The 125,991-nt window shown below is 39.0% G+C and overlaps 2 protein-coding genes and 1 long non-coding RNA gene across 6 annotated transcripts; all 3 read right to left on the bottom strand.

Moving 5' to 3' along the window:
* Positions 1-15,591: 15,591 nt before the first annotated feature.
* LOC125266277 (cytosolic phospholipase A2 gamma-like) lies at positions 15,592-52,496 on the bottom strand. Of its 4 annotated transcripts, XM_048186789.1 has the most exons (16): positions 31,592-32,242; positions 29,419-29,515; positions 29,106-29,131; positions 28,808-28,919; positions 27,005-27,147; positions 26,698-26,899; positions 20,797-20,908; positions 20,582-20,722; positions 20,285-20,350; positions 20,157-20,201; positions 19,285-19,542; positions 17,992-18,126; positions 16,816-16,893; positions 16,597-16,751; positions 16,336-16,501; positions 15,592-16,263 (listed from the first exon to the last, which is right to left on the bottom strand). In XM_048186789.1, the coding sequence occupies exons 3-16, from the start codon at positions 29,129-29,131 to the stop codon at positions 16,097-16,099; spliced, it is 1,806 nt and encodes a 601-aa protein (XP_048042746.1). In that variant the 5' UTR covers positions 29,419-29,515; positions 31,592-32,242; the 3' UTR covers positions 15,592-16,096. The 4 variants fall into 4 exon arrangements, with proteins under 4 accessions (XP_048042746.1, XP_048042749.1, XP_048042745.1 ...); XM_048186792.1 differs by lacking the exons at positions 29,106-29,131; positions 29,419-29,515; positions 31,592-32,242 and adding exons at positions 51,856-51,881; positions 52,221-52,496 and having other exon boundaries at positions 28,808-28,916; XM_048186788.1 differs by lacking the exons at positions 29,106-29,131; positions 29,419-29,515; positions 31,592-32,242 and adding exons at positions 51,856-51,881; positions 52,221-52,486.
* LOC125266280 lies at positions 45,506-47,830 on the bottom strand. The gene is made up of 3 exons (XR_007184466.1): positions 45,987-47,830; positions 45,768-45,922; positions 45,506-45,671 (listed from the first exon to the last, which is right to left on the bottom strand). It is a non-coding gene; the product is annotated as an uncharacterized LOC125266280 (long non-coding RNA).
* A 13,566-nt stretch (positions 52,497-66,062) lies between the features above and the next one.
* Positions 66,063-121,444, bottom strand: LOC125266278 (cytosolic phospholipase A2 gamma-like). The gene is made up of 15 exons (XM_048186793.1): positions 121,164-121,444; positions 120,777-120,802; positions 120,461-120,572; positions 116,026-116,168; positions 115,743-115,944; positions 97,896-98,007; positions 97,681-97,821; positions 97,402-97,467; positions 97,225-97,314; positions 90,184-90,360; positions 88,944-89,081; positions 67,367-67,444; positions 67,148-67,302; positions 66,891-67,056; positions 66,063-66,809 (listed from the first exon to the last, which is right to left on the bottom strand). The coding sequence occupies exons 2-15, from the start codon at positions 120,800-120,802 to the stop codon at positions 66,622-66,624; spliced, it is 1,794 nt and encodes a 597-aa protein (XP_048042750.1). The 5' UTR covers positions 121,164-121,444; the 3' UTR covers positions 66,063-66,621.
* Positions 121,445-125,991: the final 4,547 nt, after the last annotated feature.

Raw genomic sequence — 125,991 nt, 5'->3', positions numbered from 1 at the left:
ATATTGATATAATAATACATTTTCAGATATCAAAAATGAACAATTTTTACTAACAACAATGTAGTTATTGATATAAAAAATATGAATTTTTTTACTAGTAAGAATTGTATTTCTGATATGTGAAACTGGAACTTCAACTAGTAAGAAATCAATTCTGGATATCAACTATTGAATTTTGAATGCAGCCTATGGTCACATTTAACTAGTGAAAAAACAAGTAGGCCTACATATATCAAGAATTATAGTTTTTATAGTGGAAATGTAATTCCTGATATCAAGAACTGAATTGTTCAAGAATTCATGTCCTGAAAAAATCAAGAATTCATGTCCTGAGAATGAATAAAAGTCAAAACGGCTTGCCATAGACCTACTTCTAAACGCACATATCCGATTTCCCTTGGACTTCCAAGCAGCACAAGGCGAGGGCGACACGTTTGCTCACTGAAAGGTTGCTTTTATGTTGTATTATGAAGCAAACGTGCCTGTATGCACTCGCGGCTTTATTATTGTGGTGGGAACTTTATGTCTATTTTTTTCTTGAAAGAAATTGCGTGCACACGCACACATTAAGCAGCTGAATTTCAACCTCTGCCCGGTTAATTTGGGGATGCAATCTTGGAGTCACGGTGGATGACATCAACAGGGTCCGTATAACGCTTTGCAGTTCTTTGTTCAATTTGCACCATCAAAATGAACCAAATGAAAAGTTGGCTTCAAACTTTCATTTTTTCATTTTTTAGAATACTTTACAAACGGATAATTGTCACTCAGTTTAATTTTCGATTCTACATGTTTGGGTTGTTGCGTCCGAATCTGATTTTTGAACAAACATAAAATATGACTCATTATTCTGATTTTCCATTAATAATGAGCGCTCGCGGGTGGATCGTAGTCGTACCACCAGTGTCGGAGGGGGTGGAGCGTGTGTTGATATTCATCCAGAGCGCTGTACAGTTATGGATAGATCTACGGCACGTCTGGCCAAGCAATAATTTAGCGCCTGCCCTACACTATTATGTACAGTACGTTGAGCTGTTTATAGAGTTTACTTAAGTAGCATATATATAAAGAATACGGTCAGTGCTTAACTCAGTAAAGTTGGCAATATTTTTTCTCGTAATAATGACATAGTTTCTCATAATAATGAGAAAGCTTCTCGTATAATGACTTAACATCTCATAATAACAAGAAACTTCCAATAATGACTTATTTTCTCATAATAATGTGAAACTTTCTCGTAATAATGACTTAACATCTCATAATAATGACAAAGTTTCTCATAATAATGACTTTGTTTCTCGTAATAATGAGAAACTTTCTCGTAATAATGAGAAACTTCTAGCATGCGCAAAGCAGCGGAGCAGAAGGGCGTGAGCTATAGCGACACCCGCTGGTCAAATCTCAGCAAACATAGCACATTCTGCAAAAGTGTAATCTAATATCATTAAATAACATTATTGATAAATTATCAGAATATGAGATATAGTCTTTTATTCATTTGTATTTTTGTGTAACAAGCAGCAACAAAAAAATGATTTCAATTCAAACAGATAATGATAAGACCGCACACGTCTGTTAAAGAACGCTTCATCAGCAAAACTGTCTACAAACATCTGCTAAACATATTTTCATGTTTTACGTTGTTTTGTACGGGAGGGGACATGTTCGGTTCAATTAGTTTTGTCGTGGCCACGACATATAAACTCGTGGGAACGTGATAATAAGTCGTCCCCTCACATATGATCTCGAGGCCACGACTTTACATCGCGTGGCCACGACATAAGGATGTTGTTACCTCGACAAAACGATCTCGCGGCCATGCGATGTAAAGTCGTGGCCTCGAGATCATATGGTGAGGGAATGAGATATTTTTCTCGTGGCCACGACTTCTTTATGTTGAGAGAACGACATCTATTTCTCCTGGCCACATGTGTAAACAATCAGCGCTACCATAGCAACCTGGAACTATCAGAAATTAATAAGATTATAATAATATTTATTTTTAATTAAGAAAAAGCACGGAATTAAGAAGTGATTATATTAACATGTTGCCTATTGTGTTGTGTGCGATGCCTACAGCAGCATTCGAATAAAGTTTATCAATAAATATTAGAATATGCCGTGTATATTTTTATCACATTCAACAGTCTTTTAAATCCATTCACTGATTGTTAATTTTTTTATTTCATAATTTTTACATTATTTATTATTATTATTAGGCTATCATTATTGGTTAAATGTTTTTATTCATTGTTATTTAGCCCTATTTGCTTTATTTCCCCCTTCATTTCGTGTATCAGTGGTTTAGGTCATATTTAACAGATAGGACATTCTCTGTTATGATTGATGACCTCTCCTCCTCTTCAGCCCCTATAACCTCTGGTGTGCCACAGGGATCCATTTTGGGCCCTGTTCTATTCTCTCTGTACATACTGCCTTTAGGCATTTGAATGAAGTTCGAATAATTTATTATTATTAATTGGCTGTTAAAAGAATATTTAAGCTAAAAAAAAAAAAAAAAAAAAAATCCATTCACTGATATAGCCTAGACAAAAACTTAATTTTGTTCATCATTTTATTCATTTTATTTAGGTTTAATAGGCATATTTATAATAATAATAATAATAATAATAATAATAATAATTATTATTATTATTATAAAGACACGATCAGATTAAAAGGCTGTGAGATGGGACGGATAAATGTTCATTATCATTAAATGAAGTTTGTTATCAAATTGATAATAACAAACTTCATCTGAATGCTATAGTGGCAACATCACCCGCAATAGGCTATTTATAGCTTATTAGGGCCGTTACATAGTCAACGCGAGAAACGGGAGCAAGCAACGCGAGCGACGCGCTCCCTTTCATAGTCTAAACAGTGGACGCAAGCGTCACGGGCGATGCGTGTATGCAATACACCGCTCACGCAACAGGGGGTAGTAGAGTCGGGTGATATTAGTAGAGTCAGGTCACGTGATATTCAGATCAAAGTGTATTCTGTTGCTGATTTTACATCGGCGGCAACAAAGGCAACGCAGAGATAGACGGTGGTATGTTCGCCCTTTAAATCAAAAAAGCGTAACGATTAAATCAAAAGAAACGTAACGATGCGTAGCCTTTGTTGCCGCCGATGTAAAATCATGTGTAAAATCAGCAACAGAATACACTCCTCTTCAGTTGCCATTTTGATCTGAATATCACGTGACCCGACTCTACTAATATCACCCGACTCTACTACCCCCTGTTGCGTGAGCGCGCATACACGCATCGCCCGTGACGCTTGCGTCCACTGTTTACTCTATGAAAGGGAGCGCGTCGCTCGCGTTGCTTGCTCGCGTTTCACGCGTTGACTATGTAACGGCCCTTAATTCCGCCCTTATTTTATCATTCTTAATTCCAGGTTGCTATGGTAGCGCGCGTTGTTTACACATGTAACTCGTCGCCATGAGAAATAGATGTCGTTCTCTCAACATAATGAAGTCGTGGCCACGAGAAAAATATCTGGTTCCCTCACCATATGATCTCGAGGTCACGCCATAAGGATGTCGTAACCTCGACAAAACGATCTCATGGCCACGACTTATTATCACGTTCCCACGAATTAATATCTTGTGGCCACGACATATTATCACGTTCCCACGAGTTTATATGTGGTGGCCACGACAAAACTAAAGGCGAGCATACACTGTGCGTTATCTGTGCGATTTCAGCAAGGTTACAAACTCACACTGTACGAGTAGATCGCGTGCGATGTAAAGCCAAAACGCACGACTTATGTGCTCACTCTATGCGGTTCGATGGTCGAGACGTGACTCGACTGCTCACACTATGCGTTTGAAATATGCACGATAAACCCACGTACTGGGATGCGCCGATTGACAATATTTTCCAGAGATATCGTCAAAAGCATCAGCTATGGATATCAAGAGGATTTAGCATTTCCAATTTATATATTAAATAATAGGCCTAATAATACTAATAATAGTAATAATAATAATAATAATAATAATAATAATTAATTAATTAATTAATTAATTAGTCTATTATTATTATTATTATTATTATTATTATTATTATTAGTAGTAGTAGTAGTATAGGGTAGGCCTATTTATTATTAAATTGATACTACAATTCATTTGGCCGCAATATTTCATAGCGCATCACCGCATAACCGACGCGCTGCAAGGATAATAAAAGATTTGATTAGCTTGTAATTACTCCTCACTGAAAATTAAAGACATTTATACAATGAATTAAAGCAGGGGCGTAGGAGCCATTATACGTGGGGGGACGTATAACCTGCCTATCTCTGCCGATTTTTTTTTCCACTCTGCAACTTTTAAATGCATAATTAAATTTTTAAAAACGAAATTATAGGCTTAAGTGCAGGTTCCGAAAGTTGGTCGTTTTGTCGCTATGGTTACACACACACACACACTTACTTACACACACACACACGCACTGTAAATTGCGCTCTTTTATATGGCAAAAGTGGGAGACATAGAGCAAAATAAGTAGACTAGCACCAATTAAGTTTTCGTGCACTATATTCAAAGTCATCTGAAGCCATTCCATAGCTTCATGTGAGGGACAGAAGAAATATACATCGATAAGTTCACGGTCAGAAACTCGTCTTCCATCCGCTGTACAGCTGTCAATCATTCAGCATTTAAACAGCGCGTCGCGTACGGTAACGACAGTCAGCACGGTAAAACTCTCCAATATGATATATTCCCATTATAATACTTGATATGTAGATAAAGAGCTGTGGATTTGCATAAAATGACTTTATCTTGCTGGAGTTTATTGCGGTTTCTGAACGATGTCATCATATTGGCTACAGGGTGTCTGTTAGATCGCACAACACAAGGACTATGAATTCGCGTCACACGCACAATAACTGGAATTTAAAAATGAAACAAACATATGATTAATAAACTGTTAGATGCAGTCAGATGTACACAGGGATTCTCTTTGTACCGTGAACTTTTCAATGCGCAGCACAACTGCCCGCTCTGACTCGATATTGCTTCAAGCACATCATTCTGCACCCGGGATGTGCATTAGCGGTTTTTTGCTGTTGTTTTGAAGCGTTTCATATTATCATGGTTTTGCACACTGAAAGATTATTAATAGCCTATTTTGTTCTGTCGTATCTATAGCTTGTTTCCCAAGCTGCACAATACATTTAAATAAGCGTCTTTTAATGTTACATTAATATAAATACATATAATTATTTACATATAAATCTAATTTCATAATACAAATAGTAATTTTAAACTTTTTATTAACATTTGGATTTATAAAATTACTGTGCAAAGTTTTTAGGCTAGAATATTTTTTGCTGCCGAATTATATACTCGCCTAGTTTACTTATTTATTTATTGGTCAGCTTATGAATATATTTTTATTCATTTGTTATTTTTCTCTATAATGAGATGTTGTGTTTAGTGCATTCTGGATTGGTTTACAAATCAAAGATACAGGCTCCCACTAATAAATTAATTCAACAAAGGTAACCTCTTTTGTTACATATTTTTAATGGTTTAAATGTGTACTCTACATATTTGACCACTTATGAACTATCATTTAGCCTACTACATGCTGTGTACGTGACTAATGTGCCCTACCATCACCAATAAATAAATTACTTTTAGAGCACAAAATTGTTTACAAGAGAACAAATTTCTTTATTGATCTAGTCACATAATTTTGCTCTCAGAATACACCAGATTTATGCATTTAAATTTAAAATGTACAAAATTTCCCTCCGGGGGGGCATGCCCCCGGACCCCCCTAGAGGAACCAATGTCCACCCACCACAGTCTCACAAAATCCTGTGGGAAACACTGCAGTCCGTTCCCAAAAGTCATTAGAAATTAGCATTTAAGTGCTTATATATATATAAATCCGGGGAATTCCCCCGTGGCATTTACTGTCCCCCCCAGGTTCAAAATCGCTCCTACGCCCCTGAATTAAAGGCATATAATTAAAATTATTAACAGTAGCCTATGTGTCCGAAGACTGCAATAATCAGTCAATGAAAAGCAGCTTCACTTCAAAAACTTGTTTAATACGATATACTTCTCTTCTCATTTTTTCACCCACTACATACAGTTTATGGGCCACAAGAGAAATATTAAGAAAATAAATTACCGTTATCAGGTTGAAGTAGGATTTATCTCTCGTTGTCTCTGAGAGAATAAGCACCGAAAGCTCGTCTGTTTTACTTTTATTTTTTTGTAAAGGCTGTTGAATAATTGACAGGGGATTGAGACGTCTTCATCGGCATAACTCTCGCGCAAAGTTTGCACATTGCTTGTGTGATATAAAGTAGCCTAGACACTGACTCGCCTTCCTGGTTTAAATTGGAAAAAAATCCTATATTGCAACGTGACATTTTTCTTTATCACCAATTGCCAAATGATGGACAACAGTTCACATTTCCGCATTTAATAAAATTAAGTAAATATTAAATAGCCTACACGAGTAAATAGAAAGTGAAAAGCGAAACATGTAATTTAATGATCAAGTAAATTAATACAAGAGGCACCGGTTATGTACACCCAGGTGGCTTGAAAGACGTGGGTTTATCCATCATGCAACACGAACTGGAGGTAAGCAACATTTTGCTAAATTGCAGCTAGTTAAATAGCTCCAGAACTTAAAGATCTCCCTCTTTTCGTTTTCTTTCTTGCTGCATTGAAGATTGGTTTTCTTTTTTCGCGCAGGCGCAGTTGGGGGGGGGGGGGGGGGGGGACACACAGAGTTTAGGCAAGTCGGTTCGTAGCTCTGCTTCAACTGTGCGATATCCTCACGAGGGGCGACCAAAATTTCTGACATGCCAGAAATTCATCCGACCATGCGATTGCCAGTCGGGAGAGGATTATCGCCACTCGTTTCCCCGTGTACACTGCACGAACACTGCACGACAAACGACACACGACAAAGCTGAAAATCGGCCCGACTTAAAAAAGAGTTGCACGAGTCAGAATTCGGCTCAAAATCGGACGAAAATCGCACAGTGTATGCCTGCCTTTAGTGAACCGAACATGTCCCCTCCAGGTACCGTACAAGAAAATATATTGCCAACTTTACTGAGTTAAGCACTGACCGTATTCTTTATATGCTACTTAAGTAAACTCTATAAACAGCTCAACGTACTGTACATAATAGTGTAGGGCAGGCGCTAAATTATTGCTTGGCCAGACGTGCCGTAGATCTATCCACTGTACAGCGCTCTGGATGAATATCAACACACGCTCCACCCCAGCAACACTGGTGGTACGATCCACCCGCGAGCGCTCATTATTAATGGAAAATCAGAATAATGAGTCATATTTCATGTTTGTTCAAAAATCAGATTCGGACGCAACAACCCAAACATGTAGAATCTAAAATTAAACTGAGTGACAATTATCCGTTTGTGAAATATTCTAAAAATGAAAAAATGAAAGTTTGAAGCCAACTTTTCATTTGGTTCATTTTGATGGTGCAAACTGAACAAAGAACTGCAAAGCGTTACACGGACCTCAACAGAGTCGCACCTAGATTCTTCCAAGAGATTCGTTCATTTTCAGTTCGTTCACCGAAATGATTCGTTCACTGATTTGTTCGTTCTTCAAATTGCATAAATACACCAGCAGGTGGCGAAAAAGAGTGTCTTATGTGTAATGTCTTAACTTAACGAACTTGACTTGTTACAAAACAAAACAAAACAAAATAAAAATGATTAAAACGTGTGCCTAATCTGGACCCAACTCATTAAATAAATAAAATAAGTTTAAATAAGTGGTTGAGATGACCAAATCAGAAGGTTTTCTTGCATAATTAACATTTTAATTGTACGGCCAGACATTTACAAATTCATAAATCTGTGATTATGTTAAACGTGGAGTTATTTATGTTAAATATTAACAATGTGCTCAGTAGTCAGTACCTATAGCATCCGCTTTCTGCTGATTGCTGAACGAGATCGATCATTCATTTCATCCAGTTCGTTCAATTCGTTCACGAACGAGATCTCGAGTCATTTTATTTAAAAGAATTAAAAAAAAATGCACACAAAAAAACCAGTGCGTACGTGTTTAAATGTTTTACAGGTAGTCATGCTGATGGGCACGAATGTTTGGAGCATAACGTAATTTACGTCACGCAGTTAGATGATCTTAAAGTCCATGATGATTATATCAGAGATGGCAGAGAGAATTATTAATTCCAGTGTCTGTTTCGCTTTAAAGCACGAACTCTCTGTCATATTCTGTCATTGTAACTGAAGAGCGCGAGCCCTCCTGTTCGGCACACGCTTGCACCGCGGTTCATCCTAAACGGTCTGTTTGCAGTTCTTTGTTCAATTCGCAGCTGGCTTCAAACTTTAATTTTCAATTTCTTTGGAGCAATTTACAAACGGATAATTGTCTCTCATTTTAATTTTCAGTTTTACGAGTTTGGGTTGTTGCATCCGAATCTGATTTTTGAACTAACATAAAAATGATTCATTATTTTGATTTTCCATTTCTCTGTTTTGCGCTCCCGGTTGGACCGTACCAGTGGGGGGAGCGGGGGGTTGGGATGTGGCTGTATTTACCCAGAGCGCTGTATGCATTGACACGTCTGACCATGCAATAATTTATCATCAGGCATCTATTAACTGTGTGACTACGTGTAACAAAGATTGTCTGGACGATGTGTGAGTGGAGTGTGCTTGATGATTACGAAAATGTAATCCGCAGGTTAGTAGAGGAGCTGGGATAAACATGCAAACAAGTTCAAGAGGTCCTACAGCAGCAATATGGACTCGGGAGAGGCTCCAGCATTTCCTCAATTTCTAAATTTTGTGCATCGAGGAACATTCATCGTTTTGATTACGCACGGCTAGGGAGAGATGGTGTGGGTGCAGTCGTTCCACCAGCAGTTACTGTTTGCGGCCCTGCGTACGGTAGAAAGATGATGACTGGGATGTTGAGAGCTTCGGGATACAGGTTGGGTGAAAGAGCGGTAAGGCGCGCACTGGCACAAATTACCCCGCAGTACACTCAGAGAGGGAACTGCTCGCCAAACGAATCCCCTTGTCTATTACGCTGAGTATGCTGGTCACAGACTACATATGGACCAAAATGAAAAGCTTGTGTATTTTGGGGTTACTTAAGTTGTTGCTTCTGATGGTTTAATTGGGAAAATTTTAGGATTTTCTGTAATGCCGATCAAGAGTAATCTTATCATTTATGACGAAGTGTACAGAAAAATCTGCTTGAGTCATGGCCTTTTTGATCAGATAAGAGTTGATCACGGACGTGAATTTTATTTATGTCTGTATCAACAAGATAATCTTAGTGCCTTTCGCACTAATGTCAACAAGCACCTTTTCATTCAAGGTCAGTCAAGACAGAACCACGCTGCTGAAAGAAAGTGGGTAGAAGTCAACTCGCGAATAAACTCAACATGTAATTTGAAAAGTAACCAGTAAATAAATATGTCAGACAAATAGATTGGAGTAAAAATTATGTTTGCCTCTTATATTGTGCAGTAGAAATCTAAATGCTCTCAACAAGTTATTTGAAGGCTGCTACTGTTTAATCTGAACAACAAAAACAGTACCATCACACTAGCTATTGCTCCAGTCTATGTATAATGTTCACATATGTCTCCAAACCCTCCCAGAATAGGCCACTGTGACCTAAAAGTCAATCGTAAAACATTTCATCATAACTACAGGTTGACAGCAGCAATGTTTCCCTCTGCACCTGAAGGTCGGGGTGGCCATCAAGGGGGTCAGAGTTCCTCCGTTCCTAATGTAGTCGGCTGCAAGTTCCTCAGCAGGTGGAAAGAACTGAGGTGGGATCCGAGCGGATCTGAGATGGGCTGCAAAAAGAGCATCGGGTATGCCCTCGGATGGGATTGTATGTGTATTCCAGGCAGGGATGAAATTCTGCAGACCAACCATGCAGCATTTTGAAGCAATGGCTGAGACACAATGCTTCCCAAAGGGGCCATCAATGTCCAGAAAACCATTGTTGACCAAGGCACACAGTGTGTACTTAACTGGGTTGACATTTTCTTATTAAAGTCTCATTTAAAAAGTGTCATTAAAAGTTGTCATTTTTTATATAAGTGGTTGCAGGACAGCAATGCTACAAACATGAGATTATAAGATGCATTGTTGTATATCTGTGTCTAAAGGTAACAGTATTTAAATAAAAACGGTATTTAAAGTATTAAATTACAGCATATACATTAATATAGAATAATTATTCACCTAAAAACAAAAGTAAAATGCTGACAACAGTTTTTTCAGAATGAATAGTTTTAATGTTGATCATTTAAGTGACCTCCCAAATTGGGACCAGCACTATTTGACTGAACTCACCTTTGTCATTATCAAAATCTTTGGGTTTTGTGTATTATTTATTGTCTGTTCTGTCATTCTTTTCTGACTCCTGAACTGCAGCATGGACTGGTTTCATGCTACAGTAGAAGGACATACCACATCATTTGCATTAATTAACATGATTTATGTTTGGTTCAGTAACTCATAACATATCACTGTATTTATCAGCTCTGACTATCGTGAACTTGGTGTGGGGTCAGCGTCACACGTAACTGGTATTAATGACATAAGTCCATTTGCAAGCTTAACTGGTTTATTTTAACATTTGCTAATTACCATAATAAAAACATTTATAACATTTGTTAAATTCAAAATTTAGATTCTTAGAATACCCCACAAGATATACAACAAACCTCGGCCAGCTCCAAAGACCGGAACCGCTGGCGATGTTGTTCGGGGCTCCGGCCGACCCGCTGGATGATGGCCCTCTTCAGGTCTTCAAAGACCAGGAGGTTCTGCACCGGAAGCTGCTGTGCTGCTACCTGGAACTCCCCGGAGAGCAGCGGGACCAGGCGCATCGGCCACTGGTCCCTCGGCCATTCACAGACCTCTGCCGACCTCTCAAAGAGGTCGAGGAACGCCTCCAGGTCGTCCTCAGGCCCCATTTTGTGGAGTGGGATGTGGGTGGGCACAGCTCGTTGGTCCATGGCTCCCAGCCGAACCTCCTGGTCCATCCAGCTCCAGAACCTCTCGTGGTCCTCCTGCTGGGCTTGGAGGACGGCCTAGAACCGCCTCTCCTGATCTTGACGTAAGTCCAGCAGGGCCTGATGTTGGTCTTGTTGCATGACCGCAAGGGATATAATAATCTCCGCAAATGGTGCAGCGGAGGGCGTTTGCATGGCGGCGGCTTCCGTCTTCCTTCCTGGGTTTTGGCACCAGTGTAACAGAGTTCGTAAGGAAGGAAGGAAGACGACAGGGTCGGCTGTGACTACTGGCTGCGTTTATTGTGCAACACAAACAAAAAGGCGTGCAGACAGGCACCAAAACAGTCCTAAATCAACATATAAATTAACTCCGCGACAATCAGCAGGTATCCAGGAGTGTGGCAGCCAGTAGTCCTTCTCTCTCTCTCTCTCTCGCTCGCTCCTGTTTCTCCTGGCGCTAAATACTCTCTCCACGCCAATTACTGAAACAAGAGACAGGTGTTTGTTATTTGCGCTTAACCCACTCACTTCACCGTGCGTCTCCTGATTTTCTCCCCCGCTGCAGACCTCGCTGAACCACGCCCCCCTTGCCACAAGTATATTGTTGCATAACTATATAAGCATGTAACCTAATTTTATTAAGCCTGCTTTAAAGGCTTTGAGAAGTTTTCCTTTTATCATTGATTTTGAAGAGACTTGGGCTGGATTTCTCAAAACCTTCTAAACTCTACATCGTTCTAAAAATTATACCTTAAGCTGTCTTAATAAATCATTTTGATTCTTGAAAACAAACTTGCCTTTTCTTTATGGAGGCACTTTCAAGTCTTCCTGTCTTGAGCTCGGACAGGTCTACGGTTCTGATGGCATATACCTTCCGGCTTGATGTTTTACAAAATTCCAAATCTAAAATGAAACAACATTACTAAATTACGCCCACATAACATTTCACAGTTTCTGCTTACATTTTCAAAACTATACACAGTTCACAAAACTGCACAAACAATATCCGAGGAAAACCTTATTTCTTGCACTTGTTTGTTGGCCTTTTTCAGTCTCGGTGTTGCTTCAAAGAGTCCTGACAAACCCACTTACAATAGCCTAACACTGAATACAAAATTCCAATACTTTACCAGTTTTCATTTTTTTATTTTTTCAATTTTCTAGTTTGCTTGTGTACCACAATGAAATAGTTTGCTTATAAAGGTACTGGAAATAAACTGAAATATATTTAACCAACACATACCTTTTGTGTGTAAGCAGTTAAAACTCAGATTCAACTAGGATGATGCACTGCCGTTATCCTCAAAGACAGGACTCTTTGGGTAGTTGATAAACATGTATGGTAGTTTAAAGGGGATAAACATGTGCATTTGCAGTGAAATACCTTTGGTCTCTGATGTTTCTGCAATTGCCAGCCCTTTTGCATCGCAGATACTGTAGCTGTCAGCGGAATTTAAATATTCCTGCACTGTTTGTCCCACTGCCTGCACACCCTGGCCTTCAGATATTGTGACATGCACTGTAGCTGTGGTAGAGAAAAAGTTCGTAATCCAGTTATGCGGTTCCCAACTCTAGTCCGGGAGTACCTCCAATACTGCACATTTTTTTGTCTCTCTGACAAACCAATCTGAGGTCTTGGAGTTTCACTAATGAGCTGAATAAGGTGCTTTTGATTAAGGAGACATTGATAATGTGCAGTGATGATGGTACTCCAGGACCATGGTTGGGAACAACTGATCCAGTTTAACATAATTAAACCAAAACTATTATATTATATACTTATTAAAACTACTTATTAAAACTACTATATTATATACTATTACTGTATTTAACCCTTATGCGGTCTTCGTTTGGGAAGTACACTCAGGGTCTTCGGGGTCTCCACAGACCCCAGGCAACAAAATGCAATTTTGTAACAAAATACTTGTTTTTTTAAAAACAAATGTAATTTTACTCTGTTTATTAATGTTTTTACTCCATGTTTGTACAGTTTTTGGAGGATTTATCGTATTTTTTAAATTTATATAAATAAATTAAAAATATTTTTTTTAAATAGGTTTTTATACAAAACAGCTTTTTATGTAAAATTCACTTTATAAAAGACCCACATTTCTAAATTTCATTCATGGGGATAACATGGATAATTTGACATGGTTTAGTGTAAGATTTTTGCCCATCTTTTGGAAAATGCAGTTTTAAAAGTAAAAAAACTATAATTTTTACCAGTAGATGGCTGCAGAGCTCCACTATATGCTATGTGCTATTTGAATGACTGAAAGACATCTTTTCATAAGTTTTTTTTAGTTGGATTCATATCTAAATATTATGAAATCACAATTATAACAATAAAGGGTACTTTTTGTCAAAGTTTAGTATTTTTTGTAATGAAAAAAAAAAGTTTTTCAATATTGTTACATTATGATGAGACTCCACTGTGAAAATGGACAAAATTCATCCTCAAAATCAACATTTTGGAAAAATTAATTTTTTTTCAGTACAAAAAATGCTAAACTTTGACAAAAAGTAATTTTTATTGTTATAATTGTGATTTCATAACATTTAGAAATGAATCCAACAACAAAAAAAAAAACTTATGAAAAGATGTCTTTCAGTTAGTCAAATAACACAGCAAATAGTGGAGCTCTGCAGCCATCTACTGGTAAAAGTGATTTTTTTTTTACTTTTAAAACTGCATTTTCCAAAATATGGGCAAAAATCTTACACTAAACCATGTCAAATTATCCATGTTATCCCCATGAATGAAAGTTAGAAATGTGGGTCTTTTATAAAGTGAATTTTACATAAAAAGCTGTTTTTGTAAAAATATTTATTTATTTATTTATTTATATAAATTTAAAAGATATGAGAAATCCTCCAAAAACTGCACAAATATGAAGTAAAAACATTAATAAACAGAGTAAAATTACATTTGTTTTTTAAAAAGCAGTTATTTTATAACAAAATTACATTTTATTGCCTGGGGTCTGTGGAGACCCCGAAGACCCTGAGTGTACCTTTTTTTTTACACTAACATAAAAACAAGCTATCACTCCGATTTTTTTTTTCTTTGTAGATCTAGAAAGTGTTAACAACGGTACAAAGTTTCATGTCATTTGGACAAAGAGAATATTTTTTTTTTATTTGAGCAAACGTTGTTTGGGGTCTAAAAAGACCCCAAAGACCCTATAAGGGTTAATTTCTCCCGTTTTGTCTCCTTTTATCTTGCTTTCAATACAAGCACAAAGGGGATTCAGATCCTGAAGACTCCATGCAATGATGCTGCAAGCTTTTCCTTGCACCTTATTTTTAATACAACTTTAATAAACATAAAAGTTCCCAGTGTTGTTTTTTGTGAAAAAGGGCAGATACACCTTTATGTGATTAACACACAATTTAGCACACAATATTTAGTTCTATTTAGATTGCTCCTGCTGACTTGAACATATTTTCTCCTTTCCGTGTCAGTAAAACATGCATTCATACTGCTTTCTTTCTCTGAACAACTGGATCATCCTCATGCAACACTGCAAACCTAGCGGAGACTACAAGAGCATGTAGGAAAGGACAGGCAAAATGCTTGACATGCAGTTTATTAGAAATGTATAAATCCATTGTACTAAAACAGTGCAAAAGTCAATAATCATGTTTTGTTTTAGAATTGAATATTTTGTGTATGATTTTAGTAATAAGGGAATGGGGTGCATAAGTTAACATTAAGGTTAATTAATTTAACTTAATTAAATTTTACATTTCACTTGTTTGCAATGGGTTTTTTAAGGCAATCACCTGTCACCTGCAGGTCTCCTGTCCCTGTGAAACCATAGTGAATATGATGTAATTGCCCTTAACTAACATGCAAGTTTAAAAACATAAAAATACTTAAAAACAACTGCAACATGGTTCCCCAAATCGTAAACTCGGCGGTTAGAGAAAATCCAGAGCTTCCCACTCATATTTACAACTTTATTGCTGTTTATTTCAAGTACAGTTTCTAAATGTTATTTACATATAAAATATGTATTACGTTATTTCATGATTATATAGTTTAGTGGATCTGTATTTTTAATCCTTATGTTACGAGGCTACAATAATTCAGTTTTATCAGGACAAACTGAAATGGAATTATAACAAAACTTCTGCCCACAAATTTGAAGGCTGCTATTGGCCAGCTGACAATAAAGATGAACGACTACGCATTACTACGAAGAACTTACAATCTACTTCTGCCTTGTGAGCAATTTGTGCACAGTTAAGTGCAGAGTTCTCGTTTACATGACACCATTTTCAACTGAAACGGAAACTTTTATGCGTTTTGGCCGTTCATTTACACAACAACGGCGTTTTGGGGGGCTGAAAAAAATCATTCATTCATTTTTTGGTGTGTGTGTGTATTTAACTCTGTTAAGAGCATGGAAGAAATTTCTGGGTAATTAAATTAGTACACTGCTTATAAGGAAAACAAATCCTAACCCTAGTGGAATTAATAAGAACCCTTTTTAAATACTGTATGTCCAAAGGGGGAAAAATGATGAAACTCTGAATTGCCCAGTCAGAATTCAGGACCAAAACTCTATTTTATTATAATCAGCATGCATGAAGAAACATTGAAACATGCAGAAACATATTAAACAGAAATAAAATGGAAACCTCTGATAATCTAATGTCATTTTGCAGAAAAAAAAGCTGACAGAAAAAGAAATTAAACTGTTGTAAAATGACTGATATGCAGTGCTTTAGAAAGTTACTTCAGAAAGTATTGCGTTACCCCCATTACCCCCATTGCATTACTTAGTTACTTTTTAAGGAAAGTAATGTTACGTTACACACACTTACGATGGCGACAGGAGAAGCATCAGTCAATAAATGTGAAAACAAAGTAACTTGCGTTACTGATTTGAAAAAGCAACTCAGAGATTAAATTGTAAATTTAAAAGTAATGCATTACTTTACTAGTTACTTGAAAAAAGTAATCTGATTACGTAACTCAAGTTTCTTGTAATGCGTTACCCCCAACACTGCTGATATGCAAATCAGTTTAGTCTATATTCAGATTTTAAACATTAACGTCTGGATCCTTTTTGCCCAACGGCCGCACGGATCTGCTCCACCAGTTTTCCTCTGTTGTTTGTGATGTTTTTTCCAGCGACCTCCATGAGATCACTGATCTCCTCAGCGCTGTAAGGACCTTGAAAGGTCTTATAATTTTTCCTCCAGGTCTCAATTTTGTCTGAAGAAACATTAACACACTTAAATCAGAACACAGTTGATATTTCAGTTTTATTCAGGACATTTAACTTGCCTCCACAGTTGACCACATTAAAGAGAGGGATGTGGATCACGGTTGGAGTGTTTTGGCCTTTGAACACATAGAAGTCCTTCGGGTTCTGTAAGTCCTCACTGGGAATGTTGACCTCAGGGAAAGGGATGTTTAGTTCCTTGCACGTCTTGTCAGCTTCCTTCACCGTCTGCAGTGGAAAAGCAGCACAATTGCTCTTATTTTTTAAATCACTAACATTTTCTTATGAGTGAAACTGTAGAGAATGAAAAATGTGTATAATACCATGAAAGGATCACCCTCACTGAAGTCCAGTGAAATGATGAGGTCGATGTGTCTCTCTTTTCTCAGCACTGAGAAGTAGGGTGAGTTCAGCAACAGCCCGGCATCTTCATAGTCTCTCGTCTCAGTTTCCTGAAGAGTGTTGGGCACTGCTTCACCTGAGGGATCACAGCATTATTATATTATTCACACAGAATTTCCAGTCAGCAGGTCTGTTCTTACCTGTCACGTTGTGGAGGAAGTTATAATTCCTGCCCCAAGTCCACTGAGAAATGCATTTAATAATTCTCACCAAAGCATCTGTAAAACAAATACACTCTTATTAATTCAGTTCTACAGTTTTCAGGTTGAGTAAATAGTTATTTTGGCCCTCTAGCGGTTGAAGCGTAAAACTACAAGTTACTTACAACGGAACATTGTTTTGATCGTTACGAGACGCGAGTTGTGGATGTTGATGAATCTGATCAGTGCGAATATCACTAACGACATCAAAACACCCAATAATGCAAGAAAGATGGAAAACATGTCTTTTAAGTAACTTGTAGCCTATAGCAGTTGTTTTGACTTGTTGAAATCGATTGTTTTAAAATAATGTTACAAGATTTTGGCAATGATTGCTATTCATATCAGATAACTGTGGAAACTATAACTCTTCATATTCAGTTTTTTCTTCATATTCTCAGTCTTTCCACATGACTTTTGCCTTCAGAGAGGTCTGTAAAAACAAAAATAATAAAATCACTTTGAAAACAGCTGTCGAAAAGCAAAAAACAAAGGTAACATTACATGAACTTAATGTCTAATGTTAAAGTTTTTAAGTTCAAATTTATTGGAGGACATGCCGAAGTTTTGATTTTGAGTTCTTATCGAGAACAATGTTGGCTGTATAGACTTCTTGACTACATGTTTCATAACAGGATCAGACAAGTATTTTGTTTTTTAATAGAACTAACTGGTTTTCAAAAGAACTAGAGGATGAAAGTTATTTGAATCTTAAATATCTAAAATATTAAATGTACAGTGGTTTACGTATCATTCTGGCTATAAAATGAAAAATTGCATATAAAATTTCCATCCATTTGAATTATTTTAACACAAACTAATAAACTTAATGTGATGCATATTTGTCAGTCGTACATAAATGAATCAGTTTTCTATAATAGTGCTAAAGTGTTTTTTTTTTAATTCTCAATAACCAGGTTGAAACAGGTTCTGATCTGTTTTATTTATGTGTGACTGACAAATATGCATCACATTATGTTTATTAGTTCATGTTAAAATAATAGATGGAAATTTTGGTAACACTAAGGTGCACTAAGGTGAAAATCAGCATCCCCACAACTCTGGAAAAGTGGTGTGGAGAATGGATGGATGGATATTAGAAACAGTTCAACCTACCCAATGGCCAACCAATCCGACCTTTCAAACGGTTGCATACATTCATGGTGTAATCCTTTATATCCTTTATATTATATAGTTTAAATCCTTCAGCAATTATCAGTTCTCCACTAGGACTTTGGTCTCCAGAGAGGTCTGTAAAAAGATGGGACATGTACATTAGTGAGTTCTTCTTATTCTAGTATGTGTATCTTTTTTTGTTTGTTTGTTTCATGGTTTGATTTTCATAATTGTTTTGAAATTTTGCCAAAAAGCAAAAATAGACTGTAATACATTTAAAAAAAATAACATTTAATCATTAACAGATGCTTTTATCCAAAGCGACACTTACAAATTACACATTTTAAATGCAGATATGATATGAAATATGGCCTTTTATATTTTATATAGTATTTAATATATATATATATATATATATATATATATATATATATATATATATATATATATTTTTTTTTTTTTTTTTTTTAAGTTTCCTTCTCAAATCCAAAGGCCTGTTCACACCAAGGACGATAACTATTTTAGCGTTCACATCATCCAGACCAACGCACAATATCATTCTGTTTATTAAAGAGTTAGTTCACCCAAAAATGAAAATTCTTATTCTAAACCTGTATGAATTTCATTATTCTGCTGAACACAAAAGAAGATATTTTGAAGAATGTCTGTAACCAAACTGTTGATGGACCCCTTTCACTTCCATAGTATTTTTTTTTTCTACTATGGAAATCAATGTCCATCAACTGTTTAGTTACACACAATCTTTCATATATCATCTTTTATGTACAAAACAAAAGAAACTAATTGAGGATGAGTAAATTATGACAGAATTGTCATTTCTGACTGAACTATCTCTTTAAAGTAATTCATGTGACTCCAACCTCAATTTTATGAAGTGACGTGAGTGCTTTGTTTGTGCAAAAAACAAAATGTAGCACTTTCTTTACAAAATATTAATCCTTATATTAATATTTATATTTTTAGGTGAACTAACCCTTTAAGCACAAGCTGCACTTTTGTCATCTGTCACTTTAAATGCTCAAGCTCTTTAAGCAGGATGGATTCTGATTGGCTGACAATGTTTCTATTGTTCATCAGCTGGAAAAAATCGTTCTGAAAGTGATTCCAATGATATTGTTTCTCTGCACCGTTACAGTTGTGGTGTGGACTCTGCTATTCTTTTATAGTGATTTTAGAACGATAACTTTATCATTATAATTATCATCCTTGGTGCAAATGGGTCCTAAAACTGTAATTAAGACGTGAACACAAGGCTGTGATGGACATACAGACCAATCAGTGGCTTGTTACCTTTCAGTGTCCTAAAGGATTCATCAAGAGCAGAAGGATCTTCCCCAGTCAAAGCAGAAAGATTCTTGTCCACGAGGTCCATGAGCATCTGGTAACACTCCTCGTCTGAAGCTGGAGTGGTTGGATCTTCTTGTCTGTACTCTGATAGCTCTTCTCCCCTCCTGAGTTCGAATCCCGCCGCAAAGATTTCTTCCGTCCCTGTTCTGCTCTCCAATGCTTCCAGTCTCCTCTCATGCTTTTCTATAAAATCATTCTAATATGATGATTTGTTGCTGAAGAAACATTTCTTCTTATTATTATTCTTATTATTATTATCACATTTTTTTTTTTGTAATGCTCTATTACATATTTTTTTCTTCTACATATTTTTGTAATGCTCTACTATTCAAAAGTTTGGGGTAAGATAAAAATGGATACTTTTATTCAACAAATGTGACAGTATAGACATTTATAAAGATTTCCATTTCAAATAAATGCCGTTTTTTTCTATTCATCAAAAATCCAGAAAAAAGTATCATGATTTCCATTAAAATATATATAAAATAAACTGTTTTCAGCATTGATAATAATCATAATTGTTTCTTGAGCAGCAAATCATCATATTAGAATGATTTCTGAAGGATCATGTGACACTGAAGACTGGAGTAATGATGCTGAAAATTCAGCTTTGATCACAGAAAGAAGTTATTTTAAATTGTAAAAAATATTTTTAATATTACTGTTTTTACTGTATTTTGATGAAAATAAATGCAGCCTCATGAGCAGAAGAGACTTATTTTTTTTAAAAAAAACATCAATTCAAGGCTGTTAATAGTTAAATGAAATTTATAAATAAAGCCTAAGAAACGCTTTACCCTTCCTCAATTCCTGAAATACTGTTTCCTTTGGTTTAAATAAATCTGAAAAATAAAACAAACAAATAAAATCAAATGGAGGGTAATGAAATAACTGTTAAATTTAAGCCGAATTCAGTCCTCAGAACCTTCTATCTTTTGCCAGAGCTGTTTCTCAATCTCCACTTCATCAGCTAAAGCGCTTCCGCATAGAGCTGCAGAAAAACAGAGAATGAAGTTTACATGAAACTTCATGTTTGAAGCAAACATGCAGTTTACAGTAAAACAGTGGACACCCTAACACATAACATAAATAGTACATATTTTTATGCCATAAGCTAATAATACAGACCTGAGATTTAGGTCAATGACATACAGTAAGTGTACAATGTAGAATATAAACTGATATTACAAATATTAAACTCCCCTTTAACAGAGTTTGTTACCTTGCAGGTACAGCATGTCAAATTCACCCTGCTGATATTTCTTGGATCCTTTGTGAAACTTGCTGCCAAAGTTGGAGGCGTCCACAAACGCTCCAGTGAGAGAATAACCTGCTTCATGAGGAGTGATCTCGAACCAGGGGTCTGTGGACAGAAACACGTCTATATAACTGCTGAAACAAACACATTATCTCTCTCTCTTTCAGACAAACACAGACCTCCGATATTGCATTGTTTGCAGTTCTTGTCGATCACGGTGTAGATGGGAAACGGGACTTTACCATCTTTACTCTGCTGGCTCCACTGCTCTGTGAGTGTGTGTTCGTCGATCTACAGAGAACACAGTATTCACAGCTTCATGTTATTGTAGAGACCGGGGACAAATACATTCAATTTCTTCAATCACCAACAAGTTCAACTTAAAACTTGTGCAACAACAGTCCTCTTGACTCAAAGCCTCAAGTATCTTTACATTTATGCAGTGAGAGACTTTATAAAGAGAATTTTACTGAGAAAATTAGTAATTTTCATCATTTCATTCATGCTTGAGATAAAGAAATATGACTGCTGAAGAACAAACGTCATTTTGGAGATTTTACTTTTCATGTCAGTTTTATCTCTGATGTTGGTTCAAACGAGTGAATATGCTTTACACTGTATTTTCAGATATAGTCGATGTAAAGCCAGATTTTATTAACAAATTACTCTTTCTTACTGGTTCTTTTCATTGAGTCAAAAACACACATCGCAACCTGCCTAGCCTGATTCACGAACAAATGACTCTTATGAAACTGTTCTTTTTTTTTTGTTTTTTTGTTTTTTTGTTCTTTGTAGTAAGTCAAAAACACAGACCAATTCATGAACAAATGACTCTTATGAACCGGTTCTTTTTAGTGAGTCAAAACACAGCGCAATCTGTGTAGCCCGATTCAGTGGACGGCTTTTGAATCACTGAGTAAACTGCATGATATCAATAACTTGTTCTCGGTAAAAATGCTACTTTTCCCTGAGTAGGTTTGAGAAATATTTATTTCCGTTTTTTTTTTTTTTTTCTTCATCACACAACCCCTGAAGAACTACGGAGTGCATACTGTTTTTTCAACAAATTCGGCAGGGAAATTGATAAGATACAGTACCTGTGATTAAACTATTATTTTCCACAGCATTTCTCCACATCTATTTTGACCTTTGTAGAATACCGTATTTTCTTGTCAAGAAGATTTTGTTCATGGCGTTAGGTAAGAATCTATTCACAATCATTTTAATTTTTAAATGAAAACTCAATCTTACTTCCGGTGATAGTGACAGGATGCGCTGCTTTAAAACCAAAGTCCCTTTAAGACGTGTAATTTCACTCGGCGGCCATCTTTGAAACGCCTCTCGGGCATTCAAGTGCAACTCCCATCTCTTTGAATGGGAAAACGTCTCGGGTTACGTCTGTAACCCTGGTTCCCTGAATAAGGGAACGAGATGCTGCGTAATCGCTTTGGGAACGCCTCTGCGTGTTTACGTCTTGAAGCACTTGTGCAATCGAACCAATATTGTGACGGGACATCAGAGCGGGTGACGTCATGGACCAGGAAACTATAAAGCACTCCTGAGAACAAAGAACGCCAGCTTCTTATATGGATGAAGCGAGCGCTCACAGGTGCGCAGGGAGTATGGCTAAGCTATGCAGCGTCTCGTTCCCTTATTCAGGGAACCAGGGTTACAGACGTAACCCGAGACGTTCCCTTTCATGGGAACATCGACGCTGCATAATCGCTTTGGGAACGCTATCCCAACTAGGCCATAAAACCAAGTGCCTGTCTGTTATCTTTGTGACGACAGCACTGAGGAACCTGGAGTGGAGCTCACATCGAGGTTGTAAAACTTGAAAGGTATGCTGGGACGACCACCCAGCTGCATCACATATTTCGGAGATGGGAACCCTCGAGATTAAAGCTTTTGAGGCAGCCATACCCCTAGTCGAGTGTGCCCGGACAGCCAAGGGCGACGGCTGCCCGGATGACTCATAAGCAAGAGAAATGGCCTCGACCACCCACTTGCTCATTCTCTGCTTAGATGCCGGGCCTCCCTTCTTAGGAGACCCGTAACAGACAAACAATTGATCTGTTTTTCGCCACAGGGCAGCTCTGTGGACGTAAGCATCTAAAGCCCTTACCGGGCAAAGCATATTTAGTTTTTCCTGATACGGATTCAGAAAAGGTGGAGGACAGAAGGCCTGTAGTACGATAGGTCCTGGGACATTCGTGGGGACCTTGGGTATATACCCAGGTCTAGGATGTAAGAAAGCTTTGACCATTCCAGGTGCAAATTCTAGGCATGACGGAGCAACAGAAAGTGCTTGCAGATCTCCAATTCTCTTGAGAGATGAAATGGCTAGTAGAAATATTGTCTTTAGAGTGAGGAACTTCTCAGGTACTTCCTCTAATGGTTCGAAGGGGGCCGCAGCCAGACCTTCTAATACAATAGCCAAGTCCCAGGACGGGGTTCTCGTATGCACAGCAGGCCTCAGCCTCTGGGTACCACGGAGAAAACGTATAACTAAGGGATTTCTTCCCACAGAAATACCCTCCAAATGAGCATGATAAGCAGATATAGCTGCAATATAAACCTTCAATGTAGAAGGAGTTAAACTATCCGAGAATTTTTCTTGGAGAAATTGCAGTACATGACTGATAGAGGAGTGGACCAGATCCACGTGAAATGCGAACAGCTTCCACTTATATGCATATAGTTTTCTCGTGGATGGAGCTCTGGAGTGGAGTATGGTCTCCACAACCTCGGTTGGGAGACCGGATTCTATGAGCTCGGCCCCCTCAGAGGCCAAGCCCACAGTTTCCATAACTCCGGGCAGGGGTGAAATATCGTGCCGCCTGCTTGGGACAGAAGGTCCTGCCTGATTGGGATCTCCATGGGGGAGCCTTCTAAGAGGGACACTTGATTCGTAAACCATATTCGGGTTGGCCAGAACGGGGCTACCAATATGAGATGGACCCCGTCCCGCCGAACCCTCTCCAGAACTCCGGGGAGCAGAGCAATCGGGGGAAATGCGTACAGACGCAGCCTCGGCCACATCTGTACCATGGCATCCAACCCCAGGGGGGCTGGATGAGTTAGTGAATACCACAGCGGGCAGTGAGACGTCTCTTTCGTGGCAAATAAGTCGACTTCTGCGCGATCGAATTTCTTCCATATCAACTCCACCACCTCAGGGTGGAGTCTCCATTCCCCGGGCCTCGGCCCCTGCCTCGACAGGATGTCTGTCCCCACATTTTGATGCCCCGGGATGTAAGCTGCTCTCAGGGAGAGGAGCTTTCCCTGGGACCACAGGAGGATCTGATGGACTAATCTGTACAGCTGACGAGACCTCAGACCCCCCTGATGGTTGATATAGGAGACCACCGACATGTTGTCTGTGCGGACCAACACGTGGTGGCCCCTCAGGTCTGGGAGGAAGTATTTGAGTGCTCGAAATACCGCCATCATTTCCAGCCGATTTATGTGCCAGGAACGATGATGGTCCTCCCAAAGACCCTGAGCCGAGCGACCACTCATGATCGCCCCCCAGCCTGTGAGAGACGCGTCCGTCATTAGCATTATGCGATGACAAGGAGCTCCCAACACAGGACCCTGGGACAGGAACCAAGGCTTCTTCCACATGGCTATGGCATGAAGGCATCGCCGCGTGACCTTGATCATGCGGAAAGGATTTCCCCTCGGAGAAAACCCCCTGGTCCTGAGCCACCACTGTAAGGGTCTCATGTGCAGCAGGCCAAAAGGTATCACGTTGGACGCAGCTGCCATCAGACCCAGCAGTTTCTGGAACTGTTTTACAGTGAGTGACTGGCCTAACTTCACCCCTTTCACGGTTGAAAGAATGGAATTCACCCGAGCAGGAGACAAACGTGCCTGCATCGTAGTGGAATCCCAAACTACCCCTAAATAGTTGGTAGTCTGAGCTGGTAGAAGCACACTCTTCTTGGCGTTGAGTCTCAACCCTAACCTTCTCATATGTGACAGAAGTATATCTCGATGTTGAACTGCTTGCTGCTCTGATTGAGCTAGAATTTACCAATCGTCGATATGATTAAGCACGCGGATGCCCCGGAGTCTCAGCGGAGCCCTCCGAAGTCCTGTGCCCCTGGCGTCAGGACTTCTTCGAAGCCTTCCTCGCGATAATGACAGTCCGCAGATCTGTTTTACCCTTGGAAGGCTTCAACTGTGTCACCCGTCCCGGTCCCCAAGCTTGTTGCGGGGGAGCACGGGTGGCAACACTTTGTTTTTGCAGCGCTCTATGCACAGAAGAGGAGCTGGTTGATGGCCGAGACTGCTCCCGCTCAGCAGCCTTGGCCAGGAGAGAGCGGCGAGGGAGGAATTTTTGAAATGCTGCCGACTGTTTTTTAGCTTCCTGGAACCTCTCGACGACCGAGGTGACGGAGTCGCCGAAGAGGCCCAGAGAAGAGACTGGCGAGTCAAGCAGCACGGCTTTATCTCTTTCTCTTATATCTGACAGATTCAGCCATAAGTGCCTCTCCGTGGCCCACAGGGCTGCCATAGACCGGCCGATCATTTTTGCCGTCTCCTTGGTGGCACGGAGAGTGAGGTCGGTAGCTTTCCTCAGTTCTTGTATCATCTTAAAACTCGCCTCACCGCTCTCATCAATCTCCCCCAGCAGGTCGGCCTGATACGCTTTCAGTATCGACATTGTGTGTAAACAGGCTGCAGCCTGACCTGCTGAGGCGTAAGCTTTGCCCACCAGCACTGATGTAGTGCGTAGCGGTCTGGTGGGCAGCGTCTGGGATTTTAGGGTCCCATAATCATGTTGTTTCATGCCTATGATGTTTGAGTATATCGATGTTTGTGGATTATATACACTACCAAACAAGCAACACACATCTTGTGTGTATCCCCACCCTTGATGAAACGAGGGCAGGGAGGAACACACTTGACAAACTGTTGCTTGCTTGTCGCCATAATACGTGTCTTTTTCTAATATATATATATATATATATTGGTGCAACAGAAATACTCTTGTCCTCGGACGAAGAGATATTTTGTTTTGCTGCATATGTAACGGACAGACAACACCAAATAAGACACACAATAACACAGAGCGCTTGCTGAAGACACAGAAGCTGGCGTTCTTTGTTCTCAGGAGTGCTTTATAGTTTCCTGGTCCGTGACGTCACCCGCTCTGACGTCCCGTCACACTATTGGTTCGATTGCACGAGTGCTTCAAGACGTAAACACGCAGAGGCGTTCCCAAAGCGATTACGCAGCAAATTCTCCAAAGCTGTTTGCCAAGCTTTCGATTAAATTTCATATTTGAAATCACCAATGAAATCTGACAACAACTGTCTCATCATTTTTTTTTCTAAACGCTTGAATCATGACAAAAAACGGTATTTTCAGGCTGGATCAAGCTAATGCGCATGCGCAGTCTCTTGTGTCTCATTTCGGAGGCGCGCGTCTGACTGTTTCTATAGAAACAGGAGCTTCTAACAGCTGCTGCAGTGACGCGATGACTTTACCAGTCAGCGATTGGCTCTTATTTAAAAGGCGGGACTTATTCCACCATATTGTGCGTTGCACTTTCTCCCATTCAAAACAATATGAGTGACGCGTCTTGTGTTATTCTATAGTCTTTGTTTAAAACAATATGTGTATTGTGAAAGTGCAAATTTGACTCGATTTACTTAATATTATACATATTGTTAATTAATCACATAAGTCTTATTTCAATGGATTCATTATTCATAATATCACGTTAATTTTCTCACCTATCTGTGTATTAGCCTAATTTTGTGTTATATATTCTATATGTAGTAGCCTAGCTAGTCTAGACCTATCCCTATAAGCTCAGTCAGAGATATTTAAAAATCAGTTGATATGCTTAAAAGAAAACGTCTGTTATTTGTTATTACTTTTTGGTCCCTCTAAGGGAATGCAACTATTTTGCATATTAATGGACTCAAATGTCTATGTCAGGGCATAAATCCACAAGAAATATTAATTATCGCTTGCTTTGGTGTTGTCACTCCTCATAGTCTTCATGCCATGCTATAAATAATTTTCTAGATCTGTCCCGGGTCAGGAATAGGCTATTTACAGACCTCTTTCACATATGACGTGATGACCATCACTGCCCAGAAGTCAGTCAAACTGAAGTAGTCTTTCCTGGAGTAATATTTCTTCAGTTTGTCAAATGCTTCTTTCCAGCTGACTTCAGGACCGCTGAGTCTCTGGATGATCTTGTCTTTCACAGTCTCTAGTTTGGTGGACCAGTCTGGTTCCTGATATAAGGAGGCCATACACCTTCAGAGGAACAACATATGCTGTCAATTTTGGCATTCAACCCATCTGTGTGTATGTGTGTGTGTGTGTGTGCGTGTGTGTGTGAGTGTGTCTCAGGGTTTGTACCAGGTGGATCCAGAGACTCCGCTCAGATAAAGGATGGAGTCCAGAAGACCTGTTTTCTGGAGCTGAACCAGGGATCCCAGCAATCCCACCATGGCTCGTTGTCCTCCTCCAGAACCCAGTAAGGCAATGTTTGGCACCTCATTCTGAAACACACACACACACACACCATTCAAAGCATTAGATTATCCACCTTATTTTTAAAGCAAGAGCCCAGCTAACAGGAAACATTCTCAGAACTTTAGCGAACGTTCTGGCAAGGTTCTCTGAAAGTTATGAACAAACATTCCTCAATAACGTTAATAGAATGTTCGTTCGATGTTGTCTGGTCTTTATGTTCTCAAAACGTTAGCATAAAAAGGTTATTTGTACATTGTTCATGGAGCGTTATTTATTTTCTAAAATGTTTCGTTAGATGTTCGACTAACATTTTTAAATGTTACTTGTTTCAGTATGTTCGGAGATTGTTCAAAAGTAACGTTTCAATAATGTTTGCATAACCAAGATAAAATGTTTTTGAAACATTAAAAAAAAAAAAAAAAAACAGGGCGTTTTAAACATTTAACATAACATCATCATAACAATGTTAGCAAAACTTTCTTAGAACATATTTTTGTTTGCTGGGAGTTGTCAATGAGTGTAGTAGACCAAAGATTTTTTGCACCTGAGATTTCCACAGATTATTATTTTTTTATTATTTTTTTAATATTTAGACCAATTTTATTATTGATTGCAATCAGGATGTGAAGAGAGTTTCAACCAGTATAACAAAAAGTGTTTATGAAAAACATTGCCTTCCCTACCCTATGAATTTTATTTTTTATTTTTTTGCAATCACATGAAATGTACTACTTTTTAATTTTTGCATTAAGAAGCGAAAAGAAAATAACTGTGTTTAAAAAATGAACTTAACCATTTTTATAAAGAAATTTACAGTGTTTTTCTGTAGGGTAATAGAAAATGTGTAACGGTCAGGAATTTGTTGACATAGCATTGAAGTGTATTTAAAAACTTTGTACGTTTCATTGTTATCTGAATGTGTGAAAGTGACGATGAACTAACATCACCTTGTAATCAATGCTATTAAAGGATTAGTTCACTTTCAAATGAAAATTACCCCAAGATTTACTCACCCTCAAGCCATCTTAGGTGTATGTGACTTTCTGATGAACACAATCTGAGTTATATTAATAAATATGACGCATCCAAGCTTTATAATGGCAGTGAACAGGGTTCACGAGTATGAGCTGAAGAAAGTGTCTCCATCCACATCCATCCATCATAAACGTACTCCACAAGGCTCCAGTGGGTTAATAAAGGACTTCTGAAGTGAAGCGATGCTTTTGTGTAAAAAAAATAAATCCATATTTTACAAGTTATGAAATAAAATAACTAGCTTCCGCCAGACCGCCTTCCGTATTCAATTTACGAAGAAGGTCTTTATTAACCCCCCGGAGCCGTGTGGATTACATATTTATGATGGATGGATGTGGATGGAGACACTTTCTTAAGTCATACTCATTGGTATTGTTCACTGCCATTATAAAGCTCTGATGTGTCAGGATATTTATTAAAATATCTGTGATTGTGTTCATCAGAAAGAAGAAAGTCATATACTCCTAGGATGGCTTGAAGGTGAGTAAATCTTGGAGTAATTTTCATTTGAAAGTGAACTAATCCTTTAATGTTGATGCATCATTGTTGACTAAGAAGTGTTTCAGCGGTTGCTTGCTAAGAATGGCATAGTTTAAGAAACTGATGTGACATGATGTTCATCTCTATGAAATATAAAATAAGAAGCTTTACCTGACTGCAGTCTATCTGAAGCTTCTTCAGGCTTTGTAGAACAGATTTTCTCCTTCCGTCTATAAACTCTGCTTCATTCTTATTCAGAGAGGGTTCGATTCGCACCTCACCGCTGCAGGACAGACAGAACAGTCCTGAATTTAACTTATTTGATATTTAGATATTGAATATTCTAGATTTCAATGCAATTAAGTCTGCCGTTTATTTTGAACAGTTATTCTCAGTTAGACTTTAATTGTGTAAGTAAGAGTACAAAACTTATTTTAATGCTTCCATGAATCTGAGCAGGATTACATACCTTTCCTGGGGTTTGGATGCACTCATCTATAAAACAATAGAGTCCACATGCAAGTCAGTTTCTTATATATATATATATATATATATATATATATATATATATATATATATGTTTCAGACTTCATGCAAATTTACAAATTTACATCCTTATAGTTTTTATTCTAATAGAGTCAGATAAATAAAATGTAAAAAATGTAAGGATCAAAATAGCATGTTTGTTCCAAACATACAGTTATTTATAGTATATTTAAAGAACATTACACTGATTTTGATGTATAGAAAATTACTTTAAGCTAAAAAAATTATATACTTACTATTCCTGTAAATCCTGAATCTTCACCAGCAACACCACAGCAGATTTTATCTTGACATCCAGACAGAAGATGCTCTTTATATGGCTCTGAAACTACACTGCAAGTCCAGACATAATCATGACGGTGAGGTTATGCATCATAAATCATTCACAGGGACCAGGAAAATTTTGACTTCCTTGTAAATAATCATGCAACCTCTCCTCTCCTCGTTGTGTGATATTTCATTCATGTTTGTTTCTTTAACACACATTAACATTATCATTTAGGGATATTCTAGAAAGTAATTCATTGAAGTAAGTCAGTATAATGATCCATATATACAGGCAAGCAGATGTATAAAACCATTATAAAGAACATGCTGCTTAATGCATTAAGACAGTGATTTTGGAGGACCAAATTCTATTCCACAAAAGGTTCTTTTAGATTTTTAAAAAGTTCTTTACACAGAGAGAGAGAAAAAAAAAAAAAGTTATTTTAAGAACAGTTCAAAAACATCCTTTTGGAACCTTTATTTTTAAGAGTATAATGTAAAAATATCGTTTTCTATGTCATTGTCTTAGCAGTGGATAGTGTTTTTGACATGAGAAATTTGTTTTGGCTGTATGTTGTTTTAGAACATTATGTTAAGCATTTGAGATCCAAAACCAGTTTGATCTGGTCTGGCTGGTTTTAGGAGGACACGTCGTTAAAGACGTCCTCTTTTAAACACAAAACCACTTTCAGTGTGATTTATTTTCACTGATTGTTGTTAAATATCTTCATCCTCCATTTCAGGAGCTTCAAACAGAAAATAAAAAATAACTGACACAGCTACTAAAAAATGCATTGCTCATGAGAGAGATAAAATCACTGTAATAGCAGTCTGGGATTATAAGAAATACAGTTCACAGGTTACATCTCCTTTGGATCTGATCATTAGCACTGACGGATTAATTAAAAGTTGTCTTATAGATGTCAAACACTGTGATCACTGTCCATATTGTAGACATGATGAAAAAAATTAATAGGCCTTTATCATTTACACAAAGAATTTTTAGCTTAACCCCTAAGGACATTTTTGTCTTTTTCTTTCATTCATTCATTCATTCATTCATTCATTCATTCATTCATTCATTTTTAATCATTTGCCTGTGTTAATGCCGACTGCATACATTTTGTCTCAGGTGTGTATTTTTATTGGGATTTTACTATTTCACCTCAATTTCTTTTAATAAATATATTTTACTCTATTAACACAAAATAGTTACACTCAGGACCTTAAGGACAAAAATGTCCCCTTTGAAACCCATGCAACTTTTAATTCCAGGGCCATTTAACTATAAAATGATGCAATCTTTGTTAGTAGGCTTTCATTCTGTTGGCTTCAAAATTAAAAACTTTACTTTTTAAAATATAAAACATTTTGGTACTGCGCTCAAACAAAATCTTACTGAAAGCTCATTTTTTGAGATACAACCTTAAATTTGGAAAACAACTTTATGGCTTTGATTTTCTAGCAGTTTTAGAGTTTCATAAAATATATATTTTTATATAAAATATTGTTCATAAATAATTTTCATAAACTTAAACCTCTATAACTTTTTACTTATTTTACTTTTTAAACTTTTTTTAATTCAACAATCTGACAAAGGTCTTCTTTAGAATTAGACCAAACATCACACACATGCATCGTGCTGCTCACGTTACGCCCTCATGTTTCCTCTGTGAGATTTTTTACTCGTATGAGGAAACTCTCGCAATCTCACCTGACCTGAGAACGTTTACTCGCATAGAGGAACTCTCGTGATATCGTCTGAGAAAGTGAATGCAATTGATCTCAGACTAACAGATCACCGTCTATTCAGACTTCTTTGTAATAAACACGACAAAATAAAACAATGAATTAATTGACTATTTCCCCATCCAATTTTCATCTCTTTCAACCACAAATGATGTTAAAACAAAATTACTTTGTATATTAAATAGAATATTGAAACAAAATGAAATATGGCTTTGTATATTAAACAGAACTATGACCGTATTAACTTTGTCTCAGTGTTAATGTCTGCTGGATAGATACCCGTTACACTCACGTTGTTAGTCGGTGTGACTTTTTATAGTACACCTTTTAACCCTAGGATTATTCAGCTAGGGTAAGGTTGGTCAAATCTAGCCTAAACCATAAAGTACTCACCCGCAGGTTGAAGGCCTTCAGGGATGACGTAGTCTTGTGGTTGTTCTTTATTGAGGCTCAGTTTGTAGTTATAAGTAAAGTCTCATGGAAGGCAATCGTAACAAAATACTTTTATTGATTACAATACAAAGCAGTTGATGCAAAATAAAACAAAATAAAACTTAAATCAGCGTAAGCTAAAAAGCTCTATAAGCTTTTATCCAGCAATATTGGAGATGCTGGTTAGGGCATCAGGTGTCGTTCAACGCTTAATGCAGGCAGCATCTAAGGAGGCCTTTTACTCCTCAGACTTTTATACTACTTTTTGAAAAATTGCAAATTCATCAATTGATCAACGCCTTGTATAATCTAATCTTTCAGTTATAGGCGTATCAGTCTCTGTATCTCTTGCTTACTAAGCCTGATGTCCTTCCTCTTGGCTTACACTGTTGTCTTCTTCTAGCACTCTTCCTTTTCTTCACTGAAATCTTCATCTGGATCACCTCCGCCTGAGGTTGCAACATGCTCTCTTCATCCTTATTGTTAAACTTTGTGGTTGGTTGCAAACATCAAACTCAAAAACCTAACTTTCACAACTGTTGCTTAGTCATCTTATCTTATAACAAACAAAGGAAGTATTGCAGTTACTTAATTTCATAATCATTCAAGCATTCAAGCATATATGGCCTTAACTTAAAAGCAAAAAAGCAAGCAAATAACATCACTGAAATGGGTAAATAGCAATATCAATCTCAATATCCAAAACAACGTGTACAGCATCAGCCAATACTGAGCCGGTGTTCTGATATAGACTACGTCAACAGCACAGGAGACTGACAGGGAACAGAAGAAATTACTGAATAAAGTCATCAGATGGACTATTTCAACAATGTCTTTACTAGGCCTTGAAATTTGTTATGACATTGCTGTCTATAGGGAGGTCAGAAACCTCTCGGATTTCATCAAAAATATCTTAATTTGTGTTCCAAAGATGAACGAAGGTCTTACGGGTTTGGAACGACATGACAGTGAGTAATTAATGACATAAATTTCATTTTTGGGTGAACTAACGCATTCAGTGGCTCAAAGGGCACTCTCTGTAAGGCATTAAGCACCACTGAGAGGTTCCAAGAGGGGATGAGGCATAACCAAGGAGAATTTAGCCTCCTGGTGCCTTTCAGGAACCTGATGATCAGGTCGAGCTTTCCCACAGACCCACCGTCTATTGCATTGTGATGTGTTGCAATAGCGGCAACATACACTTTCAAAGTGGGAGAAAACAGCCTTTGCTCCAACCTTTTCTGAAGAAAGGAAAGCACAGAACTGATCGGGCATTTCCGGGGTCTTCCCGGCGGGAAGAACACCAATCAGTCGACAGACTAATAACTTGATTATAAATCACTCAAAAGATATACATTGAAGTGTTGAAGAAACACCTGTAAACTCATTCACATAGCCACAAATAATAGTGCATATATAAAATATTAATACATATAATATTCATTTTCTATATAATGATTTTATTTGCTTGTACACTCTTATTGATATTTTACATGTACAGACGTGTACAAAATTGTTGGTACCCTTGATAAATATGATCAAAGATGACTGTAAAAATAAATCTGCATTGTTTATCTTTTTGATCTTTAATTCATAAAATTAGCAAAAATATAACCTTTGAAGGGAAAGAATTGAAAGTGGGGGGAAAAAATCACATTATAAAATAAATGTTTTTCTCCAATACACACTGGCCACAATTATTGGCACCTGGGTGACTAGCATGAAATTATCCAGCCATGACTTCCTGTTCCACAGAATAAACTTGAGGAATCACAAAAGCCACATTCCCGTAATCATTCACAACAATGAGTAAAACCAAAGAATATAGTCATATGGCCAACGTGTTTTAGAGAAAAACATTTATTTCATAATGTGATTTTTTTTACAGTCACCTTTGATCATATTTATCAAGGGTACCAACAATTTTGGTGTGATTTTGTTTGGTTCTGCTGTAAGACTGTGATGCCACTATTTCTTCCGTTACGGTTAGAGTTCTCTTTCAATGGGTGTGACATTGAGATTGTGAAATAAAAGCATTACATTCTGGGAAATCTGATAACAGATCTTACCAGGCTAGTTACAGAATAGTTTACTAAAATTCTCTACTTGAAATAAATAATACACATTAACTTTAACCTTGTTTTATTTCAGCTAGTTGCAACGTGGCAACATTTCTCATTTTCCTTTAGTTACCTTTATGTACTTAAATAACAATCTAAAACTGAAATAAAAATGAACAAAAGATATACCATAACTAACAAAAATGATAAAAACACACAACACAAAAAGAAAATTAAAATGGAAAACAAAAATAAATTCAATGATTATGTCAGTGATATTAAAATAACACAGTGTAACACATTTTGTTTCAACATCTGTAACATCCTGTCACAGTTCCCTCGTCTCCCGAACTCCATTTCCCATGATCCTCCTGTTTCCACACCTGCACTCACTTCCTCGTCATCTCCCCATCATCTCATCACCTGCACCTGGACTTCATCATCTGGACTCACTCCCTTCACTCCTTGTCTGTTCTTAATGTTAGCCTCTGTGTGTTTGGATGTTGTTTTCTCTCCTTTGTTATAACAAATACCTTTTTATTTGTGTATTTCCGTGAACGCCTCATCTCTACAACACCACACTGTAACACATCCAGCCTTTGATATTCCCGTATTTATCTGCTGCAATTTAAAATCCCAAAATGTTTGTGTAAAATGTGTTTATACAGTAAGATTTTACAGCAAGGTCTCATTAATTAATGTTGGTTAATGCATTAAATAACAATGAGCAATACATGTCGTCTTTGTTAACATCAGTTAATAAACTGTTTAATGTTAGTTCAGGTGCATTAAATAATATTGACAGATGCAGCTTTTGATAATGCAGTAGTAAATGTTGAGATTTAGAGTAAATAAGAATAATAAATGCTTTAGAAGCAGTGACCATCATGTTAACTAATGCAGTTAATGTTACAGTTTTTCCACAGTTGCTAAAATGCTAAACCGCATTATCTGAACCAAATTTTAAATACCTTAAACCAATTTGTTGAATAAATTACTCGTTCTGTAAAACCTTAAACAAATTCAAGCACTTAGACACAATTTGTAAAACATTCTCACTCACTAAAACATTTTACATTGTGATGCAATATGTCCTGAGGCTGGACCCAACACATAAGTGGCAGATCAGTGGACTTGCTACTTGGGTAAAGTTGGTTTTATATTCGCACATTCGGACTTCTGTTAAATTTAGTCTTTCCAATAAATGTGCAATAAATTAATGTTTGCGAATTTTAAGCAGCGACATGATGTTGACAACCAACGATTGTCAACTTACAACATTTTTCACAGTCGATCAAAATAGGCAAGTATTGTTTTAATGGCATATTTACTTGTGAATGTCCACTGAATGTCCAATGTAGTGTGATTAACAAGGCTATTGAATACGGATGTCTGAATGTGCGAATATAAAACCAACTTTACCGAAGTGGACTTGCTGCAGTTGAATATCTAAGTAAGAGACATCCTCTGTCACAGATGAAACCTAAAATACGCAAGATAATTTAATAATACTCAGTTATATATTTCTGTCCAAACAGTGAAGATTGAGCTCTGGCTCCCTCTTGTTTAACTTGTATCCTATTACACCTGAGCAGCTTCCATAATTTGCAATTAATACTCTTAATGTTTATTGATAGTTCCAGTGCTTGATCCTCTACATATTCCTGTATTTTCTAATGTACTCAATATTATTTAAGTCTATTTAGTCTGTGTCAGAAATTTCTATTTGGATATTATTACATTTCTTGAACTTTGTGAAATTAATAAGACCATTTCAAACATTAATTTCAATAATATTATATAACAAAGGTAATATATAATATGGATTTTGTCGTGCCATTGCCTGGAGCCATTTAGCCTTAGTGACCGCACGGATCTCCTCCACCAGTTTCACTCTGATGTTTTTTCCAGCGACCGTCATGAGATCAGTGATCATATATATTACCTTATATAATATATAGGGTATGTGATAAGGAGATATACGGCATATACCTGCATATCACATAGAATACACCACTGGGGTAGTTAGTGACGTCACACACACCAGCGATTTCAAACCACGTTTTTTCAGTTCAGATTTAAGGAGAAAATATTCAGCAATGGTGTTGACTGATGAATTTTCACATGATTTGTCTTAAAGCATATTAAAAACACCACATAGACATATAAACAACATTAAAAACTTGATTGTTAGCACAGGGGGACTGATTCAATTTGATTATTTCACAAATGGGCTGGTTTATACTGATTCTAAGGAATCAAATAGATGCTTTTTTGAAAATATGATTTCTAAACTAAAATCAAATAGATGCATCTAGTTAATAAACCATGCCATTCATTCATTCATTCATTCATTCATTCATTCATTCATTCATTTTTTTAGTGTATTTAACTCTGTTAAGGGCATGGAAGAAATTTCTGGGTAATTAAATTATTACACTGCTTATAAGGAAACCAAAACCTAACCCCTGTGGAATTAATAAAAACCTATTTTAAATACTGTATGTCCAAAATACTATAGGGAAAGTAAAAATTATGAAACTCTGAATTGACCAGTCAGCATTCAGGACCATAACTCTTATAATCATAAAATGGAAACCTCTGATAATCTAATGTCATTTTGCAGAAAAAAAGCTGACAGAAAAATAAATTAAACTGTTGTAAAATGACTGATATGCAGTGTTGGAGAAAGTTACTTCAGAAAGTATTGCATTACCCCCATTGTAGTACATCAGTGTCACGATCACTAGTGTGAGTGCCCTATCAGCCACTAGAGGGCACTCCATCCTGGACTCTTGTTTTCACCCCTTGGACTTCATTACCCATAACGCACTGCCGGACTCATTATCTCATGATCACTTCATTACACACAGCTGTCTTGTATTATGTTATCAGTGTCTGTCTATTTATACCCTGTTGGTTTCTGTTCTAGTCATGGAGTTTTCAGTTCACATTTCCCGGTCTGTGTTGTTTCTTGTTCCCTGTTTTTGTGCCTGTTTTTGTATGGACTGCTATTCTGGATTTTGACCCTGGCCTGTTTATGGATTCACGATATTGGATTACCCATTAAACTTACCTGCATTTGGATCTGTCTCTTGTCTCCGTGTTTGCAACCGTGACAGAAAACTCCATCACCTAAGGATCCAGCAGGATGGGAATCTTTATCACTCCTCCAACCACTGTGGAGGAACGGATGGCTCGCCTGGAGAACCTAACCACCCTGAGGCAACAGGGCAGAGAGGTGGGTGGTTTGGCACAATTGTTTTGGACCCTGGCAGTAGGGCTGGGATATAGTGATATCGCTCTGAAGGAAATTTTTAATAGATGCCTGGATGACCCTCTGCCTCATTGGGAGTTGGAGGGTCTTCAGATCCTGGATTTCTGGAGCTTCATTAAATATCTTGGATTTAGAAGCCAGTGGGCTATACCTGGTCACCCTGTACCCTACCGTAGAGACTTTCCAGTCGCCACAGAGGAGATGGGCACTGAACCTCTGCTTCACCCCGGTAAAAGGAGGAGGAGAAGGAGGAAGGCTTCCTTCATCCTTCAAGGTTTGGAGTCCACTCCAGAGCCCGCTCCAGCCGGTGAGTCCACTCCAGAGTCCGCTCCAGCCAGTGAGTCCGCTCCAGCCAGTGAGTCCACTCCAGTCAGTGAGTCCACTCCAGAGCCTGCTCCAGCCAGTGAGTCCGCTCCAGTCAGTGAGTCCACTCCAGAGTCCGCTCCAGCCAGTGAGTCCACTCCAGAGTCCGCTCCAGCCAGTGAGTCCACTCCAGAGTCCGCTCCAGCCAGTGAGTCCACTCCAGAGCCTGCTCCAGCCAGTGAGCCCGCTCCAGCCAGTGAGTCCACTCCAGAGCCCGCTCCAGCCAGTGAGTCCACTCCAGAGCCCGCTCCAGCCAGTGAGTCCACTCCAGAGCCCGCTCCAGCCAGTGAGTCCACTCCAGCATTGCACGCTTCTTCGGTCAGTCCTGCCATGGCCCAGAAGGCTGTTTTTACCTTCTACTCCTTGATTGTCCTACGTGCCTGGAGGATGTATTCAGGGTCTGTCAACTATAGTCCAGTCTGCCAGCCCGAGCCCTCTGCCGTCCCAGAGCAGTCACAGCCTGAGCATGCTGCCGTCCCAGAGCAGACCCAGCCTGAGTATGCTGCCGTCCCAGAGCAGTCACAGCCTGAGCCCACTGCAATCCCAGAGCAGTCCCAGCCTGAGCCCGCTGCCGTCCCAGAGCAGACCCAGCCTGAGTATGCTGCCGTCCCAGAGCAGTCACAGCCTGAGCCCACCGCAATCCCAGAGCAGTCCCAGCCTGAGCCCGCTGCCGTCCCAGAGCAGCCCCAGCCTGAGCCCGCTGCCGTCCCAGAGCAGCCCCAGCCTGAGCCCGCTGCCGTCCCAGAGCAGCCCCAGCCTGAGCCCGCTGCCGTCCCAGAGCAGCCCCAGCCTGAGCCCGCTGCCGTCCCAGAGCAGCCCCAGCCTGAGCCCGCTGCCGTCCCAGAGCAGCCCCAGCCTGAGCCCGCTGCCGTCCCAGAGCAGCCCCAGCCTGAGCCCGCTGCCGTCCCAGAGCAGCCCCAGCCTGAGCCCGCTGCCGTCCCAGAGCAGTCACAGCCTGAGCACGCTGCCGTCCCAGAGCAGTCACAGCCTGAGCACGCTGCCGTCCCAGAGCAGCCCCAGCCTGAGCCCGCTGCCATCACCGAGCTGTCCGCTCTCCCTGATATGGCCGTGAAGCACCCTTGGCCAGCCCTGCTGCCGCCGCCATCCAAGCCTTCTGCCCTGCTGCCACTGCCCAGGCCATTTGAACCATCGAAATCTGCCTGGTCAGTTCCCCCAGCGCCACCCTGGCAGTCGGCCAGGACCCCAGGCCTGCTGGCACCTGCCTGGTCAGTCCCCCCAGCGCCACCCTGGCTGTCGGCCAGGACCCCAGGCCTGTTGACACCCGACTGGTCAGTTCCTCCAGCACCACCTTGGCAACTAGCCAGAACCCTGACCCCACTTGAGTCTCCATGGACTGTTCCCCCGGCTCCCCCCTGGCCTTCTGTGGGAGACTCTGGACCTGGCCCGCCATCCCTCCCCCTGAGCCTCCTCCTGTCCACCTCCCTCCTGAGTTTTTTTGTTTTGTTTTTTTGTTTTTTGTCTGATGGAGCGTCTGGTAGCCGCTCCTTTGAGGGGGGGTAATGTCACGATCACTAGTGTGAGTGCCCTATCAGCCACTAGAGGGCACTCCATCCTGGACTCTTGTTTTCACCCCTTGGACTTCATTACCCATAACGCACTGCCGGACTCATTATCTCATGATCACTTCATTACACACAGCTGTCTTGTATTATGTTATCAGTGTCTGTCTATTTATACCCTGTTGGTTTCTGTTCTAGTCATGGAGTTTTCAGTTCACATTTCCCGGTCTGTGTTGTTTCTTGTTCCCTGTTTTTGTGCCTGTTTTTGTATGGACTGCTATTCTGGATTTTGACCCTGGCCTGTTTATGGATTCACGATATTGGATTACCCATTAAACTTACCTGCATTTGGATCTGTCTCTTGTCTCCGTGTTTGCAACCGTGACAATCAGTATGCGTGACATCACTGTAAGTGTAGGTGGTTACGAGGTTTCTCTATCTAGCGGTCCCGCCCCCTGGAGGTGGTCGGTGGATGTTGGATGTGTAGCTGCCGTGTTATGTAGGAGACGTGATCTGTGTTCAATAAAGCCACAGACTACGACAGTTTATTCATGTCATACAAGTCAACATGGTGTCAGAAGTAGACAACTGCACGAGAAAGTGAGTTTTGTCTTCGCTGGAAATATAACATGCATGTCACTCGACTCGTGACTAACTAGCCGCTAAGCTACGTAAACAATTACATTGCACGCGCCAGCCATGGCGGGAATTCCGAAGACCGGATCCTCTCGTTTTTGACGAAAATATTGCAGAGAACTGGCGTTTATTTGAACAAGAGTTTGATATCTTCATTGCTGCAGCTCACGGGGACAAACCACCTCGAACACAAGCTTTCATTCTCCTCAACCTCGCGGGTTCCGAAGCCATCGAACGTGAACGGTCCTTTGTTTACGCACAAGAGGTGAGAGCTCCCGGTGAAAATGACAGTGTTATTATTACGCCGGCTGAGTCAAGGGAAGACCCAGACTGCTTAAAAGAAAGTTCCGTGAGATTTGCGCTCCCCATATCAACATCACAATGGAACGACACAAGTTCAACATGAGATCGCAGAAGCCCGGTGAGACCTTTGAATCCTATATTAGCGATTTAAAGCTAAAAGCAAAAAGCTGCAAATTCGGTGCGTTACAAAACGTGTTAATTCGTGATCGACTGGTTTGTGGAATACACAATGACATTCTGAGAAAGTCACTGCTGCGTGATCCAGAACTCACTTTGACTAAAGCTATATCGGCATGCCAGATCTATGAGCAAACTGAACAACACACTAAAGACCTAGCAACACTCCAAACAACAACCGCTACGGTCAATGCTGTACACCAAGCATTTACAGGAAAGTACAGAAATTACAAAACAAAATGCAAACCAGACAGCAAAGCACCACCAACCATAAAGAACTGTAACAACTGTGGTTAGTGACCATCCAGCCAAAAGAGATAAGTGTCCTGCATTTGGTCAACAATGCAATGGCTGCAAGAAGTGGAACCATTTTAAGAAATGCTGCAGGTCCACTCAAACAAATCAAACAAGGCGACGCTACAGCAAAACCGTCCACAATGTTGAACCACACCAGACAAACAGTGATGAAAGTGAATCGTTCTTTATTGACGGAGTAAATGCAGAGTCTGTTGATTCCATGACTAACCCAACACAAAAGAGTGAACTGTACAGCACTGTACACGTACATGGTAAGCCAGTGGAACTGAAAGTGGACACTGGAGCCAAGTGTAATGTGATGGATTTAGACATGTTCCAACACCTGCGAAAAGGGGAAGATCTTAATGTGTCAAACACAACAAAGCTTGTAGCATATGGAGGCAATGAACTACACACACTTGGAACAGTCACACTACCATGCAGTCTAGTCAGCCAGACTTACAACCTGCTGTTTTATGTCATCAAAAGCTCTGCACAGCCACTACTGGGTTTACCTGACTGCCTACACATGAAACTTCTGACTCTCAACAAAGAAGTCCACCAGCTGAACACATTAAGTCATGATGAATTTACAGACAGAATTCTCACCAAATATGCTGACCTTTTCAAAGACGAGGTGGGTAAACTACCTGTCACATGTTCCATGAAAATCGACTCCACTATTCCGCCTGTCATCCGACCAGCAAGGCGCATTCCAGTTGCTATGCAAGACAAGGTTAAAACGGAGCTCCAGCGAATGACTGATCTTGGAGTCATTACACCCATTTCTGAACCGACTGAGTGGGTGTCTTCCATGGTCGCTGCTCATAAAAAAGACTCTAACAACATCCGGATTTGTATAGACCATAGAGACTTAAACACAGCTATACAATGACCTCACCACCCAATGAGAACGGTTGAGGAAGTTGCGGCCCAAATTTCGAATTCCACCATCTTTTCTGTGCTAGATGCGAAAAATTCCTTTTGGCAAATCTCCCTAGACCATAAATCATCACTACTTACAACATTCAGCACCCCTTTTGGCCGATACAGGTTCCTGAAAATGCCTTTTGGCATAAACTCGGCTAGTGAAGTTTTTCAACGCTCAATGGAACAAATTTTTGCTGGATACCCTTGTGCTGTAATAGTAGATGATATATTGGTTGGTGGACACACAGAAAAGGAGCACGACGACAACCTAGAAAAAGTGCTCGAGCGGGCCAGACAGGTAAATCTCAGGCTAAATCCATTGAAATGCAAATTCAGACTGAAGGAGGTCAGCTATGTGGGCCATGTCTTCAGCAGTGACGGCCTACATGCTAATCCATCAAAGACTAAGGCTATCAGTGAAATGCCAGAGCCCACAAACGCCACTGCTCTTCAGAGATTTCTCGGCATGGTCAACTATATGGGCAAGTTCATCCCTAACCTCAGTGATATATTTGCTCCACTCCGCCAGCTAACACACAAAGACACGGTATGGTGTTGGCTACAACAGCATCAGGATGCATTCAATGCCTTAAAAAAGTGCCTGACATGCCCCCCTGTCCTGTCGTACTACGACGTTGACAAGCCCGTCACCTTAACATGTGACTCCTCACAGTTCGGTTTAGGAGCAGCATGCCTGCAGGACAGTAAGCCCATCGCTTATGCTTCACGAGTTCTCACACAAACCGAAATGCGCTATGCGCAAATAGAAAAAGAGCTCCTTGCCGTAGTTTTTGCTTGCACCAAATTCAACGATTACATCTATGGCAAACCAGTGACCGTTGAAACAGACCACCAGCCTTTGGTGACAATCATCAAACGTCCAATACACAGCACTCCTGCCCGATCCAACGAATGTTGCTTCAGCTCCAACGCTATAACATCACCCTAGTCTACAAAAAAGGAAAACACATGTACATTGCGGACACATTGTCACGGGCCCCGCAAGCATCCATACAGCAACAGTTCAAGGAGGAGAACACCTTTGAGGTAATGAACATCTGCAACATCTCACCATCACGCATGGATGAACTTAAACACCACACAGCAGACGACCCCACTCTACAAATGCTTGTGAACACAATCAGACAAGGTTGGCCAGCTAAACTGCATAGTGTTCCTCCAACAATGAGGTCGTTTTACCCATACAGACATGAACTGGTCACAAACGATGGAATTGTGTGGAAAGGCCTCAAAGTTGTCATCCCAAAAAAACTTCAGCTGGAATACATACATCTTGTACCACATGCAACAGCACCAAACCCCACCAGCAAAAAGAACCCCTTCAGCTGCATACAGTTCCAAGCCTACCATGGTCAACAGTAGCAGCTGACATCTTTGAGTGAAACAGTCATCAATACTTGGTGCTTGTCGACTCTTATTCTGGCTGGTACGAGATCGATCAGCTTCACAATGTGACCTCGGCGAGTGTCATACAGAAGCTAAAAAAAACACTTCTGTTCATGGGTCACCGCAAACCCTCCTCACAGACAATGGGAGAGTTTGTGAGCAATGAGTTCAAAGATTTCACTACGGCCTGGGACTTCGTTCACAAAACCAGTAGTCCAAATTATCCTCAATCTAATGGCCTAGCGGAGCGCGCGGTTCGCAGTGCTAAGCAGCTCATGGAAAAATCTAAACGAGATGGTACTGACATCTATCTCAATCTGCTGAATCTGCGAAATGTTCCTCGAGATCCTAAACTTGGCTCACCTGCTCAGAGACTAATGTCCAGACAAACCCGTACCACCCTGCCTCTCCACAGCTCTTTACTGGAACCTTCTCCTCTGGCCTCCAAAGACATTCATGCACAACTCACAAAGAAAAGACTGTGTCAAAAGAACAGTTATGACAAAACCAGCAAACAATTGAGCGCACTCTCAAAAGGGCAAGTAGTGAGGATGCAAACCCTTCGTGTTTATGACAGCAAAGGAATGGTGAAGGAAGTCTGCCATGAACCAAGATCTTACATTATCCTGTCTGGAGGAAAGGAATATAGGAGAAACCGCAGACAACTCCTAACTGTGAAAGAACCTATGTCAAGTCAGTATGATGATGATGATGCTCACCAGGTAATCCTTGCTCCAACCAAAGTGAATGATCCAGTTCTGAAGATACCTGATGTACCCGTACAAACAACCACATGTCAAATAAACCCTCAGACACATACACGTTTGAGAGCCAGTCCTTATGTGACACGGTCAGGACGTACTGTCCACCCTAACCCCAAATACAAGGACTGAAGTACTTGACATGCTGTTGAATTGCACATTCATGTTTTATTTAATTGTTTATCTAGGTTAAACATACCAGTTTGGTTAATGTGCAATACACTTGAAGAAATATTTATTTTTTTTAGGTATTGTTATTGTTTCAAATCTGATATACCTTTGTTGTTCCAGTAAAGAAGTATGTTAAAGGTGAAGAGTAAACTTATGTTCATTGTGAAGGAGAATTACAGTGTAAATGCAGCTGTAGAATTTAAACCTGTTTAGTATTTTGATACTATACTTAGGAGAGGGGATGTAGTACATCAGTATGCGTGACATCACTGTAAGTGTAGATGGTTACGAGGTTTCTCTATCTAGCGGTCCCGCCCCCTGGAGGTGGTCGGTGGATGTTGGATGTGTAGCTGCCGTGTTATGTAGGAGACGTGATCTGTGTTCAATAAAGCCACAGACTATGATAACAGACTACGACAGTTTATTCATGTCATACAAGTCAACACCTATTACCCCCATTGCATTACTTAGTTACTTTTTAAAGCTGCAGTAGGTAACTTTTGTAAAAATGTATTTTTTACATATTTGTTAAACCTGTCATTATGTCCTGACAGTAGAATATGAAACATAATCTGTGAAAAAAAAAATCAAGACAAAAGACAGATGACGATGATAAAAAAGCCAAAAAGAAAGAATTAGATAGAGCCCGAAATAAAACGAGGGTAAATATCGGAGCGGCTTTTCCGAGGTGGAGGGAGCTACGTGTCCTGAAAGGATTAAAAACCAATGCAGAGTCAGCCACATTTCTGCTTGACAAGTAAGTATCCCTGCTTGATTTGTTTCATTTTTTAAGAACTACACAACTAAGATAATTTCAAAACAGGCCTGCCCGTCCCCTGCCTGATGCTTCCTCTTCTCCCCGCCCATTGACTCCTCGAAGTCGCTGTGGGTGTGAATTCCTCGTCGGAGCCCATTGACTCGGTGTCAAAACTCTAGCCGCATAACATACAGATAAAATGTCACGCACTGTGCAAAGCAACTATTGAAACCTAATTCACTGGCTTGTCATGTTGCTGAAATAATGTACTAGCAAACCTTATTTAGCATTACATATCGATAGAATAATTACTTGCATACTGTAACGTTAGTTACCGTTAGCTATATTATCATACTAACTATTTATTACTTATAGAAATAGCAACGTCATATAGTTACATTACATGTATTGCAAAATACGTAATGTTTTGAGGAATAAGTTTGTAGTCAAAGTATGGGCAGGCCATAGTCCGTGTAAATCATATTGATGATGTTTCGTCTGTACCAGTGAATGTGCCATAGATGTTTATCCGCCTTACTAGCCAGCGCGTTCACGGCAGGCTCCGTTGTGATGGGGGAGGAGCTGTGGAGAGAGGGCTGTAGCGCAGCATAGAGCAAGGGGGAGTGACCTGTGAGTTGTGCTTGTTCAAATTTTCAGGCTAAGTCAACGTTTTCTAAAAACTCCCTACAGCAGCTTTAAGGAAAGTAATGTTACGTTACACACACTTACGATTCCTCTCAACATGGCGACAGGAGAGGCATCAGTCAATAAATGTGAAAACAAAGTAACTCGCATTACTGATTTGAAAAAGCAACTCGGAGATTAAATTGTAAATTTAAAAGTAATGCATTACTTTACTAGTTACTTGAAAAAAGTAATCTGATTACATAACTCAAGTTTCTTGTAATGCGTTACCCCCAACACTGCTGATATGCAAATCAGTTTAGTCTATATTCAGATTTTAAACATTAACGTCTGGATCCTTTTTGCCCAACGGCCGCTCGGATCTCCTCCAGCAGCTTGTCTTTGTTGTTTATGATGTTTTTTCCAGCGACCTCCACAAGATCAGTGATCATCTCAGCACTGTAAGGACCTTGAAAAGTCGTATATTTTTTCCTCCAGGCCTCAATTTTGTCTGAAGAAACATTAACACACTTAAATCAGAACACAGTTGATATTTCAGTTTTATTCAGGACATTGTAAGACTTTAACTTGCCTCCACAGTTGACCACATTAAAGAGAGGGATGTGGATCACGGTTGGAGTGTTTTGGCCTTTGAACACATAGAAGTCCTTCGGTTTCTCTGAGTGTCCACTGAGAATGTTGACCTCAGGGAAAGGGATGTTTAGTTCCTTGCACGTCTTGGAAGCTTCCTTCACCGTCTGCAGTGGAAAAGCATCACAATTGCTCTTATTTTTTTAGATCACTAACATTTTCTTATGAGTGAAACTGTAGAGAATTAAAAATGTGTATAATACCAAGAAAGGATCACCCTCACTGAAATCCAGTGAAATGATGAGGTCGATGTGTCTCTCTTTTCTCAGCACTGAGAAGTAGGGTGAGTTCAGCAACAGTCCGGCATCTTCAAAGTCTCTCGTCTTAGTTTCCTGAAGAGTGGAGGGCACTGCTTCACCTGAGGGATCACAGCATTATTATATTATTCACACAGAATTTCCAGTCAGCAGGTCTGTTCTTACCTGTCGTGAAGGAAGTTATAATTCCTGCCCCAGACCCACAGATTCATGCAATTAATAATGCTCATCCAAGCATCTGTAAAACAAATGCACTCTTATTAATTAAGTAAATAGTTCTTTTGGCCCTCTAGCAGTTGAAGCATAAAACTACAAGTTACTAACGGCGGAACATTGTTTTGATCGTTACGTGACGCGAGTTGTGCTTCAGCTCCTGAGCGGATGAATCTGATCAATGCGAATGTCACTAACTAGGGCTGGGTATTGACAAAATTTTCATGATTCGATTCGATTACTATTCACATGCTTTCGATTCGATTTGATTACGATTTCAATTTGATTCAATATCGATTATTTTGGATGTAGTATTTCAGTTACAGCACATGGCAAATTTTCTAGAGGAAGTTATAATTCCTGCCCCAGATCCACTGAGAAATGCATTTCATAATTCTTGCCAAAGCATCTGTAAAACAAAAGCACTCTTATTAATTTAGTTTTCAGACCAAGTAAATAGTTCTTTTGGCCCTCTAGCGGTTGAAGCATAAAACTACAAGTTACTTATGGCGGAACATCGTTTTGATCGTTACGTGACGCGAGTTGTGGATGTTGATGAATCTGATCAGTGCGAATGTCACTAACTACATCAAAACACCCAATAATGCAAGAAAGATGGAAAATATGTCTTGTAAGTAACTTCTAGACTATAACTGTTGTTTTAACTTGTTGAAATCGATTGTTTTAAAATAATGTTACAAGATATTGGCAATGATTGCTATTCATATCAGATAATCGTGGAAACTACAACTCTTCGTATTCATTTTTTTCTGTTTTTTTATCAGCAATTCTCAGTCTTTCCACATGACTTTTGCCTTCAGAGAGGTCTGTAAAAACAAAAATGATAAAAGCACTTTGAAAACAGCTGTCGAAAAGCAAAAATGAAGGTAACATTACATGAACGTAATGTCTAGTGTTAAAGTTTGTTTTTACGTTCATATTCATTGGAGGACACGCCGACATCTTGGAATTTACTCAAAATCTCGCTGAGGGCGGGGTTGATCGATGTACCCCGAGTTCACGCAAAATGGCTGACTTTGAGTGGCGTTATTTCCTAGAAGGAGTTGGGAAAAATCCAATATATGATCTGTCTGGAACATAGCATACAGTAAGTAAAGATATTTATAGGCAAATACTCAAAACTGGTTTAGAGATTGTTACCAGCATAAAGATTGTTTTCTGAACTTAGTCGATGCTGCAAATGTACTGCTTTGCTAATTATGTTGATTCGTGTTTTATTACGAGTTCTGTCGCTTTCGCTTTTTGCTTGTAAACTTGTTTAGTTTCAATGTTCATTTGTCGTGGATTCAAGCTATTACGACACCTTCCACTGCATATAGTAGCCTGAACTTCTTTCATTTATCTATAGATAGACATAAACACAGAAGTAAGCAGTTTCACGCAAAATCCATCCCAACAGCTGTCAAATAGGCTGATTATTATGTTTACAGCAGTGATTTGGGGTAAGGCAAAAATTCGGTTTGACAGTTGGATTTGTAATATACTCGCTCGTTATTTACATTTTGTTCATTATGACAGTGTAGTTTTGATTTTGAGTTCTTATCGAGAACAATGTTGGCTGTATAGACTTCTTGACTACATGTTTCATAACAGGATCAGACAAGTATTTCGTCTTTTAATAGAACTAACTGGTTTTCAAAAGAACTAGAGGATAAAAAGTTATTTGAATCTCAAATATCTAAAATATTAAATGTACAGTGGTTTACGTATCAATCTGGCTATAAAATGAAAAATTGCATATAAAATTTCCATCCATTTGAATTACACAGTTTTAACACAAACTAATAAACTTAATGTGATGCATATTTGTCAGTCGTACAAGAATGAATCAGTTTTCTATAATAGTGCTAAAGTGTTTTTTCTTAATTCACAATAACCAGGTTGAAACAGGTTCTGATCTGTTTTATTGATGTGTGACTGACAAATATGCATCACATTATGCTTATTAGTTTAAGTTAAAACAATGGATGGACATTTTGGTAACACTAAGGTACACTTAAGGTGAAAATCAGCATCCACACAACTCTGGAAAAGTGGTGTGGAGAATGGATGGATGGATATTAGAAACATTTCAACCTACCCAATGGCCAGTAACCAATCCGACCAGTCAAACTGTTGATTACATCCATGGTGTAACTCTTCATATTCAGTTCATGTGCTTCAGCAATTCTCAGTCCTTCCAGATGACTTTGTCCTCCAGAGAGGTCTGTAAAAGGACGGGACATGTACATTAGTGAGTTCTTCTTATTCTAGTATGTGTATCTTTTTTTGTATTTCATAATTGTTTTGAAATTTACTGTTTAATTTAAATTTATAATTGTTTAAAAATAGACTGTAATATATTATATATAAAAAAAATTATATATATATAAAACAAAAACCCATTTAATCATTAACAGATGGTTTTATCCAAAGCGACACTTACAAATTACACATTTTAAATGCAGATATGATATGAAATATGGCCTTTTGTATTTTATACATTTTGTTTTTAAAGTTTCCTTCTCAAATCTAAAGGCCTGTTCACACCAAGGACAATAACTATTTTAGTGTTCACATCATCCAGACCAATACACAATATCATTCTGTTTATTAAAGGGCTAGTTCATCCAAAATGAAAATTCTTGTTCTAAACCTGTATGAATTTCATTATTCTGCTGAACACAAAAGAAGATATTTTGAAGATTGTCTGTAACCAAACAGTTGATGGGCCCCACTGACTTTTTTTCTACTATGGAAGTCAATGTCCATCAACTGTTTAGTTACACATAATCTCTCAAATATCTTCTTTTATGTACAAACGAAATAAACTAACTGGAGATGAGTAAATTATGACAGAATTGTAATTTCTGCCTGAACTATCCCTTTAAAGTGAGTCCAACCTCAATTTTAAAAACAAAATGTAGCACTTTATTTACAAAATATTAATCCTTATATTAATATTTATATTTTTAGGTGAACTAACCCTTTAAGCACAAGCTGCAGTTTTGTCATCTGTTGCTTTAAATGCTTAAGCTCTTTAAGCAGGATGGATTCTGATTGGCTGTCAATGTTTCTATTGTTCATCAGCTGGAAAAAATCGTTCTGAAAGTGATTCCAATGATATTGTTTCTCTGCACCGTTACAGTTGTGGTGTGGACTCTGCTATTCTTTTATAGTGATTTTAGAATGATATCTTTATCATTATAGTTATCGTCCTTGGTGCAAATGGGCCCTAAAACTGTAATTAAGACGTGAACACAAGGCTGTGATGGACATACAGACCAATCAGTGGCTTGTTACCGTTCAGTGTCTTGATGGATTCATCAAGAGCAGAAGGATCTTCCTCAGTCAAAGCAGAAAGATTCTTGTCCACGAGGTTCATGAGCACCTGGTAACACTCCTCATCTGAAGCTGGAGCGATTGGATCTTCTTGTCTGTGCTCTGATATGTGCAGTAGCTCTTCTCCCCTCCTGAGTTCGAATCCTGCCGCAAATATGTCTTCCGTCCCTGCACTGCTCTCCAATGCTTCCAGTCTCCTCTCATGCTGTTCTATAAAATCATTCTAATATGATGATTTGTTACTGAAGAAACATTTCTTCTTCTTCTTCTTCTTATTATTATTATTATTATTATCATATTTTTTGTGAAAACTGTAATGCTCTACTATTCAAAAGTTTGGGGTAAGATAAAAATGGATACTTTTATTCAAGATTGGTCAAATGTGACAGTATAGACATTTATAAAGATTTCCATTTCAAATAAATCCTGTTTTTTTTCTATTCATCAGAAATCCTGAAAAAAAGTATCATGATTTCCATTAAAATATATATAAAATAAACTGTTTTCAGCATTGATAATAATCATAATTGTTTCTTGAGTATCAAATCATCATATCAGAATGATTTCTGAAGGATCATGTCAGTGTTGTAGTCGAGACCAGCTCATTCGAGTCCGAGTCAAGACCGAGTCCAGAGAGGGTCGAGTCCGACTCGAGACCAAGACCAAAGAAGTCCAAGACAAGTTTGAGTTCACATAAGGTTGTGTCTGAGACAAGACCTAAAGAAATCTAAAGACCTAAAAGAATATGTATATGTTTGATGCAAACAATAAAATTGGTACCATACTCATAAAACATACCATGGCATGTACACTGTATTTTATTTACTTAGAGTGATATTGGTTTAAATATTATCAGTTTAGGGTAAAAAGGCCACATAGTAGGTGGTGTAAAGGCAATTTGTTAGAAAAGATTTCCATTTTGAATACATGCTGTTATTTTTAACATTTTTAAATAAAAGATTTTAAATCAATCGACTGAAGGAACACAGCATGTTATAAAACATATTAAGCAGCACAACCGTTTCCACTTTCCAACTTTGAAAATTAATCATCATATTAGAATGATTTCTGAAGGATCATGTGACACTGAAGACTGGAGTAATGATGCTGAAAATTCAGCTTTGCATCAGAAATAAATTATATTTTAAAGTACATTCAAATAGAAAACCATTATTTTAAATTGCAATAATATTTTTAAAATATATATTGCTGTTTTTGATAAGATAAATGCAGGCTTGATGAACATAAGAGACTTATTTTGTAATGCAACATAAGCTAATAATTATCAAAAAAAAATTCACGTCACCATGTCACCAGCCTACACATAATAGGCCTGTAGGTGGCGTTTTGGCTTCATTAATTATGATAGTTTCATCAGATACTAAACGGTGTATATTAAACACTAAATGAATTGAACATTACCATTAATGCGACTTCTCGCTTTGTGGTCAGTTAACATCCGTTTTGTCAGCAATGCAATTTAATTTATAAAATGAGACAAACAGCAGAAAATGCTCGTCTGTCCATGTAATTTCCACTTCACGTTGTCTAATGAAATTTGAACTTGTCGTGCCAGACAGATCACGATTGGTTGGCGTGTTAAACATGACTAACCGGCATTGGTGATTTATGTAATATTTTAAAATATATAATAGATAGATTTTTAATTAAATCGACACGAGCTTCCGTCGAGCCATAGGCACTCAGTGAAGGAACCATATATGGCTCGAGAGAAGTTTCGAACAGACTGTGGAAAATCAGTCAGTCGCACATGCACGCAACCCATAGCAACGCGTTATGGCAACGCCTCACACTGACGAATTTTCCGACTTTTGAGCGATTCGTTACTATTGTACACATTGTCATGTTAATTTTAATTCAAATGCATTTTGTTTTATTGACCACAATATTATCATTGCTCTTTGCCCCCGAACATTAAGCATGAAATATTTTGAATGGGACTCGAGTGGTCTCGGGAATGAGTGCGAGTCCTTATATGCACGAGTACGAGTCAATTCCGAGTCAGTATGCACACGCTTTGATCACAGGAATAAATTACATTTTACTTAATATTCACAAAGAAAACTGTTATTTTAAATTGTAAAAATATTTTAAATATTATGTTTTTTACTGTATTTTGATCAGATAAATGCAGCCTCATGAGCAGAAGAGACTTCTTTCAAAAACATCGAATCAGGGCTGTTAATAGTTAAATGAAATTTATAAATAAAGCCCAAGAAACGCTTTACCCTTCCTTGATTCTTGAAATATTGTTTCCTTTGGTTGAAATAAATCTGAAAAACAAAACAAACAAATAAAATCAAATGGATGGTAATGAAATAACTGTTAAATTTAAAGTCTGCCGTTTATTTTGAACAGTTATTCTTTTAGTTTTCCTGTATGTTGTAGACTTTAATTGTGTAAGTAAGAGTACAAAACTTATTTTAATGCTTCCATGAATCTGAGCAGGATTACACACCTTTCCTGGGGTTTGGATGCACTCATCTGTAAAACAATAGAGTCCACATGCAAGTCAGTTTCTGTTATTTGAGATTATATATATATATATATATATATATATATATATATATATATATATATATATATATATATATAAGAACATTACACAGATTTTGATGTATAGAAAATTGAAAACTCACTGAAATGATTGTTTATTTATACACTTTTGAAAGTGTGCAGGTCTCTGCTGTTAATTACAGAAAAATGCTGGATTTGTTCATAATATGATTGTCAAATGCAATTTATAATGCCATTAAACCTTTTAACTGCCTTGCTATTGTTAAAACAACATTATTTAACTTAAGCTTAAAAGTATATACTTACTATTCCTGTAAATCCTGAGTCTTCACTCTTCACCAGCAACACCACAGCAGCTGTTATCTTGACATAAAGACAGAAGATGCTCTTTATATGACACTACACTGCAAGTTCATAAATAATCATGACGGTGAGGTTATGAATTAAATTATACAATCATTCACAAGGGCTGCATTTACACTGACACAAAAAATCTGACAGATCTGAATTTGTTGCACATGTGTAAACACAAAAAAATGCTTGAGATCCGATTTTTTCACATTGATCTGAGCCACTTCCAAATGTGGTTTTAAATCAGATACATATCCGATATCTGGACATGAGACCTATATGGCAAGCCATTTTGACTTTTATTAATTCTCAGGATATGATTTCTTGATATCAAAAATTCAGTTCTTGATATCAGGAATTACATTTCCACTATAAAAACTATAATTCTTGATATCTGTACTTGTTTTTTCACTTGTGAAATGTCACCATAGTCTGCCATTCAAATTTAATTGTTGATATCAAGAATTGATTTCTTACTAGTTGAAATTCTAATTTCACATATCAGAAATACAATTCTTACTAATAAAAATCATAATTTTTATTATCAATAATTACTTGTTACTATATAGTGCAAATCTTGATATCAACTATTGAACTGCTACTCGTTTCTGATATCATGAATGTGATTGTTACTGTAAGAAAGCCATTTTAGATATCTAAAATTATATTGATATAATAATACATTTTCAGATATCAAAAATGAATTTTTTTTACTAATAACAATGTAGTTATTGATATAAAAAAATATGAATCTTTTTACTAGTAAGAATTGTATTTCTGATATGTGAAACTGGAACTTCAACTAGTAAGAAATCAATTCTGGATATCAACTATTGAATTTTGAATGCAGCCTATGGTCACATTTCACTAGTGAAAAAACAAGTAGGCCTATATGTAACGGAGGCCAGCTAGTAGTTGCTGTGCGAGTAAACCTCACTCCTCTGATCTCAAGAGATGCTCTAGCGACTGACGCTAGAGGTTGCAGCCTTTAGCCTCCTCGTTAGAGCGTCCGACTCCCACACCGGAGACCCGGGTTCGAGGCCCGCACAGAGCGGGGCGAGTAGGACATGGGTAAGGGGGGTTACATTGGTGCCGTGACCCGGATGGGAGTGAGGTTTAGGGGGGTGAGTGTAACGGAGGCCAGCTAGTAGTTGCTGTGCGAGTAAACCTCACTCCTCTGATCTCAAGAGATGCTCTAGCGACTGACGCTAGAGGTTGCAGCCTTTAGCCTCCTCGTTAGAGCGTCCGACTCCCACACCGGAGACCCGGGTTCGAGGCCCGCACAGAGCGGTGCGAGTAGGACCTGGGTAAGGGGGGTTACATATAGATATCAAGAATTATAGTTTTTATAGTGGAAATGTAATTCCTGATATCAAGATCTGAATTGTTGATATAAAGAATTCATGTCCTGAGAATGAATAAAAGTCAAAACGGCTTGCCATAGACCTACGTCTAAACGCACATATCTGATTTCCCTTGGACTTCCAAGCAGCACAAGGCGAGGGCGACACGTTTGCTCACTGAAAGGTTGCTTTTATGTTGTATTATGAAGCAAACGTGCCTGTATGCACTCGCAGCTTTATTATTGTGGTGGGAACTTTCTGTCTATTTTTTTCTTGAAAGAAATTGCGTGCACACGCACACATTAAGCAGCTGAATTTCAACCTCTGCCCGGTTAATTTGGGGATGCAATCTTGGAGTCACGGTGGATGACATCAACAGACTCGCACCTAGATTCTTCCAAGAGATTCGTTCATTTTCAGTTCATTCACCGAAATGATTCGTTCACTGATTTGTTCGTTCTTCAAATTGCATAAATACGCCAGCAGGTGGCGAAAAAGAGTGTCTTATGTGTAATGTCTTAACTTAACGAACTTGACTTGTTACAAAACAAAACAAAACAAAAGAAAACAAAAATTATTAAAATGTGTGCCTAATCTAGACCCAACTCATTAAATAAATAAAATAAGTTTAAATAAGTGGTTTAGATGACCAAATCAGAAGGTTTTCTTGCATAATTAACATTTTAATTGTATGGCCAGACATTTACAAATTCATAAATCTGGGATTATGTTAAACGTGGAGTTATTTATGTTAAATATTAACAATGTGCTCTGTAGTCAGTACCTATAGTATCCGCTTTCTGCTGATTGCTGAACGAGATCGATCATTCATTTCATCCAGTTCGTTCAATTCGTTCATGAACGAGATCTCTCTCTCTCTCGTTCAGACTAAAAAGTCATTTTATTTAAACGAAGAAAAAATGCACAAAAAACCAGTGCGTACGTGTTTAAATGTTCCCTTTCGTGGGAACTATCGACGCTACGTCAATGACGTGATGGGAACCTTCTGCATTTTGTGTTCGTGAAGCACCTCTGTATCCAACCAATGAGAAGACGTGACGTCAGAGGCGGGTGACGTCACGGACCAGGAAACTATAAAGCATACCCAAAAGCAGAGAACGCCAGCTTCTGTTGTCTTCAGCAAGCGCTATCTGTATCTTGTCTGTCTTATTTACTGTTGTTTGTCCCTGCACACATTGCACACACTGATCTCTTCGTCCGAGGACAAGAGTTTCATAACACAAAATAAGACAAATATATATATAAATGGCGGAAAAGCAGCAGAAATTTACAAAGTGTGCTCCTCCCTGTCCGCGCTTCATTACGGACGGGGATACACATGAAATGTGTGTAAAATGCCTGGGAGTTGAGCATGCACAGGCAGCTCTCGAGGGAGCTGTCTGTGTACATTGCGAGAGGCTCACTCTCAGAGTGCTGCGTTCACGCCGGGCGCTCTTTGAGGAGGGCGCCGCGGCGAGTGTTCCCCGCGGGTCCGGTCCCGCTGCTGCTGAGGCACGGCGAAGGCTGCACTCGTGGGGTTCACAAATGGATTTAGCAGAGGGGGGAGAGATGGGCTCTGCCCTATCGCTCCCCTTACCTGCTAGACCCATTGTCTCTCCTCTGGTGGTGGAAGCACGCGCTGCGGTTTCTTCCCCCCGGAGAGAGATACCGGCACTCAACATATCTTCCTCCGAGGAGGTTGATGTGGAGGGTGTCGGAGAAGGAGATGAGGGACCGCCATCCTCATCTCCAGCGTACGAGGAGCTTTTGGAGGTAGTGACCCGGGCAGTTGAAAAGTTAAAAATAGACTGGCCCGCAGAGAAAAGTGAAACTCAGCCTAAGAGCAAACTCGATGAAAGATTTCTTCCAGCACGGTCACTACCCCAGCGTCGGGGTCTGCCGTTCTTTCCCGACCTCCACACTGAGGTGTCGAGGTCGTGGAAGAGACCAGTACAATACCGTGTTTACAGCCCCCAAACGTCATTATACAGTAACATCATGGGGCTGAAACACCACGGCTATGGGACGATGCCTCGGGTGGAAGAGACGCTCGCCAGCTATCTCTCTCCCGAGTCTGCGTCGTCCCTTAAGACCCCGACGTTGCCCACTAAGCCATTAAAAACAACCTCCAGCTTAGTGGGCAAGGCTTATTCGGCGGCAGGTCAGGCGGCGGCATGCCTGCATACAATGTCTATCTTGCAGGCTTACCAAGCCGACCTGCTGGGGGAAATAGATGAGAGCGGGGAAGCATCATTTGAAGCCATACATGAACTCAGAAAGGCGACAGATCTAGCTCTCCGGGCCACCAAGGAGACGGCCAAATCAATCGGCCGTTCTATGGCAGCCCTGGTGGCCATGGAGAGGCATCTATGGTTTAATTTATCCGATATAAAAGAGAAGGATAAAAACGTCCTGATGGACGCGCCGCTGTCTCCTGCTGGCCTGTTCGGCGACGCAGTGACATCTGTCGTTGACAGGTTCCAGGAGACACGCAAACAGTCAGCGGCGTTTCAAAGGCTTCTCCCCCGTCGCTCTCATCCCCCCGAGACTGCTGGGCGGGAGCAGTCTCGGCCGATAGCCAGCTCCTCGGCGCACAGGGCGCAGCAGAAAGCCAGTGTGGCCACCCGGGCTCCCCCGCAGAAAGCTTGGGGACCGGGGCGGTCAGCACAGGCGAAGCCTTCCGGGGGTAGGGCGGATCTGAGGACCGTCATTATCTCCCGGAAGGCTTCCAAGAAAAGGTCCTGACGCCAGTCATTTGGGACCTTTGAGGGCAGTCCCCTCCGGGGTAATTCAGTTATCATCTCGGGCGCCCGTTCTACCCCGGTGCCCTCAGGAGGCCGTCCTGCCAACCCTGCCACCCAGTGTGCGTCAGGGCGCAGCGGTCTCCACCGATCCTCCGAGGGGGATCGGTCAGCGCTCGATTCGTTTGTCTGCCGGTGCGCCGCATCAGATGAACGAGCCAAGTGCTCAAAAAACACCAGAGACCAGTCTCGAGAGACTGGTTCCCTTAGTAGAATATATGGAAGAATGGAAACGTCTCCCGAACATTTCAAAATGGGTGCTGCTCATGATACAACAGGGTTACAGAATTCAGTTCGGTTCTCGACCGCCCAAGTTCAATAGGGTTCTCCACACAGTGGTAGCCCCAGAGCAGTCTCTGGTGATGGAAAAAGAAGTTACGACGCTTTTGCAAAAAGGAGCTATAGAGAGGGTTCCTCCTCCCAGCAAAATGTCAGGCTTTTACAGCCGCTACTTCATTGTTCCAAAGAAGGATGGAGGGTTGCGTCCGATCATAGATTTACGTGTGTTAAATCGATCTGTAAAAAAGTTGAAGTTCAAAATGCTCACACTCAAACAGATTATCCCACAGATCAGGTCCGAGGACTGGTTTGTGGCAATAGATCTGAAAGACGCTTATTTTCATGTATCCATCCATCCTTCTCACAGGAAGTTCCTCAGGTTTGCTTTCAGGGGCGAAGCTTACCAATACAGCGTCCTTCCTTTCGGCCTATCTTTATCACCCCGCACGTTCACGAAGTGCGTGGATGCAGCGCTGGCTCCGTTGAGACTCCAGGGCATCCGCGTATTGAACTATATCGACGATTGGTTGATACTAGCTCAAACAGAGCGTCTAGCAGTTCAACATCGAGATGTTGTTCTGTCACACATGAAGAAGCTTGGGTTGAGGCTCAATGCCAAAAAGAGTGTGCTGGTCCCGAGTCAGGTTGCAAATTATCTGGGTGTAATCTGGGATTCCACCACGATGCAGGCGCAATTGACCCCTGCTCGTGTGAGTTCCATTCTCGGGGCCGTGAACGGGGTGAAGTTAGGCCAGTCACTCACTGTAAAACAGTTTCAGAGACTGTTGGGTCTGATGGCAGCTGCGTCCAACGTTGTTACTTTTGGCCTTCTGCACATGAGACCCTTACAGTGGTGGCTCAGGACCAAGGGGTTTTCCCCGAGGGGAAATCCTTTTCGTATGATCAAAGTCACGCGGCGATGCCTTCGTGCTCTGGTCATGTGGAAAAAGCCTTGGTTCCTGTCCCAAGGACCCGTGTTGGGAACTCCTCGTCGTCGTGTAATGCTAACGACAGATGCTTCCCTCACGGGCTGGGGGGCGATCATGAGTGGTCGCTCAGCTCAGGGTCTCTGGGAGGACCATCAGCTCTCCTGGCACATAAATCGGCTGGAGATGATGCCGGTGTTTCTAGCACTAAAACACTTCCTCCCAGACCTGAGGGGACACCATGTGTTGGTCCGCACCGACAACACCACGGTGGTCTCATATATCAACCACCAAGGGGGTTTGCGGTCTCGCCTGCTATGCAATCTGGTCAGCCGCATCCTCCTGTGGGCCCAGGGAAAACTCCTTTCATTGAAAGCAGCGTATATTCCGGGGCGGTTGAATGTGGGAGCAGACGCTCTGTCGAGGCAGGGCGCGAGGCCGGGGGAATGGAAACTCCACACCGAGGTGGCGGAGTTGATATGGAAAGTCTATGGTCGAGCTCAAGTCGATCTATTTGCCACAGAGGAGTCAACTCAGTGCCCTCTGTGGTACTCTCTGGAGCACCCAGCGCCTCTAGGGCTAGATGCTATGCTACAGACGTGGCCGAGGCTACGTCTGTATGCATTCCCCCCGGTCTCATTGCTCCCGGGAGTTCTGGAGAAGGTTCGCCAGGAGAGGGCCGACCTAATACTGGTGGCCCCTTACTGGCCGACAAGAATATGGTTTGCGGACCTAATATCTCTCCTTCACGGCTCTCCTATGGAGCTTCCTCTCAGACAGGATCTCCTGTCACAAGCGGGCGGCACGATCCTCCATCCCCGCCCAGAAATGTGGAAACTATGGGCCTGGCCTCTGAGGGGGCAAGGCTCATAGAATCTGGTCTCCCAACCGAGGTTGTGGAGACCATCCTTCACTCCAGAGCTCCCTCCACGAGGAAGCTGTATATGTATAAATGGAAACTGTTCGCCACATGGTGTGGCCAGCGTAATACGGACCCTGTCCACTCTCCTATTAGCTGTGTGCTACAATTCCTTCAGGAAAAGTTTTCAGAAGGCTTAACCCCTTCAACATTGAAGGTATATATCGCAGCCATCTCGGCTTATCATAATCCTGTAGGGGGCTCCTCGGTGGGTCGAGACCCCCTAGTTATACGCTTCCTCCGTGGTGCACTGAGGTTGAGGCCTTCGGTGCGCACAAAAGCTCCGACCTGGGACTTATCTATTGTGCTCCAAGGGTTAGCTGAGGCTCCCTTCGAGCCAATAGAAGAAGTGTCAGATAAATTTCTAACACTAAAAACAGTCTTTCTGTTAGCAATTTCTTCCTTGAAAAGGATTGGTGATTTGCAAGCGCTGTCAGTCGCTCCATCATGTTTGGAATTTGCGCCTGGTATGATCAAGGCTTTCTTACATACTAGACCGGGCTATGTGCCAAAGGTCCCCACTAGAGTCCCAGGTCCCATTGTATTGGAGGCTTTCTGTCCTCCTCCATTTGAAAATCAGGATCAGGAAAAACGTAATCTGCTTTGCCCTGTGAGGGCGCTGGATGCCTACACCCACAGACCTGCCGGGGAAGAAAAACAGATCGATTATTTGTATGTTACGGGTCCCCTAGAAGGGGGGGCCCAGCATCCAAGCAGAGGATGAGCAAGTGGGTGGTTGAGGCCATCTCACTCGCATATAAAGCAGTGGGACAGCCATGTCCCTTAGCCGTTAGAGCTCATTCTACAAGAGGTATGGCCGCTTCTAAAGCTCTTTTGTCAGGAGTGTCACTGGACGACATATGTGGTGCAGCTGGATGGTCATCCCAGCACACTTTCATCAGATTTTATAATCTTAATATAAGTTCTACTCCAGGTTCCTTGGTCTTGCAAGATAGCAGCCAGGCACTTGAAGATACGGCGTAGTTGGGACAGCGTTCCCATCACGTCATTGACGTAGCGTCGATAGTTCCCACGAAAGGGAACGTCTCGGGTTACGAGTGTAACCCCTGTTCCCTGAGTAAGGGAACGAGACGCTACGTCACGTTGCCGTACCTCCCTCATACCTGGAGCGCTTGCTTCAGACATATTCTAGAAGCTGGCATTCTCTGCTTTTGGGTATGCTTTATAGTTTCCTGGTCCGTGACGTCACCCGCCTCTGACGTCACGTCTTCTCATTGGTTGGATACAGAGGTGCTTCACGGACACAAAATGCAGAAGGTTCCCATCACGTCATTGACGTAGCGTCTCGTTCCCTTACTCAGGGAACAGGGGTTACACTCGTAACCCGAGACGTTTTACAGGTAGTCATGCTGATGGAGAGCACACGAATGTTTGGCGCAGACACAGCAGCAGGCAGATTGTCCCGCTCATCTTTTCCCACTCTTGCTTCAAGGTTGTGGGGTTCAGGGGTCCATCATCAGCTGGGTTCCCATGACAGCTTTCACATTAAGGATTTTTCATGAGAAACGCACCCCGTTTCCAACTAAACTGCCAATGTGAAAGCCCCCATAGTCATAATGGCGTCGATATTGTTCTCAGAAGCATGTAAACGTCCAGTGGAAGCGAGCTACTTTCTGTTTCCAGTGAAGTAGAGTTGCATAATTCAGTGACATACATTTTTAGGTCACTTGTCAACTGCTGAATAAGCATGTGATTTATTTTTCATCTGCGTTTTATCAAATGATGTTTTCCTGAAAGTGTGTCAGTGTGTGGAAACTTCACATGACTGTCCTGACAACCAAATTTTTCCCTTTAAGCTCAACAAGGTGCTTGAAAGAAGTGGGCTTTTTGCTGAATCAACAGGTAAAACAAAACTTCTTTAGAAAACAAAAGCAATTCAAATCTGGACCTTTAAATTTATGTAAATTATATATATACACACACACATTTACATACATGCATGCATACATATATTAGGACTTTATATATGTACATATATAAATTAGGGCTGTCAACGTTAACGCATTAATGCATGCCATTAATTCAAAATCCTTAACGCGTTAAAATATTTTAACGCATATTTAACGCAGAAAAATTACGGAAGCATGTGAAATTGCGTCATAACGGAATTTATGTCACGCAGTTTGATGATCTTAAAGTCCATGATGATTATATCAGAGATGGCAGAGAGAATTATTAATTCCAGTGTCTGTTTCGCTTTAAAGCACGAACTCTCTGTCATATTCTGTCATTGTAACTGAAGAGCGCGAGCCCTCCTGTTCGGCGGTTCATCCTATACGGTCCGTGTAACGCTTTGCAGTTCTTTGTTCAATTCGCACCATCAAAATGAACCAAATGAAAAGTTGGCTTCTAACTTTAATTTTCAATTTCTTTGGAGCAATTTACAAATGGATAATTGTCTCTCATTTTAATTTTCAATTTTACGAGTTTGGGTTGTTGCATCCGAATCTGATTTTTGAACTAACATAAAAATGATTCATTATTTTGATTTTCCATTTCTCAGATTTGCGCTCCCGGTTGGACCGTACCAGTGGGGGGAGCGGGGGGGTTGGGATGTGGCTGTATTTACCCAGAGTGCTGTATGCATTGACACGTCTGACCATGCAATAATTTATCATCAGGCATCTATTAACTGTGTGACTACGTGTAACAAAGATTGTCTGGACGATGTGTGAGTGGAGTGTGCTTGATGATTACGAAAGTGTAATCCGCAGGTTAGTAGAGGAGCTGGGATACACATGCAAACAAGTTCAAGAGGTCCTACAGCAGCAATATGGACTCGGGAGAGGCTCCAGCATTTCCTCAATTTCTAAATTTTGTGCATCGAGGAACATTCATCGTTTTGATTACGCACGGCTAGGGAGAGATGGTGTGGGTGCAGTTGTTCGACCAGCAGTTACTGTTTGCGGCCCTGCGTACGGTAGAAAGATGATGACTGGGATGTTGAGAGCTTCGGGATACAGGTTGGGTGAAAGAGCGGTAAGGCGCACACTGGCACAAATTACCCCGCAGTACACTCAGAGAGGCAACTGCTCGCCAAACGAATCCCCTTGTCTATTACGCTGAGTATGCTGGTCACAGACTACATATGGACCAAAATGAAAAGCTTGTGGATTTTGGGGTTACTGAAGTTGTTGCTTCTGATGGTTTCATTGGGAAAATTTTAGGATTTTCTGTAATGCTGATCAAGAATAATCTTATCATTTATGACGAAGTGTACAGAAAAATCTGCTAGAGTCATGGCCTTTTTGATCAGCTAAGAGTTGATCATGGATGTGAATTTTATTTATGTCTGTATCATCAAGATAATCTTAGTGCCTTTCGCACTAATGTCAACAGGCACCTTTTCATTCAAAGTCAGTCAAGACAGAACCACGCTGCTGAAAGAAAGTGGGTAGAAGTCAACTTGCGAATAAACTACCCAGTTAAGTACACACTGTGTGCCTTGGTCAACAATGGTTTTCTGGACATTGATGACCCCTTTGGGAAGCATTGTGTCTCAGCCATTGCTTCAAAATGCTGCATGGTTGGGCTGCAGAATTTCATCCCTGCCTGGAATACACATACAATCCCATCCAAGGGCATACCTGATGCTCTTTTTGAAGCCCATCTCAGATCCGCTCGGATCCCACCTCAGTTCTTTCCACCTGCTGAGGAGCTTGCAGCCGACTACATTAGGAACGGAGGAACTCTGACCCCTTTGATGGCCACCCCGACCTTCAGGTGCAGAGGGAAACATTGCTGCTGTCAACCTGTAGTTATGATGAAATGTTTTACGATTGACTTTTAGGTCACAGTGGCCTATTCTGGGAGGGTTTGGAGACATATGTGAACATTACACATAGACTGGAGCAATAGCTAGTGTGATGGTGTTGTTTTTGTTGTTCAGATTAAACAGTAGCAGCCTTCAAATAACTTGTTGAGAGCATTTAGATTTCTACTGCACAATATAAGAGGCAAACATAATTTTTACTCCAATCTATTTGTCTGACATCTTTACTGGTTACTTTTCAAATTACATTTTCTTATTAAAGTCTCATTTAAAAAGTTGTCATTTTTAGATAAGTGTTTAAGATAAGTGGTTGCAGGACAGCAATGCTACAAACATGAGATAATAAGATGCATTGCTGTATATCTGTGTCTAAAGGTAACAGTATTTAAATAAAAATGGTATTTAAAGTAATAAAATACAGCATATACATTAATATAGAATAATTATTCACCTAAAAACAAAAGTAAAATGCTGACAACAGTTTTTTCAGAATGAATAGTTTTAATGTTGATCATTTAAGTGACCTCCCAAATTGGGACCAGCACTATTTGACTGAACTCACCTTTGTCATTATCAAAATCTTTGGGTTTTGTGTATTATTTATTGTCTTTTCTGTCAGTCTTTTCTGACTCCTGAACTGCAACATGGACTGGTTTCATGCTACAGTAGAAGGACATACCACATTATTTGCATGAATTAACATGATTTATGTTTGGTACAGTAACTCATAACATATCACTGTATTTATCAGCTCTGACTATCGTGATCTTGGTGTGCGGTCAGCGTCACACATAACTGGTATTAATGACATAAGTCCATTTGCAAGCTTAACTGATTTATTTTAACATTTGCTAATTACCATAATAAAAACATTTATAACATTTGTTAAATTCAAAATTTAAATTCTATCTAAATACCCCACAAGATATACAACAAACCTTGTATCACTATCAGTGCATTTTTTTTTTTTTTTTTTTAACAGTGTTGAACAGTGAAATGACCCTAGGCAAGCATATTCTGCTAGGAGAGCCAAAATGTGCTGTGCTTCATATAACAACAGTGTACATACAGGTGCTGGTCATATAATTAGAATATCCTGAAAAAGTTCATTTTTTTATTGTAAATTATTTTTAAAAATGAAACTTTCATATATTCTAGATTCCCTACATGTAAAGTAAAACATTTCAAAAGTTGTTTTTTTTTTTTTTAATTTTGATGATTAGAGCGTACAGCTCATGTAAGTCCAAAATCCAGTATCTCAAAATATTAGAATATTTCCTAAGATCAATCAAAAAATGGATTTTCAAAACAGAAAAGTTCAAGTTCTTTAAAGTATGTTCATTTGTGCACTCAATACTTGGTCAGCAGCACATATTACAGCAAATGACTTGCTCTAGCACAAATTACAGCATCAGTGAAGTGTGGCATGGAAGTGATCAGCCTGTGGCACTGCTGAGGCACTATTGAGCCTTCAGATCATCTGTATATTGTTGGATCGACTGTTTCTCATCTTTCATTTTGGAGCATAAAGTGCTCCAAAATCTCCTGGAAGATGGTTGCATTGACTTTGCACTTAGATAAAACACAATGGACCAACACCAGCAGATGTCACGGCCCCCCAAATCATTACTGACTTCAGAAACTTCACACTAGACTTCAAGCAGCTTGGATTCTGTGCCTCTCCAGTCTTCCTTCAGACTTTGGGACCATGAATTTAACATGAAATGCAAAATTTACTTTTATCTGAAAAGAGGACTTTCGACCACTGTTCACTGTCCAGTTCTTTTTCTCCTTAGCCCAGGTAAGATGCTTCTGACGTTGTTTCTGTTTCAGAAGTGGCTTGGTAGTCCTTTTCCTGAAGATGTCCGAGTGTGGTGACTCTTGATGCTCTGACTCCGGCTTCATTCTACTCATTATGAAGCTCTCCCAAGTGTCTGAATCGGCTTTACTTGACAGTATTCTCAAGCTTGTGGTCATCCCTGTTGCTTGTGCACCTTTGCCTACCCAATTTCTTCCTTCTAGTCAACTTTGCATTTAATATGCTTTGATACATCACTCTGTAAACAGCCACCCCATTCAGTAATGACCTTCTGTGACTTACTCTCTTTGTGGAGGGTGTCAATGATTGTCTCCTTGACCATTGCCAAGTCAGCAGTCTTCCCCATTAGTGTGGTTTCAAGATACCCGGAATTTATACTGTAGGGATGGTCATTTAATGAAACTCAAATGTAAATATTCTAATATTTTGAGATACTGGATTTTGGACTTTCATGAGCTGTACGCTCTAATCAACAAATTAAAAAAAAAAAAAAAACTTTTGAAATGTTTTACTTTACATGTAGGGAATCTAGTATAAATGAAAGTTTCATTTTTTGAAATAATTTACAATAAAAAAATGAACTTTTTCACGATATTCTAATTATTTGACCAGTACCTGTATAAAGTCCTCCTGAAGTCCGTAAAATCACCAAAATGGCAAAGTTTTTGTTTTCCTGTGAAAAAACATTTCTTCTTGCCTTAAAATAGCTTGAAACTAACTCTACACCCTCGCCTCAGTTAGTATACGCAAATCAATGAATATGCAAATTAGCCCCGCCTCCACTCACTGACACCAGCTCAGAGATCTACTCGGTCAAGTTACTGAGGTAAACGCTGCACAATGGTGTCGCTCTATACAAAGTCAGACACATAACGGTAATTAATATGATTAGACTTTTGCTTGACTATGTTATCAAACAGCTAATAATGTGTTGATAATGTTACACAAACCATGTTCCCATTCGCCATCTCAGAGTCAGACAACTTCTAACAATCAGTCTCCTTACAAACGCTTTAACACCTCAGAATGTCAGTGGAGAAAGGTATATAGTTCATCATAATTCTATGCTAATTCTACACAATTTTTCACATCAACAGAAAAATATACTGAAATAACCTGGCTTCTCTCGAGACTTCCCTGCTAGTTCGCTGTTAATGATATGCTAAAGCCCGCCGGCATGTTGACATGATTGGTTACAAGGTAGTTAGTGACGTCACACACACCAGCGATTTCAAACCGCGTTTTTTTCACTTCAGATTTAAGAAGAAAATACTCAGCAATGGTGTTGACTGGTGAATTTGCACATGGTTTGTCTTAAAGCATATTAAAAACACCACATAGACATATAAACAACATTAAAAACTTGATTTTCACCACAGGGGGTCTTTAACTGATTCAATTTGATTATTTCACAAATGGGCTGGTTTATACTGATTCTAAGGAATCAAATAGATGCTTTCTTGAAAATATGATTTCTAAACTAAAATCAAATAGATACATCTAGTTAATAAACCATGCCATTCATTCATTCATGTTTTTAGTGTATTTAACTGTTAAGGGCATAGAAAGAATTCTGGGAAATGTAATTATTACACTGCTTTTAGGGAAACCAAATCCTAACCCTTGTGGAATTAATAAGAACCCTTTTTAAATACTCTATGTCCAAAATACTAGGGTGAAAACTAAAAATGATGAAACTTTGAATCGACCAGTCAGCATTCAGGACCAAAACTCTGTTTTATTATAATCAACATGCATGAAGAAACATTAAAACATGCAGAAATATATTAAACAGAATTAAAATGGAAACCTCTGATAATCTAATGTCAATTTTGCAGAAAAAAAATGATGCTGACAGAAAAAGAAATTAAATACTGTTGTAAAATGACTGATACGCAGCGTTACTTTGGCATTAAAAGTCTTCTGTTTTCAGTTACAAAGGTGTCATTTAAGCGGCCCCTTACAATTTTTACAACAGAAGTGATTCAATTAAAAACCTACTTTAACTTGATAACTTTAAGTTCTTAGAGCTGCTGTAAAGCCAAAACAATCTCTGTCCATTAATTTTACTATTATCACTGTGAAGCTGCTTTGAAACAATCTATATTGTGAAAAGTGCTATATAAATGAAGATGACTTGAAAGTAATGCGTTACAATATTGCATTACACCCATAAAAAGTAACTAATTGCATTACTTAGTTAATTTTAAGGAAAGTAATGTTATGTTACACACACTTACGATTCCTCTCAACATGGCGACAGGAGAGGCATCAGTCAATAAATATGAAAAAAAAAAAAAATAACTTGTGCTACTGATTTGAAAAAGTAACTCAGATATTACATTGTACATTTAAAAGTAATGCGTTATTTTACTAGTTACTTGAAAAAGTAATCTGATTACGTAACTCAAGTTTCTTGTAATGTGTTACCCCCAACACTGCTGATATGCAGATTAGTTTAGTCTATATTCAGATTTTAGTCAGTGTTATATGTATTCATGTGCCTGGATCCTTTTTGCCCAATGACCGCACAGATCTGCTCCAGCAGACTGTCTTTGTTGTTTGTGATGTTTTTTCCAGCGGCCTTCATGAGATCAGTGATCTTCTCAGCGCTGTAAGGACCTTGAAAGGTCTTATAATTATTCCTCCAGGTCTCAATATCACCTGAAGAAACATGAACACACTTCAGTCAGAACTCAGTTGATATTTCAGTTTTATTCAGGACATTGTAAGACTTTAACTTGCCTCCACAGTTGACCACATTAAAGAGAGGGATGTGGATCACGGTTGGAGTGTTTTTGCCTTTGAACAGATAGAAGTCTATCGGTTTCTCTGAGTGTCCACTGGGAATGTTGACCTCAGGGAAAGGGATGTTTAGTTCCTTGCACATCTTGGCAGCTTCCTTCACCGTCTGCAGTGGAAAAGCATCACAATTGCTCTTTTTTTATCACTAACATTTTCTTATGAGTGAAACTGTAGAGAATTAAAAATGTGTATAATACCATGAAAGGATCACCCTCACTGAAATCCAGTGAAATGATGAGGTCGATGTCTCTCTCTTTTCTCAGCACTGAGAAGTAGGGTGAGTTCAGCAACAGTCCGGCATCTTCATAGTCTCTCGTCTTAGTTTCCAGAAGAGTGGAGGGAACTGCTTTGCCTGAGGGATCACAGCATTATTATATTATTCACATGGAATTTCAAGTCAGCAGGTCTGTTCTTACCTTTCATATTGTGGAGGAAGTTATGATTCCTGCCCCAGCTCCACTGATTCACGCAGTTAATAATGCTCATCCACGCATCTGTAAAACAAATACACTCTTATTAAGTTCTTCAGTTCTTAGGCTCAGTAAATAGTTCTTAAAGCTACACTATAGATTTGACTTTTGGACCTCTAGCCGTTGAAGCATAAAACTACAAGTTACTTGCAGAGGAACATTGTTTTGATTATACATGAGTTGTGCTTCGGCTCCTGCGTGTATGAATCTGATCAGTGCGAATGTCACTAACGACATCAAAACACCACCAAATAATAAAGAAAGAAAGACGGGTATCTGAAAAATATGACTTATGAGCAGGTAAGAAGCTTGTAGGGAGCCAATATGCTTTGACTTTGTTGAAATTGATTGTTTTAAAATAAATTTACAAAATAATTTTGGAAATGCAGATGTAGCGATTGCTATTCATTATAAAATCCTGAATACACCAAGCCGACGCCGACGTACTAGTGGCAATGAAAGCAGACTGCAGGGTTGGCTCACGTCAGCAGCGTCTGAGTCCGAAGTTGCCCAAACCGACGCTCGACACAAAGTCAGAATTGTGCGAAAAAAGTCAGAATTGTGAGACAAGAGTCAGAATTGCGAGACAAAGTCAGAATTGCGAGAAGTCAGAATTGCGAGAAAAAAAGTCAGAATTGCTAGATATAAAGTCAGAATTGCGAGAAGTCAGAATTGCGAGAAAAAAAATGTCAGAATTGCGAGAAAAGAGTCAGAATTGCGAGAAAAGAGTCAGAATTGTGAGATATAAAGTCAGAATTGTGAGAAAAAAAATGCCAGAATTGCGAGAAAAGAGTCAGAATTGCGAGAAAAGAGTCAGAATTGTGAGAAAAAAAATGCCAGAATTGCGAGAAAAGAGTCAGAATTGCGAGAAAAGAGAGTCAGAATTGTGAGATATAAAGTCAGAATTGCGAGAAAAGAGTCAGAATTGTGAGAAAAGTCAGAATTGCGAGATATAAAGTCAGAGTACCGAGAAAAAAAGTCAGAATTGCTAGATATAAAGTCAGAATTGTGAGAAATAAAGACAGAATTGTGAGAAGTCAGAATTGCGAGACAAAGTCAGAATTGCGAGATATAAAGTCAGAGTAGTGAGAAAAAAAGTCAGAATTGCTAGATAAAGTCAGAATTGCAAGAAAAAAAAAGTCAGAATTGCTAGATATAAAGTCAGAATTGCGAGAAGTCAGAATTGCTAGATATAAAGTCAGAATTGCGAGAAGTCAGAATTGCGAGAAAAAAAGAGAAATTGCTAGATATAAAGTCAGAATTGCGAGAAGTCAGAATTGCGAGAAAAAAAGTCAGAATTGCTAGATATAAAGTCAGAATTGCGAGAAGTCGGAATTGTGAGAAAAGTCAGAATTGCAAGATAAAGTCAGAATTGCTAGAAAAAAAGTCAGAATTGCGAGAAGTCAGAATTGAGATAAAAGTCAGAATTGCGAGACAAAAAGTCAGAATTGCGAGAAAAAATGTCAGAATTGCCAGATAAAGTCAGAATTGCGAGACAAGAGTCAGAAATGTGAGAAAAGAGTCAGAATTGTGAGATATAAAGTCAGAATTGCGAGAAGTCAGAATTGCGAGAAAAAAATGTCAGAATTGCGAGAAAAGAGTCAGAATTGCGAGAAAAGAGTCAGAATTGTGAGATATAAAGTCAGAATTGCGAGAAGTCAGAATTGTGAGAAAAAATGCTTGAAGTCAGAATTGTGAGAAAAATGTCAGAATTGTGAGAAAAGAGTCAGAATTGCGAGAAAAGAGTCAGAATTGTGAGATATAAAGTCAGAATTGCGAGAAGTCAGAATTGTGAGAAAAAATGCTTGAAGTCAGAATTGTGAGAAAAATGTCAGAATTGTGAGAAAAGAGTCAGAATTGCGAGAAAAGAGTCAGAATTGTGAGATATAAAGTCAGAATTGTGAGAAAAAAAATGCCAGAATTGCGAGAAAAGAGTCAGAATTGCGAGAAAAGAGAGTCAGAATTGTGAGATATAAAGTCAGAATTGCGAGAAAAGAGTCAGAATTGTGAGAAAAGTCAGAATTGCGAGATATAAAGTCAGAGTACCGAGAAAAAAAGTCAGAATTGCTAGATATAAAGTCAGAATTGTGAGAAATAAAGACAGAATTGTGAGAAGTCAGAATTGCGAGACAAAGTCAGAATTGCGAGATATAAAGTCAGAGTAGTGAGAAAAAAAGTCAGAATTGCTAGATAAAGTCAGAATTGCAAGAAAAAAAAGTCAGAATTGCTAGATATAAAGTCAGAATTGCGAGAAGTCAGAATTGCTAGATATAAAGTCAGAATTGCGAGAAGTCAGAATTGCTAGATATAAAGTCAGAATTGCGAGAAGTCAGAATTGCGAGAAAAAAAAGAGAATTGCTAGATATAAAGTCAGAATTGCGAGAAGTCAGAATTGCGAGAAAAAAAGTCAGAATTGCTAGATATAAAGTCAGAATTGCGAGAAGTCGGAATTGTGAGAAAAGTCAGAATTGCAAGATAAAGTCAGAATTGCTAGAAAAAAAGTCAGAATTGCGAGAAGTCAGAATTGAGATAAAAGTCAGAATTGCGAGACAAAAGTCAGAATTGCGAGAAAAAATGTCAGAATTGCCAGATAAAGTCAGAATTGCGAGACAAGAGTCAGAAATGTGAGAAAAGAGTCAGAATTGTGAGATATAAAGTCAGAATTGCGAGAAAAAAATGTCAGAATTGCGAGAAAAGAGTCAGAATTGTGAGATATAAAGTCAGAATTGCGAGAAGTCAGAATTGTGAGAAAAAAATGCTTGAAGTCAGAATTGTGAGAAAAATGTCAGAATTGTGAGAAAAGAGTCAGAATTGCGAGAAAAGAGTCAGAATTGTGAGATATAAAGTCAGAATTGTGAGGAAAAAAATGCCAGAATTGCGAGAAAAGAGTCAGAATTGCGAGAAAAGAGAGTCAGAATTGTGAGATATAAAGTCAGAATTGCGAGAAAAGAGTCAGAATTGTGAGAAAAGTCAGAATTGCGAGATATAAAGTCAGAGTACCGAGAAAAAAAGTCAGAATTGCTAGATATAAAGTCAGAATTGTGAGAAATAAAGACAGAATTGTGAGAAGTCAGAATTGTGAGACAAAGTCAGAATTGCGAGATATAAAGTCAGAGTAGTGAGAAAAAAAGTCAGAATTGCTAGATAAAGTCAGAATTGCAAGAAAAAAAAGTCAGAATTGCTAGATATAAAGTCAGAATTGCGAGAAGTCAGAATTGCTAGATATAAAGTCAGAATTGCGAGAAGTCAGAATTGCGAGAAAAAAAAGTGAGAATTGCTAGATATAAAGTCAGAATTGCGAGAAGTCAGAATTGCGAGAAAAAAAGTCAGAATTGCTAGATATAAAGTCAGAATTGCGAGAAGTCGGAATCGTGAGAAAAGTCAGAATTGCAAGATAAAGTCAGAATTGCTAGAAAAAAAGTCAGAATTGCGAGAAGTCAGAATTGAGATAAAAGTCAGAATTGCGAGAAAAAATGTCAGAATTGCCAGATAAAGTCAGAATTGCGAGACAAGAGTCAGAAATGTGAGAAAAGAGTCAGAATTGTGAGATATAAAGTCAGAATTGCGAGAAGTCAGAATTGCGAGAAAAAAATGTCAGAATTGCGAGAAAAGAGTCAGAATTGCGAGAAAAGAGTCAGAATTGTGAGATATAAAGTCAGAATTGCGAGAAGTCAGAATTGTGAGAAAAAATGCTTGAAGTCAGAATTGTGAGAAAAATGTCAGAATTGTGAGAAAAGAGTCAGAATTGCGAGAAAAGAGTCAGAATTGTGAGATATAAAGTCAGAATTGTGAGAAAAAAAATGCCAGAATTGCGAGAAAAGAGTCAGAATTGCGAGAAAAGAGAGTCAGAATTGTGAGATATAAAGTCAGAATTGCGAGGAAAAAAATGCCAGAATTGCGAGAAAAGAGTCAGAATTGCGAGAAAAGAGAGTCAGAATTGTGAGATATAAAGTCAGAATTGCGAGAAAAGAGTCAGAATTGTGAGAAAAGTCAGAATTGCGAGATATAAAGTCAGAGTACCGAGAAAAAAAGTCAGAATTGCTAGATATAAAGTCAGAATTGTGAGAAATAAAGACAGAATTGTGAGAAGTCAGAATTGTGAGACAAAGTCAGAATTGCGAGATATAAAGTCAGAGTAGTGAGAAAAAAAGTCAGAATTGCTAGATAAAGTCAGAATTGCAAGAAAAAAAAGTCAGAATTGCTAGATATAAAGTCAGAATTGCGAGAAGTCAGAATTGCTAGATATAAAGTCAGAATTGCGAGAAGTCAGAATTGCGAGAAAAAAAAGTGAGAATTGCTAGATATAAAGTCAGAATTGCGAGAAGTCAGAATTGCGAGAAAAAAAGTCAGAATTGCTAGATATAAAGTCAGAATTGCGAGAAGTCGGAATCGTGAGAAAAGTCAGAATTGCAAGATAAAGTCAGAATTGCTAGAAAAAAAGTCAGAATTGCGAGAAGTCAGAATTGAGATAAAAGTCAGAATTGCGAGAAAAAATGTCAGAATTGCCAGATAAAGTCAGAATTGCGAGACAAGAGTCAGAAATGTGAGAAAAGAGTCAGAATTGTGAGATATAAAGTCAGAATTGCGAGAAGTCAGAATTGCGAGAAAAAATGTCAGAATTGCGAGAAAAGAGTCAGAATTGCGAGAAAAGAGTCAGAATTGTGAGATATAAAGTCAGAATTGCGAGAAGTCAGAATTGTGAGAAAAAATGCTTGAAGTCAGAATTGTGAGAAAAATGTCAGAATTGTGAGAAAAGAGTCAGAATTGCGAGAAAAGAGTCAGAATTGTGAGATATAAAGTCAGAATTGTGAGAAAAAAAATGCCAGAATTGCGAGAAAAGAGTCAGAATTGCGAGAAAAGAGAGTCAGAATTGTGAGATATAAAGTCAGAATTGCGAGAAAAGAGTCAGAATTGTGAGAAAAGTCAGAATTGCGAGATATAAAGTCAGAGTACCGAGAAAAAAAGTCAGAATTGCTAGATATAAAGTCAGAATTGTGAGAAATAAAGACAGAATTGTGAGAAGTCAGAATTGCGAGACAAAGTCAGAATTGCGAGATATAAAGTCAGAGTAGTGAGAAAAAAAGTCAGAATTGCTAGATAAAGTCAGAATTGCAAGAAAAAAAAAGTCAGAATTGCTAGATATAAAGTCAGAATTGCAAGAAAAAAAAAGTCAGAATTGCTAGATATAAAGTCAGAATTGCGAGAAGTCAGAATTGCTAGATATAAAGTCAGAATTGCGAGAAGTCAGAATTGCGAGAAAAAAAAGTGAGAATTGCTAGATATAAAGTCAGAATTGCGAGAAGTCAGAATTGCGAGAAAAAAAGTCAGAATTGCTAGATATAAAGTCAGAATTGCGAGAAGTCGGAATTGTGAGAAAAGTCAGAATTGCAAGATAAAGTCAGAATTGCTAGAAAAAAAGTCAGAATTGCGAGAAGTCAGAATTGAGATAAAAGTCAGAATTGCGAGACAAAAAGTCAGAATTGCGAGAAAAAATGTCAGAATTGCCAGATAAAGTCAGAATTGTGAGACAAGAGTCAGAAATGTGAGAAAAGAGTCAGAATTGTGAGATATAAAGTCAGAATTGCGAGAAGTCGGAATTGCGAGACAAAGTCAGAATTGCAAGATATAAAGTCAGAGTAGCGAGAAAAAATGTCAGAATTGCGAGATAAAGTCAGAATTGTGAGACAAAGTCAGAATTGCAAGATATAAAGTCAGAGTAGCGAGAAAAAAGTCAGAATTGCGAGAAATCAGAATTGCGAGACAAAGTCAGAGTAGCGAGAAAAAAAGTCAGAATTGCGATAAAAGTCAGAATTGCGATAAAAGAAAAGTCAGAATTGCGAGAAAAGTCAGAATTGCGAGAAAAGTCAGAATTGCGAGAAGTCAGAATTGCGAGAAAAAAAGTCAGAATTGCTAGATATAAAGTCAGAATTGCGAGAAGTCAGAATTGCGAGAAGTCAGAATTGCGAGAAGTCAGAATTACGAGAAAAAAAGTCAGAATTGCGAGAAGTCAGAATTGTGAGAAAAGTCAGAAGTGCGAGAAAAAAAAAAGTCAGAATTGCGAGAAAAAGTCAGAATTGCGAAAAGTCAGAATTGCGAAAAGTCAGAATTGTGAGAAAAGTCAGAAGTGCGAGAAAAAAAAATGTCAGAATTGCGAGAAAAAGTCAGAATTGCAAGACAAAGTCAAAATTGTGAGATATAACAATTGCGAGATATAACAAAAATAACAAAATGCGAGAAAAAAAGTCAGAATTGCTAGATATAAAGTCAGAATTGCGAGAAAAAGTCAGAATTGCTAGAAAAAAAGTCAGAATTGCGAGAAGTCAGAATTGAGATAAAAGTCAGAATTGCGAGACAAAAAGTCAGAATTGCGAGAAAAAATGTCAGAATTGCCAGATAAAGTCAGAATTGTGAGACAAGAGTCAGAAATGTGAGAAAAGAGTCAGAATTGTGAGATATAAAGTCAGAATTGCGAGAAGTCGGAATTGCGAGACAAAGTCAGAATTGCAAGATATAAAGTCAGAGTAGCGAGAAAAAATTTCAGAATTGCGAGATAAAGTCAGAATTGTGAGACAAAGTCAGAATTGCAAGATATAAAGTCAGAGTAGCGAGAAAAAAGTCAGAATTGCGAGAAATCAGAATTGCGAGAAATCAGAATTGCGAGAAATCAGAATTGCGAGACAAAGTCAGAATTGCGAGAAAAGTCAGAATTGCGAGAAAAGTCAGAATTGCGAGAAAAAAAGTCAGAATTGCTAGATATAAAGTCAGAATTGCGAGAAGTCGGAATTGTGAGAAAAGTCAGAATTGCAAGATAAAGTCAGAATTGCTAGAAAAAAAGTCAGAATTGCGAGAAGTCAGAATTGAGATAAAAGTCAGAATTGCGAGACAAAAAGTCAGAATTGCGAGAAAAAATGTCAGAATTGCCAGATAAAGTCAGAATTGCGAGACAAGAGTCAGAAATGTGAGAAAAGAGTCAGAATTGTGAGATATAAAGTCAGAATTGCGAGAAAAAAATGTCAGAATTGCGAGAAAAGAGTCAGAATTGTGAGATATAAAGTCAGAATTGCGAGAAGTCAGAATTGTGAGAAAAAAATGCTTGAAGTCAGAATTGTGAGAAAAATGTCAGAATTGTGAGAAAAGAGTCAGAATTGCGAGAAAAGAGTCAGAATTGTGAGATATAAAGTCAGAATTGTGAGAAAAAAAATGCCAGAATTGCGAGAAAAGAGTCAGAATTGCGAGAAAAGAGAGTCAGAATTGTGAGATATAAAGTCAGAATTGCGAGAAAAGAGTCAGAATTGTGAGAAAAGTCAGAATTGCGAGATATAAAGTCAGAGTACCGAGAAAAAAAGTCAGAATTGCTAGATATAAAGTCAGAATTGTGAGAAATAAAGACAGAATTGTGAGAAGTCAGAATTGTGAGACAAAGTCAGAATTGCGAGATATAAAGTCAGAGTAGTGAGAAAAAAAGTCAGAATTGCTAGATAAAGTCAGAATTGCAAGAAAAAAAAGTCAGAATTGCTAGATATAAAGTCAGAATTGCGAGAAGTCAGAATTGCTAGATATAAAGTCAGAATTGCGAGAAGTCAGAATTGCGAGAAAAAAAGTGAGAATTGCTAGATATAAAGTCAGAATTGCGAGAAGTCAGAATTGCGAGAAAAAAAGTCAGAATTGCTAGATATAAAGTCAGAATTGCGAGAAGTCGGAATCGTGAGAAAAGTCAGAATTGCAAGATAAAGTCAGAATTGCTAGAAAAAAAGTCAGAATTGCGAGAAGTCAGAATTGAGATAAAAGTCAGAATTGCGAGAAAAAATGTCAGAATTGCCAGATAAAGTCAGAATTGCGAGACAAGAGTCAGAAATGTGAGAAAAGAGTCAGAATTGTGAGATATAAAGTCAGAATTGCGAGAAGTCAGAATTGCGAGAAAAAAATGTCAGAATTGCGAGAAAAGAGTCAGAATTGCGAGAAAAGAGTCAGAATTGTGAGATATAAAGTCAGAATTGCGAGAAGTCAGAATTGTGAGAAAAATGTCAGAATTGTGAGAAAAGAGTCAGAATTGCGAGAAAAGAGTCAGAATTGTGAGATATAAAGTCAGAATTGTCAGAAAAAAAATGCCAGAATTGCGAGAAAAGAGTCAGAATTGCGAGAAAAGAGAGTCAGAATTGTGAGATATAAAGTCAGAATTGCGAGAAAAGAGTCAGAATTGTGAGAAAAGTCAGAATTGCGAGATATAAAGTCAGAGTACCGAGAAAAAAAGTCAGAATTGCTAGATATAAAGTCAGAATTGTGAGAAATAAAGACAGAATTGTGAGAAGTCAGAATTGCGAGACAAAGTCAGAATTGCGAGATATAAAGTCAGAGTAGTGAGAAAAAAAGTCAGAATTGCTAGATAAAGTCAGAATTGCAAGAAAAAAAAAGTCAGAATTGCTAGATATAAAGTCAGAATTGCAAGAAAAAAAAAGTCAGAATTGCTAGATATAAAGTCAGAATTGCGAGAAGTCAGAATTGCTAGATATAAAGTCAGAATTGCGAGAAGTCAGAATTGCGAGAAAAAAAAGTGAGAATTGCTAGATATAAAGTCAGAATTGCGAGAAGTCAGAATTGCGAGAAAAAAAGTCAGAATTGCTAGATATAAAGTCAGAATTGCGAGAAGTCGGAATTGTGAGAAAAGTCAGAATTGCAAGATAAAGTCAGAATTGCTAGAAAAAAAGTCAGAATTGCGAGAAGTCAGAATTGAGATAAAAGTCAGAATTGCGAGACAAAAAGTCAGAATTGCGAGAAAAAATGTCAGAATTGCCAGATAAAGTCAGAATTGTGAGACAAGAGTCAGAAATGTGAGAAAAGAGTCAGAATTGTGAGATATAAAGTCAGAATTGCGAGAAGTCGGAATTGCGAGACAAAGTCAGAATTGCAAGATATAAAGTCAGAGTAGCGAGAAAAAATGTCAGAATTGCGAGATAAAGTCAGAATTGTGAGACAAAGTCAGAATTGCAAGATATAAAGTCAGAGTAGCGAGAAAAAAGTCAGAATTGCGAGAAATCAGAATTGCGAGACAAAGTCAGAGTAGCGAGAAAAAAAGTCAGAATTGTGAGACAAAGTCAGAATTGCGAGAAAAGTCAGAATTGCGAGAAAAGTCAGAATTGCGAGAAAAGTCAGAATTGCGAGAAGTCAGAATTGCGAGAAAAAAAGTCAGAATTGCTAGATATAAAGTCAGAATTGCGAGAAGTCAGAATTGCGAGAAGTCAGAATTGTGAGAAAAGTCAGAAGTGCGAGAAAAAAAAAAGTCAGAATTGCGAGAAAAAGTCAGAATTGCGAAAAGTCAGAATTGCGAAAAGTCAGAATTGTGAGAAAAGTCAGAAGTGCGAGAAAAAAAAATGTCAGAATTGCGAGAAAAAGTCAGAATTGCAAGACAAAGTCAAAATTGTGAGATATAACAATTGCGAGATATAACAAAAATAACAAAATGCGAGAAAAAAAGTCAGAATTGCTAGATATAAAGTCAGAATTGCGAAAAGTCAGAATTGCGAGAAAAAAAAGTCAGAATTGCGAGACAAAGTCAGAATTGCGAGACAAAGTCAGAATTGTGAGAAAAAAGTCAGAATTGCGAGACAAAGTCAGAATTGCTAGATATAGTCAGAATTGCTAGATATAAAGTCAGAATTGCGAGAAAAAGTCAGAATTGCTAGAAAAAAAGTCAGAATTGCGAGAAGTCAGAATTGAGATAAAAGTCAGAATTGCGAGACAAAAAGTCAGAATTGCGAGAAAAAATGTCAGAATTGCCAGATAAAGTCAGAATTGTGAGACAAGAGTCAGAAATGTGAGAAAAGAGTCAGAATTGTGAGATATAAAGTCAGAATTGCGAGAAGTCGGAATTGCGAGACAAAGTCAGAATTGCAAGATATAAAGTCAGAGTAGCGAGAAAAAATTTCAGAATTGCGAGATAAAGTCAGAATTGTGAGACAAAGTCAGAATTGCAAGATATAAAGTCAGAGTAGCGAGAAAAAAGTCAGAGATGCGAGAAATCAGAATTGCGAGAAATCAGAATTGCGAGAAATCAGAATTGCGAGACAAAGTCAGAATTGCGAGAAAAGTCAGAATTGCGAGAAAAGTCAGAATTGCGAGAAAAGTCAGAATTGCGAGACAAAGTCAGAATTGCTAGATATAAAGTCAGAATTGCAAGAAAAAAAAATGTCAGAATTGTGAGAAAGTCAGAATTGCTAGATATAAAGTCAGAATTGCGAGAAGTCAGAATTGCTAGATAAAGTCAGAATTGCGAGAAAAGAGTCAGAATTGCTAGATATAAAGTCAGAATTGCGAGAAAAAAAACGTCAGAATTGCGAGAAAAAAGTCTGAATTGCGAGAAGTCAGAATTGCGAGAAAAAAGTCAGAATTGCGAGAAGTCAGAATTGCTAGATAAAGTCAGAATTGCAAGAAGTCAGAATTGCGAGAAAAGAGTCAGAATTGCTAGATATAAAGTCAGAATTGCGAGAAGTTAGAATTGTGAGAAAAAAAAGTCAGAATTGCGAGAAGTCAGAATTGCGAGAAAAAAAGTCAGAATTGCGAGAAGTCAGAATTGCGAGAAAAAGTCAGAATTGCGAGACAAAGTCAGAATTGCGGGAAGTCCAAATTGCGAGAAAAAAAATCAGAATTGTGAGAAAGTCAGAATTGCGAGAAAAAAAGTCAGAATTGCGAGACACAGTCAGAATTGTGAGATATAACAATTGCAAGATAACAAAAATAACAAAATGCGAGAAAAAAAAAGTAAGAATTGCTAGATATAAAGTCAGAATTGCGAGAAGTCAGAATTGCGAGAAGTCAGAATTGTGGGAAAAGTCAGAAGTGCGAGAAAAAAAATGTCAGAATTGTGAGAAAAAGTCAGAATTGCGAGAAAAAGTCAGAATTGCGAAAAGTCAGAATTGCGAGAAGTCAGAATTGCGAGAAAAAAAAGTCAGAATTGTGAGAAGTCAGAATTGTGAGAAAAGTCAGAATTGCGAGAAAAAGTCATAATTGCGAAAAAAAGTCAGAATTGCGAGAAAAAAGTCAGAATTGCTAGATATAAAGTCAGAATTGCGAGAAGTCAGAATTGCGAGAAGTCAGAATTGCGAGACAAAGTCAGAATTGCGAGACAAAGTCAGAATTGCGAGACAAAGTCAGAATTGCGAGAAGTCAGAATTACGAGAAAAAAAGTCAGAATTGCGAGAAGTCAGAATTGTGAGAAAAGTCAGAAGTGTGAGAAAAAGTCAGAATTGCAAGACAAAGTCAAAATTGTGAGATATAACAATTGCGAGATATAACAAAAATAACAAAATGCGAGAAAAAAAGTCAGAATTGCTAGATAGAAAGTCAGAATTGCGAGAAAAAAAATTTCAGAATTGCGAGACAAAGTCAGAATTGCGAGAAAAATGTCAGAATTGCTAGATATAAAGTCAGAATTGCGAGAAAAAAAGTCAGAATTGCGAGAAGCCAGAATTGTGAGAAAAGTCAGAAGTGTGAGAAAAAGTCAGAATTGCAAGACAAAGTCAAAATTGTGAGATATAACAATTGCGAGATATAACAAAAATAACAAAATGCGAGAAAAAAAGTCAGAATTGCGAGACAAAGTCAGAATTGCGAGAAGTCAGAATTGCGAGAAGTCAGAATTACGAGAAAAAAAGTCAGAATTGCGAGAAGTCAGAATTGTGACAAAAGTCAGAAGTGCGAGAAAAAGTCAGAATTGCAAGACAAAGTCAAAATTGTGAGATATAACAATTGCGAGAAAAAAAGTCAGAATTGCGAGAAAAAAAATGTCAGAATTGTGAGACAAAGTCAGAATTGCGAGACAAAGTCAGAATTGTGAGACAAAGTCAGAATTGCGAGAAAAAAGTCAGAATTGCTAGATATAAAGTCAGAATTGTGAGAAATAAAGACAGAATTGTGAGAAGTCAGAATTGTGAGACAAAGTCAGAATTGCGAGATATAAAGTCAGAGTAGTGAGAAAAAAAGTCAGAATTGCTAGATAAAGTCAGAATTGCAAGAAAAAAAAGTCAGAATTGCTAGATATAAAGTCAGAATTGCGAGAAGTCAGAATTGCTAGATATAAAGTCAGAATTGCGAGAAGTCAGAATTGCGAGAAAAAAAGTGAGAATTGCTAGATATAAAGTCAGAATTGCGAGAAGTCAGAATTGCGAGAAAAAAGTCAGAATTGCTAGATATAAAGTCAGAATTGCGAGAAGTCGGAATCGTGAGAGAAAGTCAGAATTGCAGATAAAGTCAGAATTGCTAGAAAAAAAGTCAGAATTGCGAGAAGTCAGAATTGAGATAAAAGTCAGAATTGCGAGAAAAAATGTCAGAATTGCCAGATAAAGTCAGAATTGCGAGACAAGAGTCAGAAATGTGAGAAAAGAGTCAGAATTGTGAGATATAAAGTCAGAATTGCGAGAAGTCAGAATTGCGAGAAAAAATGTCAGAATTGCGAGAAAAGAGTCAGAATTGCGAGAAAAGAGTCAGAATTGTGAGATATAAAGTCAGAATTGCGAGAAGTCAGAATTGTGAGAAAAATGTCAGAATTGTGAGAAAAGAGTCAGAATTGCGAGAAAAGAGTCAGAATTGTGAGATATAAAGTCAGAATTGTCAGAAAAAAAATGCCAGAATTGCGAGAAAAGAGTCAGAATTGCGAGAAAAGAGAGTCAGAATTGTGAGATATAAAGTCAGAATTGCGAGAAAAGAGTCAGAATTGTGAGAAAAGTCAGAATTGCGAGATATAAAGTCAGAGTACGAGAAAAAAAGTCAGAATTGCTAGATATAAAGTCAGAATTGTGAGAAATAAAGACAGAATTGTGAGAAGTCAGAATTGCGAGACAAAGTCAGAATTGCGAGATATAAAGTCAGAGTAGTGAGAAAAAAGTCAGAATTGCTAGATAAAGTCAGAATTGCAAGAAAAAAAAAGTCAGAATTGCTAGATATAAAGTCAGAATTGCAAGAAAAAAAAGTCAGAATTGCTAGATATAAAGTCAGAATTGCGAGAAGTCAGAATTGCTAGATATAAAGTCAGAATTGCGAGAAGTCAGAATTGCGAGAAAAAAAAGTGAGAATTGCTAGATATAAAGTCAGAATTGCGAGAAGTCAGAATTGCGAGAAAAAAAGTCAGAATTGCTAGATATAAAGTCAGAATTGCGAGAAGTCGGAATTGTGAGAAAAGTCAGAATTGCAAGATAAAGTCAGAATTGCTAGAAAAAAAGTCAGAATTGCGAGAAGTCAGAATTGAGATAAAAGTCAGAATTGCGAGACAAAAAGTCAGAATTGCGAGAAAAAATGTCAGAATTGCCAGATAAAGTCAGAATTGTGAGACAAGAGTCAGAAATGTGAGAAAAGAGTCAGAATTGTGAGATATAAAGTCAGAATTGCGAGAAGTCGGAATTGCGAGACAAAGTCAGAATTGCAAGATATAAAGTCAGAGTAGCGAGAAAAAATGTCAGAATTGCGAGATAAAGTCAGAATTGTGAGACAAAGTCAGAATTGCAAGATATAAAGTCAGAGTAGCGAGAAAAAAGTCAGAATTGCGAGAAATCAGAATTGCGAGACAAAGTCAGAGTAGCGAGAAAAAAAGTCAGAATTGTGAGACAAAGTCAGAATTGCGAGAAAAGTCAGAATTGCGAGAAAAGTCAGAATTGCGAGAAAAGTCAGAATTGCGAGAAGTCAGAATTGCGAGAAAAAAAGTCAGAATTGCTAGATATAAAGTCAGAATTGCGAGAAGTCAGAATTGCGAGAAGTCAGAATTGTGAGAAAAGTCAGAAGTGCGAGAAAAAAAAAAGTCAGAATTGCGAGAAAAAGTCAGAATTGCGAAAAGTCAGAATTGCGAAAAGTCAGAATTGTGAGAAAAGTCAGAAGTGCGAGAAAAAAAAATGTCAGAATTGCGAGAAAAAGTCAGAATTGCAAGACAAAGTCAAAATTGTGAGATATAACAATTGCGAGATATAACAAAAATAACAAAATGCGAGAAAAAAAGTCAGAATTGCTAGATATAAAGTCAGAATTGCGAAAAGTCAGAATTGCGAGAAAAAAAAGTCAGAATTGCGAGACAAAGTCAGAATTGCGAGACAAAGTCAGAATTGTGAGAAAAAAGTCAGAATTGCGAGACAAAGTCAGAATTGCTAGATATAGTCAGAATTGCTAGATATAAAGTCAGAATTGCGAGAAAAAGTCAGAATTGCTAGAAAAAAAGTCAGAATTGCGAGAAGTCAGAATTGAGATAAAAGTCAGAATTGCGAGACAAAAAGTCAGAATTGCGAGAAAAAATGTCAGAATTGCCAGATAAAGTCAGAATTGTGAGACAAGAGTCAGAAATGTGAGAAAAGAGTCAGAATTGTGAGATATAAAGTCAGAATTGCGAGAAGTCGGAATTGCGAGACAAAGTCAGAATTGCAAGATATAAAGTCAGAGTAGCGAGAAAAAATTTCAGAATTGCGAGATAAAGTCAGAATTGTGAGACAAAGTCAGAATTGCAAGATATAAAGTCAGAGTAGCGAGAAAAAAGTCAGAGATGCGAGAAATCAGAATTGCGAGAAATCAGAATTGCGAGAAATCAGAATTGCGAGACAAAGTCAGAATTGCGAGAAAAGTCAGAATTGCGAGAAAAGTCAGAATTGCGAGAAAAGTCAGAATTGCGAGACAAAGTCAGAATTGCTAGATATAAAGTCAGAATTGCAAGAAAAAAAAATGTCAGAATTGTGAGAAAGTCAGAATTGCTAGATATAAAGTCAGAATTGCGAGAAGTCAGAATTGCTAGATAAAGTCAGAATTGCGAGAAAAGAGTCAGAATTGCTAGATATAAAGTCAGAATTGCGAGAAAAAAAACGTCAGAATTGCGAGAAAAAAGTCTGAATTGCGAGAAGTCAGAATTGCGAGAAAAAAGTCAGAATTGCGAGAAGTCAGAATTGCTAGATAAAGTCAGAATTGCAAGAAGTCAGAATTGCGAGAAAAGAGTCAGAATTGCTAGATATAAAGTCAGAATTGCGAGAAGTTAGAATTGTGAGAAAAAAAAGTCAGAATTGCGAGAAGTCAGAATTGCGAGAAAAAAAGTCAGAATTGCGAGAAGTCAGAATTGCGAGAAAAAGTCAGAATTGCGAGACAAAGTCAGAATTGCGGGAAGTCAAATTGCGAGAAAAAAAATCAGAATTGTGAGAAAGTCAGAATTGCGAGAAAAAAAGTCAGAATTGCGAGACACAGTCAGAATTGTGAGATATAACAATTGCAAGATAACAAAAATAACAAAATGCGAGAAAAAAAAAGTCAGAATTGCTAGATAAAAGTCAGAATTGCGAGAAGTCAGAATTGCGAGAAGTCAGAATTGTGGAAAAGTCAGAATTGCGAGAAAAAAAAGTCAGAATTGTGAGAAAAGTCAGAATTGCGAGAAAAAGTCAGAATTGCGAAAAGTCAGAATTGCGAGAAGTCAGAATTGCGAGAAAAAAAAGTCAGAATTGTGAGAAGTCAGAATTGTGAGAAAAGTCAGAATTGCGAGAAAAAGTCATAATTGCGAAAAAAAGTCAGAATTGCGAGAAAAAAGTCAGAATTGCTAGATATAAAGTCAGAATTGCGAGAAGTCAGAATTGCGAGAAGTCAGAATTGCGAGACAAAGTCAGAATTGCGAGACAAAGTCAGAATTGCGAGACAAAGTCAGAATTGCGAGAAGTCAGAATTACGAGAAAAAAAGTCAGAATTGCGAGAAGTCAGAATTGTGAGAAAAGTCAGAAGTGTGAGAAAAAGTCAGAATTGCAAGACAAAGTCAAAATTGTGAGATATAACAATTGCGAGATATAACAAAAATAACAAAATGCGAGAAAAAAAGTCAGAATTGCTAGATAGAAAGTCAGAATTGCGAGAAAAAAAATTTCAGAATTGCGAGACAAAGTCAGAATTGCGAGAAAAATGTCAGAATTGCTAGATATAAAGTCAGAATTGCGAGAAAAAAAGTCAGAATTGCGAGAAGCCAGAATTGTGAGAAAAGTCAGAAGTGTGAGAAAAAGTCAGAATTGCAAGACAAAGTCAAAATTGTGAGATATAACAATTGCGAGATATAACAAAAATAACAAAATGCGAGAAAAAAAGTCAGAATTGCGAGACAAAGTCAGAATTGCGAGAAGTCAGAATTGCGAGAAGTCAGAATTACGAGAAAAAAAGTCAGAATTGCGAGAAGTCAGAATTGTGACAAAAGTCAGAAGTGCGAGAAAAAGTCAGAATTGCAAGACAAAGTCAAAATTGTGAGATATAACAATTGCGAGAAAAAAAGTCAGAATTGCGAGAAAAAAAATGTCAGAATTGTGAGACAAAGTCAGAATTGCGAGACAAAGTCAGAATTGTGAGACAAAGTCAGAATTGCGAGAAAAAAGTCAGAATTGCTAGATATAGTCAGAATTGCGAGAAAAAAAATGTCAGAATTGTGAGACAAAGTCAGAATTGCGAGACAAAGTCAGAATTGTGAGACAAAGTCAGAATTGCGAGAAAAAAGTCAGAATTGCTAGATATAAAGTCAGAATTGCGAGAAGTCAGAATTGCGAGAAAAAAAAGTCAGAATTGCGAGAAGTCAGAATTGCGAGAAGTCAGAATTGCGAGAAAAAAAGTCAGAATTGCTAGATATAAAGTCAGAATTGCGAGAAGTCAGAATTGCGAGAAGTCAGAATTACGAGAAAAAAAGTCAGAATTGCGAGAAGTCAGAATTGTGAGAAAAGTCAGAAGTGCGAGAAAAAAAAAAGTCAGAATTGCGAGAAAAAGTCAGAATTGCGAAAACTCAGAATTGCGAAAAGTCAGAATTGTGAGAAAAGTCAGAAGTGCGAGAAAAAAAAAAATGTCAGAATTGCGAGAAAAAGTCAGAATTGCAAGACAAAGTCAAAATTGTGAGATATAACAATTGCGAGATATAACAAAAATAACAAAATGCGAGAAAAAAAGTCAGAATTGCTAGATATAAAGTCAGAATTGCGAAAAGTCAGAATTGCGAGAAAAAAAGTCAGAATTGCGAGACAAAGTCAGAATTGCGAGACAAAGTCAGAATTGCGAGACAAAGTCAGAATTGTGAGAAAAAAGTCAGAATTGCGAGACAAAGTCAGAATTGCTAGATATAAAGTCAGAATTGCGAGAAAAAGTCAGAATTGCTAGATAGAAAGTCAGAATTGCGAGAAGTCAGAATTGCGAGAAAAAAAAGTCAGAATTGCGAGACAAAGTCAAAATTGTGAGATATAACAATTGCGAGATATAACAAAAATAACAAAATGCGAGAAAAAAAGTCAGAATTGCTAGATATAAAGTCAGAATTGCGAGAAGTCAGAATTACGAGAAAAAAAAAGTCAGAATTGTGAGACAAAGTCAGAATTGCGAGACAAAGTCAGAATTGCGACTAGACAAAGTCAGAATTGCTAGATATAAAGTCAGAATTGCGAGAAAAATAGTCAGAATTGCTAGATATAAAGTCAGAATTGCGAGAAGTCAGAATTGCGAGAAAAAGTCAGAATTGCAAGACAAAGTCAAAATTGTGAGATGTAACAATTGCGATATATAACAAAAATAATAAAATGCGAGAAAAAAAGTCAGAATTGCGAGAAAAAAAGTCAGAATTGCTAGATAAAGTCATAATTGCGAGAAGTCAGAATTGTGAGAAAAGATATAACAATTGCGAGATATAACAAAAATAACAAAATGCGAGAAAAAAAGTCAGAATTGCTAGATATAGTCAGAATTGCAAGAAGTCAGAATTGCGAGACAAAGTCAGAATTGCGAGAAAAAAGTGTCAGAATTGCGAAAAAAAAAGTCAGAATTGCGAGAAATAAAGTAAGAATTGCGAGACAAAGTCAGAATTGCGAGAAAAAAGTCAGAATTGCGAGACCAAGTCAGAATTGAGAGAAATAAAGTCAGAATTGTGAGAAATAAAGCCAGAATTGTGAGAAGTCAGAATTGCGATAAAATCAGATATAAAGTCAGAATTGCAAGATAAAGTCAGAATTGCGAGAAAAAAAGTCAGAATTGAGAGAAATAAAGTCAGAGTTGTGAGAAGTCAGAATTGCGAGAAAAAAGTCAGAATTGAGAGAAATAAAGTCAGAATTGTGAGAAGTCAGAATTGTGAGAAGTCAGAATTGTGAGAAGTCAGAATTGTGATAAAATCAGATATAAAGTCAGAATTGCAAGATAAAGTCAGAATTGCGAGAAAAAAAGTCAGAATTGCTAGATATAAAGTCAGAATTGCGAGAAATAAAGTCAGAATTGCGAGAAATAAAGTCAGAATTGCTAGATATAAAGTCAGAATTGCTAGATATAAAGTCAGAATTGCGAGAAAAAAGTCAGAATTGCGAGACATAAAGTCAGAATTGTGAGACATAAAGTCAGAATTGCAAGACAAAGTCAGAACTGCGAGACAAAGTCAGAATTGCGAGACAAAAGTCAGAATTGCGAGACAAAGTCAGAATTGCGAGACAAAGTCAGAATTGCTAGATATAAAGTCAGAATTGCGAGACAAAGTCAGAATTGCGAGAAAAAAAGTCAGAATTGCTAGATATAAAGTCAGAATTGCGAGAAATAAAGTCAAAATTGTGAGAAGTCAGAATTGCGAGAAAGTCAGAACAGCGAGAAAAATTCAGAATTGCACGATATAAAGTCAGAAATGTGAGTTATAAAGTCAGAATTGCAAGATATAGGCCCGGTTTCACAGACAGGGCTTAGTCTAAACCAGGATTAGGCCTGTTACATTCCACGTAGGTTTTTGCATTTTGTTTTTGTTTTTTCCCTCCCTTCTGTTACCTGTCTGTCGAGTTCTAGGTTGATCCTATTGGACGGTAAAGCAGTGATCATTCTGGTGAAGTCATGACGCGTTGACGTGCTAACCAGCGTTCTGCCAATCTGCGGGTGGCTGATCATTTAAAAAGCTTTGGCGGCGTTCCACCTGCAGTGTGCGTTTGGGCTCGGACCTCACTCACGTTTGTCGAGCCAGAGCCAACCATACTTTGTGACTGCGAACTGTTCATTTAGTCTGTGGTTTATTGAGACGGCATCTGTGAGTTGTTCGTTTCTGTGTAATGGTTAATCTGATTGAGTAAGAGCGTGATACAAGTTCTCGTGTTAAATATTTGTGTCCATTCGAAATCTGGCGTGAAGTTATTATCTGTCAACCATTCGGTTGGCAAATAATGAATCCCTTTTTGCTGCGGAAAGCTGAGTGCTAACATCCATCTCACTGACAATTGTTAATTCCGTATAGTGCGTGACGGCTCGACTTGGTAGCTAGCAATTAATGTTAGATAGTATGTGGGTGTCCGCCTCCATTGTATTTTTTTGTTTATTTATTTAGTGGAGTTTAGTTAAGGCGCCGTGTCGAAGTTTTCGGTTTTGTTTTTACATTTTGTTTTCGGTAGTTAGTTTAGGGGCGTGGGCGCTAGTTAGTGGGTTTTGTTATGATTATTTCTTTTTTTTGGCGACATCCTTGCTTTTTTCTTACTTTTACTGAGTTCATGTTTTTATTGTATTGTCTACATTCTCACCGTGTTAATAAACATCGGGTTGTTATTGCATCCTTTGTTGTTCGATTTGTTCTTCCCCACACTGCAACAGCTGCATCTCATCTAAATCAGTGTTTCTCAACTCCAGTCCTCGGGACCCACTGCTCTGCACATTTTGTATGTATCCCTTATTTAACACACCTGATTTAGATCATCAGCTCATTAGGAGAGTCTGCATGAACTGAATTGAGTGTGTCAGATAAGAGAGACATACAAAATGTGCAGAGCAGTGGGTCCCGAGGACTGGAGTTGAGAACCACTGATCTAAATGTTGCGCTCATTCCAGTTAACAACTTTAAGCGCGTAACAAGGCCTTAGTTCAATTAGGGCATTTAAGTAACTTTTATAAACGTGTCTTAGAATTTTTTTTACTGATGTGCTGTTATGTACAGAAGGGTAGGAGACAACAGGTATGCAAGCAGATGGTTGTTTGACAAATAGCAGGTTAAATACAGATGAGTAGGTAAGTGAATGGCAGAGTCTTTGTGATGTGGTAACTGAAATACTGATACTGTCCTTTGTCTTACAGGTTGGTGGATCGTGGATCCACCACGATTAGCTGGCTGGACACACAGAGACGGTAGGTGAACTCACACACAGATGACAAAGCACGAAGACTGGGGAAACACGCTGGAGTAGAGAAGGTAAGTAACAACGAAGTCTTGGCGTTTAACAGGAAGAGTCCTTTGCATAAACGAGACCAGACTACTGACTGAGGTAAGTGGTGGGCTTAAGTATCTGTGGTGATGGGGTGCTGATTGGAAACAGGTGTGTGTGATTAGAACTCTGGTGAGGGAGTGCGCTGTGATTGGCTGATGTTGGAGCCTGGCAGGTCTGTGACGTGCATCTTGAGACAAAACAGTTGCACTGACATATTTTGAGATCTCAGAGCAAGTTTCTTTCAAATGAAACAGTTCAAACATGCTTTTTAGTCTAGGACTAACTTAAGCCTTGGGATAAAGTCAGAACTGTGAGATATAAAGTCAGAAAAAACACAACTGCGAGAAAAAAAAGTTTCAATTACCATTTATTTTATTTTTTTTGTGTGTGTGTGTGTTTTATTATGAGTTCTTTCACGTTTTGCTTGAAAACTCGTTTAGTTTCAATGTTCATTTGTCGTGGATTCAAGCTATTACGACACCTTCCACTGCATATAGTAGCCTGAACTTCTTTCATTTATTTACAGATAGACATAAACACGGCTGATTATTATAAGCTTACGGCAGTGATTTGGGGTAAGGCAAAAACACAGTTTGACAGTTGGATTTGTAATATACTCGCTCATTATTTACATTTTGTTCATTTTGACATAGTGCAGTTTTGAGAACTTATCAAAAACAATGTTGACTGTATTTTTTAAATAGAATTAATCAACTGGTTTTCAAAAGAACTAGAGAATGAAAAGTTATTTCAATCTTAAAGCACATCTCAGTTGCGGCTACTAAAATATTAAATGTACAGTGGCTTACGTATCTGACTATAAAATCAAAAGTGAATGAATTACAATATCATATTAGACACACTGATGGACTGGCCACTCAAAAAGCAAATTAGACCTAAATGTAACTGAATTGCATATAAAATTTCCATCCATCTGAATTACACAGTTTTAACACAAACTAATAAACTTAATGTGATGCATATTTGTCAGTCATACATAAATGAATCAGTTCAGATTTCTATAATAGTTGAATATCGCTTGTTCCACAGCTAGCCATGTTTTAGCCATGTTCATAGTTTTTCCACAATGAGCAGATTTATGCTGAAGGCTTTTTGAGAATATGATTTATATTAAGATTGAAATAAAATCAAATAGATGCAAATAGTTGTCTACAGAAATCTGACCTTTTTTATTGATGTGTGACTGACAAATATGCATCACATTACGTTTATTAGTATGTTAAAACAATGGATTCAAATACATAAATCTTAAGGTGTAAATCAGCATCCCCATGATATAGAAAAGTGGTTAGGAGAATGGATGGATGGATATCAAAAACTGTTCAGCGTACCATATGGCCAGAAATGAAATCCACTCAAACTGTTGCATACTTCCTTGGTGTATCTCTTCATATTCACATCTGCTTTTTTATGAGCAGCTTTTTTATGAGCAGCTCTCGAACAAGCCACACCTCTGCGTCCACAGGGGCCTGTAAAAAGAAGGGACAGGTACATTAGTGAGTTCTTCTTATTTAGTTTGTGTATCTTTTTTTTTAATGGATTTTTACAATTGGTTTTTAATTTTTCAAAAAAAGCAAAAGTAGACTAATACATTTTTTTAAATTACATTTAATCATTAAAAAGATGCTTTTATCCAAAGCAACTTAAAAATGACACATTTAATAACAGATATGAAATATGGCCTTCTGTATTTTTTGCAGTATTTCATATATATATAAAAAAAAAAAAAATCCTTCTCAAATCTGTCAATAAAGGCCTGTTCACACCAAGGTCGGTAACTATAATGATAACTATTTTAGCGTTCACATTGTCCAGACCAACGCACAATATCATTCTGTTTATTAAAGAGTTAGTTCACCCAAAAATGAAAATTTTTGTTCTAAACCTATATGAATTTCATTATTCTGCTGAACACAAAAAGAAGATATTTTGAAGAATGTCTGTAACCAAACTGTTGATCGACCCTATTGACTATATTTTTTTCTACTATGGAAGTCAATGTACATCAACTGTTTAGTTACACACAATCTTTCAAATATCTTCTTTTATGTACAAAAGAAAGAAACTAATTGAAGATGAGTAAATTAGGACAGAATTGTAATTTCTGGCTGAACTATCCCTTTAAAGTAATTCATGTGACTCCAGTAGTTTAACCTCAATTTTATGAAGTGATGTGAGTGCTTTGTTTGTGCAAAAAACAAAATGTAGCACCTTATTTACAAAATAATAATCTTGATATTTATATTAATATATTTAGGTGAACTAACTCTTTAAGCACAAGCTGCAGTTTTGTCATCTGTCGCTTTAAATGCTCGAGCTCTTTAAGCAGGATGGATTCTGATTGGCTGTCAATGTTTTTATTTTTCATCAGCTGGAAGAAATCGTTCTGAAAGTGATTCCAATGATATTGTTTCTCTGCGCCGTTACAGTTGTGGTGTGGACTCTGCTATTCTTTTATATTTAGAGCAATATATCTAGTTATAATCCTCGGTGTGAATGGGCCCTAAAACTTTCATTAAGACGTGAACACAAGGCTGTGATGGACATACAGACCAATCAGTGGCTTATTACCGTTCAGTGATGTCCCGATGGATTCATCAAAAGCAGCAGGATCATTGCCAGTCAAAACAGAGAGATTCATGTCCACAAGGTTCATGAGCACCTGGTAACACTCCTCGTCTGTAGCTGGGGCATTTGGATCTTGTTCAGGGTGCAGTAGCGCTTCTGGCCCCCTGGATTGAACTCCCGCTGCAAAGAAATCAGAAAATCAGAAATGTTTCTCTGAAGACTGCAGTAATGATGCTGAAAATTCAGCCTTGATCACAGGAATAAATTATATTTTACTATTATTTATTTATTTATATTTTTAAGCAGGAAAGGATTAAAAACAATCGGGCCTGACTCAGTATAAAACTGGTTTTCAGCAGGTTCCTGTTCTGCAGAACATAAATACCACACACACAACAAACTCCAAACTCCAAACTCCACTTTTTATAACATAAAAATATAAATGCTATTTATACAGAAATATAAATGCTATTTTTTAATAATTATTATTGAAATGCTTATCATTAACTTTAATGAATGACTGCATACTTCTTTATGTTATTATTTGTCTTTCCTGATGCACATAGCAAATAGTAAATAATTTTGAATAACTTTTCCATACAGGAAAGTTTAATATCACTAAAGTTCAATACCTACCATTAAATCAGTCCTTATATAACAATGCTCTGGTATGATCTTGACAACTGTCATTTTATGGAATAGTGTCACGAATGTGGCTCCCACGGCCCTTCCTCCGGACTGCCGGAGGGAGCCATCACCGGAATATTGATCAGTTACCATTCGGACTACGTTACCCATAGGCCCTTATTCCTGGGACTGATTGCACACACATCTGCGCTGCATCACACTCACACTATTTAAGACACACACACACATTGCGAAGTCTTGATTTGCCTTGGTGATCATTTCTGAGCGTTTTCCTGTGGACTGTTTCTCGTTATCGACTGGATTGTTTATTCTCTGTGACCCGTTGCCGCCTACCCTGATCCCTGCCTGTTTACTGGACTTTGATTGTATTGCCGCCTGCCTTGATCCTTCCCTGTGACCCGTTTCTGTTTGTCTGCCACCTACCATGACCATTGCCTGTCCCTGTTTATGCCTCTGCCTTTGCCCTGTCTGCATTGTAAGTCCTTTTAATAAAAGCTGCAAATGGATCCACATTCTGTCGACCCATCACTACAGAAGACTTCACCACACAGCAATCCAGCAGCCCTCATGCAGATCTCCTCTGAATTGACTGCCCAGGCCAACCAGCTAGAGGTGCATCAACATCAACTTAACCGCTTGACTTCCCTTACCGAAGAACTGGTGAAGACGCTACAAGGCCTCCGGTTCAGCCCTGCCGAAGCCCCGCTGCTCCCGCCAATCTAGGCTTCGCGGCCTCCCCTGCAGTCAACCCACGCCTAGCGCTCCCAGAAAGGTTCGACGGCACTCCCGCCAGATGTAAGGGGTTCCTTCTCCAATGTTCCCTGTTCATCAACCAGCAGCCGTCTCTGTATCCCACCAGATCCAGTCGGATATCGTTTGTCTGTTCTTTACTCACTGGCAAAGCACTGGATTGGGACACAGCGGTGTGGAGAGATGACAACTCTGTGATTCCCACCTTTCAGGACTTCTTGCGAAACTTTAAAGAAGTCTTTGAACATCCCGAAGGAGGCAAGAGCGCTGGCAATCACTTACTTTCTCTCAGCCAAGGTAAACAAACAGCAGCCGAGTACGCACTGAACTTCCGTACTCTGGCCGCCCAAACGAACTGGGTGGAGGACACATTAAAGCTGCTGTATTGTAGGGGCTTAACACTGGAGCTACAAGCCGAGCTTGCATGCCGGGATGAGGGAAACTCACTCAATGCTTTCATCAAACTAGCCATTCAGATTGACAATCTTCTGCGATCCCGGCGCCCTGTCCGACTAACCACCTCAGTAAGTCCAGCTCTCGAACCCATGCAGCTCGGTTACACCCCACTTCTTCCCGAAGAGAGAGAGAGAAGACGACAACTACACTTGTGTCTCTACTGCGGTCAGGCTGGTCATGTCAAAATCAACTGCCCCGTACCACCTCAATCCTCCAATTCCAAGGCGGTGAGTTCCCCACATCACTCTAACTACTCTTCCAACTGCTTCAAAATTCCCATCCAGATTACCGTTAATAGTCAAAGTATATCCACTCACGCACTACTGGACTCTGGAGCCGCTGGGAATTTAATGTCAGACACATTCATCAAAGAGCATAACATCTCTCTAACAGACTGTAATTCCCTGTTGACAGTGAAGGCACTAGATGGGAAGCCCATCGGGGGAGGCAGAGTGGCCCATATCACCGCTGAACTCGCCTTACAAGTAGGAGCCCTTCACCACGAGCAAATTCGCTTAATCATTCACTCACCCAACAACCCTGTGATCCTTGGTCTGCTGTGGCTCAGAATGCATAATCCTCACGTTTCCTGGAAAGATGGCCAGGTTGTACAATGGGGCTGCTTGAAACAAATCACTCCCCTGCCGGTTCAAGCCGTTTCACTCCAAGACACTGACACTGGAAAACTTAACATACCTGATGAATATGCTGATCTGGCCGTGGCATTCAGTAAAGACAAGTCCACCGAACTACCTCCTCACTGTCCCGGTGACTGTGCCATCGACCTACTGCCTGGTACCACGCCTCCCAAGGGCAGGATCTTTCCCGTCACAACCCGAGGCAGCAGCAATGAAAACCTACATCGAAGAGGAACTAGCTAAAAGATTTATCCATCCATCCACATCACCAGCAGCATCCGGGTTCTTCTTCTGCTTGAGACCCTGCATTGATTACCGTGGGCTGAATGATATCACCGTCAAGTTCCGGTACCCCCTGCCTTTGGTTCCTCCAGCCCTTGAACAACTCAGACAGGCCGCATACTTCACCAAGCTCTGTCTTCCAGTCCTTCATAAATGACGTCTTCCGTGACATGCTGAATCGCTGGGTCATTGTCTACATTGATGAAATCCTCATCTATTCCAACTCCTTTGAGGAACACGTTCAACATGTACGGGCAGTATTACAGAGACTGATACAACATAAACTATATGCAAAAGCCGAGAAGTGTGAATTTCATCAAACTTCAATATCCTTTCTGGGGTATGTTATCAGCCGTGAGGGCATTGCCATGGATGACAGCAAGGTAAAAGCGGTGCTAGAATGGCCACAACCTCGTACCCTGAAGGAGTTACAATGGTTCCTGGGGTTCGCCAACTTCTACAGGCGGTTCATACGGAACTTAAGTGACGTCGCAGCCCCATTAACGTCCATGACCAAACGGCAGTCTTCACGTCTCGTCTGGTCCTCTGAGGCTGAAAAGCTTTCCAAGACTTAAAGGAGCATTTCACCACTGCACCCATTCTCCGTCATCCAGACCCAGAACTCCCCTTCATTGTGGAGGTGGACGCTTCCAGCATGGACATAGGGGCCATCCTTTCCCAGCGCCAAGGTAACCCCAAAAAAATTTACCCTTGTGCCTTTTACTCAAGAAAACTGTCGGCAGCAGAACGTAATTACGATGTGGGCAATCGTGAGTTACTGGCAATGAAGGTGGCTCTGGAGGAATGGCGTCACTGGTTGGAGGGAGCAAAACATGCATTCACCATTCTTACGGACCACAAGAATCTGGAGTACCTGCATTCCGCCAAACGTCTAAACCCACGACAAACTAGATGGGCCCTGTTCTTCACACGCTTCCAATTCACTGTAACTTACAGACCAGGTTCGAAAAACACCAAGGCGGACGCGCTGTCATGGCAGAACGAGGAGGTGGAACGGACGGAAAATGCAGAGAACATAATTCCTCCATCACATCAAGCTCCAGCAGGATTGTTACAACCGTTACCCATTCCACAACGTCCCTGGTCTCTCATAGCCATCGATTTAGTCACTGATCTTCCAGAGTCTCAAGGCCACACCATCCTCACAGTCATCGATCGCTTCTCAGAAGCTTGCAAACTCATACCACTGGCCAAGCTACCCACAGCATTCGAGACAGCCGAGCTTCTATGCAATTATGTGTTCCGCTTCTATGGACTACCCGAGGACGTCGTTTCAGACAGGGACCCAAAATTCACATCTCGAGTCTGGTCAGCTTTCTTCAAAAACCTCAATGTCAGCATCACCCTCACTTCAGGGTAACATCCAGAATCCAATGGCCAAACAGAGCACATGAACCAAGAATTAACCAGATTCTTATGCACCTACTGGCAACCAGTGATGGGAATAACGGTGTTATAAATAAACGGCGTTACTAACGGCGTTACTTTTTTCAGTAACGAGTAATCAAACGAATTACTTTTTCTCCCGTTACTACTCCGTTACCATTACTGACAAAAAAAAAAAAATGCTGCGCTACTATAATTGAGCTCACTGAAGCAGTTTTCATCCAAGTTGGCTCTCTCTCAGCCATATGACCTGCAAAGTGTTTTCTCTGGTGTGTGTTGGGGTTAGTCATACTCAAATATAATTTTAAACTGATAATAATGTTCAATGCTCTGTGTGTGTGTGTCTATGAGCATGCGAGCTGAGCACGAGCTCAAACCAGAACACCCTTTGTGACATGCTGGATCGAAAATAGCCTATGTGAAATAAGTTTTTTTTTTTTTTTTTTTCTAGTCAACTAGTAGTTTTTCATTTAAGCCATTATTTGACTAATCACATTTATATTAATTTAATTTCTGAAATACTGGAGAGAATAAACCATAATAATGAGCATTTAATATAGGCTATATAGCACTCAAGCGAATCCATAAAGAACCGGAACCGCCAAAAGTAATGATTATGAATGTGACAAAAACAGCAATTAGACATTTGTATTGTTTATTAATAAATGTTTTCTGAATCAGTGTCGGCTGCAAAGATGAAGCTGACCTTGCTGACTCTCATCATCTCCGAATATTGGGCGCACCTAGAGAGAGAGTGCATAATCAGAGTAGCCTATTTCTTTTCGTTTTTAATTATTTCGTTTTCGTTAAATTGGATATTTCAAGCTTTCTATAGATATTTTTCTCATGTTTGTGAGGCAAGCAGCCGCTGAGTTTTGGTTCATTTAGCCTGTAAGACGTGCTCCAGTGCTCCCTGTGATCGCGCCGGCGCCTCTGTCATGATTATATTTTCTGCTATATTTGCTTCTTATTTATTAAATCCAGGCAATTGGTTGAAGAAACATTGATTAAAATTAAGATACAATTTTTACAAAATGAAATTCACTTTAAAGAAAGGCTTTCTACAAAACAAAACTTAATGAAGTGGTCAAAATCATGTCTGTCTGACCTACTCCATGTCTCCCGATATATTGCGCATCTTATGATGCATCTTACTCATGCTGTTCACTTTTCATAATCAAATAGATGAATTTACAACAACACTATTTAAACATAAATATGAAACTACGTTTTCTTTAATGGCTACCAACACGTAGTACAGTTTAGAGAAATTTCATGTCTTGAGCAAGAGCGAATCATGAGTCAGATAATTTATTTTTAGACATATATTTAATATTAGGGGATTCTAAGTTATTTGACATATTTTAATTTTTTTTAAAGTAACACAATAGTAACTTTCCCTGGTAATTAGTTACTTTTATAATTATGTAACTACGTTACTAAGTCCGTTACTATTTGTGATAAGTAACTAGTAACTGTAACTAATTACTTTTTTAAAGTAACTTGCCCAACACTGCTGCCAACGCAACCAGACTGACTGGAGTCATCACCTACTCTGGGCAGAGTACGCCCAAAACTCTCTTCAAAAACCTGCCACTGGTATCACGGCCTTTCAATGTGTCTTGGGCTTCCAACCTCCATTATTTCCATGGTCTGGGGAACCATCCAATCTACCGTCTGTTACTGAGTGGATGCAAAGAAGCGAGGAGACCTGGGATCAAGCTCACCAACACTTTCAGCGTGCCGTGAGAAGGCAGGAGATGCAGGCCAACCGACATTGACGTCCCAATCCCCAGTACACTGTGAGACAATGGGTTTGGCTGTCTACCAGAGATCTTCGGCTAAGACTTCCATGCAGAAAACTCAGACCCAGGTTTGTAGGGCCTTTTCAAATTATCAAACAATAACTCCAGTATCATTTCGTTTAGACTTGCCCGCTAATTACTGTGTCTCTCCCACTTTTCATGTTTCGTTGCTGAAACCCTCTGGGGGTCCGAGAGGGGAGCCAGAGGGAGCCAACTGACTGAGTGACTGAGGAATGGTGTAATGATGCTGAAAATTCAGCTTTGATCACTGGAATAAATTACATTTTATAATAAATCCACATCGAAAACAGCTATTTGACTGTATTTTCGATCAAATAAATTCCACCTTCCTATTTCAAAAACATTAAAGAAGTCTTATTTCAAACTTTTGATCGCCAGTCTATAAAATAGTAATGCATGTGAAATAATTAGAAAATTATATATTTCAGACACTTTCCTAACACAGGACATAGGTCACTTGAATATGAAAGTTGCCAGTTTTGCCATGTTTAGTGTAAGTTTGAGAATGATATTTCGAGTTTTATGAAGAATTTTCAAATGATTGTGAAATTAATAAAGAAATCCGACAACAGATACACAAACATTCACTTTTATCTGATATGCTGAAAACTGTAGGCTAGGCTAGGCTACGTTAATGTTTCTTTGTGCATTGTGTGACGAATAACGTAAATGACATTAAAATATGAAAAATCCAAAAAGGTCAGAAGTGCATCCCTGGAAATGAATGTCCGTCATTTAACAGTTTTTTTGTTGTTGTTTTTTTCTTGTAAACAGTCGTTAAATATTGATGTATATTGTCTCGTCATGTTCGGCTGCTTATCTTACCTCGGCTCGCATTCTTCAAGCATTAAAAAGTACCACGCTGCTCGGTTTCTGTGGACAGTAAATCCCACCTCCTTCAATTTGATTGGATATCTCAAACATTTTGACATTGATGAGCACTTTTAGACAGACTGAGCACACTAAACGGATTGGGGTTTTTGAACAATTCGTCTGGGCTAACGGAAGGATATAGACTATGTAAATTTACTACTTACCCTGGCCCATAGGCCCACTGGGAACACTTCTGTCCCTGGCTTTACTCTTCTCCGTTTCCTCAAGTATTGTTTCCTTTTGTTGAAAGAAATCTGAGAAAAAAATAAATCAAATCAAATCAAATGGACGGTAATGAAATAACAGTTAAATAAATTGAAGCCGAATTCAGTCCTCAAAACCTTTTATCTTTTGCCAGAGGAGTTTCTTAATCTCCACTTCATCAGCTAAAGCGCTTCCGCATAGAGCTGCAGAAAAACAGAGAATATCAGCAATCATAAAGTCTACAATAAAACAGTGGACACCCTAACACATAACATAAATAGTACATATTTTTACGCAATAAGCTAATAATACACACCTGAGATTTAGGTCAATGACATACAGTAAGTGTACAATGTAGTACAATATAAGCTGATATTACAAATAATATTAAACTCCCCTTTAACAGAGCTTGTTACCTTGCAGGTACAGCATGTCAAATTCATCCTGCTGATATTTCTTGGAGCCTTTGTGAAACTTGCTGCCAAAGTTGGAGGCGTCCACAAACGCTCCAGTGAGAGAATAACCTGCTTCATGAGGAGTGATCTCGAACCAGGGGTCTGCAGACAGAAACACGTCTATATAACAGCTGAAACAAACACATTATCTCTCTCTCTTTCAGACAAACACAGACCTCCGATATTGTGGTGTTTGCACTTCTTGTCGATCACGGTGTAGATGGGAAACGGGACTTTACCGTCTTTACTCTGATGGCTCCACTGCTCTGTGAGTGTGTGTTCATCGATCTATAGAGAACACAGTATTTGCAGCTTCATGTTATTGTAGAGACCGGGGACAAATACATTCAATTTCTTCAATCACCAACAAGTTCAACTTAAAACTTGAGCAACATTTTCTCAGGAAATATGACTCCTTGACTTAGTGAGAAATGTTCAGAATAAAACTGACTTTGAAGTACAAAAGTCAAAGGTATGTCGGCATTTTAATGCCATTAATAACCGAGCACACAACTGATGCTTGCGCTCAGTAAATCACTTTTGAGAGAGGATAACAGATCTACACGCAAGGAAACGGGTACAGGGTGTGTTTTATGCATTTACTTTGCTAACTAAGCTATTAGTCATGTTGATCGTCATGTACCTTGCCGTGAGCAGAAGCCTTGACCAATATGGAAGGCCAAAAGGTTCAAAAACATATGAAATTGAACACATCAACAACACGTGAAATATGCGCAAACAAAACGTATCTAACATGTGAAATGCGCATATTTTTATGTACGTTAAATTTCACGTGTTTTTGAACCTTTTGGCCTTCCATAGAGAAGCGTCTGGATAATGTACGTGTGGATAACACGTGATAATATTTTAGCTTTAAGGTGGAAATGATCATAATTTGGAGGAAGCATTACAAGCGCATGTTTACTTAGAAAAATAATGTAAAAGTGCTGCAATGGCATAAAAAAACAACCTAAGGTTAGCACAACAAAATTAACAAATATATTGCATGGTTACATGCTCGTATCAGATGTGTTGCATTAATTATTGTTAGGTAGACCTATTTGTTCATTGGCATGTGCTTGCATTCGATTTGTCTATAATTACAATTGCAATATATTGTAGTATTATATTTAAGCTTTAGTTACTGGGATATATTTGGTAAAACATGTCTCTGAATATATTAGGCTATTTAGTATTGATATTTTTTATATGTGATGTTGCTGGGTAAGTGAATTAAAAGAGTGCTCAGTCATAAAAAAAATCACCAGTATGTATTCATTTAAGCAGTTTATTTTGTTTAAAAAATGATCAAACCTATGTGATAACAACTTGCATAGTGACTCACCTGATGGTCTCTGCTGCCCATCTTATATAGCTAGTTAACTGTATTTCTCCAAGACATATTAAAACAAATATAAAGAATACTTGTTTAAATATTTTTTTTCTTATTATTACTCAATATGGTCTTTTTGTTTGTTTGTTTGATGTAGGGAATAACCAACCTAGTGTTAATGCAACGAAACAATGCAACTTTCGACTGATATTAAGAGTTAGTTATTATACACACTAAAAAAAATGCTGGGTTGAAAATGGACAAACCCAGCAATTGAGTTGTTTTAACCCAGCAGTTGGGTTAAATGTTTGCCAAGCCTGCTGGGTAGTTTTATTTAACTCAACTATTGTTTAAAAATGACTGTATTACTTGCTTAAAATTAATCCAAAATATGTTGGAAATTAACATTTATTAATATGTTTAACAATGAACATTTATTAATAAGTCTAATGAATAATAATTAAACAATAAATATTTATTAAATTGCTTATTAATAAATGTTCACCTTTTGATTATTACTTTTGCCTCTAATAATTATGTGTCTGATTTTTAATTTTGGGTTCATTTCAAGCCAGACATATAGTCATTTTTAAACAGTAGATGGGTTGAATAAAACTACCCAGCAGGTTGGGCAAGCATTTAACCCAGTCGCTGTGTTTGTTGATTTTCAACCCAACTTGGGTTGTTTTTAACCCAGCATTAATGGGTTTCAATGGGAAAACACTTAATGTGAAACTTTGCATTGCAATTTGAGCAAACATGCTTAGTTTCATAAATGTTATGATGCTCGGGAAGCTAACAGTAATTTCTTAAAGGTGCTCTAAGTGATGTCACGCGTTTTTAGGCCAAAACATTTTTTGTCACATACAGCAAACATCTCCTCACTATCCGCTAGCTCCTGCTGCTAGTCCCCTGAACACACTGTAAAAAAACGCATCTCTGTAGTCGCCACAAGCTCCGAAAACGGCAATAAAAACAAACTGGTGCAGCCTGGACCACGAAACATAATAAACATGCTCCAGCCAATAAGCGACAAGAATAATTTTAAATGCGCGTTCATGACTGTTTCAGGAAGCACAGAGGGGAGGGGGAGGAGGAGGAGGAGGGAGGGTCTAGCTAGCCTCTGTTTTGTTTGAAAACACTTCGAACGTCAACAGAAAGTTACTCCACCCAGGATCGCTTAGAGCACCTTTAATGATCAGCATTTCATCTGAAAATGTTGTCCACTAGAGGGAGCCACAGGTTAAGGAATATTTTAAGCTTTTTTTCATACTTTTGAATGGAAATAAATGTATAACTATTAGGGCTGGACGATTAATCGAAAAGTAATCGAAACCGAAATTCAGAACCTCTAACCGACGTAATTTTCCCATGTTGGTTATTTCGTTTTTTTTATCCTGTTAATACTTCCCCTTTAAAAGCATTACCGAGTGTGTAGCCACATGACGGATCATTTTACCGGCTCAGACTTTTGAGTCTCTTTCAGCAAAATGAACGAATCTTTTTTCGAGTCATTTCGTTCATTTTAGCAAAATGTAATTAAAATGTTACGTGTTACTTCAACAGCACATCTATTACTTATGCAAATGTTGATCACACTACAAACAATACAAAACTACAATGCTATAAGATACAGAAAAGATTAATTCATTCTTTACCTGGGTCTTCATTAAGATTTAAGCTCACCTCACCTCTTGTCTGACAAGTCTTCAGGTTTAAGTCATTCCTTAATGACGTGACAGGCAGCCCCATATGCTAAACCAATGCAGTCTGAGCCGGAAAGAGAACTGATTAGTTCGTTTCATGAGTCTTTCGGGTTTTTGAGTCGTTCCTTAATCACGTGACAGACCCATACGCTATTTCTGACATTTCTGTCACTATGTTTTTGTTACTGTTTCTTGAGGATCTGTGGTGTGTTATTATTTTATAAATAAATAAAGCCCTGTTATAAATAAAATATTGATTATATTTATCTTTTTGACTGTCTATCTGTAAATAAACACTAGGCTATATAGTAATATAATCCAAGCCTACAATACAAAGTATTTATAGCCTAGTTTGTTCATTTTTACTCCAATTTTCAGTTTGCTGGTATAATAATTGCTTTTCCTAGGCAGACTTGACATATTGGTCTAATATATGTATAAGAAGATTGCTCAGAAAGGACATAATGACATAAATTAAAAGCAAATAACATTTTGAATTTGAATTATTAATGTTAGTTTAATAATAATAATAAATTTATTTTGTATAGCCCCTTTAAAAATTGCTTTCTCAAGGCGCTTTCCAAGAAAACTACATAAAAGAAAAACACAACAATAAAATACAAGATATCATACAAAGCAAAAAAAAAAAAAAAAAAAAAAAAAAAAAAAAAAATCAAATAAAAGCTTCCCTAAAAAAGAATGTTTTAAGCAAGGTTTTAAAGACAGCTAAAGAATTAGCAACCCTAATGTCAGTTGGGAGAGAGTTCCACAGTTTTGGGGCATATGAAGAAAAGGCCATGTCACCCCTGGATCGTAATCTTGTTTTGGGGACAGCTAAGAGACTGTGCTGAGAAGAGCGTAAATTGCGAGTTGGCGTGTAAGATGTTAAAAGATCTGCCAAATACTGTGGAGCGAGTCCATGCAGAGCCTTATATGTAAGCATTAAAATTTTAAAATCTATATGGTATTTAACAAGCAGCCAGTGCAATGTCTTCAAAACAGGAGTTATATGGTCACCAGCCATAGCCCCAGTTAAAATTCTAGCTGCTGAATTCTGCAAGTATTGCAATTTGTTAAGAGAGGATTTGGACACTCCAACAAGGAGAGCATTGCAATAGTCAATTCTTGAGAAAACAAAAGAATTAATCAGTTTTTCAGCTACAGAAAAGGACAACATTGGCCGAATACGTGCAATATTTCTGTCACGGTTCATGGGTTCACTTACTTGCCCTCGTGTGGTTGTGGTGTGTGTTGCCTGTGAGTGAGGGATTGTGTGGGCGTCACCCACCTGTCTGATTGTGATGTGCTGCCAGCCATGTCTTGTTCAGTGTTTGCTATTTAATGTGTGTGTCTACATGGTGTCTTTGTCAGTTTGTTGCAGGCTGTCCTGGTGTCGTGTTTCTGTGTTCACTTCCTGATTTCCTGAAGTTCTGGACTTTCGTCTTGTGCCCGTGTCTGGGTTGGATTATTCCTTGGTTTCTGATACCCATTGCAGCCCTGCGCCACCCTGTTCATCTGTCTCTGCACGCCATCGCTTCAGCACGTCTCTGTCACTGCAACAACTGCCCATTTGGAGTGAAGTTATTGTACAGCGTATTCTGTCAATAAACGTTGTTTTACTTGCACTTGAATCCTCTCTCCATGTTCATTTCCTGACAATTTCTAAGATGGAAAAATGCGGTCTTTACCGTGTTCTGGACAAAAGGCTCGAATGACAAAGTGGCGTCAAAGATAACACCAAGTTTTTTAGTTTACTGTTTAGCTCTAGGGCAGCACCATCAACTGAAAGATCTATTGAAGCAGCATGTACAAAAGAGACAAGGTGTGTTTTAATAGGTGCAAACATTTCCAAATTGGCAGCAAGAGCATTATTAAGTAAAATGATTTTATGCTCAGAAGGGACAGAAGACAAATCACCCAGGCATGCATTAATAGAGTTTAAAACATTAAGATTATGATAACTTCAGCTTTAACACTTGTAACCCAAACTGAAATAAAACTGGAGAGTTAAAGTTATTTACTTAGAAATATAATGTGCTTGGGTCACACAGCCTGACTGTATTGACTGCATTGATTTAGCGTATGGGTCTGTCACGTGATTAAGGAACGACTCAAAAACCCGAAAGACTCATGAAGTGAACTAATCAATTCTCTTTCCGGCTCAGACTGCATTGACTGAAACAGGTGAACTGCTACTAGCAGTACAGAACCTATAGAATATTGCGCATGCGCGACTGAACAAATCACCCCCCGAGACGACTCGTTCTTCCCGAGTCACATTAAAGATTCGTTCAAAATGAACGAATCGTTCAAGAACGACACATCACTATTCAACACAGACATAGTGATGGCGCGCGAGCAGTGAGCCTTGCGTCTTCACTAAACTTTGTCAGTTGTATATGTTTTATGGTTTGGACATTCAAGCAATTAGACGATCGGATGTGTATTATTATATCGAGCTACCATGCTCACGCAGCTGCATTGTGGCATGAACTCTCATACAAACAGAAGCTGCGCAAAACGTAAAGATCGCGCGCACAGAGAGGAACGCAGGAACTAGTTGTCAGCGCTGTCCTGTGATTTATCACTAAAGTAGCTTAGAAACTCAAAAGAAACTCAAAAGTCATAGCATATATTTTTCTACTTTTGAAGGAACTATTTACAACCCACAGCTTCACAATTAATAGAGACGGTATGACTAATTCACTCACGCACTCACGCACTCACGCACTCTTCGACTCTTTGAGCGAACTTCCGGTTCAACGCTGCTGCCTGCCTGCTGTCTGACCTACGCTCGGAGCTTCGTGGAGTTTATCCTAAATCCTTCTCTTTATTCCTATTCACATAATATAACTTTCTTATTTTTCACTAGATTACTTAACCTATTGCATAGTATTACTAAACGGAACGATTTATTACTAGCAATCCACCAGCGTAATCACCTAGTGTTAGCCATAGCCTGCTAGCTACCGTCTACTTTCTTTTTTCCTCTAAACCAACCTTCCTTGTCGATTTAATGGCGGATTTATCAGATGTATGTTATTCTGATCTGTCCTCGCCAGATCGGGAAGCTGTGGAGACGTTGCTGCCCGGCATTCATCGATCCACCGCGAGGTACAGCGTCCCGCACATCACCCTTGCCCCAGGCACCGGCAAGCGACCGAGACATCCAGCCAGCGAGTCCCGTGTGCGTTGCAGTTTTTCGGACGGCGTTCATCAAACACACGGTCAGTCATGTCCGACGATTATCATGTGTATTAAATGCAACATGTACAGCTTAGCTCTTTCTGTCAGCAGTGAGCCTTACACATGTGATAAATGCAGGGATATTGTCAGGCTGACAGAGAGAATCTCAGAATTAGAGACACGCAAGAACAAACACCACTCTTCCGTTCCGATTAAAACATCAAACAGGTTCTCCCCACTCAGTGACGCACCCACTGAGAATCCTGTTGAAAGTGCCCTAGTTATTGGCGATTCTATTACACGGAACGTGAAAATAGAGACACCAGCCACCATAGTCACATGTTTGCCGGGGGCCAGAGCACCTGACATCAAAGCAAATTTAAAAGTGCTGGCTAATGCTAAACGTAAATATTCTAAAATCATTATCCACGTCGGCACAAATGATGTTCGACTTCGCCAGTCGGAGATAACTAAAATTAACATTAAAGAGGTGTGTGAACTCGCAAATTCAATGTCAGCAGAAGTAATTTGTTCTGGCCCTCTTCCTGTTCGTCGGAGTGATGAGATAGTTAGCAGGTTATCATCACTCAATGGCTGGCTGTCTAAGTGGTGTCCGCAGAATAATATAGGTTTCATAGACAATTGGAAAAGCTTTTGGGGCAGACCTGATCTGTTGAAAAGAGATGGTATTCATCCCTCCCGGGATGGTGCTGCTCTTCTCTCTAGAAATTTGGCAAATAGTCTTAGAGCTGAAACATGACAAACCAGGGCCCAGATCAGGACGCAGACAAACTGGCTAAACCGACCGTCTGCTAGCCGCCTCACGTCACAGAACTCAAATAATTCACAGCACATAGAAACTCTTTCACCTAGATATTATCACATAGAGACTGTGTCTGTACCTCGAACTAGTAAATACAAAAAACTTCCGAAACCTTTTAAGGGTAAAAATTTAATTGATGTTCAAAAAATGAAAATCACAGATAAATCAGATAAACAAATGATAAAGCTTGGGTTACTGAATATTAGATCTATTTCTTCAAAAGCACTTATTGTAAATGAAATTATCACAGACAATAAACTAGACTTGCTGTGTTTGACAGAAACCTGGCTAAAACCAGACGATTACATTACTTTAAATGAATCTAGTCCTCAAGGTTATGGTTATCGACACAATCCTCGACAGAAAGGCAAAGGGGGAGGTGTTGCTGTAATTTATAGTAATATATTCAGAATCATTCAAAAGAATTTTAAATATAACTCCTTTGAAGTGATGGTGCTTTATGTAACATTATGTAAGTTGACATTTGTGCTGGCTACTGTATACAGGCCACCAGGACACCATACTGACTTTATCAAAGAATTTGCTGATTTTCTATCAGAGTTAGTACTGGCTGCGGATAAAGTCCTTGTTGTTGGTGATTTTAATATCCATGTAGATAATAATAAAGACGCATTTGGATTGGCATTTGCAGACATTTTAAACTCTATTGGAGTTAGACAACACGTGTCAGGACCCACTCATTGTCGTAATCATACCTTAGATCTAATACTGTCGCATGGAATTGATATTGATGCTGTTGAAATTCTACAGCAGAGCGATGATATATCAGATCATTATTTAGTCTCGTGTATAATACAATTAGCCAAGGCTACAAAACCACCACCCAGCCATAAATATTGTAGAACCATCACGTCTACCACTAAAGATTGCTTTATAAATAATCTCCCCGAGCAGTTTCATCGCCTTAGTATACCTGACAACTTAGAAGAACTCGATGCTGCAACAGAAACTATTGGCTCTCTCTTTTCCAGCACATTAGATGCAGTCGCTCCTTTACGTCTAAAGAAGATTAAGGAAACTAATCCAACGCCGTGGTATGATGAGCACACTCGGGCTCTAAAACGAGCTGTTAGAAAAACTGAACGTAGTTGGAAGAAAACAAAACTAGAAGTTTTTCGCCTTTCGTGGAAAGAAAAAATGATTGAGTACAGAACGGCTATAAGAAATGCTAGATCTACTTATTTTTCAAATCTCTTAATAGAAAACAAACATAATCCTAGGTATTTATTTGACACAGTGGCTAAATTAACTAGAAACAGAGATTCAACTGCTGACGTTTCCATAGAGCACAGCAGTAATGACTTTATGAACTTCTTTACTTGCAAGATTGATAATATTAGAGAGAAAATTAAAAACATGCAACCGTCCACAGTTTCGCTTCAGACAGTGCACTGTAGTGTCCCTGAGGTAAAACTAGAATCATTCGCCGCTATAGGAGAGGAAGAATTATCTAAACTTATCAAATCATCAAAATCAACGACATGTATGTTAGACCCAATGCCGACTAAACTACTGAAAGAAATGCTTCCAGAGGTCGTAGGTCCACTTCTTGATATAATTAATTCATCCTTAACACTAGGATACGTGCCAAAAACCTTTAAGCAGGCTATTATTAAACCTCTTATTAAAAAACCTCAACTAGATCCGAGAGATTTAGTAAATGACAGGCCAATCTCGAATCTACCTTTTCTGTCAAAGATACTAGAAAAGGCAGTTTCAACACAACTGTGCTCTTTTTTAGAAAGAAATGGAATCTGTGAGGATTTCCAGTCAGGATTTAGACCATACCATAGTACTGAGACTGCTCTCGTTAGAGTTACAAACGATCTACTCTTATCATCCGATCGTGGCTGTATTTCTCTATTAGTGTTATTAGATCTCAGTGCTGCTTTTGACACTATCGATCACAACATTCTTTTAAAAAGACTTGAAAACTATATTGGCATTAGTGGAATTGCTTTGGCATGGTTCAAATCGTACTTATCTGACCGTTATCAGTCTGTAGTAGTTAATGAAGAGATGTCGTATCGATCACAAGTTCAATATGGAGTACCACAAGGCTCAGTACTAGGACCATTGCTTTTCACTCTGTACATGCTGCCCTTAGGAGAGATAATTAGGAAGCATGGTGTTAGTTTTCACTGCTACGCTGATGATACTCAGCTCTATATTTCCTTGCGCCCTGACGAAACCTACAAATTCACAAAACTAACAGAATGCATAGCTGACATTAAAAACTGGATGACAAGAAATTTCTTATTATTAAATTCAGAAAAAACTGATATCCTAATCTTTGGACCAAAAACTTCCTCACGAAAAAACCTTGAATACTCCCTAACACTTGACGGGTGCTCCATTAAACCTTCGTCCTCAGTTAGGAACCTGGGTGTGCTCTTCGATACCAATCTTTCATTTGAAAGTCATGTTTCTAGTATCTGTAAAACCGCCTTCTTCCATCTAAAAAATATATCTAAATTACGACATATGCTCTCAATGACAAATGCGGAACAGTTGGTTCATGCATTCATGACCTCAAGACTAGATTATTGTAACGCTCTACTGGGTGGTTGTTCTGCTCGGCTTTTAAACAGACTACAGTTGGTCCAAAATGCGGCAGCTAGAGTTCTTACTAGAACCAGAAAGTATGACCATATTAGTCCAGTTCTGTCAACAGTACATTGGCTCCCTATTAAACATCGTATAGATTTTAAAATCTTGCTACTTACTTATAAAGCTCTAAATGGTTTAGCTCCCCAGTACCTAAGTGAGCTCTTAATGCATTATAGTCCTTCACGTTTATTGCGATCTCAGAATTCAGGCCAGTTGATAATACCCAGAATATCAAAATCAACTGAAGGCGGCAGATCCTTTTCCTATTTAGCACCTAAACTCTGGAACAATCTTCCTAGCATTGTTCGGGAAGCAGACACACTCTGTCAGTTTAAATCTAGACTAAAAACACATCTCTTTGCTCTTGCATACACATAACACATTATCAATACATTAACATTTTTCAAATCCGTTAAAGGATTGTTACGCTGCAATAATTAGGTCGGCCGGAACCGAGAACATTTCCTATAACACTAGATATACCTGTACATCAGAATAAGAATGGCATCTACGCTAATATCTGTCTCTCTGCTTATCCTGAGGTTTGCCGGGTGCTGGATCCAGGCCGTATCCAGATCAGATGGAGAACCTGTGTCTGGACCTGACTACAACGTAGCCCAGGAGACAATGGGCCTACAGATCCAGTTCTGGCTGCATCTATAATTCAGATTTTTAATCCCCGTATCCGCTTACATATATTTATATATAATCTATTTTTAATCTCTATAATAAAAATTTATAATTCAGATTTTGATCTCCATATCCATTTACATATATTATATATATCTTCCAAGGGGTTTTTTCCCTCCTAGGACTTTTTTCCCAGTGTTAGCACGCTGGGTTTTTCTCCTAGGGGGCTTTTTCCACCCCTGGGAGTCAGCCGACATTGGCTTAATGTAGCACCATCTTGTATATGTTACATATTACCACGCTTGTTTGTACAGCTTATTTTTAACCACTTCCCTTTTTTCTGTGCTTCTAATATGTAAAGCTGCTTTGAAACAATTACCAATTGTAAAAGCGCTATATAAATAAATTTGACTTGACTTGACTTGACTGTGCTAATTTATCTTTATCTGATTTACAACGAGCAGAAACCTGTAAGAAATGTTACAAACCATAAATAAAATAACTGCTGATAGTGAGCTATGATGTCAGATCACTTTTATCCCACCTTTTCATAGTCAATCATATTTACAGTACAAACCTTGTAAGTGAACTATGAGGGCAAAATAAATAAATAAATAAAATGAAATAATCGTTCATTAATCGTAATCAAGGAAAAATGTTCAATTAATCGAGGTTTTGACTTTAGGCCATAATCGTCCAGCTCTACCCACATGGAAAGAACCTATATGTGGATATATGCGCATATATGCTGCATATATGCACATATATGATAATATATATGCTGTATATATGTGCATATATGCTGCATATATGCGTATATATATTGCATATATGCTGCATATATGCGTATATATACTGCATATATGCTGCATATATGCCGTATATACTGCATATATGCTGCATATATGCGTATATATGCCACATATAGGCAAAAATGAGGTGCATATATGTGCATATACAGGAAATAGAGGTCTCCTGTATTGCTTCTTCATATCCACATATAAGCCCTATACATACAAGATATGTCTTCTATATAGCTAATGGCAGGATCTGGTCATTTTGTAGCTCATATCTCATTTTTGACTGTCATACATGATGCCTAGCTCATATTTTCTATTATCAAGGCAAAAACTAAGAATTAACGAAAAAAATTATGCAAGAACTGATGTATGTGCGAACACGTGAAATTGGTATCACATGTAATTGGCATGTTATGGAATTTCCCACATGGAAAAAACCTATATAAACATATATGTTTCAGTATAGGTTTTGATATAGGTTCCCTTTCGATACTTCACTCGTACTGCGTATGGGGAAAAGTCTCCCTTTTTCCCCGTCACTGAAGCCTTTTTCAATAACGCAGTGTAACTGCACCGTTATTGGTTCACTCATAGACAAGTTGTTGAACCAATGGCGGCGCGGCATAGCCGCGCGGTCTATGGCGAGAAAGCAGCCAAACTTTCCCGCCGAAATGGGCGGGGTTAAGGGCTATATAAGCAGGCGTTTCGCCATAGGATTTCAGTGCTTTCTCCCTCAACTACGACTTCTACTTCTCCTCGCTGATCTCCGCCTGAAGCCGAAGAAGCTCGCCGCCTTCAAGAAGCTCTCGCCGCCGTCAGAAGAGGCTCCCGCAGCGGACTCAGCTGGACTCGCCGGTCGGAGACAGCGCCGGCGCCCTCGCTGACTGCAGCCCGTAGCGCCGTCCTCGAGTCGCCGCCTCCCGCTTCCGGCCGCTTCCTAGCGTGTCTCCTGCCGCCATCCGGCGCGCCTTCCTGAGAGCTTCTCCGCGGCTTATTGCCGCTCTAAAAGAGCATAAACAGTGGTTTTCACCACTCCATCAGAGCTTCCGCGGCCCTCGCCGCTCTAAAAGAGCCCCCCAATCGCCGTTATCACGGCGGCGGCGTTGATGCAAATGCTGCGCCACTCATGTGGCACGTGCAGAACCTCTGCAGCGCCACCGACCTAGCCCTGCGAGCCACGAAGGCTACGGCCCAGGCCATTGGCCGTTTAATGGTCAGCCTGGTAGTGTTGGAGCGCCACCACTTGGGCCAGCAGTGGATGGCTTTACCGAGCGCTTCACCGCGGCGCAGAAGTCGTCTCAGGCTATGAGACATTTTCTGCCCAAGCGCTCCAGCTCTGCTTCTGCTTCCAGCTGCCCCAGGACTGCGCCGGCTCAGCAGAACAAGCCAACGCCACCCGCCGCCCAGGCAGCGCCGCCTAAGGAGCACCGCCAGCGCTCACGCCCTGCAAAGCGCCCCCCCTTCCCGAGACGCCAGGGACCCCGGCCCAAAATTGTGCTGGACCCGGTGACTCTGAAGACGTCCTGATTTTTCAAAAAGGAAGAGGATGGGGGATTGTCTCGTTGCGACCGGACCACCCCAAAAGCTCCTACGTGCAGTTTCCCCTCCGCCTCGTTTAATTCCGGGCGTGGGAAACATGCTTCATGTTGTAGCTGGGCCCACACCTGTTGCGCCCACTCAAAACACCGTTTTCACGGCGAACACTATTTTACTTCATCAAAAAGAGAGCAAATTTCCTCTTCCACCTCTCTCAGTGTACGGCCCCCTCACCGGCGGCCTGTCATCCGATGTCATTCAACCCCTTGTCACTCGGGCCGAGGCTTGGCAAGCCATCCCCGGTGTGTCAGAATGGATCCTGGGGATCGTAACTCAGGGCTACTCGCTCCAATTTGCACAATGGCCCCCTCGCTTCGGCGGGGTGCTTCAAACCTCGGTGAACCCGGACGACGCTCACGTCCTCCGTGCCGAGGTTATGACGTTGCTAAGAAAGGGAGCTGTGGAAATAGTTTCCCCTGCGGAGCGCGAGTCAGGCTTTTACAGCCGCTACTTTCTGGTCCCCAAGAAGGATGGCAGTCTCAGACCCATCCTAGATCTCAGACTTTTGAATTGCTCCCTCATGAGACGGAAGTTCAAAATGCTGACGCTGAAGCAGATCCTCGTGCACATTTGCCCCGAGGACTGGTTCTGCTCGCTGGACCTGAAGGATGCGTATTTTCACATCCAGATAGCCCCCCATCACAGACGATTCTTGAGATTCGCATTCGAGGGGGTGGCGTACCAATATACGGCCCTTCCCTTCAGGCTGTCTCTGGCTCCTCACACTTTCACCGAGTGCATGAACGCGGCGCTTTCCCCTATGAGACAAATGGGAATCCGGGTTATAAATTATCTCGACGACTGGCTCATTCTAGCCCGTTCGCGAGCCGAGCTGGAGCACCACAGATCCGTGCTCCTCAGCCATCTGCAATGCCTGGGTCTCAGGGTCAACTTTGCCAAGAGCTCGCTGTGCCCCAGCCAGCAAATTTCGTTTCTGGGGGCAGTCTTCGACTCAGTCCGTATGACGGCAGTAGTCTCGCCGGAACGCACTCTGGCGATTCAGCAGCTCGCGGCCTCAGTCAAGAACAAAGCCTATCTCCCTCTGAAGCTTTTCCAGAGGTTGCTAGGGTTGATGGCTTCCGCCTCCCCGGTGCTACAGCTCGGCCTTCTTCGGATGCGGCCTCTGCAGTACTGGTTGAAGTTCCGGGTTACTCCAAACGCCTGGCGGCACGGCCGCCTATGTCTCAAGGTCAATCGGGCCTGTCTTCTAGCCCTGAAACCTTGGTTGAACCCTGCCTGGTTCAGTCTTGGAGTACCCCTGCAGGCGGTCTCACGAAGGCTCGTGGAGTCACGAGGAAAGCCGTCTACATATCAACTGTCTAGAGATGCTAGCAGTGATGAAAGCCCTTCAATATTTTCAGGCTCACTTGACAGGACGCCATGTCTTAGTCCAATCGGACAGCATGACAGTGGTGTCGTACATAAACCACCAGGGAGGTCTCTCGTCCAGCCGCTTGTGCGCTCTGGCGAAACGCCTTCTGATATGGGCTCTGCCGAGACTTCAGTCACTCAGAGCGACTCATATTCCTGGCAAGACCAATCTGGGCGCAGACATGTTGTCGCGGAGCAACATCCCCTCAGACGAGTGGATGCTCCACCCCCAGACGGTTCTCACGATTTGGGAGTTCTTTGGGGAAGCGGACATAGACCTCTTCACCTCAGAAGACAACTCTCACTGCCCAACATTTTTCTCGAAGGAAGTCGATGCTCTGGCCCACGCATGGCCCAGCACGCTCCTTTATGCTTTTCCTCCGATCGCACTGATCCCCCAGGTCATCAGGCGCATCAGAGAAGACCAACACAGAGTCCTTCTGGTGGCCCCGCTCTGGAGGAGCCAAGTTTGGTCCTCTGAGCTGTTCAAGCTCTCCACGAGAGCCCCTTGGCCAATTCCCCTGAGACAGGATCTCCTCTCTCAGGCAAACAGGACGATCTGGCACCCACAGCCAGAGCTCTGGGCTCTACACCTCTGGTCCCTCAATGGGAGCCGACTAACCTCCCCGGGGACGTTCTAAATACCATTTCTCAGGCGAGAGCCCCGTCCACGAGACGCCTCTACGCTCAAAAATGGTCGGTCTTTGATGATTGGTGTTCCTCACGCAACATAGACCCTGTGGAGAGTGACGTATCCTTCATACTGTCTTTCCTCCAAGAGCGTTTGGATATGGGGCGCACCCCTTCAACGCTTAAAGTTTACGTGGCAGCCATCGCAGCATTCCATGCTCCTATTGCTGGCCAATCAGAGGGTCGAAACGGTCTTGTAGTCTGTTTTTTAAGGGGTTCTAGGCGATTAAATCCACCTCGTCCCCTTACCATGCCCACTTGGGACCTTTCTCTGGTCCTCAGGGCCCTAAAAGGTAACCCCTTTGAGCCGCTGCGTTCAGCTGACCTCAGGTCCCTGACGCTAAAAATCGCTCTGCTACTTGCACTAGCATCGGTCAAGCGTGTTGGCGATTTGTATGCCCTCTCTGTGAGCCCTGCATGCCTCGAATTCGGACCTAATGATTCTAAGGTCATTCTGAAACCCAGGCATGGCTACGTTCCCAAAGTGCTCTCAACCCCGTTTAGAGCGCAGGTCATCTCGCTTTCTGCTCTTCCTTCCTCTACGGATGAACGAGAGCTGGAATTACTCTGCCCTGTCAGGGCATTGAGGACCTATGTGGAGCGATCTCAGCCTTTCAGGCAGTCAGATCAGCTCTTTGTTTGTTTTGGTGGCCGCACCAGAGGGTCTCCAGTCTCAAAACAGCGTCTCTCATGTTGGATAGTCGACGCCATTAATCTGTGTTACTCCTCTCTGGGTGCTTAATGCCCCATAGGAATTAGAGCCCATTACACTAGGGGAATGGCTTCCTCATGGGCTTGGTCCAACGGAGTTTCCATAAAAGACATCTGTGAGGCGGCCGGCTGGTCTTCGCCGTCCACTTTTGTCAGGTTCTACCATCTTGATGTCCCGACCTTACAAGCTCGGGTTCTTTCAGTGTGATTGACGGCCTCTTACGAGTTCTGCCTCACGCCGTTACAGGAGTAACCTCGGTTCCCTGAGATACGGAACGAGTACTGCGTTACTTGCCGTGCCACGAGGCTGCAGCTTCAGAGTCGTCGCTTCAGTCGATTGGCACTGAAATCCTATGGCGAAACGCCTGCTTATATAGCCCTTAACCCTGCCCATTTCGGCGGGAAAGTTCGCGCGCTTTCTCGCCATAGGCCGCGCAGCTATGCCGCGCCGCCATTGGTTCAACAACTTGTCTATAAGTGAACCAATGACGGTGCAGTTACACTGCGTTATTGAAAAAGGCTTCAGTGACGGGGGAAAAGGGAGACTTTTCCACATACGCAGTACTCATTCTGTATCTCAGGGAACCGAGGTTACGTTAGTAACCGAGTACGTTTTTAATATATGTGACATATATAAAATTGGCCGTTTTCCTATATTATATGTACATATATGTACATATATGTGTATATATGTGTATATATATGTGTATATATATATGTGTACATATATGTACATATATGTGTACATATATATGTGTGCATATATGTACATATATGTACATATAATATAGGAAAACGGCCAATTTTATATATGTCACATATGAAACATATATGTTTATATAGGTTTTTTCTATGTGGGTAATAACTATTTCAATTCTTTGATCATGATGTTTTTGGTTTAGTGTACTGTACATAGAAAAAGTAAAAACAGTTATTCTTGGGATAAGCATAAGATTTCAAATATGCTGTCTTAACTAATATGACAGTTTGTTCTGTGTAATATTTCTGTTTTCCAGTATTATGAATAGCTTAGCATACTATATTTGTCACAGAATCACCAGGCTCTGCACCCAGCCAATCACGTCACGCTCCCTTTCCAGAGTGCTGACCACACACACATGGCACCTGACATTTATTAAAATATCTCCGTTAAAAAAGTATGTGAACCCTTGATTCTCAATACTGTGTGTGGTTACCTGATAATCCACGACTGTTTGTTTGTTTTGTGATGGTTGTTCATGAGTCTCTTGTTTGTTCTGAGCAGTTAAACTGAGCTCTGTTCTTCAGAAAATTCCTCCAGATCCTGCAGATTCTTCAGTTTTCAAGCATTTTTTGCATATTTGAACCCTTTCCAGCAGTGACTGAATGATTTTGAGATCCGTCTTTTCACGCTGAGGACAATTGAGGGACTCAAACACAACTATTAAAAAAGGTTCAAACATTCACTGATGCTCCAGAAGGAAACACAATGCATTAAGAGTCGGGGGTGAAAAGTTTTTGAATTCGAAGATCAAGGTAAATTGTATTTAATTTGTCTTCCGGGAAACATGAAAGTATCTTCTGTTGCTTCCGAAGGGCAGTACTAAATGAAAAAAATGTATAAGGGCAGTACTAAATGAAAAAAATGTATATTTAAACAAAATAAGAAAAATTTGGACATCTACATCCTGTTCAAAAGTTTTCACCCCTCGGCTCTTAATGCATCGTGTTTGTGAATGTTTGAACCTTTTTTAATAGTTGTGTTTGAGTCCCTCAGTTGTCCTCAATGTGAAAAGACGGATCTCAAAATCATACAGTCACTGCTGGAAAGGGATCAAATACGCAAAAAATCCTTGAAAACTGATGAATCTGCAGGAGCTGGAGGATTTTTCTGAAGAACAGAGCTCAGTTTAACTGTTCAGAACAAACAAGAGACTCATGAACAACCATCACAAAACATAAAAACAGTCGTGGATCATCAGGTAACCACACACAGTATTGAGAATCAATGGTTCACATACTTATGAATGGGGTTATTTTAATAAATTCAGCTATTTTTTGTCTTATGGATTATATGTAAACATCTTTTATGTAAAATATCTTACTCAGGACAGTACTAAATAAAAAATAATATGCATTTTGTATTATCTTCTTTATTTTGTTAAAATTATTCACATTTTCACAGATTCTGCAAGGGGTTCACATACTTTTTCTTGCAACTGTATCTGTGTATTCATTTTGCGTTTTACTGTATATTAACATAGGCAACAACTCGACTTCTCTGTGTAGTAGAGATGTTTTAGAATTAGATATTTTGATGTGCTTAATAAAAAATGTCTGTTATTTGTTTTTAATTATTTATTTTTAAGTATAATGATTGCTTTGTGGTCCCTGTAAGGAAATGCAACTGTTTTGCATATTAATGGACTCAAATGTCTTTGTCAGGCCATAAATCCACAAGAAATATGCATTATTGCTTGCTTTGGTGTTGTCACTCCTCATAGTCGTCGTGCCACCCTAAATAATTTCCAGATCTGTCCCGGGTCATGAATAGGCTATTTACAGACCTCTTTCACAAATGCCGTGACGACCATCACTGCCCAGATGTCAGTCAGACTGAAGTGGTCTTTCCCATAGTAATAATGCTTCAGTTTGTCAAATGCTTCTGTCCAGCTGACTTCAGGACCACTGAGTCTCTGAATGATCTTGTCTTTCACAGTCTCTAGTTTGGTGGACCAGTCTGGTTCCTGATATACGGAGGCCATACACCTTCAGTGGAACAACATATGCTCTTATTTTTGGCATTCAACCCATCTCTCTCTCTCTTTGTGTGTGTGTCAGTGTTCATACCAGGTGGATCCAGAGACTCCACTCAGATAAAGGATGCAGTCCAGAAGACCTGTTTTCTGGAGCTGAACCAGGGATCCCAGCAAAGCCACCATGGCTCTTTGTCCTCCTCCAGAACCCAGTAAGGCAATGTTTGGCACCTCATCCTGAAACACACACACCACTCAAAGCATCGCACAGCAATGAAGGGGGGACGCTCTAAAATGTCAAGAGTGCAAAATAGACACATCCAACCCTTCACCCCCCTCCCACACACACACACACACACACACATACATATCATCTAGCACGACTAACACAGAGCAAGTTTTTGCAAATGTGAACAAACAGCCAAGAAGAGGTTACACTCTAAAACATTGAGAGTACACAACAGAAACACCCACTCAAACACAAACTCACTTACACACATTCACAGGCACACAACACATTATTATACACACACAGGGCCGGCCCTAGCTTTGATGGGGCCCTAAGCAGAATTTAATTTGGGGGCCCCTCGGTTAAAATAACTAATGATAAACAGTATCTTTTTATATAAAAAATAAATGTAAATGTATAGAATGGACAGTGTTAAAATAAATACTTAAATAATTACATAAAATGAACAGTTTAGATGGACCTGTAAGAAATTAAGATAACAATAATAAATATATTATTAACATTAAAGGGATAGTTCACCCAAAAATGAAAATTCTGTCTTCATTTACTCACTCTCATATTGTTCCAAACCTGTATGAGTTTCTTTCTTCTGTTGAACACAAAATAAAATAAGATATTTTGAAAAAACCCACCAAATGGTTGGTTATACACCCACATTCTTCAAAATATCTTATTTTATTTTGTGTTCAGCAGAAGAAAGAAATGAATACAGGTTTGGAACAATATGAGAGTGAGTAAAAATAATGATGACAGAATTTTCATTTTTGGGTGAACTATCCCTTTAAAGGTGCCCTAGAACTTTTTTTTAAAAAGATGTAATATAAGTCTAAGGTGTCCCCTGAATGTGTCTGTGAAGTTTCAGCTCAAAATACCCCATAGATTTTGGGGCATCATTAACTATGCACTGATTTTTTCAGCGTGCCGCCCCTTTAATTCGCGTGCTCCCTGCCACACGAGCTCTCGATTATATTACAGCACATTTACAAAGTTCACACAGCTAATATAACCCTCAAATGGATCTTTACAAGATGTTCGTCATGCATGCTGTATGCATGCTTCGAATTATGTGAGTAAAGTATTTATTTAGTAGTATGTTTATATTTGATTCTCTATGAGTTTGAGGCTGTGCTCCGTGGCTAATGGCTAATGCTACACTGTTGGAGAGATTTATAAAGAATGAAGTTGTGTTTATGAATTATACAGACTGCAAGTGTTTAAAAATGAAAATAGCGACGGCTCTTGTCTCCGTGAATACAGTAAGAAACTATGGTAACTTTAACCTCATTTAACAGTACATTAGCAACATGCTAACGAAACATTTAGATAGACAATTTACAAATATCACTAAAAATATCATGCTATCATGGATCATGTCAGTTATTATTGCTCCATCCGCCATTTTCGCTGTTGTTCTTGCTTACTTAGTCTGATGATTCACCTGTGCAGATCCAGATGTTACTGGCTGCCCTTGTGTAATGCCTTGAACATGAGCTGGCATATGCAAATATTGGGGGCGTACACCCCGACTGTTACGTAACAGTCGGTGTTATGTTGAGATCCGCGTGTTTTCCGGAAGTCTTTTAAACAAATGAGATTTACATAAGAAAGAGAAAGCAATGGAGTTTGAAACTCAGTGTATGTCTTTTCCATGTACTGAACTCTTGTTATTCAACTATGCCGAGGTAAATTCAAATTTTGAATCTAGGGCACCTTTAAGGACAAGGGCAGCATGTTTACTATTACTCAGAAGCATGCCTTCTCCATCGTTTTTGTTTCTTGTTCTCTTGGTGTATCTTCTGAACTATATTGCAATGGTGGATGCACTATTTTTCTTCTCCGATCCTGCTTAGTGAATAAAAAGCAGTTCCAAATGATGTACAAAATACACATATCCCATTCATCTTTGCATCAATAAAATGCGCGACACTTTATATTTTACTACCAGATTATATGTATTATATAATTCATTTAACTTGCAGTCTTATGTTTTCCCTGACATCTCGCGATTTCGGGGCATGTGAGGTTCCAAACATAATACATAATGCAGACGCGCTCGGACGCGTCTGAAGTATAAGAGAAGAGAAGAGAAGAGAAGTATACCCGGGGCTTTAGGCTTCTGTTTCTTTAAGACCGGCACGCATCTAAAATACAGACACGCATCCGATATTATCTCAACTGAATACTTTCACTTTAGACATAACCAACTCTGTTTATTTAAACTTTGTGTGTATTTGACAGTATTAGTGCAGATGCAAAAGATAAAGTCCACTAATCGGAGGATGTTTGACAGGCTTTTAGTGTGCATGCATGCTTCTGGTTAAGAACAGCACGTGAATGAAATGTTTAACCGGCATTGTTTTAAGCACATGCAAATAATGAACTTTTGTGATTGCGATAAGTGCAGTGTCCTGTGAGTGAGTGTAACATGTGATGCGAATGAACGTCAAGTTTTACAGTATTGAGACGGATGCGCCAGAACTGCAACTGATAGAATGCACAATGTCAAAATCAAGCTGTCATTTTATTTGCTCTTGGGGGCCCCCTGGTGGCGGCGGGGCTCTAAGCAGCCGCTTAGTTTGCTTATAGGGAGGGCCGGCTCTGTACACACAAATGAACCAACAAAATGGTCAAATTGAGCTAAAAGACTCAAATAAGAGGTTGCAATTAGATCAGACCCAGATTTTTTTGTTACATTTTTATTGAATTTTGCTGTTATGTATAACAAAATGCCCTCCTCTGTGTTCAGGTTTGACTGTAGTAAAATGAATACATAAACTGACACTTCAAATCAACATTTTTTTAAAAAAAGAAAGAAAACTAAAGCTTGACAAAAAGTCGTCTTTGAGAGTGTCTAAGTATAAATCCAAATCTCAATAAAAATAAGCATTTATGTTTAAAAACACTAGATAATTTATAAGCCACTTTATATAGAACTCTATAGGAATTAGGGGTGGGACGGTTCAGATTTCTCACGGTTGGGTTTGTATCGCGGTTTTAGGGTCACGGTTTCGATTCAGTGTGAAAAAAATAGGACAATTGTCAAATAAAGATAAAGAAAATGAAAACAAATAATCTAACTTCAAGAAACGGCACAAATAAATACATGAGAGCTAAGATACAAATAAAATAAACATTGAAGTCTCCATTGAAGTCCACTATAAGGAGAAAAATACAGGAATGTTTTCATCAAAAACCTTCATTTCTTTTCAACTGAAGAGAGAAGGATATGGACATCTTGGATGACATGGGGGTGAGGAAATTATCAGGAAAATTTTATTTGAAAGTGGACTAATCCTTTAATCACAAACTCTGGATTAAACCTGAGTTAACAGAGAAAGTTTATACCGAGCGTTGTGCAACAGCTGATCCTGATCTAAGCCAGGTTGGATTTATTTGGATTTGTCAGCTCTAAACCTACTCTGAAACTCAGAGTTTGTTTAACTAGCTTCATGCAACAGGCCACAGTTGAGTACACTTGAATCTCCTCACAGCGCGCACGAGTTCTCTTTCGCGTCTTACGGTTGAATGTTTAAATTGGCAAGGTTTAAATGAGTTTAGTTTAAACACATATAGCAACGTGAGATGTTCAGGTCTCACCTGCGCTAGCGTCGCACACTATCAACACCAGGGTGATGACGGTGTAAATGAGCTTTTGGCACATCATTGAACATTTGTTTACAATGAGTGACTGTTTTGTACATCGCTGTTGTAACGTATTGGGAAACTAGAATGCATATCCATCGACTGAAACATACATGTTTTGCACATTGTTTTTAACAAACCATATTATAGATGCATCATCAGATTTGGGATGAACCGCAGTGCAAGCGCGTGCCGAACAATGAGTCGAGAACCGAACGGTTCGTTTTTTTACAGCAAACCGTCCCACCCCTAATAGGTATCTAGTGGTTACAACATGGCATTACAAAAGTTTCTTTTTTTACTCCCACCAGATGGCACTAAACTACCTTCAAAAAATTGGATTTTAAATGCTTTGTCTCTATTTTAACATGGAATACTGCTTTAATTGAAAAATAATTCTAAAAAATATTAGAAAAAAAAATGCGTATTATTTTCAATAGGGAAAAAGAGCTAATAAAATTTGTCTAAATATTGCATAGTATCATAAAATATCCTCAAAATTCTGAATAATAATCAAAACATATTATTGAACAAATATATTTAATTTGTTTTCCTGGGGGGGGGCGTGATGTTCATCGGCCACAGCACCATTCACAGGTCATCTCAGATATATGAAGTATAAAATAAGAAGCTTTACCTGAGTGCACTCTATCTGAAGCTTCTTCAGGCTTTGTAGAACAGATTTTCTCCTTCCGTCTATAAACTCTGCTTCATTCTTATTCAGAGAGGGTTCGATTCGCACCTCACCGCTGCAGCGACAGACAGAACAGTCCTGAATTTAACTTCTTTGATATTTAGATATTTAATATTCTAGATTTCAATGCAATTAAGTCTGCAGTTTATTTTAAACAGTTATTCTCATAGTTGTTCAGTTTGTTGTAGACTTTAATTGTGTAAGTATGTAGTACAAACCTTATTTTAATGCTTCCATGAATCTGAGCAGGATTACATACCTTTCCTGGGGTTTGGATGCACTCATCTGTAAAACAATAGAGTCCACATGCAAGTCAGTATATATATATATATATATATATATATATATATATATATATATATATATATATATATAAAGAACATTACACAGATTTTGATGTATAGAAAATTGAAAACTATCACTGAAATACGAATCCCGCAAATCATGATTGTTTATTTATGCACTTTTGAAAGTGTGCAGGTCTCTGCTGTTGACCATGTTAAATTTTAAAGTTAATTACAGAAAAATGCTGGATTTGTTCATAATATGATTGTCAAATGTAATTTATAATGCCATTAAACCTTTTAACTGCCTTGCTATTGTTAAAACAACATTATTTACCTTAAGCTTAAAAGTATATACTTACTATTCCTGTAAATCCTGAGTCTTCACTCTTCACCAGCAACACCACAGCAACTGTTATCTTGACATCCAGACAGAAGATGCTCTTTATATGGTTCTGACACTACACTGCAAGTCCATAAAAGTCCATAAAATCATGATGGTGAGGTTGTGAATTAAATTATACAATCATTCACAAGGGCTGCGTTTACACTGACACAAAAAAACAGATTTTTTGCTCACATCTGACACAGATCTGAATTTGTTGCACATGTGTAAACACAAAAAAAATGCACGAGATCTGATTTTTTCACATTGATCCGAGCCACTTCCAAATGTGGTTTTAAGTCAGATACATATCCGATATCTGGACATGAGACCTATATGGCAAGCCATTTTGACTTTTATTCATTCTCAGGATATGACTTCTTGATATCAGGAATTACATTTCCACTATAACAACTATAATTCTTGACATCTGTACTTGAATTTTCACTAGTGAAATGTCACCATAGGCTGCCATTCAAATTCAATTGTTGATATCAAGAATTGATTTCTTACTAGTTGAAATTCCAGTTTCATATATCAGAAATACAATTCTTACTAGTAAAAATCATAAGTTTTATTATCAATAATTACTTTGTTACTAGTGCAAATATCTTTTCTTGATATCAACAACTGAACTGCTACTAGTGGCAATGTTAGTTTCTAATATGATGAATGTGATTGTTACTAGTAAGAAAGCCATTTTAGATGTCTGATATTATACTGATATCAGAAATACATTTTCAGATATAACAATGTAATTATTGATATCAAAAATTACGATTTTTACTAGTAAGAATTGTAGTTCTAAAATGTGAGACTGGAATTTCAACTAGTGAGAAATGAATTCTTGATATCAACAATTGAATTTGAATGGCAGCCTATGGTGACATTTCACTAGTGAAAATACAAGTACAGATATCAAGAATTATAGTTTTTATAGTGGAAATGTAATTCCTGATATCAAGAACTGAATTGTTGATATAAAGAATTCATGTCCTGAGAATGAATAAAAGTCAAAACGGCTTGCCATACACCTACGTCTAAACGCACATATCCGATTTCCCTTGAACTTTCAAGCAGCACAAGGCGAGGGCGACACGTTTGCTCACTGAAAGGTTGCTTTTATGTTGTATTATGAAGCAAATGTGCCTGTATGCACTCGCAGCTTTATTATTGTGGTGGGAACTTTATGTCTGTTTTTTTTTTTTCTTGAAAGAAATTGCGTGCACACGCACACATTAAGCAGCTGAATTTCAACCTCTGCCCGGTTAATTTTGGGATGCAAACTTGGAGTCACGGTGGATGACATCAACAGACTCGCACCTAGATTCTTCCAAGAGATTCGTTCATTTTCAGTTCGTTCACCAAAATGATTCGTTCACTGATTTGTTCGTTCTTCATATTATATAAATACGCCAGCAGGTGGCGAAAAAGAGTGTCTTATGTGTTATGTCTTAACTTAACGAACGTATTTACTTGTTACAAAAAACAAAAACAAAAAAACAACAACAACTTTTTATTAAAATGTGTGCCTACTAGACCCAACTCATTAAATAAATAAAATAAGTTTAAATAAGTGGTTTAGATGACCAAATCAGAAGGTTTTCTTGCATAATTAACATTTTAATTGTATGGCCAGACATTTACAAATTCATAAATCTGGGATTATGTTAAACGTGGAGTTATTTATGTTAAATATTAACAATGTGCTCAGTAGTCAGTACCTATAGTATCCGCTTTCTGCTGATTGCTGAACGAGATCGATCATTCATTTCATCCAGTTCGTTCAATTCGTTCACGAACGAGATCTCTCTCTCTCTCGTTCAGACTAAAAAGTCATTTTATTTAAAAGAAAAAAAAATGCACACAAAACCAGTGCGTACGTGTTTAAATGTTTAACAGGTAGTCATGCTGATGGAGAGCACATGAATGTTTGGCGCAGACACAGCAGCAGTCAGATTGTCCCGCACATCTTTTCCCACTCTTGCTTGAAGGTTGTGGGGTTCAGGGGTCCATCATCATGATCATCAACGATGTCCCCATTGAGAAGAGCAGCAATGCTCGAGTGTAACTGAACTCAGACCTCCTCTAGGTAGTCTCGGGTTCACCCCGGTGCGCAACCGGTTCCCATGACAGCTTTCACATTAGCGATTTTTCACGAGAAACGCACCCCGTTTCCAACTAAACTGCCAATGTGAAAGCTCCCATAGCAGAACCGGCCCGTTATATAGGCAGTATAGGCAAATGCTAAGGGCGCAATCTCGCTAGGGGGCGCCAAAGAGGCCGGATGCGTGGACAGGGGCGGATCTACCGGGGTGGCATCTGCCACCCTAAGAAACAGCTTTGCCACCCCAAAATTATCACAGAACAAAATATGTAGCTTAAGTAGTGTTTCAAGTACTGCTTTTCAGGAGCGGCGCATATGATGTCTAAAGAAATTGCGTAACGCAAAGTGATGGCAAGAAAACACGTATTTCAATAAACTGTGCATCAGTGGCGAGGCCAGAAATCTTCAAGTGGGTGGACCTTGGCGAAATAGGGTGGACCTCTATTTATTTGTCTAATATATATATATATATATATATATATATATATATATATATATATATATATATATATGGGGGGTTATTGTTATTATTATTATTATTTTTTTTAATATTATTTATTTTATTTATTTTTTGCAGCAAATAATTCACAGAAATTTTAATCAAAAAGATTTAAGTTTGCTTGTTTATTTACTCATTTAATAATTCACTTAATTTTATTATCATGGGAGACGTGGACGATATGTGAAACAGTGTCTATTATTTTGCGAGCAACTGGTGATAATGAAAAATACCATGTCGCAATATTGAAAATATTTCCATTTTAAACCATGAAGGCGAGCCAGTTGATATCACACAAACTTTGCGTGAGAGTTATGCGGGTGAAGGAGTAGTCTCAAACTCCAGTCAATTATTCACTACAGAAATTGAAAGTAAAAACTGACTGAGCTTTTGGCATCCGACGCTGCAATAACGGCGCATATTCTCTTTGAGACATTGAGAGATTAATCTAATTTATTTTCTTAATATTTCTCTTGTGGCCCATATAGTGAGAAAAAAAGTTTTTTTCATGAATCGAGAAGTATTTCGTGTTAAACAAGTTGTTCTTTAAATGAGGAGTAAGCTATCTAACTAATATTTTATTGTACTCGCAGCACGTCAAGTTATGTGGTGATGCGCTATGATATCGCGGGGCAAATTAATTGCAATATTAATTTAATAATAAAAGTAGCATGATAATAAGAAAAATAATTGAATAGCCATGCATGCCCATCCGCTATATGCCACTGTGAATGAATAAACGGCGTTCGGGCACGGCATCAAATCGATTAACTCTTTTATCCAAATCCACATGCATGGACCGTTCAGTGTTCAGTACTGCAATGTCCGAGTCTCTCCTATTTCATGGTGTTTCTCACTGTGTTTTTAGTCGGCTCAAGCAAGAAACGACAGCTGCTGTCGCAACTGTATTTTTAATAATAAATGTTTCAAATTATGTATAGGCATTCACAACAGATGACTATTTCCAGACCAAAGTAGTGTCTGAAAATAAAACGAAATATTCTGGCACCTTTGATTGGGTGGGCCAGCTATCAATCTGGGTGGGCCAGTGCCGCCCTGGCCCTTCTGTAGCCTCGCCACTGCTGTGCATGATGGTTGCACGCAGCGCGCCCAGTATGCTTCATTAACAAATGACTCTTATGAACCAACACAGCGCAGCCAAGTTCACTTACGATTTTTTCCCCATTTGTACGTGAATCGGAAAATTATTGCTTCAGAAGTCCTGTGAGAAATGTAGTCCCATCCGAATATGTCAGATTAATTTTCGTATTTTTTTGACGAGCTGATTCAGCGACCGCCCGCTCCACTTTCATCATGGATAAAGGTATTTTTGCCATCCGACGAACCAATAACATGAAATCAATACGGAGATCCCGATCACAGAAACTAATAGCAGAGTTGGGGTAAGAATCTAAACGTATTTTAGCTTTTCTCGATTGCTAACACATTAGAAATGATTCAGTTGGCCCAGTTTCAAACCATTGGTTCAGTTATCAAAACAAAAACACATTTCTCAAAACGTTTAACAATGACAACATTAGGTAGCAAAACTGATGACACACCAGTAAAAATCTGAGAGAGCTGAATTAATAATTTACAGGGGTTTTAAACTCACACAGAACCAGTAGTCTACTTTAGATGAGGGAAATGTCACGTTGTACACCCTCAATGTTGTGATTGTCAATTTTCTTAGCCATTTGTTACATGTATAGGCCTACTGTATTTTTTGCAGGGCTGAGAAATGATTGCCTAGGTATATAGTCTTGTGTCAGAAGACCAATGCACTGCTATAGTACTGTACTGTAATGAAATTTAGCCAAATGTGAAGAGGATGCTGAATTTACTTTTACTGCAATTGACAGTCTACTGTATTGTGGTGCATACCAAGTTCATACTTATTTTTCTCATGCTTTTCATCTACTGCAAGATCAATTTATAATAGTAAAATGAAAAAGAGGTATTTTTGTTACCGTGTTATATGAATTGATCTCACTAGTGTTCACTGGGCAGTGCAGTAGTCTGTATATTTGTTATGTTTTGTGTGTCATCTGATACCAAAGTTTGATTTTGTCATACAAGAATAAGTTTTTGACTAGAACATTTTATTTTGACCTGGATGTTTGAGGTTTGTACAAGTTGGTGTATAGTTTTGATATTGTGTTTAGTTGTGAGAAAATGTTGAATTGTTTCATGAATTGT

The sequence above is a fragment of the Megalobrama amblycephala genome, linkage group LG4 (genome assembly GCF_018812025.1).
Source record: "Megalobrama amblycephala isolate DHTTF-2021 linkage group LG4, ASM1881202v1, whole genome shotgun sequence".
Classification (NCBI taxonomy): domain Eukaryota; kingdom Metazoa; phylum Chordata; class Actinopteri; order Cypriniformes; family Xenocyprididae; genus Megalobrama; species Megalobrama amblycephala.
The sequence above is the reverse complement of the archived record's forward strand: the minus strand, read 5'-3'. Positions and strand labels throughout refer to the sequence as shown.

What these genes read in the sequence shown, in the direction of transcription:
- LOC125266277 (XM_048186788.1), bottom strand. Translation starts at nt 51,881, where the DNA reads ATGAGTGCATCCAAACCCCAGGAAAG. An exon ending in GCATCCAAACCCCAGGAAAG is followed by an intron (nt 28,920 to 51,855) that starts GTGTGTAATCCT and finishes TCTGTCCTGCAG; the next exon opens with CGGTGAGGTGCGAATCGAAC. An exon ending in AGGTAACAAGCCACTGATTG is followed by an intron (nt 18,127 to 19,284) that starts GTCTGTATGTCC and finishes ATCTTTTTACAG; the next exon opens with ACCTCTCTGGAGACCAAAGT.
- LOC125266278 (XM_048186793.1), bottom strand. Translation starts at nt 120,802, where the DNA reads ATGAGTGCATCCAAACCCCAGGAAAG. An exon ending in GGAGTCTCTGGATCCACCTG is followed by an intron (nt 115,945 to 116,025) that starts GTATGAACACTG and finishes GTTCCACTGAAG; the next exon opens with GTGTATGGCCTCCGTATATC. An exon ending in TGACATGCTGTACCTGCAAG is followed by an intron (nt 97,468 to 97,680) that starts GTAACAAGCTCT and finishes GTTTTTCTGCAG; the next exon opens with CTCTATGCGGAAGCGCTTTA.